The sequence below is a fragment of the Brachycentrus maculatus genome, unplaced genomic scaffold (genome assembly GCF_059751285.1).
Source record: "Brachycentrus maculatus isolate JH-2025_06_01 unplaced genomic scaffold, ASM5975128v1 h1tg000124l, whole genome shotgun sequence".
Lineage (NCBI taxonomy): Eukaryota > Metazoa > Arthropoda > Insecta > Trichoptera > Brachycentridae > Brachycentrus > Brachycentrus maculatus.
Window position 1 is genome coordinate 927746 of NW_028280877.1, and position 144179 is coordinate 1071924.

Here is a 144179-nt window from a genome sequence, read left to right on the forward strand (position 1 = left end):
AAAATTCTCCTTGCCTATTTATTTGTCTTAATCGTCTTGTCATATTTTCTAAATAAGACACCATTAAATCTGATAGATCTTTATGTTACTTTATTGTCAATTTTGCTTCTCAACTTTTGTCAACTACATACCTTCTTTTTAATAGATTTATATTATCCACTGACACTTCGTGATGGAATTGCATTTTTAATTTATTATTAGATTAAAACCAATATTTTTAGCTTTTCCACTTTTTTAATTTGACCAGCGACCGGGTTTCGTCGTTACCGACATCATCAGACTGGTGATGTCGGTAACGACGAAACCCGGTCGCTGGTCAAATTAAAAAAGTGGAAAAGCTAAAAATATTGGTTTTAATCTAATAATAAATTACATACCTTCTTTTGAACATTCTGTTTCCAATTTAAATCTTTCTTTTTAAAAAATTGGACATATCCACTCTAAATGAGGGACATCTTGTGATGACGTCTAATCACATTCCCAAAAAAAGTTTTGTCTGATTTTAAAACGGAAGAGGTATTCTCAAAGTATAATATTTTTTTACTAAACCATATCCGCTCCCTAGGTGGAGCATATAGAGTCCACAAACTGTCTCCAAGCTTTTCTGTCGGCTGTCAACTCCCTTGTATCCTCCCAAGTCATATCCGCGTCCCGAAGTTCTGATGAGAACTGCTGACGAATTGTCATTCGTCCTGGGCGGCGCGAACCTGATGCCTTGTAAAAGAGGCAAGCTTGATTAAGGCTCTCAGGACGCATGGGCCAAGCCAACTGAATCGCCTTTTTTTGACGATAGTTGTGACCAAGATTTGCTGCGTCCTACGCCTTATCTCTTCATTCTTCCTCGAAGTATAATACACCTTTATAATAACATGTAATAAACCTGTATATTTAACATTGAAATAAAAGCATGCACAAATTGTTGTAGATGTTGGAGCAGTTTGCGGTGGTCAACTTGAGCGTCTACAAGGACAATGTGGTGACGGCTTGTCAGCGGCTGCACTCGCTGGTGCTGCAGCACTCCCCGCCCGCGGGGGCGCTCTCGGACCCTGATGACGTCAACTTCATCGCCAAGGCCATCCACAACTACATGTCCTACGTGGCCAACGAGAGTGACCTCGGTGAGACACATAAACCTGTACACTTCCCCACCGGACTGCCCAATATGCAAATAAATAAAAAATCTACTGTGAATGATTTATTTTTCATATTAAACTTTCGATAATTTTCAATAGATTGGATAAAATTTGTATCCACTTACCATAGTGTAATGTGTAGCAAGTTTGATAGGCTACCGTGTGATAGGCCCTGAGTTTGATTCCGGGGGGGGGGGTCAAAATAAATGGTAATGATTTTTCACTTTGATATTGCTGATCAGATAGCCTTTGTGTAATTAACAATCAAGAAATCGATACAGTGCAGTGCCCTGTGCACTATTGGTTGGGGATAAGGGTCAGAAAAAGGTTAAAAAAAATTAAAAACGTTTTCAGAAAACAGTGAAAAATTAAAGATTTTTGAGTGATGAGTGAATTTTATCCATCAATTTTGAATTTATGAATGTTTCCTCTAACCATTTTCGTTTAGAAGCATTGTCCCGCATCTGTGTGAATATGGAAAATGAGTGAATTTTATCCATCAATTTTGAATTTATGGATGTTTCCTATCACCATTTTGGTTTAGGTTCTGCTCTCCTGGACATAGTCAACACGGTGATGACGCTGCCTTCCGCCCTGATGCGGGCTGCTGAAACCGTACACGGGGCTTGTTCCTCCCTTGTTGCTGCGGTGGAAAACATCTCGCAGTACACGGCCAACGTGCAAGGACATAAGGTAACCGCATACATACAGTAAACCTCATGTCTTCTCTGCCTCTCCTTTATAATCCATATTTACTTACTTACTTCAGCCTTCTTGTGTCCATTATTGAACAAAGGCCTCCCTCTGGGACTTCCACAGTTGTTTGTTGGACGCGGTTCTCTTCCAGTGCGGGCCCGCCACTTTTTTAATGTCATCGGACCATCATGTCTGGAGCCTACCCACGTATCTGTGTCCTGTTCAGTTTGACTTTTATTTCAGGATTTATTGAGCCACATTGGTCTATTTATTCCCTTATCCAATGAGTTATTATATTTCAGTCCCTCCATACTTGGATATTTTGTCTGTGGTCATTTTAGTTATGGCAATATGCCGCACATCTTCTTTTGTCGAAACCGGTTAGAGAAAAGTACCAAAAATAATAGTCGTTAAAAATAAAGTACTATCGGACTACTTGACGGTTAGCAATCTCGGTTGTTTCCGGAGCATTTTAGCAGTTTTAGCTACAATCTTCTTCTTTCTCTTTTTACATGCTCTTTTTGCTCTTTTGCTCTCATGATCTTTTTCCAATGTTGGCATTTGGCCAACACGAGACGTCTCCAGGTCACTCTGTCGCCTGCCATCTCCTTGGCTTCCTCCAAAGTCAATTCAGCATCCTGAAGTTCCATTGTGAATGGTTGTTAGCGGTCTTTCGAAGCGTTGGAATCCTCGGGGTTGGAAAAGAATTGGCTGCAATCTAATAAAGGTTAATTACCATAAAGTTGATCCACTTTTCTAAAGGATATAACATATCGCTCACTCATTTCAAGAACATCATAAATCAAAAATCGGCAATTTTCAGTTGTGCATGTTTTCAGAATGCCCAAAAAATGAACTATATCCCAGCAAAAGCGGCCAATTTTTAACTTAATATTTACCCGCTACATAGCAGAAAATGTTTTTTTTTGCATTTTGAAGAAAAGGTATTGTTTAATTTTTTTAAAAATATTTTTTAATATTTTTCAAATGGAGAAAAAACCTTCAGGTTTTACCTCAAAAGATGTGTTGCACAGTAAAAAGTTCAATAAGTGGCTTGATATTTATTTTTAATACATTGTGTTATATTTTTAAACTTTCTCCTGAAAAATCAAGTTTTTTGATTTATGACGTTCTTGAAAGGAGAGAGCGAAATATGACGATTTGTGCAATGCACAGTCCAAGAAAACTCTTAGTAGACATCTTCGACACCACATTTCCAGTGCTTCCATTTTTTCTGTCTTCGGTCTGTGTTTTTAAGTTCCATACTTATTGTTGAATGTTGGGCAGCCCAACCTGGCGGTGGAGAGGTTCTCCATCAAGCGGGAGAGCTTCACAGGCATGACGTGCGTGTGGTACTCGGTGCCGCAGGGCGGGGAGGGGGGCGGCGGGGCCCCGGGGGCCGCCAGCAAGCGCATGCTGCACTGCTCCACCACCAACCGGACCATCACGCCGCTGCTCAACGTCAGGGACAAGGTCATCGAGGCCAGCATACAGGTGGGCTACACCATTGCCACTAACTTCACCCTGCCATTAAATTCCCCTATACTTAAATAAATACATCATGTTAAACCTGGTTTTTTGATTTTCCTACACACAAAAAAATATATGTAAAATTGAGGGAACTGTAAAAGTGAGAAAATCAAAAAAATTAGGGAAAACAATATTGGGCAATTTGTAATTACAGTAAAACTTCAATTCACCATCACTCAGTTAAAAGTTCTCGATTTTAGTATTTATTTGCGTATAATTATATTTGTGTATACAAAAAAAGGACTTAAGATAATTATAATATAAGTGTATAAGTTTGCCAATGCCATGTTTGACATTCGTTTGAAAATGCCATAACTAGGCGAAACAATAGTAACAATACTAATTTTAGATGTTTATGTTAGAATAAAATACAACTTAGTAGACTCGAAAAATCTGTGTTTGATTTAAAATCAATACATAAAATAACAACGTTGACTGTTGACTCGAAAAATTTTAGACTTTAAAAATCTGTGTTTGATTTAAAATTAATACATAAAATAACAACGTTGACTGTTGACTCGAAAAATTTTAGACTTTAAAAATCTGTGTTTGATTTAAAATTAATACATAAAATAACAACGTTGACTGTTGACTCGAAAAATTTTAGACTTTAAAAATCTGTGTTTGATTTAAAATTAATACATAAAATAACAACGTTGACTGTTGACTCGAAAAATTTTAGACTTTAAAAATCTGTGTTTTTAAAATTAATACATAAAATAATAATGTTGACTGTTTTTTGTTGATATGATGGAAAGTTAAGGAATTCGCACTTATGGCTACATTGTATTTAAGTTTGTTTGATCGGATTTGTGTTCAGATCCCGGCCACGCTGCTGTACCGGCTGGACCACCAGTACCTGTCAGCGCTGGGCGCGGGCAACGTGCACCGCGCGTACGAGCTGGTGGTGGCCATGCACGGCAGCGCGGCGCTGTTCCCGCGCGTGCCAGCCCCCGCTCCCGCACCGCCCGCCTCCGCGCGCATCTGGGACTACTACGGCGCGCGCATCCCCGCGCGTGGCGCGCTCGCCGTCACCACGCCCGTCGTGGGCGTCAAGCTCGGTGAGACACTGGCACTATTAGTGTTGGATGGATTTTAGACTGCTCCGCATATATATAGTTGCTCCTTACGATGTGTAGTAAGGCCTCGGATGCCCACCTTATTGGACTCTTATCTTTTGCCCTCCATTCTTACATAATCACATAAAACATACTTCTTCTTCTTCTTTATGAGTCCTCTGACCTCCACTGCTGGATATAGGCTTCTTCCTCTTCGTTTTTTGATCCACTCACATTTTTATTAACCAACTAGTTTCGGCAACAACCAGTCATAAATTAAACCCTGAAGAGGGCAACAGGTTGTTGCCGAAACTAGTTGGTTAGTAAAAATGTGAGTGGATAAAAAAACAAAGTCTTTTTATTTCTCAAAATAATATATCAATGTGATCCACAAAGTTGTTGCTTTCAATATTCAAAACATTCTTCCCCTTCTTTCCATTCCCTCCGGTTGTTTGCTGGTTGCACTAGTTTTTACCCCCCACTGCGACTATGTCGTCAGACCATCTCTTTGGGGGTTTTCCGACACCTCTTTTGTTCTTCCAAGGTCTCCATCGTAGAATTCTCCTTCCAAATCAATAAAATAAAATAAAACGTACACATGATGGAATTATATTGATTATTATTATACATTACTATCTCAACACAGAAGGTCTGGGCACTGCTTACTGCCTGTGCATCTCTATAAGATAAAGTGTGTTACATCACCATATTGCGAATGTGGACAAGATATAGGGGATGCAAACCATACGTTCTTTCAGTGTCCACTCACAACAGAGAAAGAACTCTAAATAGCTTCACATAGGCAGGAACCCAACTCCCCATCCACCCTTCTTTCTGAACCTAATTCTAGAATTGCGCTTATAATTTCTAAAATGATAAAGCTAAACACATTTAAACTATGATTTTTTTATTTATTTTTATCATTATTTTGTTTGTAAATAAAAATAAGACTTGATACTGCAGACTGACAAATATAAAATAAAATAAATAGATGATACATTATTATCTGTGTTGAGATACAGTAATGTTCAGTTGTTTTTTTAAAGGCGTATACCGAAAGTGACACTCATTATGGTTATCGTAGTCCATCTTGAATTTTTACCCGGCGAGATTTTACAAGATCTGAAGTTGTTATTTTAAATTTGCAGTAAACGTCAGCCTCATCCACCCGCTAGCCGATCCGGTGTACATCATGCTGAGGGACAATGAGGTCAGCTCCGGAGTCAGCGGTCGCGCCGTGCTGTGGGACGAAGAGACGCGCATGTGGTCTGACGCCCCCGACGGTAAGGCCCCGCCTCCCCAACTCCTTTGCTGAAACCAGATATTTTTGACATCTCAGCATAGATGAAGGAGAATATGAATGTTTGGGTATTTACAGGGCTTATGATCATAAGCTTGGTTAAGTGATGATAAAAAATAACTGCTTGGCAGAGATAATCAAGATTTGTGAACAAGTATTTGGACATACTCAAAATGCTGTAAATGAAACCAGATAGGTTCCTTGGTTGCGTTGTTTCAATGGTGTTTGTACATTTCAGGCTGCAATGTGCTGCGGATAATGTCCAATATGGTGGTCATCCAGTGCTACAAGCTGGGATATGTGGGGCTGCTGCAAAATGTAGAGACGGGCATTTACGGCGGAAGGTATTTATGAGTTACATTTTGGTTACAAGTCGGTTCTTTGTTTACTGAACTGATGTTCCGATTGCTCGGACTACCGGCCTGTTTACTTTCAAGGAACTGGTGTACCAGTTGTTCCATGTTTTTCCCACTTTTCATTGTCTCTTTGTCTCTATTGAGTATCCTACAAAAGTGATTGACTAATAATATTTAAAATGTAGAAAATCTGTGTCGGGTTGTGGTGCCGTGGTTAGTGTCGCGGACTCTTAGTCAGAGTTTCTCGGTTCGAACCCACTCTACCACAATTTGATACCTATTTCTGACAATGAGCCGCTTAGGCTCACAGAAATAGTATGAAATTGAAATATTTGTGTGAATAATAAAAACACAAATATTTCTTTTTTGTTAAAAAAAAAAAAATTATATTCCCATAACTATAAATAAGTTTTAAGGAACTTTACTTTATAATAAGATTACAAGTAAATTATTTTGTAAGTCAAATAAATATGTAGACATTATTTACTCTAATGACTGTATTTTACGAAATGTATTTTAATTAAATTTTGTTAAATATAGTTATGTAAAGGGTTGCATTTATATGGACTTTAAAAAGGAGTGAGAATCTGGTAAGGTCTTCTGCTCCTATTATCAGGAATATTAAATCCCGCCATCTACATATTTGATAACAGTAAAGTATAGTACAGTTAAAAATGCATCAATTCTTACTATTCATTGGAAAATCTTTATTAAATCAAGTGTTGGAACAGTTCCCCGTGGGACTTCTGTTGTAGATGTCATTCCATAAATTAATTCGATTGAATTCTAACATTGAGCGATGTTTAAGTAACTGTCTACTTAAAACTAATGATGACATTTATTTGTAGGAGTGGGGGCGCAAGATTCAAATTCTCCCATCCGGCCATATATGTCGGTAGCATCATCCTCCTGGTCTGCCTGCTGGCCTCTATTCTCACCTACTCCCTCTGCTACTCCGCCATCCACATGGCCGCCCGCGCCAAGCACTCCCTGCTCAACACCTGGCTGTCCTTCAGCCTTCTCTGCTTCCTCTACACCCTGGGCATCTACCAAACCGAAGACGTCAAGCTCTGCCAAGCCATCGGGCTGCTCCTGCACTATCTGACGCTCTCCAGTTTGCTGTGGATAACCGTCGGCGTCAGTCAACTGTACAAATTCCTCTCCAAGAGCCAGTCGCCGCCGCTGCAAACCCCCGAGGATGAACTGCCACCAGACGCACCCATCCAGAAACCCATTTTGGGGATCTACCTTGTAGGGTGGGGGATCGCTCTCATAGTCTGCGGAATATCGGGAGCGGTGAACATGAGAGAATACGCGTCCTACTCGCAGTGCTTCTTGAGCAATGCTCCGGCTTTGAGCGCAGTGTTCGTCCCTGCCGGAATTATCATAATATTTTTGTGCATCCTCTTCTTGCTGATCAGATGCACCGTGCGTAATGTTAACGGGCAGATGTCGGAAGGTACGCAAGCTACGGAAAATGTAGATTTGGAAATGTGGGAACCCAGTCTGTTGGTCAATAACACGGTCGATCATCAGAGCGAAAGGAGCACTACGGAAACGGAGATAGAAGATACGGAACACACTCCTATAGTACAGCTGCGTGCGCACGTTATCGTATTGTGCGTGTACTTGGGCGTGTGGAGTTGCGGAACCATCGCTATTTATCATCCGTTCCCATTGTACCTTCCTTACCAAGAAGACATTTTCAGCATCCTGTACGCTCTCGGCGCAACCGTTTTGGGAACATTCATCCTCTTCTTCTACGGAATCGCCCGAAGCGACGTCAGGTCCCAATGGCTCTTGATGCACTGTTATTTCAAGAAAAGGAAACAGTGTTGTCGAACCCGCACCGTGTTCGACGCCAATGCGCAAAATGTCGCCCAAAACCATCACAACCTCGCACCCATTTCTAATTTGGCAGCCGCCCAAGCCAGGTCCAGATCTAATAGCCAAAATTCAAACAGGACAAACAGCAAATCTAACAACAGTAATATTTTGAAAGCCGCCGCGGAACTGAATGGACAGACTCTCCGGGATAATCTTCCCAACGGAAATAAAATGACCAACATGAACCTAGTCGTGATGCATCGCCAGCAGTACCGCTCCAACAACTCCGTTACCACGTATCCCGAGATCGGCCCGGACGGAGCCGAAATATTCTACAACGCAAATCAAAGCAACGTGGCTAGGAAATTCTTCAAAAAACAAAGAAAAAATGTCAGAAGAAACTGCCTGGATATACCGAGAAGGAGAAATTACGATTCGGATTCTCAAGTTTCCGGTTCGCACCTTCCCTCCGTCGAGAACAAAGAAGGTATGTCTAGTATCTTCAATTCCGGCTCCAAAGTCAACAATACTAATATACATATAGAGAGAGGACAGTCGTCCGATAATGGGATCAAAGAGTTGGCTCGGCATCAGCTGAATCCCAACATACTAGCTCAGGTGGACGAAAGTCCAGAAAAACCCCAACTCAAAAGGTTCGTTCTGGAGAAGGAAGGCCGACAAAACAAGATCAACGAAAACAAACCCTCCAACCGATCTTCCATATTCATGAATATTTACACCAATGTACCGGAAACAAAAGTGCCTCAGCATGTCGTGGCTTCCGTGCCCGGGAAAGGAGCCTTGGATAGTGATGCGCACCTGGGCCGGAGCTCCAGCCTGTCTGCGGAGTGCCTCAACCCTCCCACCATGAGAACTGTCTCCCAGCAGTGCAGCTTGGAATACAGTTCCACCTCCGAAGTCGCCACTCCCATGAATCAACTCGGTTCCGATAAAACGCTCAACACTCATTCCGAGCTGACTTCTCTCCAGGAGACTCACAGCGCCATGTGCTCCACGCACGAAATAACCAGCGATACGGAAGAAGCTCACAGCTTCGAAAAATACACCGACTTCACCAAGAAAGGGAAAGGCGTCGAAAATTCTAAACAACACACCAGTTGCTCTAGACTCCAGAACGAGTACAATAAGAAACCAAAGACGGATTGCAATAGTCTAAATCGATCTCTCCAAGACATGAATACCAGGAAGACCGGCCAAGAATTCCACGACGGTCTTCCCACTCCGCACACGGATCAATACTTCGTCAACGATAACGCCAACGCTTCGGAATCTGACAAACTCGTGACAAAAAAAGGCAACGCGGATGACTTGCAACGATTCTATCAGCCGGAGCGAACGAGAGGCGATTATGAACCTAACGGAGAACAAATTTACGAGAACGAAAGCGATATTTATTTCCCTAATTATCAAATGTCCGAAGTTAGCATCCGGAGCCACGGATTGTACGCTCCGCCGCCGGCGTCGATATGCGCCAACGACCTGAACTTCACTTTCAGCAACGGAGAGCTGAGAACGCAAAACGACGACGATTGCTACGAAAACCAGTACGTCAACTACAACCCGGCGTGGAGGAAGGTCAACGAGGGACTTCACAGCCCTTCGGTCAGCTGCCCCGACGTCAACCGGCCCGACAGCCCGGCGTCCCTGGTCAGCGAGATAGACGAGCTGTACAAGCAGATCACGAGCCGGGATCGCCGGTCCAACAGGCGCACGAGGCAGCCGGCCAGGAGTCACCGCGGCGAGGCGGTGCTCAGACACTGCGAGAGTGACAGCTGCATCAGCGAGTCACACTCCGATATCCTGGACTCGGACCAGAGAGCCGAGACTAGAGTTTAAAATGCCGCTTTGTACGATTATTATTTATTGTTACATGTGATTGTATATATTGTTTGAGAATGCTGTAAATGTATTAGCCTTAATAACCTGTTGACAAATCATGGCCCGTGCAAGAATGAGTTTATCTTTTAACCCATTAATGGTAGAAATTACCGTTATTTTCGGAATTCTATTTGCCTCGTCAATAATAGAAAACCATATCTACAGAGTTAAAGTGTAATTTTAAGCTCATTGGTAAGTACTTACTTACTTCAGTATGAAGTAAAAAACCTACAATGGAATGAATTATATTTTCTGTATATTTTTGTTACAAAATATTACAAACCTTGTTAAAAGATCGTTCTTGCATTTGGTCAGAAATATTTAGAATTTTGTAAATTATCATAATTTTAAGAATTTTTAAGGCATTTAGATAATTTAGTGCGAAGATGTTTATTAGAAAAATGGCTTTGTTATTGGATTATTGTATCCATTTTGTAATCAAAATATGTACGTGTATATATAACAATTTTAGGCATAAGTTATTTATGTTAGAATATGATACTTTAGTATTTTATCAAGAGAATCTCACTACAAAACATAATGTTGAAAGGAATTCAAATGTATTGGAATTTATTTCAATTTTTACATACCAAATATTATTTTGTTTCGTAAGCTTTCAATTTATAATTGATAATAATAACTTTTTTACACTCTTTATTAAAACAATTATTGTGTATGTGAGAAGCAAATACGCAAAATTATATCGGCATTGTGACAAAATCGTACAAACATGCACACTGTCACTTGTTGCAGTTTGTGCCTTTTGCCTGAATGACTACGATATATAAAACATATCATTGACATTTTCTTGTCAGGAATTTCCTCGATAGAGTAGACTCTCGATTTACCAGGATTATTTTAACAGGGATGTTTCAAAAAGTAAATTTTTTAACACAGTCAATGGTGGTTTTGTTCTGTGGTCAATGGTGCGTTCGATTCCCAGAATGGTAAAATAAATGTGATTTTTCTCACTCTCATTTGTTTAATATTACTCGGGACACTTGTAGTAGCTGAAGTGCGGGACTACTCACCATACCTTTACAAGATAATTGATCTAGTTGAACGTGTGAATTTCGTGTATTTATGTACCCTATCCATTTGATGCAATGAGGCTCCAAAGACGTAGAATGTGAAAGGGGTTTTATATATTTTTGGTCACGCCGTGAAACATATTTCTTATGCCTTTGCCTTCCGTGGTGCCATTGTTGCGGTGTTGTATTGTAACGTGCTTGAGGACTACCGCTCGCAATATGTACTCTCCTTTTAGCTTTTTCTGTATATATTTGTGACACCGATATTTCTAGGGCATCTTTAAGTTTAGAGCTTTAAAATTTTATAAAATCTATTTACTAAACTAAGTGCCATCTTGGATTGTGAAATTAATGTTATGAAAAAGATAAAAAAATTATAATACAGCTTTGTGTAATGTGACAATACTGCGAAGAATATTAAATAGGTTTTTTTAAACATCTGAATATTGCATGAAAAAATGTTTGACTGTGTATTATTTTGTTCTTAGATAAATATATCACTCGCAGAGTACGGTCAATTTGCTTAAAAATATTCATACAATTTTAGAACTAATTATTATGTTTGGGGTTATTTATAATAAGTAAAGGAATCTCTAAAAAGTGACACATTTTATAGTGACATTAGTAAATTCCATATAAATTATTTAGTATTTTGCGTTTGTGCAATCCTTATCTATACTGAGACATTATCTATGGATTTTACCACAGAATTCATCTTAAAATGCTTCACTCGGAGATAATACCTTCATTTATACAACATTGGATTAAATTAACATACCCATTGTGTAATTGTATATCATAATATGCTTCCATTCGACTTAAATTTTATATTTAAATTCACAAAAACAACTTAAATGCATTTTTGACTAGTCAATACATTCATGAATGTGTTTTTATTTTTAAATATTATTAATGGCGACTTTCCTGTGATAAAAAAATCATCGGTTTCGATTTGATTCATGCATTTTAAAACTAGCACTTATGGCCATAAAATAACAGTAGGAGAAAAAACTGCGTGTATGAACTATTATGAACAAATAAAAAATAATTTTCTGTATTATGATATGAAGTTAAGCAAGCTAATGCTGATGCCATATGGAACTGTTCATTTTTAAACTCAATTGTGCTATATTTGACGGTTTTTATAATTATGCCTTTATATGTACATACATATATACTGTTCTTATGTTTAAAAAATAAGCGCTTTCAAGTGTTGGATTTAGAATTTTTCCTTTTTTTTATATTTTCTTACTGTACCTGATGAAAATAAGACTTCTGTAGTTGTCGCCTTCAAGTGAAGTGAAAACTACAATAAGATGATTTAAAACATCTTCAAACTCTTAATGACAAATTAGTTTAATGAAATTATTATTATTAATTTGAAATAAAACTATTTAAGACAAGTAACAATAATCTATTTGTATATTTGCGATTATTTACAGAAATCCCTTCATTTGCATGGATGATTGCTGTGTAAATTATGCGTCCATCTTTTGTGGACAACCGGATCTTATCATTAAGTCATATACACTGATCGAATGCACGAGGATTCCAATTTTGAGTGAATCTCATTCATGAACGTTGATCCATTCACTGGTTGATTGATTCATTTATTAATTTGGGTCCTCATAAAAATTTGGCGTGAAATGTTAAAAAAAACATCTTCCCTTGTAAATTTTGAAAAAGAAAGTGGGTAAATTTTGGTAGCAAATTTTCCTAATGTTTTTAAAGCTACTTGCCCAGCAAAAAGACTTATTATCCTGTCTGCCAGTATAAGTTGTAAAAGAAATCACACTAAAAGAAGATGTACTAGGTGTACCCAATATTTCAACTGAATTGAAGCAAAATCATGAGAATGGAAGGATTACTGCAGATTAAATTTATAACAATATTATTTTTAGTGTTATGTACATCTAATTCCAGTGGTCTTCAATTTTTTTTTTTTTTTCTTTATTTGCAAATTTGTCATATGCCAGTATACAATAGTGTCGCTATTATCAATTTCTCGTTTATGTTTATTTTTGCACATTTTCAAAATCTGACTTCGATATTTGTTCCTTAATAAAATTCTTGTATTGGAGATCACTGATATAATTACCTCAGATACTTTTAGTTTATCTCTCTTAAATTATAATATATGTAATAATTTCAGTGAGGTAGGAATCAAATATTTTAATGTAAATGAATGTTTAAACATGTGTATTGATAAAACGACAAGTATTATTTGTTTATAAAATATACTTTTTGTTGCCAAAGTGATCTCAAGAAGCCTTCGCAATAAATAATTCTTCCTAAGTATTGTACGATCTTATAATGTTTGCCTCTTGTAGTGTAAAATGCAATAAAAAAATCAATTATCCTTGTGTTTTCTCATTTTCCCGTTAAGCTAATAACATGTGACAACCAACCATCCATATTTTGTAGTCACCGTCTATAGTGTAGCAGTTAGTGCCTTCAGCCACCGCTCATGAGGTCCTATATATTCCCGAGGGAGCTAATATAAATATGCGATTCTTTCACTATATGCAAATTATGATGTAACCTTTTATGCAGTACTTAAAACAATTAATAATAATAATAATAAATTTGGATAACTTATATAGCGCCATTTTCGTAAAAAAAATACCTCAAGGGCGCTTCACGGTGAATGAATTGGGGAAAATATTATGGTGGAAATGATTTAGCAAACAAATGTGTCTTTAGTCTTTTTCTAAAGATCATTTTCTAAAGAATTAAGTACAGTAAAAGAATATTCACATTAAAATACTGACTATTTACTTCCAAATCAGTATGTCATCTACAGTGTTTGAAAAGTTTAACTACAATTTAATAAAAGGATATTAATATTGCAGAGAGACTACTGCAAAGCGCTTTACATAGGAATGAATTCCAGTGTATGGTGCAATCAGACACTTCATCAAGTCAACTGAGAGAGAAAATCGTTTAATCAGACAGTCTTCTTTCTTACTGCCTCACTGTATAAAAAGTGACCTGATTTGATTTTTTAATCTTGGAGCGGAACAATCACTTTTTAATGCTGTATCATGAATCACACTAGTTTTCTATCTAAGTTTGTTAAATAAAGTTTTTCCATTAATTAAAAAAAAAAATCATATATAAGCACTTTAGGGTAATAAATACAAAAAGGATGACCAAATTATCACCGAATGTTTTTTAGCACAGGTAAAAAAATGAACTCACTTTGTACTTTGTACAACACAAGATGTAGGTAAGTCTAAATTTTTAAAAGTTTAAAAACCTTCCAACTAAAATTGTGGTTTCATTACATCGAGTCACCCAAAACAATATTTTGATCCTTTTCTTTTCTCCTTAATTCTATCGCAGTGAAGCATTCCTGAGGTAGTATTTTATGACAATGGCATTATATAAATTATCCTAAATTATTATTATAGAAAGGTACCGAGAAAGTAAATAGAGAACAAAAATAAAATTAGTCACTAAACATTTAAAAAATTATTTTATTGATATTCAAATAACAATCAACAACATTATACAATAAAAATTACACAACAGTAAAAAGACTGAAAAAACAATGTATGCCTACATTCTATTCAGAGAAAATTCTTAGTGATGATCTATTTAAATTAAACGACAATATTCACATTTCATTCATAAAATTTTCCATTAATATTATTACATTAAATTATTATTTGTCTCAATCACTTGTATTTATTTATACTGGATACATACAGTATATACTTCTGAATATGTATATAGTTTTTGGTTTAAATAAAATAAATAATCATGTGTAATATTGTTTATGCAAGGGAACTCCATTTATTTTGATTGAATTAGTGTTTATTTTATAAAAATTTATATTAATTTAGGAACTTAGTAGAGGAAAATCTGCCATTCGAATCAAATATCCATAATGGAAATCTATTTAAAAAATAAACTTTATCTTTAAATGCCAAAAAAGAAATGCATTAAAAAAGTACTAATATGTTTGATGTATGTTTTTAACCGCCCTAACGAACATACGTAATGCGCGTCTTTTTTCCGCACCATTGCGCTAAACCCTGTGCCAAAAATAGTGAATGCGAGACAGAGAGGGAACACGCTAACGAAAAAGTACATCAGTTCCGTCCTAAAAGCACCTATTATGGCAAAAAAAATCTGTTTTCATAATTCTATAGAAAAAAAGATGATTTTTTTTTCTACAGAATTAACTCAGAAATAACCTGAGGGTAGGGTGGTTAAAAGTTATCAAATGAGGAGTCCTTTACTTTAAATTAAAAAATAAACAACAACATTTAGATTTAGATTCAACTCCCTGATTTAGAATTTTATAAAGTGAAGTTTTTATCTTTCGGTTTTAAAATATATCAGTTGCTATACTGTTGATTTGACTCATGTATTCAAAGCAGACATTCTGCTTTACAAACTAACATCATGAACAAAAGCAAAGTGACAAGTGTTGTGTGGAATTTTTATTTTAATAATTTCCACTCATTAAAATAACTATTACAATATTGTTGGCGGGAATGTTTCAATATAAAACACAGTGTCAATTGTTAACATATGGCGATAGTATTGAAATTGATTATGATTTGAGTTTATCTTCACCGGGAGATCCTACGAGAAACCAGCGAGCTCTCGCCTTGACCGCGATACGGCGAACTAATCGTTTGGGGTCGTCCAGAGATTGGGAGAGTTTGGAAATTACATCTTCTTTGTACAGGAGCAGGACGACTGTGGGATAGGAGTTGCCGATGTCATACAGGCACTGCAAACTGCTCATGCGAACATTCTAAAATGAAAAGCTTCCTGTTAATATGATTATATAAACAAGTGCATAATTTGTGGAAATTATTCTACAATATCAATAGATGAAAGTACTTTACGCAACACAGGGTACGTAACCATTCTAGTTCATTGCGTTTTTTTAATTGTGTATTTCATTGATATAGAAACATAGAATATGCAAGAAATAACTTACATAATCATTAAGGTTTGTCGCGAGAACAAATACTTTTGTTACGGACGGATTGAATAATAATAATAACAAATAAATTATAGAAGTTTCGAAAACAGAGAAAAACGGTAACTAGCTTCGTAGTATCAGTAAAAAAACTTTAAAAACAGAACACAGATAATGTTTTTCTTCTGTCCCCTATCTGCACCCGAGTGGCGCATAGAGCACTACATTAGAACAAAACAATGTTAACACAATCTATGATTACATATGAGAAGGATTATCAGTCCTGCTCTCGAGATTTTTTTATATAAATAAGATTGTATAATGTGTCGGGGTGAATAATAAAAACACAATTATTTCTCTTTTATTATTACTTTTTTTAAATAAATGTAATACAGATGACACAAGTAAAGAAGTTCATATTGAACAACATTACCGCTCTATGGGAAAAAAATGGAAGAGAAATTTCAGATAGGAAAAGAATAATAGCAACAATAATACGGCAATCGTACTCGTAAAAACTTATGTAAGCTGCCACGAAGGTATACGTGTCTATCTTCCTAGAGGAAATGGTATTTAACATATAACATCTAAAAATACAAAGGTACATTTAGAAGACAAAATTTTCTACAACAACAATAATTTGGCCAGGTGCGTACAAAGGCTACCAACTCACGGTTTACCCTACATTACAATTTAAAAGAAGTACTTACCATAGCTCCTTTAAAAGTGCCGAGTTTTATAAGGCGAGGAATTAGGGACTGCAAACTGCTGACTATGTTGGGGTCTTTTGCCTGTATCAGGTACGACAACGTCCCGAGCGTGGTGAGTAGTAATTCCTGGTCCACAAAGTCCAGAGAATCTATTAAGATCGAAGATACCTGAAAAAACGAATGATTAATGCAATTTTGCAATGTTCTGCCTAAGGTTAACATTTAAACTGGCCCCTAAAGTACCTAATAAATATGTTTATAATATATATATATATATATATATATATATATATATATATATAATACATATATATATATATATATATATATATATATATATATATATATATATATATATATATATATATATATTATAAACATACATATATATTAATATATATATATATATATATATATATATATATATATATATATATATATATATAATAATAAAATAATAAAACCCTTATCCGCACCCCAATGGTGCATAGGGCACTGCGTCATATAAACGCAGTGTTATCTTGATGGTTTACACATGAAGGAAAGGTGATCAGCCCTCCGCTTCAGGTACCAGTCCAGGGTAATATTAAATATATATATATATATATATATATATATATATATATATATATATATATATATATATATATATATATATATATATATATATATATATATATATGTATATATATATATATATTTATATATATATACATATATATATACATATATATATATATATATATATATATATATATATATATATATATATATATATATATATATATATATATATATATATATACATATATATACATATATATATATATATATATATATATATATATATATATATATATATATATATATATATATATATATATATATATATATATATATATATATATATATGTATATATATATGTATATATATATATATATGTAATAAAATAACTAGGTACCTACCTATACATTTTATTAAGTACTTACAAAAAGTACCTACATAAAACAGTTCTACCACCAGATGCCGCATGCGTCGCTCAGAATAAAACAAAAGACTTCCGATAATATTATTAACTGTCAGAATCAGATAGATAGATAGATAGATAGATATAAAAATTATTATAAAGATAAATTAAGAATAAACTTTAATTACAAAGCAACACATTGTTTATTTTATTATTATACACTTACTTTACATATTATTTACACTTAATTTTCAAAAGGAAAATATTACCACGTTATAAAACGACAATTTTGTTAATCAAAAATGAAGAAACAAAATAAAAATAAAATGGATACTGCTCCTCAAACATTAGAAAACTTACTAGAAAAATTAATACAAAATGCTCAGGTAAGCAAACATCAAAATTTAAAAGATATTTCAGAGAAGTTCATCATTGAAAAATTTACAAGCAAAAATCCTAATGCAAACCAGTGGATGGATATTTTTGAAAAAGAATGTACACGTTTTGAGGTGACAACGGATGAGAAAAAAATTGAAATATTAAGATTGTTTATGGATAAAAGTTGTGAAGATTGGTACAGTTCGATGATGATAAAATTTTCCATGAACTCAGAATGGATAGTATGGAAAAACAACTTTTGTAAAACATTTACAAACAAGGAATGGAACCATGTAATGTTTGCATTATCTTTTAAATATAACGACGGTTCCTTGTTAGACTATGCCATAAGGAAGGAAAAACTTTTGTTGGAGATGAGAAGAACGATCGACATGGGTACCTTAGTAGATCTTATTGTGGCTGGTTTACCAGAATTTATAATTAATAAGATTGATAGAGAAAAATTAGAAGATACAGTCGATTTATTCAATGAAGTAAAAAAACACGAAAACATTGTAAATAAAAAAAGGTTTTCGGATCAAAGAAGATATGGAAATCTAAGAACTAGTGGTAAAATTAAAGATAAAAGTCCATGTAAGATTTGTGAAAAATTAAATAAGGGAACTCGATATCACCCTGAAGTAACGTGCTGGTTTAGAACAAAGGAGGATGATAAGTTTAATAATAAAAATACTATCAGACATGTAAACAATTCAGTTATAGAAGCAGGAATCCAGTATTAGAATCGAAGGAAAATGCAAATGAACAATTAAAAGTTGTAAATTTGGTTAAATTAGAAGATATTTTAAAAGATCAGAATAAAAATGAAGACATACAAATAACACAGAAACAGTGCTTGAAAAATGAAAATAAAAATAAAGTAGAAAAAACTTCTACGAAAGATAAAATAAAATATACTCCAGGAAAGAAGAATTTAGAAGTGGATTGTCTAAGCAGGAATCCAGTATTAAAATCGAATGAAAATGCAGATGAACAATTAAAAGTTGTAAATTTGGTTAAATTAGAAGATAATTTAAAAGATCAGAATAAAAATAGCGACATACAAATAACACAGAAACAGTGCTTGAAAAATGAAAATAAAAATAAAGTAGAAAAAACTTCTACGAAAGATAAAATAAAATATTCTCCAGGAAAGAAGAATTTAGAAGTAGATTGGCTAAGCAGGAATCCAGTATTAAACTCGAATGAAAATGCAGATGAACAATTAAAAGTTGTAAATTTGGTTAAATTAGAAGATACTTTAAGAGATCTGAATAAAAAGGAAGGAATTCAAAAGAAAAAAACAAATGGATTGAAAAAAACTGTGTCTACTTTAAAATCGTCAAGAAGAAGAAAAAAATACAAAAAAAAGAAACAAAAAAAGAACGGAAAAAAGAAAAAAAAAAGAAAGAAAGAAAAAAAAACAAGAAAGAAAAAAAAGAAAAAAAAAAAAGAAGGAAAAAAGAAAGAAAGAAAAAAAATTATCATTTCACTTAACTTATACCAGTCCCTTCACTACAAGAAGATGATCCGGAGGACGAGTGAAAATTTTACTATGAATTTTCATCCCCAAGGGGGGAGATGTAATAAAATAACTAGGTACCTACCTATACATTTTATTAAGTACTTACAAAAAGTACCTACATAAAACAGTTCTACCACCAGATGCCGCATGCGTCGCTCAGAATAAAACAAAAGACTTCCGATAATATTATTAACTGTCAGAATCAGATAGATAGATAGATAGATAGATATAAAAATTATTATAAAGATAAATTAAGAATAAACTTTAATTACAAAGCAACACATTGTTTATTTTATTATTATACACTTACTTTACATATTATTTACACTTAATTTTCAAAAGGAAAATATTACCACGTTATATATATATATATATATATATATATATATATATGTATATATATATGTATATATATATAAATATATATATATATATATATATATATATATATATATATATATATATATATATATATATATATATATATATATATGTATATATATATATATATATATATATATATATATATATATGTAATATATGTATAAATATAAAATACAAATATCTTGTTTGCTTTGAATACTAAAATAAGTTTTGTTTTGCGGCCCGGTAAGAAATCTCATTTCTAAAATCTGGCCCGGCTACTGAAAATGTTGGCCACCCATGGTCCATATATATATATATACTCTTTGACTGGTCTATGATAATAGATCAACTATTAAAAATTCATATACTTTTACCTTTGAGGATTCCATTTGAAGAACCATTTTAGGTACAGATTGAATTATATATGCCCAGGCGAGCAAATATGGTTCTCGATTGTCAACTTTCTCCAATTTATCCATCAGCGTTACAAATAATTGGAACACTTTCTGTCGAAACAGTAAACTAGTGGTACAATAGCAATCAGTATTTAAAGCATCAGAACTGTCGCCCATTATTAATTTGAACCCTTTAGCTGCGTGGATGCCCCATTTCTCACTGCCCAGGAGTTCAGCCAGCTGAAATCAGTAATTTGTTTTAATTTTTAAATACATTGATTTATCTAGATATTAAATTGTATTCTATCGGTCTGAAGGCACCTATCAGAGGAAAAGTATTCATCAATCAAAAGAAGTAGGTTCATCAAGTTAATGTTGTAAAACTCATTAATTAAACTAGTAACAACATTTTGACATCTGTTGAGATGAAGAAGAATGTGGAAGTCTCGATCAGGGCTTACGACCTGTCATAGGCTGGTTAAGTGATCACTTTACACACATGTAACATTAATCAATCTCACGTGTTACGTCACGAGATTGATCAAAATATCTAGGAGTTCCAAAAATTTGAGTAGTGTGGTTGTCAATTATGGGTAGAATTGGTGAAAGTTATACGTGTGTAAAGTGGAGGTCCCGGGTTCGATTCCCAGGGGGGTCAAATAAATATAAGTGATTTGTTCACTGTAATATTTATTCAATATTACCCTGGACTGGTACCTGAAGCGGAGGGCTGATCACCTTTCCTTCATGTGTAAACGATCAAGATAACACTGTGTTCATATGAAGCAGTGCCCTATGCACCATTGGGGTGCGGATAAGGGTTTTATTATTATTAATGTGATTAGTTAACCAGCCTATGACAGGTCGTAAGCTCTGTAAACGCCCAGACTTCCATATTCTTCTTCATCTTTGTTGAGATGTAAAAATGTTTAACAATTTCAACTGTACTAATTATTAATGTAATATAGCAACTCAAAAATAACGTTTTGCATTGATTTTACTAGCAACCAGGTTACGTCACGTACCAACATCATTAAATAAATGTATTTTTTACCTTTTCAAACCAATAGGAAGATTCTGCATGCCCGCTAAGAAATAGGCTCTTCGATATCCAGGAATATAAAGCTATTGAATTTGAAAAATGCTCTTCTTTGATACCACTCCTCATTGAATCGTCCAATTTTTGTTTCATTTCTAGATAATGTTCATAAATTTTTTCTTCCTTGCACTGTTTATTTAAAATATTTGCTATTAAATAACATGACTTTTGTCGAATAAAAGAGATATCATTATTTGAAGCAAAGCTTGCTGCGTGTCGTATGATATTTTCAATTTCTATAATTTGCACGTCTTGTCGGGAAGAATTCAGTAAGGCTTCTATTAAGGCAATATATTTGCTATTCGAAGAAAGGTGATTCACATAATTTGGCAAATACGTACTAAAGATTTGCGATTGCAATTCGCTTTCCAACGTTTTTACTATCCTAATAATAAGTTTTGATACGTTATGCAACACTTCCGTATTGTTGGATTCCATATTTTGTTCGGACCATTGCAGGCAGTATTTTAGAATATCAAACTTTTTATGCATTTTGCAAATGGTATCATTGTTAAACAAGGAATTATCTTCAAAGTTTCTTAATAGTACCGCAATTAATATGTGGGCTTTGGAATCATGCGCATCGAACATACTCAATAATTTATACATAATACAGTCAGTAAATGCATTTATGCTCGATATGGAACATAGAAGATCTAATCTTTTTTCTAGTAAAATGTTGTTTTCAATTATTTTATCCAAATTCAATTTTTCCTCAATATAATCTGAATACAGCTGCGGGTCCTTCGAAGCCAGTTTCAATAAGCACTTCTTACTATAGTCTGATAAGGATTGATTTACATCACTATGAATGTTTAAATCGAGAATTTGACAAAGTACTGATACATCATCGGGTTGAATTATTTCCGCGATTGAGGCAATGGTATTTAAACTAGAAATTTTCAAGTCGGCATTTGAGCCATTCAGCCCAGTGATACACATATTTGTAAGTTGCCCGAAGTGATTTGATAACTGGGAAACTAGATTCCAATTTTTGCACGTAGTAAACGCAAGGGCGAACCATTCGAGAGAAGAATTTTGTAGAGTTTGGTCCAAGTTTAAATGGTAATGGACAATCAATAGTGGCACTGCATTTTCAGTTATGAAAATACACGACTTTTCAGATGCGTTGGCTGTAGTTAAAAACACTCTCAAAGGGAGTTCCAAAGCTCCTTTGGTTTTAGAATCAGCGAGTAGGAGCTTCATAGACAGAAGAATCTGTTTTAAAAATGAGTCACTTATGTTAGGTTGCGATTCGTCAGAACACAGATTATTTACGAGTGCTTGCAAAGCATCGTGAGCACTCTGAATCGTCTCATTGTCTCCCTTATTGGCCAGTTCTGTCTTTAATATGGACCAGATTGTTTGTAGATGCGGATCAAAGTGAGTGGCGGAAAATACGCCACAACTTTGTTTCTGAAAAATAAATAAATAATGAATTAACCATTGTAAAATAAAAATAAGATTCATGTATCGGAATTTCTTAAAAGGGAAAATACCGACAGAAAACTTTCAAATGCTGGCTAACACAAACAGTAAAGATGAAACGAATTGGCTACCCGATTGTGATGGTATTCATTATTTTTTCTTGGTTAATTTTATTTCCAGCTTGAGTTTTTGAAGTCAAATATATTAGGAGCTAGAAATATCCAAAATGCAATCAAATTTGTGTACTGATTGGCGTGACTAGCTTTAAGTGATAAAATCTAAAAACTGAATTAAGTGTCGCCAGTATACGGATTATTATTTTTTTTAAAGTAAAACAAATTCATTTTAAATAAACATTATTTGATACTTACAAGAAGTTTTAAAGAATCCAATTTTGCGAGTCTCAATTTCGAATCCAGTTTTTCTAACAACAACGGCAAGCAAAATTCGGCAAATGATGGAGTACCACTGAGACAAAGGCACAATTTCTCCGCTAAGTCGTTCCTCGTGATGGCATTCGGATCCCCGATCGGGGAATTGAAATCCACCGGGTAGTAACAAGCGATGACTTCGAACATCTCCTCGCACAAGTGGCCGAGAGGAATGGTGCGGAGGAAAGAAGGAAGTATGGAGAAGAGAAACAGCAAGTTCCGAGGGTCCCGTTCACCATCCATTGCCGAAATTACACCGTAAACAAGATCGGGACCCATAGACTTCAACTCTGTAACATAAAATAAAAAGTAAAGTATATTTAGTATCCGCCTCCGTAGTGTAATGGTCAGCACGCTCGGCTACCGTTCTGGAGGTCCCGGGTTCGATTTCCAAGGGGGGTAAAATAAATATTAGTGATTTTTTCACTCTAATATTTATTCAATATTACCCTGGACTGGTACCTGAAGCGGAGGGCCGATCACCTTTCCTTCATGTGTAAACGATCAAGATAACACTGCGTTTATATGACGCAGTGCCCTATGCACCATTGGGGTGGGGATAAGGGTTTTATTATTATTATTATTATAATATTTAGTATACAGTTCTGTACACACAATATTGCACAGATCGGAATATTTTACAGAAATACCTGGAAGAGTATTCGTCGAAATCTAAAAATAAATAATATGTAGTCGAAAAATGTAAATTTCTATTGCCTATGGTACTAGCTTCATAGAGTTGGAAAGATATCTCTCCTCCCGCATTTAAATTAAATGACTACCATATCATGTTTAACCTGAGTAATAACAGCTACAATATCTTGATCTATGAATATTAAATAAAAACAATATAAATAATCTTGTACCCCAATGTCTGATAAAAGCTTTGTAAATGCTTCAAACTATGTAAAGGCAAGTAATATGTACAATACAAGAATCATTAATAATTTGTGATTTATTTTTTTATATTTTATATACATAATATTGATGTGTGCTTATTCTATCCCGACCAAACTGCGAAAAATACACTCCTAGCTTATTTTTAAAGTAAATAGTATTTTTAAAATAATAGTATTTTTAAAGTAAATAGTATTTTTAAAGTAAATAGTATTTTCAAAGCACTTCCAAAGTATTTAAAACCAAAAACGCAGGTTAGGCTGGCACCTGCAATTCGTAATTTCAATAATTTGATTATTACTATTCAGGAATTGACTAAGCCAAAATTGTGCATCGTATGATGTATGAAACATTTGTTTAGTGGTGTTTTCTTTATATATATTTTTTAAGGGATAACCCGCAAAGCATATATTTTAAAGGCTTGTCTGCAGAGGGGAGCGAATAGATGAGGAGGAAAGCATGAAATAAACATCTGAACAGCCAGACCAGCTAAATATAAATATTTCGATTTATTTTGCAATTCACGGGTAAAGAGCCAGAGTTTGAAGGTTTGAAGTTATTTTTTTTGGAAGCTGAATAATTCAATACAATTTATTTCAATCATGAGTTGACTACTGCAGAAGAACATAAAAATGTAAATATACCTTCGGGGTGAGTGTGTAGAAATGTGCTGATAACGGAATAGATATTGTGTCTGTCTGCACGAACTTGCTGCTGACAAGGTACATTATTGTAAATAGCCATCAAAAACTGACTCGGCCCATCTCTCGGTAAACTCTTCATTTTGGAAAGAGCCACAACTCCTTCTAGCACAGGAGGTATGACACGATGGTTGTCTTTTAATCTATCCACGTAAAATGCTACGATAAATTTAAGTTGCGCCTCAGAAAGGTGATCAACCGGTAGAAACGATAGGACTTTGGAAAAGAAATGCATCCCTCGAGCCCTGAATTCCGGGTTTATGTCGGTCAGCACACCCGATAAACGTTCCACCAGCACCGTAACGTCCAATTTTCCACTAATAACATCTGAAAACATAACCTCAATAAGTGCAATTGAAGCGGGAATTGATTAATAGCTCAGTAATAAACACGGGAATGACAAAACCTTTAACAGCATTTTGAGCGTTTTCATGAAAATCTTCATTTTGCTTAATTTCTGAGGATAACTCATCAGTTAACCAGACAGGCGAAGACATGCTTCGACAAGGAATATATCAATTTGACAATTGTCAGCAAATGACAGAAAAGAGATAACTGCATAGATAACACATATCATATGAACCAGAAATGTCAAATATAGGGATGTACGTGTCGATCCCATCGTAATATCGATATAATTCTGAAACGTCGATGTAATAATACCTACCAATATTACAAATTATAGTCAATTATAGTCTCAAATGATGGCAAAAAGTACAGAGTTGTCTAGGCTGTTGGATCACGTTACAGGGGCAGGTCCACACTCTCCATCCATTTGACTGCTTCTGGCGTAGCTTCGTGAAAGTATTAAAGGAAGAAGGTATCTTTTGGTGGGGCATTTCTACATTTTGTGCCGGACAATCTGGTTCTCCGCCACACAGTCGGATCCTGGGGATGGCCTGAAGTTATTATATCAGTAAGTACATTTAGGAACACCACTCTTCAAATTGCAGCGCTGGAAAATGAAAAAAAACGTGCGAGGTGGAGATATAACGAAACGTTAATAATATAAATATCTCTAAACCCATGCGAATTTTACTTGGGTGAGGTCATAATTAGGTCTACTGACAGTTTTTGTATTCATAGCTTTATTATTTATTATTTATTTATAAAAAGGTGCATTTGCACTGCAATTAGTTTCATAACTGAAAACTCAGGCACCAGGGCTTAGGAAAAACGTTGTACTTCAAAATCTGGTATCTTGGGCTCGATTCCCACCAGTAAAAAAAAGATTTATTTTTATTGAGTATCATGTTATATTTTCACAAAATACTTTCCTTATCCTTCACACCTCTGAAGCGTAGTGATCAATATCCCTGGAAGTCAAAATAAATTTTAGTGATTTTTGCATATTATCCTGGACGGTTATTCGAAGAGAAGGACTGATTAACTTGATTCAATGTAATTGACGATTGTTGACGGGAATAGGGAAGGATGCAAAGAGAACAAAGATTAACTTTTAATTCAGTTTATTTAATAACAATATACGTGTATTTCTAATCGACCGACCACTGTCGTAGATCCTCTTATTCGCTCTGCGCCGCTCTCTTGCGCACCTCTGGTTGCTTACATTCGACGCCCACAGATGGCGCAATACAATTTTTTTCATTGCTTAAATCTAACACCCCCCCTCAATGAAAAATCCCTACAAAAAACAATAATAAACACTCGCATACTACTAAACATCGCTCAATCTCTGCACTCTCCGACTTTTCTTTTATTAGATTTTCAAAAATTATATCCGAGTCACGGCATGTTGCTACTTCATTACAGTCACTCATCTTGAATTTTTCCAGTACTTTTTCTAAATTTAATTACGGTTTACTCTAATTCCCAGATAATAATTCACCTTACCCAAGTCTTTAATCTCGAATTTGCTCTTCAATTCGTTCTTAATTTTAACAACGTGTTTCACATCATTTCCTGCTATAAGAATATCGTCAACATACACTAGTAAGTAAGTTTTAACCTCAAATTTCGTGTATATGTACAAACAATAATCGTTTTTAGAACGCACAAACATCTGTTCTAGTAATACAGAATTTAACTCCTCATACCAATATTTTGGTGACTTTTTTAGACCGTATAAGGATTTGTTTAATTTTACAATTTGTTTGTCAGGATTTTCCGGTTGTTCTGGTAACCACATGAAAACTTCTTCTTCTATTTTACCGTACAAAAATGCGCCTTTTACATCCAACTGTTGTACCTCTAGTTTGAACTTATTTGCCACACACATAAAAATTCTAAAAGTCTCTAATCTCGCGACCGGTGCATAAATTTCGCCCAATTCATCACTATTCTGCATAAAACCTCGCGCCACAATACGCGCTTTAAAATGTTTCTCGCCTTCACTATTTGTCTTAATTTTAAAAACCCACTTTGAATCAATCGCGCACTTATCACTTGGAAGTTTATTTAAAACAGTCCACACGTTATTTTTCTTTATTGTTGCAAGTTCCTCTTCCATTGCTGCCTTCCAGTGCGTTGAATTGACTCCGTCGATGGCTTCTTGAAATGTTGTTGGTTCGATGTCAAATCTCTCGGATGTGAAGTAGGTCACATAATCGCGTAGCCAACTGGGTTGCTGTCTTCGTCTTTTGTTGACTTCTGCCCCTTCCGTTTGTCCTTGCTCCTCGTCTTCATTGTCTTCATCATCAGTAATGTTGTCAACAGTTGTTTCTTCTTCTTCTGCAATGTCACCTGCGTCGATTGTTGCTCGAATCTCTTGAAGTTTTGGTTCTTCCTTATTGCTCTCGTTGAATATCACGTCTCTTGCGAGGATCACGCTATTAGTTGAAGGACAAAATCCTGTACCCCTTTGTATTCTCGTCATATCCCACAAATATTCCTTTTGTGCTTTTCTCATCCCACTTTAATCTCTTTTCCTTGGGGATGTGGACGTATGCATCGATGCCAAAAATTTGAAAATGATCGAGTTTAAAACTCTTTTGAAACCATAACTCGAAAGGTGTTACTCCTTTCTGTGTACTTGGGCCTGTTCGATTTATTACATAGACGCATGCATTTACCGCCTCTGCCCACAAAATCTTCGGTAATTTTCTAGCACTTAGCAGTGTTCTTGCAGCTTCAACTATCGTTCTCATTTCTCTTTCCGCTTTTCCATTTTGTTCAGGCGTATACGGTACTGTCTTTTCGTGCTTAATCCCATATTTATTAAGCAATGTTCTCACTTCAGTGTTAATAAATTCTAATCCGTTATCTGACCTCAAAGTATTAATTTCATTTCCACATTCGAATTTTGCTCTCTTAATAAAGTGATCAATGTTTTCTTTAACTTCGTATTTGTTTTTCAAAAAATATACCTTGCGAAACCTTGAGTAGTCATCCTTCATGAGAAGAAAATATCTTGAAACGCCTACCGAAAATTCTTCCATCGGACCGCATACATCGGCGTGGATCAATTCTCCCGTACGCAATGTTTTACTTATACTATTGTTAAAAGGCAATTTGTGCTGCTTACCTTGTATGCAGGCTTCGCAAAAGAAGTTCGGATCATTTTCATACGATACATTATTTACATTCAACACTTCTTTTACATGCTTAATGTTCTGGTGCCCCAACTTTTCGTGCCATTCTTTCAACGTTGCGGTAGCGAAATTTGCATTGGATGAGATGTATCGAAATTGTAATTTATATAGTTTTTCTTCTCTGATTGCTACCGTCGCCACACGTTTTCCTTGCATTATTTTGCATTCATACTTATTGGATTCGAACGTGAATCCTTTATCTAGAACAGCGCCCAGTGAAAATAGATTTACCTTTAGTCGAGGTACATATAACACGTTATCGATTTCTGTCTTAATCCAGTATTTTCCGTTGAATGCCTCCAATTCTACTTTTCCAATTCCCTCAATCTCTAAGCTTGTTCCATCACCAACTTTTACGCTTCTTGAACTGCCTAGGCTGTCAAGTCTTTTGAATGCTTCTCTCGTGTTACACATGTGCTCACTTGCACCGCTGTCTAAATACCAGTTTGTTTCCCGCTGCGTCGCTACAAACGCCTCGGGCACATTAATAAATGCATTTGTTTCTTTGGTCTCCTCCGGCTGTCTGGGTTCTGAATTTTGTTTATTCAACCTTATTCTACAGTATCTTATTTGATGCCCTGGAATACCACAGTAGTGACACCTTTGTACCCCGTTCCCTGCAGGTCTTGCACCTCCTCCGCCTCTGAATTTACATTCACTCTTAAAGTGTCCGAAATTTCCACAACTAAAACATTTTATTTTGCTTTTTGCCGCAAACGCAACTATGTCTGCACGTTTTTCCCCTTTACTTTCTTGCATACTTGCAATATTTCTGTCTTCTTCTATTAATAATCTGGATGTTAGTGCATCTAGCTCCTGCGATTCCTTAGGCACCGAGTCCCATGCTGATATGAAGTGTCTGAATTTCTCGGGTAGTGACATTAAAATTTTAGTTATAATCATGCTTTCTGCAACTGGTTCTCCAGCCTGTTCTAAGTTGTTGGTAATCGTATTTAAATTTGTTATAAAATCTACCATCTTGTCCGTCTCATGAAATTTAAAATTATAAAATTTTTGTTGCAGTAGATGGAGACTCAGCTCCGACTTTCTTTCGAACACGACCTGCAATTTCCTCCACATTTCTTTGGCTGTGTCACATGTTATAATGTGAGCCATGCTGGATTCATCCATCCTATCGACAATGATGCCCTGCGCCTTATTGTCGCACGTTTGCCATTCCCTCGCCTTCTTCTCATAGTCAACTGACGCACTGCCCTGCCTTGGCTTCTCAAACGCACCGTCCACTACATCAAATACACCCTTGGCCTTTAGCGCCACTTTCGTTTGAAATTTCCAAAGATTCCAGTTCTCGCTGGTAATCTTCACTGCCTTTACACTATGAGTAGCGTGAGTTTCCTTCATTTCGAATAAGTCTTTACTCTCGACCACGCGTAATTCACACACAAACTTAAAACGACCGCGACACCCGCGTTTTTCTTCCGACCACAATGCCGGCTAACCTCAATTTTTTTATTTATTTATTTATTTTTTTTTTAAATCGACGAAAATCTTTGCAATCCGCACATCAATCGCGACCTGGGCCCATAACCTGTTGACGGGAATAGGGAAGGATGCAAAGAGAACAAAGATTAACTTTTAATTGAGTTTATTTAATAACAATATACGTGTATTTCTAATCGACCGACCACTGTCGTAGATCCTCTTATTCGCTCTGCGCCGCTCTCTTGCGCACCTCTGGTTGCTTACATTCGACGCCCACAGATGGCGCAATACAATTTTTTTCATTGCTTAAATCTAACAACGATCAAGATAACACTACCTCTATATGATGTGGTGCCTTATGCAACGTTAGGTGAGGACAAGGGTAAAAAGAAGAAGAAGACGTTAAATCGATATTCCTCTTGAGTAAAAATAGGTACCTATTATGGAATTCCGATTTTGGAATACGGAATCAGAAAATTACGATTTCGAAAAACCGACGTATGTGTCAAGGCTTACATATTAGATTATTTCTGCTGATTTCTCCCATTGGTTTTTGGCAGACTTCGATTTTCCATTGCCGTTTCGTACTATTCGGAGATTTATTAAAATGCAGTCCGTGCGCCCAATTGTGAATTTGCTGTCTAGAAATGGTAAATATATATACATTTTGTACACACTCCCTGCCAAAAATATTCAATTTGTCATGTACAAATTGGTACTTGTTTCGATAATACGCCAGGGGGTTAGGTCATTTTGATAAAATATATTTATTAATTTCTTGTTAACTTGTAATTTTTCACATTTAACAGGGTATTTCAACATCAGTGTTATATAGTTCATTCCTATAATATAGAAATATCGTAACATTGTTTAGATCGATATATTATGTAACTTACATAACCTCGAAAAATCTTTAAAAACTGTCAATTCGACAAATCGAAATTTTCTTTCATTTTGATTTTATGGCAAGTATTGATTTGTTTGATTAGGTTTGGTTGAAAAAGTGGATATAAAAAATGTTTCTCTTTCTCAATTAATACGTACTAGAGTTAAAGGATCTTTGTACTTATATGTAAGTAATTAAATTAATTATATAAAATGTTTTTATGTTTAGTTCGTCAATACCACGGGCACGGCAATGCTCACCATGTCCCCCCCAACATGAATGAATTACCGGTTCCATGTGGTTCCTGGAAAGAGGCTTATGCTGCAAAACAGCGTAAATACAACGCAACTCTGTTGTTTGGCGTCAGTTTCTTCACATTCACCTTATTAGTTGTAAGTACATGTATTACTGAATTCCCTGTATTCAAATATATATATTTTTTTAGTATGAAATCACTTAACCTTTGCACTTATCTTGATATGGTAAAACTATTAATATAATAATTCCACAAAATATGCGATGTGGGATAATTAATTCAATGTTAAAAATACCGCATTATTTATTAAATGACCCAATACATACAAATATAATTCTTGAGATAAAAATTTCATATGTCGCTCACTCCTTTCAAGAACATCATAAATCAAAAATTGTCAATTTTCAGTTGTGCATGTTTTCGGAATGCCCAGATAATGTACTATATCCCAGAAAAAGAGGCATATTTTTAACTTAATATTTACCCGCAGGGTAAATATTAAGTTAAAAATATATACCTATTAATATTTACAGGGCAGAAAGTGTTGTTTTTGCATTTTGAAGAAAAGGTATTGTTTAATTTAAAAAAAAGTATGTACTTAATATTTTTTAAATGGAGAAAAAACCTTCAGGTTTTACCTAAAATGATCTGTTGTGTAGTAAAAAGTTCAATAAGTGGCTTTATATTTATTTTTAATACATTGTATTATATTTTTAAAGTTTAAAAACGTTCTCATGAAAAATCAAGTTTTTTGATTTATGACGTTCTTGGAAGGAGTGAGTGATGTGTTTTAAAAAGTTGTAACGAAGCTTTTTTTTCCACTGAAATTTTTTACCTTTAAAGTTTTTACCTTTGTTATAAATAATAAATAAATGAAAAATATTTTGGCGATTCATATTTTGGTGAATCTCTTTTCAAACATATTTTTTGTCATGGAACTACGCTTTGTGTTTCGAGTTGTTATAAATTTTCTTTATACTTTTTCACTTTTTGTGGCTGCGATGCATTTGACGGAGACATTTAAAGCTGTTTATTTTTTTCCATGGATGGTTATTTAGTTTGTGTTGACATTTGGACACTCCATGATCGTAGTAATATAAATATAATATTTGAATGTAGCAGTTTTTCTTTTATGCCACAAATTTATCCCTATGCAGTGCCTGCTCATGTCACTTGATTTATGTATTGGCTATATTACAAATTACAAATCATGCAGGCTGGATAGCATTAATGCTCTTCCACCATCAGCCCAAAATATTGAAAGTAACATGATATTAAAAAAAGACTAAAAATCTATTTATATAATTGATATTTTTATAGATATTGATCAAACTCTGTAATGATATATGCAGATCCATTTATCTAATAAAAATATGTACTTGGTGAAATATTTAGTTTCATACATTTAAAATTCTTATTAATTATTCTTAACCAATTATTTTTATTTGATACGCTATAGCCAAATACATATATTAAAAACATACTTCTTTGCAAAACGATTTTTCACAAATATTTTTCCCCTTAAATTCACACAGGTTTCCATGAGTATATCACAGTTTAATAAAAAGCATATTAAATAAAAAATGTTCCAAAACTATTATTGGTTCACAAGAGCCAACAAACCATCTGCAGCATTATTTTGTCAGTTGTCAAATCCGTTGTTACCTTTAAACTCTATCGGCACTTTAAATTTCATTTAAATTATTAAATTTTCACTAATTTCATTGATACTTTGTTATTTCAGGGCAAGTCTTCGGGGCTGTTCTTCTTCAACTGGTCTCCACCCAAGACCCTGGATTAAAGGAATTGTTCCCAGCTACACCACTTGTTAGAAAATTTTAGAGCATTTTTACCAACAAAATAAGCTGTGCTTTATGTGATTAGCTGAACACTTATTATTTTCAGCCAAAAAAGATGTTACTGAAATAATTAAATTAATAAATATAATTTTAAACTGTAATACCTGGTTGTTGAATACACTACCCCTTATCCATTCTACCACTGTTTAACTAATAATATCTGATGAAACTAACCAACTAACCATCACGCCGCTACCCGCTACAGGGGTAGGTAGAGAGAATACAACGCCATACCAAGACAGGGGTCTTTACAAACATTCTTCGCCTCTTCCACATTGATGCATCTCCTTATATGTATGTACCCGCCAATTGTTTCGACTCCTGACCAGGCCGCTTCCAAGTATCTGACTTACCTGATTGTGTCAATTTTTTCTCGGTCTTCCTCTGCTTCGTTTTCGGACTACATATGCCTTATAAATTTGTTTAATTGTTCTTTCCTCACTCATAAGTTCCACAAGTCCAAACCATTTCAACACACCTTTCTTAATTTCATAGATAATACTTATCTCAGCCTTGCATTCTTTCCTTATTTCATCATTCGAACATGATAGATCATACATCGTTTTTACTGCACATTTGTCTGAGGGAACGCATTTTGACTGCATCCAATCTGCTTTTGCCAACTCCATGCTTCACTTCCATAAATAAGGGTTGGAACCAGGATTCTGTTGTGTACTGCCAGTTTAGCTTTCGCTGATAGGTTTTTATATGCTATAACTGATTTCAATGCACCATTCACTTTCTTCCCAGCATTCACTCTCCTTTTCTATATCTTTATCAATCTTTCCATCCATCTTCTGATTAATATTTTTAGTTTTAAAATGTATCTTTGTTTTAAAATCACTATAAACGTTACAGCGATTTTAAAATAGTTACATTTTAATAGTAAAATGGAGAATCACAAAGTTAGTGCTTCAAATTTAAATTATAATATTTTTAGTATTTCAAGTATTGTGGACTAATATTTCCACTAAATATAAGTTATGTTAGCATACAACCACTTACCTTCTCTCTTCATCAGGACACTACTACACAAAAATGCAATATTGTTCCAGGAGATATTACATTGGCAGATTGATGCTGTATTTTAGAATGGGGAAAGAGTAAATGAATAACTTCATATTTTTTCTTTAAAGGCACTATATTATTATTAAATTACAAATCAAATTATTTAAACTACGATATATATACTTATTTACATTTGTTACTCTATAATTAAAGGTTTTACAATTTGCTAACATACTTTATTACACATTCTTTATTCTAAACAAAAGTTGAAAATATTATGAATAACAGCTCCCTCCCATCCTACCGGCATATACAGGTTGCGCGGAGTGTAAGGGCGACTGTCCACTACACGGAATTTCACCGTCCGGCAGTCCGGTTTTGAAAAATGAAAACGACTACGATAGTTTAGCGTGTTCGAATTTACGTGCAACGTGTTCACGCACCGATCCGAAGGAAGATGGACAAAAGCAAAGGCCAATCGTCGTTTTAAAACGCTAACTGATGTGCCGGACGGTAAAATTACACGGGATTCCGGGTAGTGGACAATCGTCCTGACAAGAAATGGTGATCATTCATCTTTGCCTTTGGGTGGCATAAGGTTTATGTATTTTGTAATATATGAGCAATACATCTAACTGAAAAAATGTATTCTTCTGACCCTTATCTGCACCTAATGGTGAATAGGGCACTGCATCAGATTGATGCAATATTAAGTGGATTGCTAGTTATATAAGGGCAAGGTCCTGCATTTGGGGTTCCAGTCCAGGGTAATATTAAATAAATATTTGAGTGAAAAAACCTATTTTATTAACCCCCTGAAAATCGAACCTGGGACCTCCAGCATGGTAACCCAACGTAATAACCACTACACTAGGGGGTGGACAATAATAAATAAATCATTATTAGATTAAAACCAATATTTTTAGCTTTTTCCACTTTTTTTATTTGACCAGCGACCGGGTTTCGTCGTTACCGACATCATCAGACTGGTGGGAGTATAATTTTATTGAGAAATTAATTTAATTTGAGTGAATTTAAGTATTGTATGATATTTAAAATATTTTTTATAAAGGTTTTTTGTATTGAGAGCACGATTTTATATAAAGTTATATTAGATTTGCATTTTTTGTGAATGAATTTAAATTATGTAACGAAGTATCAGGAACTGCTGGTTGACGGCTCCCTCCACTACGCTGCGGTTGTCCGGGGGAAGTCCGAAGTTCTCTGAAATGTAAATTTCCCGGCAGTCATTTCTTATCAACAAGACATTAAGGCATCTATTGTTTCTTTTCTAATGGGTAAAGTAAGGGAGAATGAATGTGTGTTACTTGATCATTTAATATGTCTTTATTGTGACAATTTTTTAACCTATTTATTTCCAAAATTTCAAGCCTATCTAATTTTTTACCTTTACTACATTTGTGTAAGATTTTTACATTAATATTTTTATCAAAATTATGATTTGACACTATCAAGTGGTTTGCAAAAGTGGAGTTTTCTTTTTTATTTCTCCAACTTTGGACATGTTCGTTTATTCTTATTAAAATAAAAAAGCAAACGGGACGATCGTTTAAAAACGATCGTCCCGTTTGCCCCACGTATTCAGCACTGCATGATCCACAACTTAATAAATATGAGCCTGAATTTGTTTCTTTTTCCCTTTTATCTTTATTATTAATCAGTATCTTCCCTAGATTAGAATTATTATAAAAGGTTATGGAACATTCATCTCTGTTCGCTACTTTTTCGATTCTGTTACTACTATCCCCTATAAAGGATAATTTGACCCATTTTTTAAATACTTTTGAAGTCTCTGTAATGAGAACTTTATTTAATTGAGATGTTGCAAGTCTCTTTTGTTTTTTCCTAGTTAATTGATCAATTAAACCACATTCATAACCGTTATTGGAGGCTATCGTCTTTATGGTATTGAGTTCAGAGTTGTAATTATCATTATTTAATGGGACATACAACAGCCTATGAATTAAATTATGAAATACAGCGAGTTTATGGGAAATATGATGCTTAGATTTGTTATGAATGATGTTATCGCTGTATGTGGGTTTTCTGTAAATCGCAAATTCTAATTTATTGTTTTCGATGCTAATTTTTAAATCAAGGAAATTTATTACTTTACCGCCCAGTTCCATAGTGAATTGAATTGATTTATTAATTTTGTTTATTTCTGTTACGAAAATGTCTAATTGTCTTTGTTGGCTTTCTGACCATACAATTAGTATATCATCAACGTAGCGGCGATAAAATTTAACATTATTCAATGATTTTAATTTTGTAATGGATTTTTCCATATGATCCATGAATATTTCAGCAAGGATCGGTGAAATGGGGCTTCCCATAGCTAAACCTGATTTTTGTACATAATATTTATTGTTGAAATGAAAGTAGTTTTGATCTATACAGGTCTTAATTAAGTTACTAATATCTTTTCTCATTATTGGATTTCCAATAATGAGAAAATGAAAATCCATCCAAATCGAAATTTTGGAAATAAATAGGTTAAAAAAATTGTCCCAATAAAGACATATTAAATGATCAAGTAACACACATTCATTCTCCCTTACTTTACCCATTAGAAAAGAAACAATAGATACCTTAACCTCTTGTCGATAAGAAATGACTGCCAGGAAATTTACATTTCAGAGAACTTCGGACTTCCCCCGGACAACCGCAGCGTAGTGGAGGGAGCCGTCAACCAGCAGTTCCTGATAGTTCGTTACATAATTTAAATTCATTCACAAAAAATGCAAATCTAATATAACTATATAAAATCGTGCTCTCAATACAAAAAACCTTTATAAAAAATATTTTCAATATCATACAATACTTAAATTCACTCAAATTAAATTGATTTATATAATTTTATTTCTCAATAAAATTATATCAAATCATGGTTATCAACTCCTGCCTTGTTTTATATATAACATAACAATTTGTATAGCCTCCCGCCAGTCTGATGATGTCGGTAACGACGAAACCCGGTCGCTGGTCAAATAAAAAAAAAGGAAAAAGCTAAAAATATTGGTTTTAATCTAATAACATATTAAAAATGCAATTCCATCACGAAGTGTCAGTGGATAATATAAATCTAATAAATAAATCAGGTTACAAGTTTATTTGCTGTTTTAATTTATTGGTATTGGCAGTGTTACCAACTAAACAACATATTTTCTTTATCAAAAAAATTAGCACTTGACACATTCATGGTTATGATTGCTATAGCAGTCAAATTGAGCACTGCATCGGATCAATGGAGTGTCGTCTTGGTTAGTAAATTGCAAGACGGTAAGGCGATATGTTTCAAAATGGCAAACACATTAATTTATCCAGCATATTGCCACGCCCCTGATAATCTTTTAATTTACACTCAAGGCAGAGAAGTACCGCTTCAAGTGTGTATTTAATATGTGCTGATTTTTCATTGTAACTTAGATTCGGTTGAAATTGTATATTTTGTTGATTCTATTGTGACAATAGAAGCAAGCCAAGGCATTTGCCAATTATTTATTTTTGATTTTATTAAATGCTATGAAGGTGGTCCAAATAAGGGGTAATTTAAAATTCAGTGTTGTTAAGTTCTAATTAAAGCCTTTCTTTATAGCCTCTAAATACTATTTTATAAATATGTTTTTTTTCATATAACAACAAAAAAGGAGTATGTATTGATTTGGTAATCCCTATTTCAAATTTAGCTCAAGATTAGGTAATAGGAATAGAAAGTTTATTTTGTGTATGTCATGGTGAGTGATCAAAATATACATACTATTGTTATAAATTATAATGGTGGGATTGTTGCTGTTTTAAATTGTACTCTTAAAAACAAAACAGTATCTACACATAAACGAGTACTCGCACTGATAGCGTGATTACCAATTGATTAACTGACTATTTGCACATCTGATAAAGTTAACATATGTACATATACAAGGCAGGCGCTGTGGCGTAGTTGGGTAGACGCTCGACTGCGAAACTGGCGTCGCGGGTTCGATTCCCGCCAATTGCAAAATGAATTCAAGAAAGGATTATTTTCAATTGGGGTGGGTGTTTGTGATGTATTTTTCACATTTACCTTCCCTATCCTTACTATCCTACCTGCAGACAAGCATCTAAAATAGACATTTTACAGGTTATTCTTCTAAATAAATAAAAATAATAAATATGTAGGTCTGCATAAGAGTGGCTGGCAAATATTTTTGATACAGCAAAAATAGTATATAAAAGGCAACCTAATTAAGTCACTCAGCTTCCACTTGTCGTCGTGGGATTCACAATTTTTAGTACAGTTATCAAACATCATTTTTACACATCACATTCATATTCATCTAATATTGGTCAGGAATAAAAATATTTAATAAATATAAATTATTTGCACTAAAAGCTAAAACTATCAACGTAACATTTTGTAAAGGAACGAAAGCGTAGACTAAGTGCAGAAATAATGGATTTTATCCAATTTCCATTTATTGTCGTTGAAAATTTCATTAATCGTAACACAAAGGGTTGCATTATACTGATTTTAAGCACATGGGGTACACGGTGACGATAATTTTCTAGAAAAATGTTGAAGGGGGTGAGGATTGATTAAGTATGTAAAAAAAAAAATAATGACTCAATCATATCAATACAAGGTAAAATTTCAAGAGGATTTATAAATACAGAGATAAAATAGAGACCCGATATAAAAAAAATTAAATTATGCAGTGCTGGAATTCAATTTGTATTCTTATATAGAGGATTTATTGTATGTCACCATTAAATCTGTGTGATGTTACCATTAATCAATTTTATACTTGATAATTAACTAAAATACCTACTGAAATTGTTCTCATTCTGCACCGAAATACAAACATTTTTACTTTATTTGAAATTTCCTAATTGATGTTTGAAATGCTAACATGTTTTTAGGGAAATTTCCTAATTCTTGACCTATTCATATTATGTATTGCCAAGACGAAATACAATGATAATATTTTATCAACAGCATACGAAATACGAGGTTTTTCTTTAAAATAAAACATTTGTAACACAACTACAATAGTTGTAAGTTTGACATTTTGTACTCGTAGAATGACAAGTTTCCAACAACAAAATGAGTAATCGGTGAAGAATGATTACTCTAGTCCGTGTTGGTCTACAGACAGACTATTAGGCTTATTGACGCATGTGATAAGTGTTTTGTTTAGGTATGTGTGAAGAGGTTATAGTTTATATGATGTTGTTTTCATGCTGGTGTCGTGATTGTCCTAAGATCTCAAAACTGGTAGACTAAAATCACAGTGAGTGATTACATAACAGAAATAAAATTTTGTTGACACATTATTTGCAGGAAACATTTTAAAGCGTCTTTTACATACTGTTGGTATGTAAAAGACGCTTTTAAGAGAGCGGGAGACACTTATAACCGTTCTATTTGCTTTTGGTAGAGCGCGAGACTTCAAAAACATTTTACAGATCGGAATTGGGTTATTGGATTACTTGTGATTAGTATACTAATTAGGGTCGGGGTTGATGACAAAACCGCCGGACAACAGTGTGTTAATAATACGGTTCCATTAGTTTTGTCGACTTAATCCGAAAAGTGTATAACTTTTTCAATCAAAAAAATATTGTAAGTTTAATATTTTACGAGATTATGGGAATCAAAATTAAACATATTGATATGTACAATGGAATCTTGTCAATCTAGGGGTAGGATTTTTTTTTAAATGTGGAGCTTGGATATAACTATCCTTGCTACAGTATGCAGACTCACTTTGTGTGCTCTATCAAAAATTTAATTTCAGTCATTCAAATACATAATACAATTACACTAGATTGATTTCTTCAAGTGTCTATTAAATAATTAATATTTCTCCATACAGCAATAATAAGCACCTCATTTTGCTGGTAAAAGCTATATTTCTACTGTTTATAATTTCTTATATTGTTGACACACTTTTCATTGAAAAAATAATTACAACATTTTGAGTGTGTCCAAATACTTGTTCACAAAATCTGGATTATCTCCAATTACAGGAGTTATTTTCATATTATTTTTTGACATCTCATCAAAGATGAAGAAGAATATGGAAGTCTGGGTATTTACGGGGCTTACGACCGTCATAGGCTGGTTTAAGTGATCACTTTACACACGTGTAACATTCACCAATTCTACCCATTATTGACAACCACACTACTCAAATTCTTGGAAGTTCTATATATATGAACCAATTTAGAAACCTTGTTCATGAATCACTAAAACTTCACTAGAGACATCTATTGGTGAGATGTAAAGAAGCTTTTTACTAAGCAGAAACTCTTATATTAGTATGTGAGATCCGAATCCCGGATTATAATCACACACATGAGAAACGCCAGAAAATACCATTTTCATTTTTATTATTAAGCTTATAATTTAAATAATAATTGCTTAGTAAAAAGCTTCTTTACATCTCACCAATAGATGTCTCTAGTGAAGTTTTAGTGATTCATGAACAAGGTTTCTAAATTGGTTCATATATATAGAACTTCCAAGAATTTGAGTAGTGTGGTTGTCAATAATGGGTAGAATTGGTGAATGTTACACGTGTGTAAAGTGATCACTTAAACCAGCCTATGACGGTCGTAAGCCCCGTAAATACCCAGACTTCCATATTCTTCTTCATCTTTGATGAGATGTCAAAAAATAATATGAAAATAACTCCTGTAATTGGAGATAATCCAGATTTTGTGAACAAGTATTTGGACACACTCAAAATGTTGTAAATAAATTATCTGGTCAAATTATAAGCTTAATAATAAAAATGAAAATGGTATTTTCTGGCGATTCTCATGTGTGTGATTATAATCCGGGATTCGGATCTCACACACTAATATAAGAGTTTCTGCTTAGTAAAAAGCTTCTTTACATCTCACCAATAGATGTCTCTAGTGAAGTTTTAGTGATTCATGAACAAGGTTTCTAAATTGGTTCATATATATAGAACTTCCAAGAATTTGAGTAGTGTGGTTGTCAATAATGGGTAGAATTGGTGAATGTTACACGTGTGTAAAGTGATCACTTAAACCAGCCTATGACGGTCGTAAGCCCCGTAAATACCCAGACTTCCATATTCTTCTTCATCTTTGATGAGATGTCAAAAAATAATATGAAAAAATAATTTGTGCAGAAAAAAATATATTTTGTAAGTATTATATAATAAAAAGGTGTCGATAATTTAAGGGTTGCAGCATTAATATGGTAATATTTCATAATTACTTACTAAATATAAAAATGAATAGGCAAAGTAAGCTGATATTGGTACAACTATTTCAATAATTAAAAACCAATAGTTAAGAGTTTGAATTTAGGCAACGTACGGTGTTTGAAAATGATGTTGAGTGTCGTGATAGAGTTAACTAATGGTATTTATGAAATAATTTATGCATTTTTAAAGCATAATTTATGCACCGCAAAGTGACTGCAGAATCAATCAGTGAAATTATTTTAAGATCAAGATTTTGTTGATATCAAGACAGATATGAAAATTTGCAATTCTGAATATTTACTGGTGAAAATGAGCTATGTGGTTTTGCTGTATTGACGGCAATATGCCATAAACTGAACTCACAAGAATTGTAAATAAAACACTCATTTTTTACCACTCAAGTGGTAATAAAGAATTGTTTTATTTTTGATTTAATCATGTCTTACCACAAAATGAATGCCGAAACAATAAATAACATATATATTTTCTACATATATAATTTGTATCTAACAGTGTCGGGTGATCTGTGAACGGCGAACACATCAGTCTGGTAGCCAGACAACCGCACACATGGACAGTCGCTCACAAACGGGGATGATGTGAGGAGGTGATGATGTCATGGGGAGTTGTCACGGAACCATCAGTCTAGGTCGCACTAGTGCGACCGCGCAATCTCGGAGAAAGTTTCCAGGATATCCTGGATGGTGAAGTCCAGGGCTATCATGGAGCCGGGGTAGCACTGCTGGATGTGCTCCTCCAGGTATTTGTACTGGGTTATGAACTCCTCCTGCATGGCTCGCCATACAACCTGAAATTATTTTTCATTCGTTAATTTAGGTACCTATACACAGGGCTTTTTTTTAAAGCAATAAAGGTCCTGGAACTCATAACATGTCAAACTTTTTAGTAAAAAAAAATGTAGTTCGTTAAAATACCATATTTTATCGTTATGACAAATTATATAAATAAAGATTGTAATTACATAAGCGCAGACATTGTTTCGTCTAATTGATTTTGGAAATTAAAAAAATATATATATCTGTGAAAAAGGTGCCATAACGCTGTTCTACCGCATTACATGGAAAAAAAGCCCTGCCTATACATATTTGTACCAACATTTTTTTTTAAACATATAATTTATACAGTTTGATATATTGATTGCTGCTTTTGTCTAAATAGGCTTACCTATTCCAACAACACAAGTTATATGTGCGTCATAGAAAGAACTATTATTTTTAAATTATTACTATTAAAAATATTAATATCAATATTATATCAGATACTAGATTATTCACCCTATGTTACCCTACCATCAATTTTAAAGGTGTCTTAACTTGATAAAAACATGTTTCATTCTTCCCTTTTTTATGAAAGAAGATGGAACTTTGAGCAACCCAGGGCTTACATTTGGCTAGATTATGCGATGCTCAGGTTTTCATCTTCTTTCATAAAAAAGGTTTCATATCAAGTTGAGACACCTTTAAAATTATTACTATTGTATGTGGAGCGCTGTGTGCTGAACAAACTGTGTGATAACACACGTTGGGTATTATCAAAGGACAATGTGCTAGTCACTGGTAAAGTGATAGGTATCTCCCGCCATCTGGAGTTGAATATCCACAATGATGGGAGCTCAACAAGCTGCTCTCCGGCATAACCGTTGCACAGGGAGGCGTCCTACCCAACAATTTTGGCCATGCTCCAGCCCAAGAAGACCGAAAAGAAGGCGCAATAATATAGCGGTTCAACTTTCCCCCCTTCAGACTCTTCCAATTGACGACTTTAATCTTTAATATTTTTTATTTGCCGTATTCCACACCAGTGCATCGTCGTTATTAAATTTGTAACATTAAATAAATTTTGTGAATATAAACCTAGTACTAAAATCTGTAAATCTTAGTTATTTGTAAGCATACATAATCTTTGTGAAAATAAAAGCCTGAATCATTCAAGTCAGTTTAACTATTTATTCTTTCATCCATGAATAAAAATGCAATTTTTGAGGAGATAGTGGAGACGTGGATGCACGTAATTAGTGCAAAACGCACACTTCCCCACATCGGGTAATTACGTCTCCATACTATCATTATCATTTTCATATTATACTCCATATCTGTATAAGCGCTTGAGGTAGTATTTTACAAAAATGGCGCTATTTAAATGATCCAAGATTTTTACATATTATTATGTATATGCATCTAATATGGAACCGACCTGCAGGAGATTTTCCTCTTCACACAAGTGCTTCTCCACCTTCTTGTACAAGCTGTCCAGCCCCTTCTTGACTTCCCGGTGCGGGTAGAGAGCGATCACCTTTCTCAGCTCCTGCTTACTGAAGGCCATCTGGTACGATATCTCCGACTTGTTCACCCCCTGGCTGACTCGGCTCTCCACACCTTCGAAGAAGAGCTGAAAACAATGTACAATAAATAGTACATCATTAATATTTCAAATATTTAAAACATCAATTTAGTGGTAAGACATGTTGATATTTAAAATTAAGAAGTATATGTAAGTATGAGTATTTATAGGTCTTAGGACCTGTCACAGGCTAGTTTGAGTGACTTTATACACATGTAACATTCAGCATTCTACCCGCGATTGATTTATTATACGTATGTTATATTTATCATTCAATTGACACAATTAGCAGACACCTTCATAAAGCTGGAGACTGACTGGAGCATTTCGTCGTAACATAACGTCGTAACATTGCCCGCGGCGAGCATCAGCGAGCATCCGAAACTATGGATGGACCGCTCGGCTCGCTGTACTGACTGCCTGAATGCTCGCATCGTAACATGTTCCGTTACGACGAAATGCTCCGGTCAGTCTATACCCTAAAATGTATGTAAAATGCAGAATATGTTCTTCATCTATGGTATTTTTAAATAAAAATAGAGATAGCCCCTACAAGAATAAACCCAAATTTATGAACAAAAATTTGAATACATCCAAAATATTGTCAAACCTGTTAGCTATTAAAATGTCTACATTTTTAATTAATGTTTTACTTAGTAAATACCACTATTTCTTAAAATCTACGCATCCACTACGCATACACTACAAAATATCTACATCTACAAAGTAGTCTGTCTCTTGGTATTTTTATTTTGTACGGTTAACTTACATTCAGTTTCTCAAGTGGTCTGCCAAAATACAAGGTAACATATGCTCGTAGCGCTTCGTTGTACTTCACTTTGGCCTCTTTCCGTAATCCGTCCAAGGCCGGTATCTTCAATTGACAGAGAAGTGCGTACAGATGGTGGAAATTCTCTGCAAAAAAAAAACTATAAATATCGGTGACCGACAGCAAAAATGTAACCATCAACAAAAACATAGGGTTTATGAAATTTGATAAGCATCCCTTAATGATTGTCCGCCTCCGTAGTGTAATGGTCAGCACGCTCGGCTACCGCTCTGGAGGTCCCGGGTTCGATTCCCAAGGGGGGTAAAATAAATATAAGTGATTTTTTCACTGTCATATTTATTCAATATTACCCTGGACTGGTACCTGAAGCAGAGGGCTGATCACCTTTCCTTCATGTGTAAACGATCAAGATAACACTGCGTTTATATGACGCAGTGCCCTATGCACCATTGGGGTGCGAATAAGGGTTTTATATTATTATTAATGATTCATTTTTATCAGGAAAAAGAAATGTCCTTCCATATTGACATAAGCCACATGCACAATTAAAGTATTTTTATTTTATTTTAAATTTTTGGTAGAACTGCTATACATTTTTTAACATTTTTATAATAGCCAAAATTCTGTTATATAATAAATAAATCAATGTTCACGTCTCTTGTTACTGTTGTGTAAAAACAAAATTGTCTATCTCCAATTTGCCCTATTTATCCATTTTTTTCACAATAACAAAAGTAGTTTCACTCACAATGCTATATCTCACAAACCAATTGTATGACAGCTGTCAAATTTATACACGTATCTTTTCAAGGTTGGTACTAACTAAAAATTATATGGATTAAATTTAATTCCGCCTCCGTAGTGTAATGGTCAGCATGCACGGCTACCGTACCGTACCGGTCCCGGGTTAGATTCCCAGGAAGGTCAAATAAATATAAGTGATTTTTTCCACTATAATATTTATTTATTTTTGACATCTCATCAAAGATGAAGAAGAATATGGAAGTCTGGGCATTTACGGGGCTGACAACCTTCATAGGCTGGTTTAAGTGATCACTTTACACACATGTAACATTCACCAATTCTACCCATTATTGACAACCACGTCACTCAAATTCTTGGAAGTTCTATATATATACATGAACCAATTTGGAAACCTTGTTCTTGAATCACTAGAACTTCACTAGAGACATCTATTAGTGAGATGTAAAGAAGCTTTTTACTAAGCAGAAACTCTTATATTAGTATGTGAGGTCCAAACCCTGGATTATAATCACACACATGAGAAACGCCAGAAAATACCATTTTCATTTTTATTATTAAGCTTATAATTTGACCAGATAATTAATTTACAACAAAATAAAATTAATAATATTTATTCAATATTACCCTGGACTGGTACCTGAAACGGAGGGCTGATCACCTTTCCTTCATGTGTTGACGATTAAGAAAACACTGCGTTCACATGATGCAGTGCCCATCAGTTGCGGATTAGGGTTTATTATTGTTATTAAATTTTAGTAACTATTCATCTATGTGTCAGTGTCAGCCCAACTGTTATATGGATGTAAGTGACTTTGATGTATAGTCTTCTTGGTACTCACCCATCTTGATGACCTGGTGAGGAGTGCGCGGATGCTCCTGGCGCTGGATGGCCTGCATGATGGCGCCGACCAACTGCACATACCACTTATCTAAGTCTGCTCTCCGGTTGGACTTGCTGAATATAGTCTCCGCCGTGTTGCAGAACTCCTGAAACCATCAATGGAGGAACATAACAATCAGCACAAACTAATTGCATGTATGTATAACATTTTAAAAATCTAGATAACATCGATGAAGAAGAATATGGAAGTCTGGTCATTTACCGGGCATGCGTCCTGTCATAGGCTGGTTAAGAAATCACTTTACACATGTGTAACATTCACCAATTCTACCCATGATTGACAACCACACTACTCAATTTTTTTTGGAACTCCTAGATATATTGACCAATCTCGTCACCCATTATATGTGAGTTCACAATAACCATCTATGTTGGAAAGAGGAAAGCTTTTACTAAGCAGACACTAAGCCTTGTAAGTAAGTCGTAAGCCCTGTAAATGTCCAGACTTCTGTTCTTGTTTTTATTGATGTTTTTAAGTGGAGATAATCCAGATTTATGAACAAGCATTTGGACACACTCAAAATATTGTAAATTGTACGTATTTGTATGATAAAATAAGGAGAATGCGAGTAACACACCTCTAGGGACTGTACGAAGGGTAGCACGGCGCACTTGTGCCTCTTGGCGACGGCCTTGCAGGGCTCCGAGAGCGAGGAGAGTCTCCGCCGGATGGCCGCGTCGCAGGAGCGCTTGGCCTGCACCAAGCAGCTGCCCAGCGACACGGAGAGCAGGCTACCCGCGTCGCGCGCTGCCAGCACGTGCGCGCCTACCACCACCAGGGTCTGCATGCAGCCGCTGCAACGTGACAAGTGCCGGTGTGAGATGTGATACTTGAGTTGTCAGACTGTAGCGCGATTGGCAGTCCTGCTTATTGCGGCGCTACCTTCTCACTTACTAACTGGGCTAGAGACAGAGATGGATGGAGAAGTTCTGTGAATGGTGTTCGCGAGGTCTCTCCGCGCGGTTACCGGCACAACACAATTGACGAGGATATGAAGTGCGTAATGTGTGTTCAATTTAATAGGTCCAAAATTGGCATGTTCAGTTACAGTCGCACTCATAGATAGCCCCACACGCTGAAGTCACATCATATCGCGTCTCGGGCGCGAGTTGGAAGCTATTATTAGTGGTGTGAGGGATGAGAAACTAATCTAGGTGCAGTTAAACTTTGGTAAAATTTTGATAGATTAGAACTTCTATCACTCCACCACTTCACACACTGCATTTCACAAACTGCACTGGTTACACTTTCCCAAAAGGGTAGTGTGATAGTATTTATCTCCTAAGTTCGACACTAACCTTATATGTATGGGATCAGAATCAGGAGATAGACAAGCTTCCAGGATCCAATTGACAGGATTTCATCAATTGATTTGACAATACTTTGCGGTAATATCAACCCATTTTAAATTTATGTTTTACTTGGTAAAAACCATAATTTCTTAAAATCTGTTTAGTTTTGGTGCATCCCGTATTATTTTCAAACACCATGCACCGCACATCAAACACAGGATTTCACAGAACTAAGTTCACTCAACACTGTGACAATAGTGAAATATATTAAAAATAGATATGACCAGGTCATGCCCAGTCATGGCTGATTACCCGGTTATTTAAAAAAGCCAGAATCATACACTTCACGGTGATCTGTCACGGGCAACCTTACATGGCCTACTCGCTACTGTTTTTTTTTAGATGGGAGTTGCATTTATTATTTACCTTGCTTATTGTGAACTAGGTTTAAAGATCAATCAGTAGATTTTTGTTTCTTTTAGCTAAAATATGTTTTATTTTAATCTGTTCACTACTGTGTTGTAGGGGAAAATAATAGGTATATGTATTCTCCAATACTGCTATTCCACTTCCAAGAATCTGCATAACAGAACTAATGAAATTGTCTGTGCATCATTGACGATCAAGTTGATGTGGTGCAACATTGAATGTGGATAAGAAACGCAATTTTTTTAATTGAAGCTCTGTGGTGGCAGAAATGGTGCCATATAAATTATCCAAATTAAATATCATTTTCTACTCACTAAGTGTCAACTTTGACCAAGTGCGCTATGAAGCCGGCCAGCTCCTGCTCGAGGCAGGGGAAGAGCTCAGCCATGACCTTGCGCACGTCCTCGCTGAAGAGCTTCTCTTGGCGCGAGCGCGTAGGCAGGTCGCCAGGCAGGTCGGGGGACAGCTCCTCGCTGGACGGGGACACGGCCGACGTGTCCGCCGTGAACGACCCGTCCATGGACTGCTGCCCACTCTGGAATGGTCAAATTATTGCGTCAGGTATAGTCAAATATATAATTTAGCTAACTAGCTGACAAGCTGACATAATAATAGTAAAAATATATTATAGAATTGTAGAAAATGAAACCTGGTACCTGAAGCACAAGACTAATCACCTTCCTAATTAACATTGTGTTTAACTAACGCAGTACCCTATGTACCACGTAGTATAGGTAAGGGTTAGAAGAAGACAAAATAAATGGTGTTTCAATAAATAATACATTACCTTTGGTCCATCGAGTTGGAAGAAAGCCACACAGAACTGTTGTTCACTTAAGCACACTGGTTCTAGCTGAGTAAGTACCTAGAATAAAAATAAACATACATAATTGCACAGACTAGACAGTCAACGGTTGTCGGGGAGAGCAAAGGAGGCTTCCAGTTTTGTGGACAACTCTCTCCTGCAAATGCATTAAATTCTGTACAGATTATGGCCAGAGAAAGGTCTTTATGCTATTTGTTGACTAATGATTTTTTTGTCAGAAGAGAGTTAATATTTGTTTAATATAAAGGTTTATTACAAACACTAAGGTGCATATTGTGGTCGCGTGGTTAGTCTCGCGGACTCTAAGTCACAGTTTCAAGTCAGAGTTTTAAGTCAGGTTTGAGTGAATTTTACAACGACTTGACACCAATTTTTAATGATGGGGCACTTAGACCATATGAAAATAGTATGAGATTGTAATATTTGTATATACTTATAATGAGAATACGAATATATATATTTTTTTAAAGTCTCATTAGTAAAAGAGGTAGGTGGAAAATTATGTGTTGTATATAAAAAAAAACGGCTTAGCTATCACACAAATCTAAGCAGCTTGCTCGAGAGTGACCGCACGAGACGGACTTGACAAATAAGTGGACTCGCCAAGTCACGAGTGCGAAGGAAAATGTCTTCCCTGACATGCCATGCTATTATAAACTACCTGCTCGTTTAGATTAAATTGGAGATAAAAACAGGAAAAGTACACTTACAGTTTCGAGAATGACATCGAAGGAATGTGACGCCGAAGAATGATTAGAAGCATCTTCTTTGATGTTTTTCTTGTCTTTATTACTGCTTATAGAGCCTCCGACCAATTGCCGGGCGTGCTCGAAGAATTGTTTAATGTCCCGGTCGTATAATTTGCTCAATGACGATGTGTAAACCTGGCGGGAAAAATCATGCGTATTATTAAACTCCACTCGTTCAAACAACAGGTTATTTTCACATTAATTTATTGGTAAATAAATTAAAATAAAAACTCACAAGTCAATCAGTACTAAAATTGTTTAAATGCGTAAAAAAATAGGGGAAGACATAAAGCCTGATATTGTATGGCCGGTTTTATTATGAAGGGAAAAGTTTTACCATAAAAATATACTTTGTTGTGCTTTTATAGTTAAATATTATTTGAAACAAAGAATACTTTTAATATTGATGAATTTCGCATGATACTTATTGTCTATTGAAAAAAGAGTTATAGGAACTAAAACTAATTTTTAAAACGGCAACACCAAATTTCAGTGAATATTCGGTAACCAGATTTTTACCCCATAATTTAAAAAATATAACAAAATTCTAGTACTCTGAACACTGTTTTCAAAGGAAACTTTCAATAGTTTTGTATAAAAACAGTACAAAAAAATGTTAAAAAAATGTTTCACCCTATATTCCAAATAAAATAACCTAACAAAACGTACAAATCACTTTGGAAAAATTGACAAATTTGAAAAATGTGTCAAAAAATTATGTTTATCAAATTTGATCATTAAAGTTGAAAATATTTTTCAAATCTTGAATTATCAAGTTTTTTGAGTTTTTATTGTATTGGCATTGAAAAATCATTTGAGATATCTTCTGGGTATATTAATTTGACCCACAAGAACTCGACCAATGTCTGCTACATACATCATTTTCTGTTTTGAGACTGTAATAGATGATGTTTCAAATATTTTTTATATAGTAAGCCAAGAATAAAAGTGATTTATGAATTATAAAAGCGCATGGATAGAGTGTAACTAAATTATATATATCTGCAGATATCCATAAAGTTACCTTGGTGAGCGCATTGTAGGCCTTGGTGTCCATCAGCTTGGTCCAGTGCATGAGTCTGGAGTACTCCATGAGCTCGCTGTGGATGTGCTCCCGAGAGGGCAGCGTGAGGCCGTCGGCCCCGAGCACGGGGTACTCCTGGCTGGCATCGTTCCCCAGGTGGATGAGCAGGTTGTTCAGGTGGCGCGTCAGGGCCTGGGTGAACTTCTCCTTGTACTTGTTCACCTTTCTGAGCTGCTCTTGGGTGGACGCCAATCTGGAACAATTGGGGACGGTGTTCATTTTCATAACTATCATCTGCAGCATTTGCAGAACCACAGAAATTGCTTTAAATTAGAAATTACTGCTGACTAAAAATAGGAAAAAGATGTTTTGTATTTGTTTCCTTTTGGTAGAGCGCGAGAGACGCCTATAGACATTGTAGATACAGATCGAAATAGGGATTGTGATTAGCATACTGAAGGTCAAGCGGCAGACTGTCTGAGAATAATTAAGGTCAGGGTTTATGAACAAAATATCCGACAACACAGGCACCGTGGGGTAGTTGGGTAGACGCTTGACTGCGAAACTGGCGTCGCGGGTTCGATTACCGTCAATTGCAAAATGAATTCAAGAAAAATTTGTTTTCAATTGGTCCGGGTGTTTGTGATGTATTTTTCACATTTACCTTCTCTATCTTTACTATCGTACCTGCAGACAAGCATCTAAAATAGATGCTTTGCGAGTTATTCATTTAAAATAAAACTATGAAGGTTATGTTGACGGCCATCTGTGTCCATCTATCGTGTAGTGACTAGCGTATTCAAGAATAATCTATGAGTTATTGAAAGCTGTCCCACCGCATGCCCAGATCTGATACAGAAGCATCTAGGCTTCCTGACAGATCTGCTCTTGCAAAGCATTTTTTTTTAAAAACTAAGTTGCGAAATTTATTGAGAATGTGAAACAATATGAAATTGTATCCCGATTTTACTATGAATTTACATTTAAAAGCTTTCAATATACCTATCCGATTCCGACCCGACGTTGGCTGGTACACAGACGCTCACAACCCCGACCAGCACAGCAGATAAACACGGAATAATCAATGGGTTAAAAAAATTGCAAGCATACCTATTTACAAATGGTGGTTGCGGTGTGGTGAGGGCGTTGCGCAGAATGTTCCCCGCATTGAGGGCGGCCTCCCTTCCTTCCGCAGTAGTCAGTACTATGTCCATGGACGCCCCCGTCACATCCAGCCATGTGATGATGCTCTCCAGTTGCTGAAGTAACCGCTGACTGTTCCTGTTGGCCGTTTCAATCATCCCGTTCTTCTCCTCCATCTTGTCCATGGTGTCTCGTATGTGACAGAGCATTTCATCATACCGGTCCAATCGGGATTCAACAGTTTCAGCGTAAGAAATAGCTTCCTCCAATTTGTTCATGAGAGATTGTACTTGCGCCTCGGAGGCTAACATGCTTTCTATATTTTCCTGGAATAACACAAATTGATAAAAATCGGGGCATTTTTTATGAAAAATTAAATATTTTTAAAATCAAATAAAAATTATTAATGGTGCATTAAAAGATATCTGTTGAAATATCTAATATATCTTGATGGGCAATATAAAAAAATGGTTAAATTCAATGTTTGAGTGCAATCAATGATAAAACAAAAATTGTTAGTAATCAATTGGTCATATTCGTCTTTTGTCCCTCATCCACACTTATTGGTGCATAGGGCACTGAAATGAATCGATGCAGTGTTATTTTGATTATTAATTATGTGAAGGAAGGACTTTTAAGTCCTGTGCTTCAGGTACCAGTTCAGAGTAAAAGTAATTTGAGAATTAAAATAATATATCCAATATAATTGAAAAAACATTAATTTTGTAACACTTTATAATTACCAGTGATTGAATTATCTTAGTTAAAAGTATTGGTAAATTTAAATTTTAAATAAACGCTTCTAGTTTTGTGAGAGAAGTTCTCCCATTGTCAGGTTATTTAAGGGTATGGCTAGCAGTGTTAACCTTACAAATTTAATTTCATAGTTAATTAAATTATAAATATTTAGGTATTATTTTTAAAGTAGTTTTGATTACATAGACCCATTTATTGTTACAGTATCACCCTTGTTATCATTATAAAGCTGGTGTAATTAATACATTGGTCAGTTGTATATTTTGTTTAATCAGTAGATAACAAAATAAACTGGCATGTTTATAACTCACAATAAAAAAGAGTTAATACAATCAGCCAAAAAAACATTGCAGACTAAAATGAATATTTTTGTACAAAGAAGGTGTTTACAATACATATTTTGTATTAGGATTTTTTTTTGTATTTTTAAATGCATGTTTCAATTTTTAAAATATACTCGATCATTTTAAATCACAATAAATGCTTGGCCCATACTCTTGGTCACAAACGCGCACATGCAGCTCTTGACTATTTGAGTGTGCTTCTCTTAAAATACATTTAATTTAATTTTAATTTATTGTCCGCCTCCGTAGTGTAATGGTCAGCACGCTCGGCTACCGTTCTGGAGGTCCCGGGTTCGATTCCCAAGGGGGGAAAAATAAATATAAGTGATTTTTTCACCGAAATATTTATTCAATACACTGGACTGGTACCTGAAGCGGAGGGCTGATCACCTTTCCTTCATGTGTAAAAACTATCAAGATAACACTGCGTTTATATGACACAGTGCCCTATGCACCATTTGGGTGCGGATTAGGGTTTTATTATTATTATATTAATTTAAGTATTTTAGTACTCAACAAGTATTCAACTTTTAGTATTCAACAAGTCAATAGGAAATAGATAGGTCAGATTTCGTTTAATATGACAATGTATTAATTTTAATAATAATAATGTGATATTCATCGACATAAAAGATTATTATAAGCATGATGTATTGTTTTATTAATAATACCTAGTTTTTCTTGTAACGAAATTTGGCTGTAAAAAAAGAAAATTCAATAATTGTAATGCCGCCATTAGACTCTTTCGACTGATGAGTTTGCCGACAACTCATCTACACAATTGTTGTACACTTTGGTGATATATTAAAATAGTCATATTTACAGTAAAAAATAAATATATATTACCCCATCTAAGATTGACAATTTATCTCCTAATTGTGACATAAACTGTTCGGCATTAGATATGGCCAAGTCGCAGTTTCCTAATAAGGACATTAGATCCTTTACATCTTCCAGATCTCCGGAAAGTGCCTGGTATTCGTACCCTGGCTCCGATTCCATAGTCTGACCTGAAAAGAAAAATATCGATGAAAAAAATTACCAAACTTGCATATCACTATGTAAATAATACAGTAAACGAGCTTATTCTACTTAGATCTTAAAGAGACTGTAAGGGTAAAGACTGACCGGAGCATTTCGTCATAACGTAACATGTTAGGATGCGAGCATTCAGGCAGTCAGTACATCGAGCCGAGCGCTCCATCCATAGTTTCGGATGCTCGCTGATGCTCGCCGCGGGCAATGTTACGACGTTATGTTACGACGAAATGCTCCGGTCAGTCTCCACCTTAAGAGAGTATACCGCAAAAAAAAATAATTAAAAAATCACTCAGCTGTATCGTTATTTTTTTTGGTATGACTTTATTATCATTTGAAGATTTTACTTTTTTTGTATTGTAAAGGTGAATTGTTAAAAAATAATATCAAATGCAAGCAAACTCAACAAAGCGTGTTCATAATATCACTCTAAGTAGGTACTAAGTTTTCAAAAATTACCTAATAATTTTTAAGATCATGGTTTACGATTTACCTCGGAGTACTAATTTAATTAAAATACATTTATACCCATACGTAAGCTGCTGAATAATAATAAACTAAAAATGTATACAATCATCCCTTAGTATTTGTTAGATGATATAAGACAAGTAGTGTCAATGTAAGAAACAATAACCAACACAATCTGCACACAAAATATGTACACTAAGATCTCATTTGGGTCGTCGATACGTTCCAAAAGATTCCCCGAAATTTAAAAGAAGTTTCAAAATTTACAAAACGGGAAATTACCTTTTAGAAAATTTAAAAATGATTCTCTGAATAATAATTTGTAAAAACCAACACAATTCGAAAAAACGACGCACAGTAAAAATGAGTCTTAATTCAGTAACGACTTTGCGACTTCAGTAACGGATTTGATAATTATGTACATATAGTTAAGACCTTAACAAAGAGATTGCTATATAATATTCATATAAAAACATTTTATATTATAGTTCATGAGGCTGGCGCATAAGGTAAAAATACCCTTACCGGCCTTAAACATCAGTCGACAAGTAGAAATACCATTCCTATTCTTAGTATGTTTAATATTTGTGATATTTATTAAAAATATATATTTACTAGGCATGATGAGCGGGCTGTCGGGACTTTGGAGTGATTGCGAACCGAGCCATTTTTCAGGGAACTGAGCGAACTCAATCTTGGCTTTGCTATGAGCGACCATTTGGTGTAGGGCCGTCACAAAATGTTGTCTGTCGTGTTCGCTTAATGCCACCCATCTGTACAGCTTCTCGGCAGTGATATCTAACGTTAAAGACTGCAAAAATACAAGAGATAAATAATGTCACATTTATAATTGAGCGCAGAGATGGAATCATCAAAAATTGCATTCCAATATAAACCTCTTTGGTAGACTGGTATACATTCGTCATACCTCCCTAAGACACATTTTTGAATATGTATTACAGTCTATGGGTATTCTAAGTAAGCATTTTTTAGGGAAAAACAAAAGTGTTTATTGATAATAAGAAATTACACATTAATTGGAGAATTATGAATATCGTTTTAGGACACGTCGAATCAATGCGGTGTCCGCTGATTACATAAAGGCAAGGTGATCACTCCTGCTCTCTATATTGTTTGAATTTAGCAGTGGAATATATATTTAAGGAGTGACAGAAGTAAACTTCAGGGTTGCCATATTGAAAAATAAATGGAGAAGGAATAGTAAGTAGGCAAAGGAGAAAAGCAGTGTGGGATAGAGCACTTAACACATTGTTTGCGGGAAATGCTTATAAGCGTTCTATTTGCTTACTTTTGGTAGAGCGCGAGAGATGCCAAAAAAATCTTGTACAGATCGGAATTAGGTTTGCGGTTTCATGTGATTACTATACGACAATAATTAGTATACTAATTAAGGTCAGGATTGATGGAAAAACAGCGCGACAACAAAGTGTTAAGGTTGCTTCTCTATAACTGTACTGGATTATTTACTTGGGTCACTGCTCATTTATAAGAGTCTTTTAAGGTTACGATGAATTTAAAACATATATTTACATGAGAATAACAAATTTAAACTAACATATATTTGAATGACAGTAGGACACTTAACCCATTGACCGTGACCAGCACACATCACTCACTCCTTTCAACAACGTCATAAATCAATAAACTTGATTTTTCATGAGAATGTTTTTAAAGTTTAATAATATAACACAATGTTTTAAAAATAAATATATCAAGCCACTTTTTGAACTTTTTACTGTGCAACAGATCTTTTTAGGTAAAACCTGAAGGTTTTTTCTCCATTTTAAAAATATTCAGTATATTTAAAAAAATAATTAAACAATACCTTTTCTTCAAAATGCAAAAACAACACTTTCTGCTCTACAGAGCACCCGCTACAGCGGGTAAATATTATGTTTAAAATATGCCTCTTTTGCTGGGATTTAGTACATTTTCTGGGCATTCCGAAAACATGCACCACTGAAGATGGACGATTTTTGATTTATGACGTTCTTGAAAGGAGCGAGTGACGTGTCTGTCTTGGCGCAAATGTATCTGCTGTGGGACAGTAAGATATCTCACTTATGCTCAACGGCGATCGAATTAACTTATAATTATAAATATGACAACGGAGAATCAAACAAATAAGTGTTTGTTTAAAAATTATAAGTTCAATACGAGAGCATTTGAATAAGCCTCCGCCTCCGTAGTGTAATGGTCAGCACGTTCAGCTACCGTTCTGGAGGTCCCGGGTTCGATACCCAGTGGGGGTCAAATAAATATAAGTGATTTTTTCACTGTAATATTTATTCGATATTACCCTGGACTGGGTACCTGAAGCGGAGGGCTGATCACCTTTCCTTCATGTGTTCTATACATATATGTAGTTGATACAATTTTGTATATTAATTGCTGCTTCTGTCTAAAAAGGATCACCTTGCCTTCATGTAAATAACGATCGAGATAACACTGTGCTAATCGCTCACTCCTTTCAAGAAATTTTTCGAAGATAAATAAAAAATCGTAAATTTTCAGTTGTGCATGTTTTTGGAGTGCCCAGAAAATGTACTATATATAGTACAGCAAAAGAGGCATATTTTTAATTTAATATTTACCCGCTACAGGGCAGAAAATGTTGTTTTTGCATTTTGGAGAAAAGGTATTGTTTAATTATTTTTTAAAATATACTTGATATTTTTCAAATGGAAAAAAACCTTCAGGTTTTACCTAAAAAGATTTGTTGCACAGTAAAAAGTTCAATAAGTGGCTTGATATTTATTTTGAATACATTGTGTTATATTTTTAAACTTTAAAAACGTTCTCCTGAAAAATCAAGTTTTTTGATTTATGATGTTCTTGAAAGGAGTGAGCGATATGATGGAGTGCTCTATGCACCATTGGGGTTCGGATAAGGGTTTGAAGTGAAGAATTTGAATAAGAATGAATAATTGAACCTACACTCGGATCAGCACCTCCGTCTACACTTTTGATCTCACTTAACAGCCAAGTTCGTTTCTTCTTAAAGGTATTTTTGTCTATCTTTTTAACTTGACAAATTGACACTGATGTCGGCAGATCAGGATTGTTCACAATGCATAAATAACAAGTCTTTTTCTTTTTCAATAGTTTAGCAACTTCACACACAACTAGCAACCGTTCTGCACTCGATTCAAACACTTCTTTCTGTAGACTGTGGCGTATAGCGGCCATGGTTTAATTTAATTTAATATTGTTTTTATTGTCGACAATTGATAGTAAGTCATGAATGGGTTTATACTCCCACTGAATTAACAACTACCGATAATAAAATAAATTAATATTTAGTAACATGTTTGAGAAATTTGATAACTTCTGAAAAAATTTTTTTAACGGATTTTAAAAATAGACATACGCGATTAATTGCTCTTTACATATTTATTTTATGCGGTAGAAAAGGCGTAAAAATAAAAACTGACAAAAGTCACTTGCCGAATTGTCAAATATTTGTCATACTTTATTCATAGAGAAATACAATAATTTCTGTAACGACCAAGAGGCTAGTATATTAATTTATCTACTAATGTAACTAACTAACTAACTAACCATCACGCCGCTTCCCCGCAGGGGTAGGCAGAGAGAATCGAACGCCACATCACTCTGTCTTTGCAAACATTCTTTGCCTCTTCTACATTCATGCATCTCCTCATACATACCCGACGATTATTACGACTCCTGACCCGGCCGCTTTCAAGTATTTGACATACCTGATTGTGCCAAGTTTTCCTCGGTCGTCCTCTGCTTCTTTTTCCTACTACATTCGCTCCATAAATTTGTTTAACCGTTCTTTCTTCGCTCATACGCTCCACATGTCCAAACCATCTCAACACACCTTTCTTAATTTTATCGATAATGCTTATCTCAGCCTTACATTCTTTCCTTATTTCATCATTCGAACATCTATCAAACATCGTTTTGCCACACATTCGTCTGAGGGATCGCATTTCGACTGCATTCAGTCTACTAATGTACCTACTGAAAATCAAAATTATCCAATTTACTCCTAGGGAAGACTGAAAACTGGCCGGAGCATTTCGACGTAACGTAACATGTTACGATGCGAGCATTCAGGCGGTCAGTATAACGAGCCGAGCGCTCCATCCATAGTTTCGTATGCTCGCCGCGAACGATGTTACGACGAAATGCTCCGGTCAATCTCCACCTTAAAATCTAGCTACGGTTTATGCAACACCACCTGACCCTACTTAGGCTTCAAATTTATGAGTTTTATAGCCTATGCCTACTTGTGAGTGGATTTCCTCTTTATGTTTAAAGATATTATAATTTCATATTATTCATGAAGGATAATTCTAGGCAAAAACACACGCTCTTTAAATGAAATATACATAAAGCAGGCGTTATAGAGTAGTCAGGTAGACATCCGACTTAAAAACTGACGTCTTGAATTTGATTCTCGCCAATTGTAAAATGAATTCAATGAATATTTCTCTTCAATCGGTCTGGATTTTGTTTCACAACTACTTTTCCTTTTTTTACTGTTTCACCTGCAGTCTCTAAATTTTTCTTGCCTCTGGAATAATCCATAGAAAACAGAAATTCCGGTCCGGTGACAGTTAAGGTTAGGAGTATTCCGAAGTTCGACTCATTAAAAACCAAATTAAAATGGCTTCGAAACCGCAAAAATCTACTAAACAACCCGCAACAAACGAAGAAATATTTGCCGGGTTTCAATCTCTTCGTAATGAACAACGAAGTTTAGTGAACAAACTATCGGAATTAGAAATGGATTTGAATGAACATAAGTAGGTATCTAAGCACATGCCGATAATTTCTCTTAAATAACTGTTAATTTTGCGCATAATGCGGTTAATTTTAACGAAATACTATTAAAACAATTACAAATATCATAGAACAAAACCTTTACTTTACATCTGAAACTCAATAATGCTTAAAGTTCTTTGTTAATTTCTTTGGCAATTCGAGTGGGTATCAAAAAGCATTTATAAATATATCATGCTGAAAAATTATTTGATGTCAGATGTAATAATAAATTATTCTATCAGTCGCTTTTAAAATGTAGCCATAAGTATTAACACGATTATTTTTTTAAATTTCTAGAATAGTTATCGAAACTCTGAAACTAGTAAATGAAGATAGGAAGTGCTTCCGAATGATCGGAGGTGTTTTGTGCGAGCGAACAGTCAAAGACGTGATGCCCGTACTCACTACCAACCGAGACCAGCTCACCAAAGTGATTGCCACTTTAACCGAACAACTTACCAAGAAGGGTACCGAGATTAATGAGTATAAGGAAACTCACAATATCAGGATCCGAGGGCAAGATGAGATTCCACAACAAGAACAGAAAGATTCAGCGCCGATGAAAAGCAACGTCCTCGTGTCTAATAACTAAAGCTCTGTGATGAAGTGATTTGAACTATTTTATAATTAAACTAACACCTCGCTATCGGGCAGAGTCCTAAAAAAATCCATCACCAGAACACATTATACAACGTATATCAAACCATCTTAGTCCAGCCAGAACTTGGCCATTAAGTCTTAATTCAACAGGTTTGAAAGGACAAATTTTCAATTCTATTATTTTTAATTAAAATATATACATACTATTGGTTCCATTCAGACAAAACTCAAATAAAAAAAAAATTACATTGAACTTTCTTAGCTCAAAATATAAAGCATAAAAAACCATTAATATTTATGGTTTTTTAACTTTCAAATAATAGTTTCATTTTTAGTATGTTTGCATTTTGAACAATATTGTTTGAATCCGCTTGCTACATGCCGAAAAATGTAGACACCATGGCGATTACTAGCTTGCAGTGTTAAGCAATAGAGATCCAAAAACCGAATTAACAACTTCTTTGCAAGAATTCATTAGGTAATTCAGTTTTTAGATCAGATCACTCAATACTGATCATGCTAATCAATGCACAAATTCAGTTGCATCATGTGTATCCCGATATATTTAATATCAAAAACTGAAGTTGAAAATATAAACTGAGAAAAAGTAACGATTATCTAATAGCAGTTGATGATTTAGACCTGAATGGAGACAACATTGTAATGATTTAACTAATCATACTGGTGACAGCTTACATATCGTCTTGTTTCATGTTTCACCATAGTGTCGACATGTTTCAAATTCTTTTTACAGAGATGCCTGGAAAAATGTAGCCCATAACCGCATTGTGAAATTTCATTATTAAATTGGAAGTGTTTTATGACTCAATCTGATATGTTATTCGCTTGTGCCCTTTGTTTTCTATTTAAATGTGAAATATTACATTTGTACAAGTGTTATTGTTTATATAATACACAATTTTATAATAAGTGCTGTTAATAATCAAGTACATATTTGGAAATAATAATAAATAATCTTGTAAAGCATTATCTATAACTAGATGGGAAAATATTTATAAAAATTCTACAAATAAACATCATACTCAATTACAAGTTATTGTTCCTTTTCTGATCTCGTGTGTATTCTTCTATATTCCTTCTTTTATACCAGTGATTTGATAAATAAATCTCATTTTCAAATTTCAATAATGTACAAAAATACAAGTTCTATTATTTTTTTAGTAATATATGTACACATCTGTATTTCAGCACTCTAACACTATTTGTGTACCTAATCAATTAAAATTCAGCAAATATTATGGTATTTATAAAATAAAAACACATTTTGGTATGAGACTGCTTTTTTTAATGTTTTTTTTGTTGCTTCCGAACAAAAGTCGTGTTCTGTTTCTCAGAATGTATTTATTTGATCTATTTTTACTAAAAGTTAATCTAAGCTCACATTATTATTAATGAGAAATAAATTTATTCAATTTTAACTGTGTTTTCTTGCTCCAGAACCTTTGCGATTTACCATAAGCATAAAAGCTGGCCAAATGGAATAAATAATACACGAAAAACTGTATTTGCAAAAGATATATTTCTGTAATGAAAAATAAAAATTTATATAATATATATATTTTTCTCAAATAAATTCATATAGTTGATAGAAGTTTCATTTATAAGCTAAACATGTTCCTATCACACCCAGCTCTATATTATAACAATGATCTAGAAAATTTTTAAATTATATATTTTACCATGTAAAAAGTACCACAACCAAAAATAGATTGCAATTTCTTACAGAGTTCCATTTTATTGTATTATAATTAACCAAATGTGTATATATATATATATATATATATATATATATATATATATATATATATATATATTGTATTTTCTGTCATCTTATATATTCGGAAAAGAATGTCACGTACCACACAACTTTTCTTTACAATAAATAACATGAAATTTTAACATCGCAATACATCTTGGAATGCTTTTTTGTAATTTGTAATAGTTTAAAAGTAAGGGTGTGATGAATAAAAACAATTGAAATTGTTTTAATGTCATGGAAGTGTTTGACACTACATAAAGTTTTACATTAAAACATTAATTATAAATATTACATTTTTCAATTTCATAAAATTTTAAACATTTCTGACCAATCGATTTAATCCCCAATCACAAAACCTTTGGTATTAATAATTCCGAAGAAATTTAGACTAACATTTATAGATTCTTTGTATTTTTTCAATCCGCAAAATAAACAACTTAATAAAATATGACTCGAAAGGAATGTTGATGCCCTTTTCCAATATTATTTACATTGAATAACAAATCAGTCTTATTTAAGCTTTCTTGGTTTTTACAAGTCAAAACTAAATTATATATTAAAACGTTTTTTTTTCCTACCAGAATATATATTTTTTTGCTTTCATATGTATATATTTTTAAAATTATTATTTACATATGTAATATTATTACACTTTCCATACTCTTACATGGGTTTTTTGCATATTGTTTCTAATTACCCAAATCAACGAGGCACTTTATTTTAATCATTTTGAATTCTTGAGAAAAGAGAAAAAGACGAGTATCAATTATCATAGATAAAGAAATACAAGAATCATAGATAAACAAGTAAATATCTATTATTTACCTTTAGGTTGGCTATATGTAAAGCTGCCATAATAGTGTTCTTATATGCTATAAAATTTAACACATTATAAAAATAAGTACATATAAAATTGAATGTATCATTCACCCAATACATATATTTCACAAAAAAGCTTAAATATTATATGAATGAAAAAGTGAAGAATATTGAATAAAAAAATAATTGTACTCATATAAGGGGATTATTTATGATTATTTTATGTTGCATTAGGTCACTTTAAATAATATTTTCTGGTGTCCAAATTTTGTTGACAATTTCTAGGTTGTACCACACTAAGGATGATGTAAAGTGATCAACTAAGCCAACCAGTTCTATAAATACCCAAATTTCTCTATTCCTATTTCGATAAACTTCTTTATCTATCTGTGTTGAGATAATCTGAAAGTAATAATTGATAGACAACACATAAATTTGGCCATCTCTGCTTATATCAAAACATCCGATAGGTATATTTGAATCGGCTACTTCTTAGAGGAGCAATTTGAATTTTGAAATGCTATTTTTGTCCACATTCAGACATTTGAAATCTGGCACAATGTCTACTGGTTGGTAAATTGTTGATATAATGTGATAATGTCGATTTTCAGTTGTAAATATATATTTTTAGAGCAGTAAGGTTACATTACGTTTTATTTTATTTTTGGTTAAAATCATCCAAAATAAAAATTATGTATTTGTATAACTAAGGTTCAATCATACAAAACCATACAAAGATACTTCACCGTCATTCAGTTTTCTCATTTGAATCTGCGATGTAATTTTATTTTTATAAACTTAACTTATTTTTGACAATTTGTCACTTGAACCCCTGTGGTTTTCATTCCTTTACATCGTACTACAGCATCTATAACTTATTTTTGTTAGATATGTCGATATAACACATGTTCTGATTAAACTAAACATAAGTGGGATAGAATGGTTCAGTGACTGTAATAGGTTCGGTGTTATATTTGACATAGTGCGATTTTCCTCCCTCTTTTTCGGCAAGCGAAATGTGTTGAATGGAGATATTGTGCGAAACAGACTTACACATGTCGTATATGGTGAGAGCGGCCACCGTAACGGCTGTCAGCGCTTCCATTTCCACTCCTGTGCTCCCGGTGCAGTGAGCCTCCGCAGAAATCACAACATCAGTGTCATTCAATCTCAGGCTTATATTAACGCTGGAGAGGGGGATGTTATGGCAGAGAGGAATAATTTCCCATGTCCGTTTTGCAGCCATTATACCGGCGATTTGAGCAACCGTTAGCACGTCACCTTTTTTAATATTGTTTTCCGTGATTAACTTAATAATTGATGCGCCGACTCGTACACACCCTGTTGCTCTGGCCATCCTTTTAGTGGGTGTTTTCTCTCCGACATCCACCATGCTGGCTCGCCCCTTTTCATCAACATGACTTAGTTTGCCATCTTTTTTATCCGTGGAATAATGGCGTGTCGTCAATAAAGATGGAGATGAACTCACCAACTTGTTTATTGATACATTCGGTGAGGGAATGCGGTATTTGTTTATGTTTATTTTGTTCGATGTCGGATGTGACCGGGTATGTTCGATTGATTCTGTAAATACAGAAAAAGGAATTTGTAAATAATCTTAATTAAATAACATCTTATTTAAAGGTTAATTGAAAATTCAATATGGAAAATGATTAATGAATTCTTCACAGCTTTTTTTGTTGGGGAGCACAATGCATGGAACAATTCACAATCACATTTACAATATATGTATACAGATATAATCTGGTTGTATGAGAGGTAAATATCTGGTGAACCTTTTATTTGATTGTATGGATAGTTGTTAGTAGGGCAAATTTTGATGGACTTTTAAATGCGGCTATAACATTGGCATAAACTGTTATGATTTACAAAATGGTGTCGACTCTAATCTTGATTAAAAAAAAGTGTAAAGTATAAAGTTATAACTTTAAATTTTACTATCTTCGAATTTGACATTTTTATGGATGTCAGTAATACAGTGATACACAATATTGATTTTTATTGGAGTCATGCACTTTGCTATCTCGCACAAATAAAATAAAAAATAAAAAAATAAATTAATGTAACTATCTTATCACTATGTAAATTTAAAGCAGAGGAGTAAACGCGTAGCATTAAAATAAAATTGCATGTTTCATAATTTTACTAACTAAAATGCCTATATTTTAGTAGTTATTTAACCATAATCAAAAACAGTATTGAGTTTTTCAATATGTTTCAAATAATTTTTTTCCCAAAGGGCAGAGCAGCCAATTTAGCAGACTCATTAAAAATAATAAATGCCACATTTATTATTAATCGAAACATGAATTCAACTAAATTCATTTGTTTATGCTCCATGGCATAAAAACATAGATATAATAACGGAATCCAGCTTTACAAATTTTGTACATAAATATGTGTATTTTTTTGACACTTTTTGATGAGCGTGATGAAACAGCTATAACATTAATGAGTTTCGTAGAATCGTAATTCATATTTTGATTTATTTTAATATTAATAGATAATGAAATTATACAAAATACATTAATGCCATTCAATAAATAACAAATTTGGCAATTCACTTCAAAGTGCTGACAATAATTGAGTTTGATGTGAAGTACTTTATAGACCAAATAGCTCTAGACATTTACTATTGGGAAATTTTAATATATTAACAAAATGCAGTTATTGAACAAAAGTTCACAGCATATCCACAACCAGTAACACAAAGTGAAGGTTATATTGATGAAATGATGAAGAATGTAGAGTGATTGGCAATTGCGTGTGAGATGAGAGTGCTGTGAAACTAGTTGTACGTACATCGGGAGTGCTATCCACCAATAAGAATCATTGGTCTATTCTCCATTTGTGATAGATTCAGCATGCCTAAAAATATATACTTTAAATAAAACCCTATTTTATTAACAAACATTGTATGCGTGTGAATGTGTAATTACAAATATTAGCCAATATAAAATCATGCATTTTTAATTTAAGTTTTACTTAGTTTTTTACCACTATTTCTTAAAATCTACTATGACACGTGTATCGATGTATACGGTGTTTAAAAATGATGCGGAATGCATCGATACACGTGTCACAGTAGATTTTAAGAAATAGTGGTGTTTACTAAGTAAAACTTTAATTAAAAATAGATAGATTTTACCACAAAGTGACTGCCGAATCAATTAATGAAATAAAATCATTGTTATGAATTTTTCAATGAAATATTTTAAAGTTTCTTTGAAGAAGCATGTGAATATATTACGTGCTAAAAAAAAATTGCCACGTTGGTATTAATTTGTCTTTACATGGTGAAGTGGAGAGCGCGTTTGGCTACTACACTAGGAGGTACAGGGTTCGATCCCCAGGGGAGTCAGAATAAATATAAGTGAATGCGCACTTGACTGATTTCTTAAGCGCAAGACTTATCAGCTTGCCTTTGTATTATTAACGATTATGATAAGATTACTTCAATTCAAAGCGGTCCGCTTTGCAACACTTGGGCGCATATAAGAACTGAAAGAATCTCTCGATGAGCTAGTTCTTTCAAACTGTAACCATACCCAGGAGTGAGATTTTTTACAATTGAATTTTTACAATCTGCTCCCATTTCCAACTACATTCGCATCACAATTTACCGTAATTTTCTCACTCCTTTACTCCACATGTCCAAACCATCTCAACACCATTTTCTTGATTTTATCGATTATGCTTATCTCAGTCTTACTTTCATTCCTTATTTCACCATTCGAACATCTATCATATCGTTTTGTCGCACATTCATCTCAGAGATTGCGTTTCGACTGGATTCAGTCTACTTTCATCCTTCTTTTGCCAAATCCATGCTTCACATCCATGCATTGGGGTTCGTACCAGGACTTGTATACTGCCAGTTTAACGTTCGCTGTTAGGCTTTTATTTGCTATAACTGATTTCAGTGCACCATTCACTCTGAAAAAATACAGATTTGCAAATACTGTTACTTACATTTGCCTTTTTATATGCCTTTATTTGCATTTTTTTCATAATCACTTTAGACATTTCAGAGATCCACGGAAAAAAACTTTATTAATATATTTTTTTAGGAGACAAGAGAAAATTTTAATGATACATACAATTCTAAGCAAATAAAAAGCTGTTATAATGTTAGCCTATCACAGATTGTTAGGCAAGTATTTTTTTTAGCCACATCTAAAAATGTACATTGGAATGTATTAAAAGGCTGAATATGGTGGATAAATCAAGTACTTGCCGGCATGTTGTTTCTTTTTTCTACTTATGGCCGCTCCTATGAGACAGTTCAAGTCTTCTTCACTTATATTGTTCCTAATGGCGTCTCGCAGACTTACTTCTGCGTTTCCAAACAAACAAACCTGGAAAAATCACATATGTATGTTAATAATAATAATAAAACCCTTATCCGCACCCCAATGGTGCATAGGGCACTGCGTCATATAAACGCAGTGTTATCTTGATCGTTTACACATGAAGGAAAGGTGATCAGCCCTCCGCTTCAGGTACCAGTCCAGGGTAATATTGAATAAATATATATATATATGTATGTTACACACAGATAAAAAAAAATTCAGTGAAATAAATGTAATATTATTTTTTTTTTTTCATTTCACCATAGATGTCTAGTGAAATTCCAGTGATTCATGCACTGTTTCGAATTTGAACAATATATATATAAGTTCCAAGAATTTGAAAAGTATGGTTGTTAATCATGGGTAGAATTGGTGGTAAATTCCCATATTCTTCTTCATCTATGTTGAGATGTCAAAAAAAATTATGAAAAATAACTGCCATAATTGGACATAATCCAGATTTGTGAACAAGTATTTGGACACAATGATAATGTTGTTAATAAATCTAATTCTCAATAACGACAGAAATAAGTCAGATTATTATTGATTCTGTTTAATTTAGAATTATCTGTATCCACACTCTGACTGACTGATGATGGGACGAAACCTATCTTAATGTAGTAAATATGGATGTAAACTAAATATTGGTATATTTACTTTTAAATTTCCATCTGCAGTTAATCGGATACGATTACAGGAGCCACAGAAATGTTCCGACATCGATGTGATGAAGCCAACCCGACCGATGTAACCTGGAACATGCCAGGCCTGGAAAAAAAATTCTTAGAAATTATTTTGCTTTTTTTTTTATTTAAAAAAAGAGAAATATTTGTGTTTTTATTATTTACACAAATATTTCAATTTCATACTATTTCCATGAGCCTGCGCGGCTCATTATTAGAAATAGGTATCAAATTGTGGTAGAGTGAGTTCGAACCGAGAAATTCTGACTAAAGAGTCGACACTAACCATGGGACCACAACCCGACACAGTTTAATATCTAATACTATAATTCTGTAAATGAAAACTGAATTTATTTTTCTACTGTTTGGTTTCTTCTTCTTCAAACTCTTATCCGCACCCCAATGGTGCATAGGGCACAGCATCATATAAACGCCGATCATTAACATATTTGAAGGAAAGGTGATCAGCCCTCCGCTGCTAGTACCAGTCCAGGGTAGTATTGAATAAATATTAGACTCGACAAATCACTTATATTTATTCGACCCACCCCTGGGAATCGAACCCGGGACCTCCAGAACGGTAGCCGAGCGTGCTGACCATTACACTGCGGAGGCGGAGTTTAGGTTTAAAACAAGTTGATTAAGTTAAGTACTTACTTTTGACGTGTCATTGGGAGCATTTTCCAGAGGTGTAAATGTCGGCCATTTTGATTTTATTTTATTTACCATTTCTTTATAACTAATCATCGTATTATCGTTCCAATTATTTCCACTAAATGGCATATATTCTATAAATCTGAAATAATAAAAAAAATAAAGTGAAATGATTGATTTTAAGAAAATATCTAAATCCTATTAGTAGAGCATGTTAAATTCAATAATCCTTCCGAGTGAAAGAACCCTATTCCAAATCACTCATTCTTCATTATTTTGACTGACCCAAATCTTTTAAAAACAATTGATTGTGTTGGCATTCTTTAATAGCAGAATCATCTGACATCTGATGCTCATACCGCCATTGAGAAATGCCAACAAAGCTATTTATTTTTAAAAGATTTTTGTCTGTTAAAAATGATGGCCGACATATTGTCAGATATTTGGTGCTTACATTATTATTATTATTTTTAAATATATATTTATTTACAAGAGAATATATTTTGTACGATTGGTAAGAAAAGTTATGTTTTGTTTTTTATATATTAATTTTAAATCAAACACAATTTATTTGAGTCTACTTAGTTGTATTTTATTAACAAAAACACATAAGAAAATAATATTGTGACAGTTGTTTCCCCTAGTTATGGCATTTTCAAACGAATGTCATTCAAAAACATTCATTTGAAAATGCCATAACTAGGCGAAACAATTGTCACAATATTAATTTTTAATGTGTTTTTGTTAATAAAATAGAACTTAGTAGACTTAAAAATCTGTATTTGATTTAAAATTAATACATAAATTAAAATGGAGTTCTACAAATTAAACGCTAAATCAATAAATATGTTATGTCTTATTATTATTTTCTCTTTCTGTGAGCCTAGGCGGCTCATTATTAAAAATAGGTATCAAATTGTGGTAGAGTGGGTTCGAACACAGAAGCTCTGACTCAAGAGTCCGCGACACTAACCAAGGGACCATAACCCGACACAATGCTGATATAAATGTTATTGACAACTATTTTATTGATTACATTAAATATTGTCCGCCTCCGTAGTGTAATGGTCAGCACGCTCGGCTACCGTTCTGGAGGTCCCGGGTTCGATTCCCAAGGGGGGTAAAATAAATATAAGTGTTTTTTTCACTGTCATATTTATTCAATATTACCCTGGACTGGTACCTGAAGCGGAGGGCTGATCACCTTTCCTTCATGTGTAAACGATCAAGATAACACTGCGTTTATATGACGCAGTGCCCTATGCACCATTGGGGTGCGGATAAGGGTTTTTTTAAATTATTATTATATTAAATATAACATACCTGACATCAACATTTTTATCCTTAGTGAATTCAACAAAGTCACACACTTCATTGTCATTAAAGTCTGTAAAAACAATAATAAAAAAACTATAAAGGATGTAGAGGAATTAAATTTTATAAAACAAAATAAGGTTTATACATTCAATACCTCTCATTACCACACAGTTCACTTTTACGGGATTATATCCCAATTGAAGAGCCAAATCTATTCCAGCCAGTGCTCTTTCAAAACCCTGTAAGAAGAATTGAAACTTTTCATTTCAACAGTAGATGTCTCTAGTGAAGTTCTAATGATTCAAGAACAACGTTTCGAAATTGGTTCATAAGTATAGAATTTCCAAGAATTTAAGTAGTGTGGTTGTCAATAATGGGTAGAGTTGGTGAACATTATACGTGTGTAAAGTGATCACTTAAACCAGCCTATGACGGTTGTCAGCCCCGTAATGCCCAAACTTCCATATTCTTCTTCATCTTTCATGAGATGTCAAAAATAAAATGAAAATAACTCCTATAATTGGAGATAATACAGATATTGTGAACAAGTATTTGGACACACTCAAAATGTTGTAAATAAATTAACTGGTCAAATTATAAGCAAAATAATAAAAATGAAAATGATATTTTCTGGCGTTTCTCATGTGTGTGATTATAATCCAGGATTCGGACCTCACACACTAATAAAAGTGTTTCTGCTCAGTAAAAAAGCTTCTTTTCATCTCATCAATAGATGGCTCTAGTGAAGTTATAATGATTCAAGAACAATGTTTCGAAATTAATTCATTTATATATAACTTCCAAGAATTTAAATATGTAGTGTGGTTGTCAATAATGGGTAGAATTGGTGAACGTTACATGTGTGTAAAGTGATCATTTAAACCAGCTTATGACGGTCGTCAGCCCCGTAAATGCCTAGACTTCCATATTATTCTTCATCTTTGATGAGATGTCAAAAAATAATATTACTCATTATTCTTTTTTTTCTCACCTTGCTCCTAGCCATCTTTTCATATTTTTCTGGTTTGAGGGTGTCCAGTGATATGTTGATGACATCTAATCCCGCCTTTTGCAAACCCACCAGTTGTCTGGTCAGAGTTAGTCCATTGGTGGTCATGGCAACCGTCTCCAGTCCAGAGAGGCTCTTCAGAGATTCTGATAACAAGTTGAAACAAGCAAAATATAACCAGACTTTTTTTTTTTTAATTCCTTCGCATTATACAAACATGACATAAATTCAAATACAAAAAAATATGAATAAAATATAAATACAAAAAAAGATCCCACAAAGGCATGGCCTGTGTGTGGGTATACAATATAATTTAGGTCATAGTAAAGGAGACTGGCAAGAATACAATAGGTATTATAAGTAGAACTAGAATAAAAGTGTTAATATATTGTAAAATACAAAAAATACAAAATACTTGACTATCAGAAAACCAAAATTAAAATTAAAATTAAATTAAAAACTTAAAAACATAAAAAAATATGAAAAAGCATGCAAGTTGGCAAGCATGTACTACATGAGTGATACGTCTACAAGAAAAATGACCTGTCTCTTCAATAAACAATCGAAGCAAAATTTTAAATCTAAACAAACTTAGGTAATTAACATCTAACAAATAGTCTTTGTGAAATAAATTGAACCGTTTTGGACCTATGAAAAATGAGTGTCTTCGAATGAGAGTTTAAACAAGGAAAATATAACCAGACTTTTGTACAATGAAAGCGTATGAAACAAATACAAGGTGGAAAATAAGTAGGTAATTTGAGACGGAATAACTCAAAATTATACGTAATTTGTAATTATTCACAAATTATTGGTCCTGAAAATGGTATCTGTCTACCTCCGTAGTGCAATAGTCAGCACGCTCGGCTACCATACTGGAGGTCCCGGGTTCGATTCCCAGGGGGGGAGGGGTCGAATAAATGTAAGCGATTTTTTCACTCTAGTATTTATTCAATATTACCCTGGACTGGTACCCGAAGCGGAGGGTTGATCACCTTTCCTTCATGTGCTGACAATCAAGATAACACTATGGTTATATGATGCAGTGCCCTATGCACCATCGGGTGTGGATGAGGGTTTGAAAGAGAAAATGGTATTTCTTTCAAGATTTATTCGATGTCTCAAAACAGGTATATATTATTACTATACTTCAATTATAAAAACTAAAAACACATTTGTTTGCTACTACCTCATTTTACCCAATTTAATCACAGTGAAGTGCCCTCCAGGTAGTGGCGCTAAATTTTTTTTTATTTGTATTTAAATTATAAAAACTAAAAACGCATTTGTTTGCTAATTATTTGCACAGTCACTATTTTTCCACTTCAATCACAGTGAAGTGCCCTTGAGGTACAGGTCAAATCTCTTTGTAGCGAATATCGAATTAACCAAATTTCCAGTATAACGGATCTGCAATTCGTCCCCGGAAAACTTCCATATAAAATGTACTCAACCGAAATTCAATGTAGCAAAGCCGATCTCAGAAAAACGAACTTTTTTTAAAAAATTTTAAATGATGTTACAATTAATTTTAAAACATTGAGAAGTCCAAAAGAAAATTTCAGATTTTTTTTATCAAAAATTAAAAACCTATTTGAACTTGCTTTTTAATTCACTTTTCTTTCATTGCTTTTAAATTTATTTTTTCCAATAATGTCTCACAGTTTGAAATTCATAGTTTCATTTCTGTTATGTCGTGTAGTAGGTAAGTACCTATATTGTATTGATCACTGGCCGGAAGATCGGGTGCAGTGTAACAGTAATAACTAATTTTAATTTTCTAATAAGAGTGGGTATAGTAATAATAAAATAATAAAACCCTTATCCGCACACCAATGGTGCATAGGGCACTGCGTCATATAAACGCAGTGTTATCTTGATCGTTTACACATGAAGGAAAGGTGATCAGCCCTCCGCTTCAAGTACCAGTCCAGGGTAATGTTGAATAAATATTACAGTGAAAAAATCACTCATATTTATTCTTACCCCCCCTGGGGATGGAACCCGGGTCCTCCAGAACGGTAGCCGAGCGTGCTGACCATTACACTACGGAGGCGGACAAAGTGGAACGGACGAGGTGGGTATAATATAGCGATAAAATTAATTTAAAATGTGTCATTTCCTATACATCCAGTGTAACGAAATTTCATTATAGCGAAATATTTTTCTAGTAACACTGAGATTTAACCTGTATTATTTTACGAAAATGCCAATGTATAAATAATCCAAATTTATTTTTATTATTATATTTGGAACCAAACTCATTATGAATTTGCACTAATTAAGGCCTCTATTTCCAAGGCAAATTTTCAATCTATTTGATTGTGGCTTACTGATAATGTGAAGAATATCCTTCCTAACGGTCGGCTCTCCGCCCGTGAGACGGATCTTGGTGACTCCTTGCTTCACAAACACCTCGGCCAACTGGAGCAGTTCTTCGGTTGAAAGCAGGTCATTTCTCGGAGTTAGCTTTACGCCCTCAGCAGGCATGCAGTATGTACCTGAAGCAATGTCAAATAATTACTTATTTTTCAACTAAAATTAAATAATATTTTTTGGCATCTCAACATAGATGAAGAAGAATATGGAAGTCTAGGCATTGACGGGGTTTACGACCATCATAGGCTGGTTTAAGTAATCACTTTACACATGTGTATTTGGACACACTCAAAATGTTGTAAATAATCAAAAATGTTTCATTGTTCAATACTCACCATTCTACCTATGATTGACAACCACACTACTCAAATTACTCCTACATATATCATTAATCTCAATGATACTATAAGTGTGAGTTCACTAGAGCCATCTATGTTGGATTGATGAAGCTTTTGTTTAGCAGAGACCCTTTTATTTGGATATATGCAAAACACAACCTCCCAATCATTTTACATACTGAAACGTCTGAAAACGTTTACAATTTGACCATAGAATAAGTATTCCGATCGCAATCACAACGGGGTACAGTGCGACGAAAATTTAGTAGAAAAATGTTAATTTAATGTTAATTTTAAATTGAATAGGGGTTAAAAATTCAGGATGTGAGGATTTGATATTCTATTTTTTTTGTGTTTTTTTGTCCGCCTCCGTAGTGTAATGGTCAGCACGCTCGGCTACCGTTCTGGAGGTCCTGGGTTCGATTCCCAAGGGGGGTAAAATAAATACAAGTGATTTTTTCGCTGTAATATTTATTCAATATTACCCTGGACTGGTACCTGAAGCGGAGAGCTGATCACCTTTCCTTCATGCGTAAAACGATCAAGATAACAAACACTGTGTTTATATGACGCAGTGCCCTATGCACCATCGGGTGCGGATGAGGGTTTGGAGATGAAGATTTTTTTTGTATGGATTTTTGTTACAAGGTTAAACACCGAACACAGTGTTACAAGAATACTATTCACCAATATTATCATAGAGAATATTTGCAAATCACGTATGTCATGACTGAGTAATCATCAATGTCAGACATCATTATTTGCCAATTATTTTAAGTGTTTGTCTACTCAATCATCGAGTCGCAAGTCAAGGACAAACATATATTATTATTATCCATAGTAACGTGAAGAGGGTTGTATCATTCACAGCATGTATAACATACGTGGTTCAGAGGCAGAGTCAGCTAACACACAAATAGAATATGGTCCTAGTTCTTATTGTTATAAAATAATTTTTTATCAGGTAAAAATTTTTTTCGACATTTTCCTCGCCCAAATAGTGCATAGGGTGCCGTGTCAACTTGATCTTTAATTACACAAAGAGGAGGTGATTAATTCTACACTTTTTTTTCTGATTTATGGATATGCAAGTAGTTTAGCTGCCGTGCTGGAAGTCCAGGGTTCGATTCCCAGGGGGGAGGGGTGAAAATAAATATCTGTGGATATTTATTTTCACCCCTCTGGACTGGTCCTTGAAGCGCAGGTGTGATCACATTGCTTTCATGTAAGTAACGATCAAGATAACACTGCATCGATCGAAATTTTGGTGGTTTAAACGAGTTATCATATAAAAAAAATGTTAAAATTGACATCTCATCTGTAGGGTTAAAATCCAGTTGATGAAAATAATATTAATATTGATAAAAAATTTCTAGTTTAAATTTGCGAAGCAAAAGTCCACCTCGGCTACCGTTCTGGAGGTCCCGGGTTCGATTCCCAGGGGGGGTCAAATAAATATAAGTGATTTTTTCAATCTAATATTTATTCAATATCATCCTGGACTGGTACCTGAAGCGGAGGGCTGATCACCTTCCCTTTGTGTGATAACGATCAAGATAACACTGTGTTTATATAATGCAGAGCCGTATGCACCATTGGGATGCGGATAAGGGGTTTGGGTGAAGTTTAAATTTGAAAAAAAAGCCCTAAATTTGAAAAGGATTTGCTTCATAACAAATTTGTAATAAAAATTAATATTAAAATATTCAGTTGATTCTTAATGATTCTACTACTTTTATTTTCTTAAAAATGTTATCAAATGTGGGTTAAACACGTCTGGCTTTGAGCCACTTATACGAGAAACAAGTTATAGTGCTATTCAGTAGTCAGATTGATAACAGAATATAAAATAATCAACGTATTTATATACTATCTCTACGATAGTTAAATAAAATACATACGTAAAATACGGTGTGTGAAAATGATACGGAATGCATTGAAATACGTACCATAATAGATTTTAAGAAAAAGTGGTATTTACCAAGTAAAAATTAAATGTTTAAAAATCAGTCAAGATATAATTCATAAATCAGGTTTTAATTTCAGGTATAATTTTTTTTTTTGACATCTAATCAAAGATGAAGAAGAATATGGAAGTCTGGGCATTTACGGGGCTGACGACCGTCATAGGCTGGTTTAAGTGATCACTTTACATACGTATAACATTCACCAATTCTACGCATTATTGACAACCACACTGCTCAAATTCAAATTCTTACTCAAGTTCTATATATATGAACCAATTTCGAAACATTGTTCTTGAATCACTAGAACTTCACTAGAGACATCTATAGGTAAGAGGAAAAAACACACAGCAAGCGAAAATTAATGACAAAGTAAACATTGAGGCCAACCAATGCAGTGCCCTATGCACTATCTGTGTCTAAAGAAAAATATAAAATATTTTTTCATTTAATTTTTTATTATTTATTTATTATTAATTTTTGCATCCTTAGTTAGCCCTTCACTTATGTCACCCATCGAACATATAACACTTCTATATTCAAGAGTCTGGAGGATTGATCATCCTACCTTCATGTAATCTAGATTCAGTAAACACAGCAGCAATTCAATGCGGTGTCCTATGCATCATTTGGATCGGGATAGAGGCCAGAAGGAAAAATCATAAAATAGCTTTCTCGTATTATTATATGCGGTTTATTGATTTTCCCACACGATGTTAGTTTTCTACATTATAAATAAGAATGTATGGGAAATTTCCACACTTTCTAAATGAAAACTTTCATTTGAGTGAAATCTAAGTTTTACTTGGTGTATATTTCTAAAAAAATAGCAATAGCGAAGAAATATGCCCGTATTTTAAATTTTAAGTATAAAATAAAAGCAAGAAATGTTAAAATGAAATAGTATGTTCTTACATCGTAGATTACATTTTTCAGTCAGCGATATGCGAAGATAAGTATGACGGCGTCCAAAATTGTCAACAAGTGGATCAGGATTAACCTTGTTCAGCTAAAACGTAAAAAAAAAACAATTAAAATATTATTCAGTACACTAAAATTTACGAAAAAATAAAACAACAAAATTACGTTCAAAGAAGGTGCAGATGTAGAGCTGAGAAATTTCAAAGAATATGGAGAATAAAATGAAAAATATTTGTTTCGACATGTCTTAAACAAATATTTTGAAAACATATTTTAAAAATTAAGAGCGATTTATGGCGAAATTATTTAGTTGACAATAAGCACTCGACAGTAACAAACAAAAACAGCGAAAAGAAAACTTTTCCCCTCCGGCCTTATATTTTGTAATTTGACCACAGAAAAATGTAATAGCAGAAACGGAAGCCTTCAGACTATTTGACAAGTAATCAATTATCATAGACAAACATGAATTTAGTAATGCTATTGTGAATAATAATTAAAACGGAATATATCGCATTGAGTCCCTTTATAAAATACTAAAAGGTATACTCTCATTTAAATATATTTAAAAAATACCGATTGATAATGTCATGTGCATGAATAGACCTTTCATCAGTGTTTGGGTACAAATTGCAATCAGGACTCTAGTAGGAACAAAAAAGGTTTTGTAACTGGCGTGATAGGTATTACATACGCTGCGCGCCGTTACTACAAGTGTGATAAAATCCTGGTGACTTATTTCTTAGCTTTTTGGCATTTTAAACGAACTAACTAACTACTTACTATCACGCCGCTTCCCACAGAGGTAGGCAGAAAGATTTAAACGCCACACCACTCTGTCTTTGTAAACATTTTTCATCTCTTCCACGTTCATGCATTCCTTTATACATGCCCACTGATTATTTCGACTCCTTACCTGACTGCTTTCATTAATTTACATGATCAATTTATCTGACCATGCCAAGTTTTTCTCGATTCCTTTCCTATTCATTTGAAATATAACATTTTAAAATTGGTCGTCAATCCGTGATAATTTTACCCGAATTCATTTTTATTTTTATCATTATTTATCGTAAAAAGTGCGGTGTTGCATAAGGCGTATCTAGATATCAAAAATTTATCAACGGCTTGTGCAACACCGCTTATCAGGCCCTACTTAGGCTTCAACTTTATAAATTTCAAAGCCTATACCTACTCTTAAGTGGATTTGCTCTTTATGTTTGAAGTAACTTTAATTTGATGTAATTCATGAGTGAAATTCTAGGCAAAAACATTCGCTTGAACAACAACGGTAGGTAAAAAAACATTTTACCTACCGTATTACATATTCTTAATACATAGAAATGAAACGTCAAAAAATTTGTTTATGGTAAAAAAGAATAATATCAAATAAATAATCAAACATAACAATTTCGTTTATAAACTCGTCGATTTCGTTTAATTTGTCACCGGTCTCTTTAGTTTTAAGTTTTTAATTTATAAATATTTTAATTATGGCACTTTTCCCGGCGTATGTAGATACTGCTGAGAATGGCGGCAAATCTCCCGAAGAAGGTATTGCAACAGTTTGTTTCTTAGTATTATTTACAGGAATAACAGATTATTTAACGAAATAAGAAACCCAAGTTTTAGAAGTATATTAAGAATTTTTATATGTTTTATATGTTGCAATTGAGCACTGTTACATTATTTGTTTTCTATCTAGATTTTGAAAAGCTGACATCTAACAGCCCCGATAATGACGATGATTGCGTCGCGATATCTCCGGAAAGTGAAGAAAAACTTTTGGATCCTGTTGAAGAAGTGGTGGTTGAGAAGTCCGCCAATTCTTCTAGTGACAATGAGCTCGTAAAAGATGACACGTCTTTGTGGGAAAGAAAGCACAAGTCCAAGAAAAAGAAATCCAAAAAGCTGAAATTGAGAGAAAAATATAAATACCACACGGTGGTAGATTACAACGCAGATTACTACGTAGATAGTAAAATAGACTATGGGAATTTAAGAGTTTCTACTCTGTATAACCCTGCAAGACCACAGTAAGCTGTTTAATATTGTTTCTTAAATTAATATCTTTAGAGAGTAGGTGTGACCGCCTCTGTAGTGTAATGGTCAGCATACTCGGCTACCGTTCTGGAGGTCCCGGGTTCGATTCCCAGGGGGGGGTCAAATAAATATAAGTGATTTTTTCACTCTAATATTTATTCGATATTACCCTGGACTGGAACCTGAAGCGGAGGGCTGATCACCTTTCCTTCATGTGTAAACGATGAAGATAACACTGCGTTTATATGACGCAGTGCCCTATGCACCATTGGGGTGCGGAAAAGGGTTTATTATTATTATTATTAGTTTATTGACATAAAATTTTGGTATTTTAACATTCAATGTGATGTGCCCGTTGACGGTGAGGGTGCCAACGATTGTGCTGTAATCTTTGACTTATTTATTCCAGGTACAACCATCTCAGCGCAGTTTTAGGCTACTTCCACAAAAAGCGTCCTGCTAAAAAAAGCAGTAAGTCTAAACGCTATTACAATATGCGCTTGGAAACATCAGTCATCGATGAGGAAGCTGCTGTTAAAAAAGTCAAGGGAAAGCGGATGTCTAAAAAGACTGACTATATCGAAATCACTGACAGCGGAATAACTTGGAGCGATTCTAGAATAGAGGAAGATCTAGTAAACCAAACAGAGCACTTCAATAAATACTTGAATAACAACCCATATGATGTGGAAATGTGGCTCAAATACGTTCAGCTACAGGTAATGGTTTATAACAGCAGTCCCTTGGTAACTTGCCTGGTGTTCCTTCTCAGCTGCACTTTTTTATTATTAACCCTTTCTTTACGGTGCTAAAATCTTCCGCGTGCACCAGTGATATCGCTCACTCCTTTCAAGAACGTCATAAATCAAAAATCGTCAATTTTCAGTTGTGCATGTTTTCGGAATGCCCAGAAAATGTACTATATCCCAGCAAAAGAGGCATATTTTTAACTTAATATTTACCCGCTACAGGGCAGAAAGTGTTATTTTTGCATTTTGAAGAAAAGGTATTGTTTAGTTATTTTTTTAAATATACTAAATATTTTTCAAATGGAGAAAAAACCTTCAGGTTTTACCTTAAAAGGTCTGTTGTACAGTAAAAAGTTCAATAAGTGGCTTGATATTTATTTTTAATACATTGTATTATATTTTTAAACTTTAAAAACGTTCTCCTGAAAAATCAAGTTTTTTGATTTACGATGTTCTTGAAAGGAGTGAGCGATATGTATTTTGTTCACCATATGAAAATGTGATTTAAAAACAGAAAAAATGTAAATATCCCTAAATGTTGCTTTTATTGACCATAGTTAAAGTTGAAATGTATCAATTTCGTAATGTCAGCTCTGGTAAGGACCTAAAAAAGAGAAAAAAATACATCGTAATTAGCCACCATAGCTAGCGTAGCGACACAACCGCCCTGAATGACGACTTGTGCGAAATTAAAATGAGATTGTCGGAAACAGTACAAGCCGCGTGCGTGTGTACGCAAAGTGTGGCACGCACACATACTCTGAGAAATTTGTGTATATTGGTGATTCTATCTCTGAATCTTTTTAGAATTTATTTATCTCCGTCGCTGCAAATGAATAACTTAATATTATAATACTTTTATGTAACACGTAAAAGTAATACGGAGGAATACAAAAATTCTAAGCTCGTATTCATTATATTTTATATTGATATTTTAATTTTTAAAGTCTAGTTGTAGTAAATATATATCAACGGGAGGGGAAGGTTATTATTATACTATTCCTGTGAGCCTAAGTGGCTCATTATTAAAAATAGGTATCAAATTGTGGTAGAATAGGTTTGAGCCCAGAAACTCTGACTCGAGAGTCCGCGACACTAACCACGGGACCACAACCCGACACACTTGGGGTTTGGTTTGGGGTAGGTCTGGCGCACGGAGGTGTTGCCCTGACGGTGCGGGTGGTTTTCTACTCCGAGTAACTAGAGTAGAATTTTTCTATGAAAATTTGTTTAAAATCTGCCATTTTTATTATTTCAATGAATTAGTCTATTAAAATTCATTTGAAAATGACAACTAGGCGAAACAATTGTCACAAAATTGATTTTTATGTGTTTTTTTTAACAATGAAATACATTTAAGTAGACTCAAAAAATCAGTGTTTGATTTAACATTTAATACCGTAGAACGGGGCTACTTGAACTTTGATGTGTTACTTGAGCCCAGTACAAAAAAAATTAAATCTGTATTTAGTCTACAATAATGAACGTATCGTGACAATATATCAAGGAAACAATGAATCATGTTGATATGTTCATTATTGTAGACCAAATACAGATCTAAATATTTTTTTTTGTACTGGGGTCAAGTAACACATCAAAGTTCAAGTAGCCCCGTTCTACGGTACATAAATAAAAATGGAGTTTTACAAATTGAACACCGAATATATAATTTTTTTTTTTTTTTTGTATTTTTAATTTTTATTTAATATAGTTACATTTTTAAGTACAATATGTTCTACTCCAATCTTTCAAAATTTACAGCTAAATTGTTCGAAATCTTATAAACCTAAAAAAGTAATTCTATTCCCTGTCCTTTCCTTTTCTTCTTTTCCTATCACTGCCATCTCCTTTTCTCTTTATCCCATCCTTGTCTCATGTCTCTTCCTTTATATAGACCTCTCTTATGTATAGTTGTGAAGAACTATAATTGGTACTCATGATTTTATTTTTTGTATTCTGTATGTATCATATATTGTAACTGTTGTTCTTCCTTCCAATAAAATAAAATAAAAAATAAAATAAAATAATAATACATTTTTTAAAAATTTATACTTATGGCAAACTTTTAGCTTTAGATTCGCCGTGGCTCTCCAAAAAAAAGACTGAGCTCTTGTGCCTTACACTCATGGTTTAATGTTTTATATGATTAATGGTATAATAGTCTTTTTTTAAATAAATTTTTCTAGATTTATGAATTTATGAAATAAATGAATTTACTTTACAGGAAGACAGAATGGCGTTTGATGTTTGCAACGGCCGTGTGTCGAGTGAAACAGTGGCCAAACAATTGTGCTTTTCCAAACAGCTATCTATTTTGGACAAAGCACTGGAGAAGAACTACAATAGTATGGATTTATTAGCTAAGAAAGTGAAGCTGGCGGAACAGTGTCTGCCTAACGATCAGTATTTAGCCATGCTAAAGAGTTTAGTGCTGATGCCGGGTAAAGAACCAATTTCTCCTTCTTTATTAAATATTTATTAATGAGATCTTTATCAAGCTTATTTTTCTCCTTTAGTGTCATATTTAGCTCATTTGGTCTATTAACACATCGCTCACTCCTTTCAAGAACGTCATAAATCAAGAATCGTCAATTTTGAGTTGTGCATGTTTTCGTAATGCCCAGAAAATGTACTATATCCTAGCAAAAGCGGCATATTTTTAACTTAATATTTACCCGCTACAGGGCAGAAAGTGTTATTTTTGCATTTTGAAGAAAAGGTATTGTTAAATTATTTTTTTAAATATACTAAATATCTTTCAAATGGAGAAAAAATATTCAAGTTTTACCTAAAAAGATCTGTTGCACAGTAAAAAGTTAAATGAGTGGCTTGATATTTATTTTTAATACATTGAATTTTATGTTTGAACTTTAAAAACGTTCTCCTGAAAAATCAAGTTTTTTGATTTATGACGTTCTTGAAAGGAGTGAGCGACATGTATTATAAATCTATAAAAGTTAATCTTCGAGATATAAACATGACTTATAATACCAAAATGCAATACCAAACAATTCCAACACAACTTTAAATATTTGGGAACTAAGTACTTCAACAACCTTCCTACAGACATTTGAGACATAAAATAAAATGCTAAAAAATAAATTCAATGTATTTTATATATCGCTCACTCCTTTCGTTCTTGAAAGGAGTGAGCGATAGAAATCATAAATAAAAAAAACTTAATTTTTCAGGAGAACGTTTTTAAAGCTTAAAAATATAACAAAATATATTAAAAATAAATATCAAGCCACTTATTGAACTTTTTACTGTGCAACAGATCTTTTTAGGTAAAACCTGAAGGTTTTTTCTCCATTTGAAAAATATTTAGTGCATTTAAAAAAAATACTTAAAACCTTTTTTCAAAATGCAAAAACAACACTTTCTGACCTGTAGCGGGTAAATATTAAGTTAAAAATATACCGCTTTTGCTGGGATAAAGTAGATTTTCTGCGCATTCCGAAAACAGGCACAACTGAAAATTGTCAATTTTTGATGTCACGTTGTTGAAAGGAGTGAGCGATATGTTAATCTAAGAAAGAAAAAAAAGAAAGAACATAATTTTATTTTATTTTATTAAAAATAAATTTTATTACCAATAAACATAAATAACAAGTGTAAGTCCCTCTCCAAGCACAAGAGCTCAGTCTCTTTATTGGAGAGAGCTGCGTTTTTAATTTTAAGATTGTAAGTAGAAATGTTTGATAGAATTAAGATTATTCAAAAAAAAACTTTTGTAACTATATTAAATAATAAATAATCAAAATTATGTTAAAACAACTGTCAACACAATCTGAAAAATAGACCCCGCTTAGCGCTAGTCTTCTATTCATTCATTTGGCGTGCCATTTTGCTGACACGGATTACCCGCGCTAAGCGGGATTGGTTATTTACAACATTTTGAGTGTGTCCAAATACTTATAAATTATAAGCTAAAATAATAAAAATGAAAATGGTATTTTCTGGCGTTTCTCATGTCATAGTCATACAGGAGAAAGTGACCAAGTGCATTTTTTACAAAAACGTGATTATGGACTATTTGATATCTTACTAGCTTAATGTTAAAAAAAAAAAAAAAAAACCCATACCGCACCCCAATGGTGCATAGGGCACTGCTTCATATAAAACGCAGTGTTATCTCGATCGTTTACACATGAAGGAAGGGTGATCAGCCCTCCGCTTCAGGTACCAGTCCAAGGTAATATTGAATAAATATTACAGTGAAAAAAAATCACTTATATTTATTTGACCTCCCTGGGAATCGAACCCGGGACCTCCAGAACGGTAGCCGAGCATGCTGACCATTACACTACGAAGGCGGACAAAAATATTTACAAAAATATAGCTTAATGTTACCCTGAAAAAATCCCAAAGCGATTTAAAACTTGGATGTATAATATATATATACTTGTTAAAAATTACTAACTGCATTGATGTTTATTCTCTTGCCAGGCAAAAGTGACTTAAATGGCCCTCCTGAACATTTTACGTTTTGTTAGTTAGTCACTTTCTCCTGTACGACTACGATGTGTGTGATTATAATCCAGGATTCGGACCTCACATACTAATACAAGCGTTTCTGCTTAGTAAAAAGCTTCTTTACATCTCACCAATAGATGTCTCTAGACGACGTTACACGTGTGTAAAGTAATCACTTAAACCAGCCTATGACGGTCGTCAGCCCCGTAAATGCCCAGACTTCCATATTCTTCTTCATCTTTGATGAGATGTCAAAAAATAATATGGGATTGGTTATATCCGTCAGCTTTTTAAAATATTTATTATGTTAACTGATCAAAATGTTAAAATGAATGTTTTTTATTTTGCATTCTAGAATTGAGTACTATGCTGTTGACCAGAGCTTGGTTTTGGTATGTGGACGCCGTACAATGCTCCATGGCTCTGTGCTCGATACCTTCCGTCAAGGAGATGTACGTCGCCGCCATCAGGGGCCTGGTCAAGGTTCAGGGGGAGAATTATCAGAAGTCACACGCTGGTAAGGAATGTTCAACGCAATATTTACTAACGTAATCCATCATGACATCATACACACTTCTACAGAGGAAATATTCACCAAACATTAAAACTAGTCACTCGCACATATCACAGGAAAACACTTTCCTGTCAAAAATCACCCCACTCATAGTGCCACAGAAACAAATCGAACATATCGCTCACTCCTTTCAAGAACGTCATAAATCAAAAATCGACAATTTTCAGTTGTACATGTTTTCGGAATGGCCAGAAAATGTAGTATATCCCAGCAAAAGCGGCATATTTTTAACTTAATATTTACCCGCTACAGGGCAGAAAGTGTTGTTTTTGCATTTTGAAGAAAATGTATTGTTTAATTTTTTTTTCAAATATACTAAATATTTTTCAAATGGAGAAAAAACCTTCAGCTTTTACCTAAAAAGATCTGTTGCACAATAAAAAGTTAAAAAAGTGTATTCATATTTAATTTTCACACATTGTATTATAATATTTTCCATCAAAAACGCTCTCCTGAAAAATCAAGTATTTTGATTTATGATGTTCTTGAAAGGAGTGAGCGATATATCACATGCGGACGACACAACACTTTTGGCCAAAGACCTAAAAGAGATGGTAGATCTCCTTAAACGAGTAGAGATTGAGAGCAAGGCACTGGGACTGGAGATTAACCAGAGCAAGACCAAGATCATGATCATAGATCGATCTAAGAAATTTGGTGATCTCGGGAACTCGCTCCAAGGTTTAGAGATAATAAACGAGTTCCAGTTCCTTGGATCTCAAATCAGCAATGGAGGAACTTGTGAAGGAGAGATTAGACGTCGTATCGCCATCGCCAAAAGTGCTATGTCTAAGCTAGACAAAATCTGGTAAGACCGGGGTGTGAGTAATAACACCAAGATGAAGCTTGTCAGGAGCTTGGTCCACTACATTTTTCTCTATGCTGCTGAAACATGGACCATAAAAGCAGTAGAAAGGAGAAAAATTGATGCCTTTGAAATGTGGTGTTGGAGGCGCATGCTTCGAATTCCATGGACAGCTAGACGCACCTATGAGTCCATTCGCCAGGAACTATGCTTGGATGGCTTGACTCTGGCCAATCTCTGTACCCGACGGATTCTCCAGTTCTTTGGACACGTTGCGCGTGGCAACGAGGATAGCCTGGAACAGCTGGTTGTAATCGGTAGCCTGGAGGGAAAGAGAGGGAGGGGAAGATCTCCACACTATGGACCGATCAAATTAAAGCAGCAGCAGGCACCTCAGTGGTTGGAGCGCTACGTGCAGCGCAGTCAAGGGATAACTGAAGAAAAGTCATTGCTTCTGCAAGGGTCACAACCCTAAGCAATGAGGAATAAGACAGAGAAAAAGAAATATATCACATTTGATGAAAGGAACTTTAAATATATATACTAACTAATTAACAGGCAAAGAGAATTGAATGCCACACCGATCATTTTTTTGTTTTTTTGCAAACAATCTACAATACAAAATCGCTCTTCATATGGTCCATTTGGTATTTTCAGACGTCACATATCGCTTGGGTTTGTTTCTCCGTCAAGCCGGTATGTGGGAGCAGCTGTGGATGCTGGTGAAAATGAATATGGAGATCAACCTTGCCGCTTCCGCAAGTCAGAGCATGTGCTCCTTGGATGCCATCCTTCCTACAATCGACGAGACTGCATTGATCAACAATGAAACTAAGGTAGGTGACTTTTTTAAACCATGACTATCTTTTTCCTAAACCAAAATTAAAGATGGTAGGTCTTTATTATTGGAATCTGTGCAGACCAGATTAAAATATGTGTTTGGTTATATTGACTACAGTTAAGTCAGTATCAACACATTTAGGTTGCATGTATTTTATGCCTGCGGATCGCTGGCGACGGGATTTGATAATTATGTACATGTAGTTAACAAAGAGATTGTTACATAATATGTATTGATTTAAAAATATTAAATGTAAAGTTCCTTCTTTTCTGACTTTAAAATGGGGCCAGCACAGAAGGTAAAACACCCTTCCCGTCCTTAAGCATCAATCAACAGAACAGGTAGAAATACCTTTCCCGTCCATAGTGTGTTAAAATGTAAAGACCCCTCATGGATATAATAATTATTTGAATTATTTAAAGCATTTACTTTGTAGTAGCACATATTGACAAAACGTTACTTATTTTAGTATTTGTAATTGTATAATCACTCGAGCATTTTTCCTAATGACACCATATAATATTTAAAGTGCAAGTATATAATGTAATATTTAAAGTATAGTGGAAACAAAATGCTCAATCTTCGCAGTGTAGTGGTTAGAGCGTTTAGCTGCTTTTCTATGATGCAGGTAATAAAATTGATTTGTTATCGTAAATGTGTTGCGTTCAGATAATTTCGAGCGGTCTCCCGCTGCACTCGGTGTGGTCGCGAGTGGAGTCTCTCCGCAGCCGGGAGCACTGGTACCCCGTGGACTCCGAAGCGGATGACCCTCAGAGGATAGTCTTCACCACTGACTTGGCCGATTTCATCAAGCCTGTCACTCAGAAAACTCACCAGTTCACCCTCGTTGTCAACATATTGCGGTAGGTACTTTGTCATTTCTCTATTTATTTATATTATATGACAAAATGCACGAAAATAAAAGTTAAACCCTTTGATTTATTAGTTTTTATGATGATCTTATTTGGAAAAAGGAGTATTTAAAAAAAAAAATTCTGATAGTGAAATAATGCATTATTTTTTGACATCTCATCAAAGATGAAGGAGAATATGGAAGTCTGGGCATTTACGGGGCTGACGACCGTCATAAGCTGGTTTAAGTGATCACTTTACACACGTGTAACATTCACCAATTCTACCCATTATTGACAACCACACTACTCAAATTCTTGGAAGTTCTATATATATGAACCAATTTTTAAACATTATTCTTGAATCAGACAGAGACATCTATTGGTGAGATGAAATAATTCATTATTAATCTATTGTAAACAATGCATTATTGCAAGGCATAAAAATAAAATAACAATATTTTTCAGTTTTTATTGTATGTTTAAAGTAAGAGAATTTTTAACTACCTTCAAAACGGACCACAAAGGTTTTTAAGACATTGGGTGACAGAGTCCATTACAGTCCATACACATAGAGCCACCCTGCGAAAATATATTCAACTCTCTCATAAAATAATACGGTAAAATCAGTTTGAGCCATTTCTTCACCGGAGTGCCCATACCAGGTACATACGGGCAAATCCGCATGAGCTCATTTTTGGCCATATGTGGTACAGGCAAATCAAGAGGGTACAATATTTAGTGGAATTTAGTCTAATCCTATAAAAGTAGACAAAAATCAAGGAAATTTATAAAGAAATGCGTTTTTTTTAGTTGAAATTGACATTGGGACCACCCAAAATTGAATCCTGGATACCAGCGCGCCATCACTCAATTACAAAGGCTAGTTTTGATTGATTGGTCAAGTTAGTTTTGTGATTTACGATGATACCATTATGTATTTTAATTTCTAGGTTATATAAAATCCCTCTGCTGCCGATGCGTCACACGATGCTGACTGCTCTAACACCCAACGAGGCCGCTATCGACTGGGAGTACGACTGTATCGAGTCCTGTCTTCCCCTCGTGTACTCCATCATCAGCTCCGTCGGTGTGACGGACCCGGTGCAGATCAAGATCCTGGCTACCATCATCAAGGACTTCAGCGAGGAACCTAACTACTTCGATGTCACGGGATGTAAGAAAATTACTTTAAGAATAAAAAATAAAAACATTTGTCATCAAATATGGGTAAAATGGCAAATATAATACTGCAAGTACTCTCAAACTGTTTAAATGTAATTCCTGTAAGTCGTTCCGGTATAATCATAATAATAATAATAATAATAAGACCCTTATCCGCACCCCAATGGTGCATAGGGCACTGCGTCATATAAACGCAGTGTTATCTTGATCGTTTATACATGAAGGAAAGGTGATCAGCCCTCCGCTTCAAGTACCAGTCCAGGGTAATATTGAATAAATATTACAGTGAAAAAATCACTCATATTTATTCTTACCCCCCCTGGTAATCGAACCCGGGTCCTCCAGAACGGTAGCCGAGCGTGCTGACCACTACACTACGGAGGCGGACATCATACTTTACGGAGGCGGTATAATCATACTTTATTAATATTATTTACATTTTGTGACTCCTTCACCAAATATAAAAACAATGTTTTTTTTGTGGGGTAAAACGGTAAAAACTTGTACAATCATTATATATTAAAATATAACTTAATTTTAATGTCGAAAGGTTTCCAAGCAGACGGCTTTTTCCCAAAGACTAATTTATGATTTTTTATTTATTTATTTTATTTATTTATTTTATTTATTTTAAACTTCATGTACAGAAAATAAAAAGTACATTGGCGGGCTTATTGCTAAAAAGCAATATCTTCCAACCGACCAAAGACGGACTAGTGATATTGATCAAAACGTTTGATACCATATATAGCCGTTTGCAATCAGAGGGTAGATAGTACTTGAACATTTAAAAAACATAAATTACAAATTGACATTTAAAAAAAACATAAATTACATATTAATATACCAATTACCAATTAACAAAAGACGATAATAAGGAGGGCAAAGGAAGAAGGGAGTTTAGGGAAGGAGGTAGAGGGAGGAGGTTTGATCGACAGTTAGGATTCTAATGACAGATAGTAATGTCTCAGACGTTTTTAAAAGTTAATAGATATTATTGTCTGATGTAATAGATTTTATCAAAAAACTAAAAAACAAAAAGATGAAAATGAAAAAAAAAAAATAAATAACAAAAAAGTATTCTAGGATTCTAATGATAAATAGGTAGAATCAGGTAGCAAGTTTAAGGAAGAGAGGAGGGGTCAGGGGAGGAGGAGATAGACAGTTAGGGTTCTAAGGTAAGATAATGATGTTTCAGGCGTTTTTTGAAGGTTAAAATAGAAGGTGCATTTTTTACGTGTAGAGGTAGTTCATTCCAGAGTCTAGCCGCTTGGACACTAAAGGAATTACTGAGGAATGCTGAATTTTTAAAATTTTATTATAACAGTTATTCTGTTATAAAGTGGAAAATATTACAAAGTCAGCATGTAAATAAGAGTATTACCATTACATTCATTGTAATGGTAATGATCTTATTTACATGCCAACAGTTTTCTTCGATTATCGTGGTTTGATGCTTTATGAATTCCTCGCGTTGGGCCAAACTGTTAACAATGAATATTATTTGATTGTATGATTATTTTTGAAGCAATTTGCGAAAAGTGACCAGAATCATGGGCAGACAATGTCTTAAATTCAGACAAAGTAATAAATGTAATAATTCAGACAAAGTAATGAATAAAATAATAAAAAAACAACAATTCAGACAAAGTAATAAATGTAACCCTGAAGAGGGCAACAGGTTGTTGCCGAAACTAGTTGGTTAATAAAAATGTGAGTGGATCAGAACACAAAGTATTTTTATTTCTCGAAATAATATAGACAATGTTTGATTGCACATCTCACACTGCATTGGTGCTTCGAGACCATTTTAATAACCATCGTATTCTATTTTGTTTATAAAAAGCATTTTTAACTTTGTGGTATGGTAATATGACACTCTCCTTATCATTCATTGTTCACTTTGTTTAATACCACTTTAAATTTAAAGTGGTATTGCACAAAGTGAACAATGAATGATAAGGAGAATGTTACCATCGTATTCGCCTGATGTAGCACCGCGCGACTTTTGGCTGTTGCCTAAGCTTAAGAGAGTGCCCTGAAAGAAGAAATTGTATCATGTTAGAAATTAATATTATAAGAGACAAAATAGTATGTGGCAATAATGGTATATCTCCAGATTCTTTCCTCCTTGCAAGCTAAACAAGTGAATGTAAAGTTAGTATTATCATTTGGTTTCAGCTTTCTACAAGCTGGTAAACAACTTGATGCTGGAATCGGCCAAGTGGTTCAGCGGCTCGGAGGCCACAGCCATCCTCATCTGGTGGATACGGCTCCAGCGATGCATACTCACTGCCATAAGGTAATACCTGCCACGGTCGGCACTTTTATCATTCCGTGGTGTTCTGGGGTCAGGGACTATTACACTGGATTTTTATTATTTTTATTTTTATATGAGGTCAAGGGATGCAAGATCCCTTGAACTCATATAAAAATAATCTTGCATGTCACTGCGACCATATTAGATCTATTATGACCTCTTTTATTTTTTTTTTTGAGGTCAAGTGATCTTGCATCCCTTATGTCACTGCGACCATATTAGGTCTATTGTGGCCTCACTCTGTATTACAGCTCACTGTCAAGACCTACTTGAGTCATGTAACTCACTACCTGTCTTGGTGGTAGGAGCTTCACCTTCTCGGAGTCCAGTAGAGGTCCTCCAAGGATGTGACTTCGTTTGCGAGCGAGTGCGTCACAATTGTAGAGAATGTGGATTGGCGTTTCGTTATCCTCCATACAAAATCTGCATACTGGGAAGTCATGAAGTCCAATTTTTGTCATGTGTTTCCTTAGTCTGAAGTGTCCTGTCAAGGTCCTGGTTAGGATTCTTATTAGTTTTTTGCTAAGCTTTAGAGCTTCTGTGGTGAATTTCCGCGTGTACCCTGTAATCAGTTCCTTTGGGTGTTTCATCCCTGAGCTGTTGGACCAGATCTCTTGGCTCTTGTCCATGGCCCAGTTTTTCAGACTAAACTTGATAGTGCTGAGTGTCAGTCCGCATATGGGCTCAGGGCCCAATGGTGGCCTCTCGGCACCAGTTCTTGCAAGTTTATCGGCAGCCTCGTTTGCCCATGACACCGCAATGCCTGGGCACCCAAACCAGCCTTACCGCGTTTCTCTCGCCCAGGCGGTTTAGAGCTTCTAAGCATTCATAGGTTAGTTTAGATCTTATCTCAACGGAGCCTAGGGCCTTAAGCGCCGCCTGGCTCTCCGAGAGGATGTAGATCTTTTTGTTATAGTATGATCGGTATAGGTTCATGTGGGCGCACTCCATGATTGCGCTCATTTCAGTCTGAAAAACAGTGGCGTATTCTCCCAGACAAGTTGATTTTTTCTGTCTGGGGTGGACGCCAAAGATTTCAGAGCCTGCCCGACCATCTTTTTTCGATCCATCCGTATACCATACGATGTCTCCACTTCGAAAGGCGTAGGGATCATTCTCTCGCCATGTCTCCCTCTCGAGACCTACTAAAGTCATGTAGCTTACAACCTATCTTGGTGGTAAGAGCTTCACCTTCTCGGAGTCTAGTAGTGGTCCTCCAAAGATGTGACTTTGTTTCGATGGAGATGAATTAATTTACAATTTAATAAAAAATATTACCCTGGACTGGTACCTGAAGCGGAGGGCTGATCACCTTTCCGTCGTGCGTTAACAATTGAGATAACTCTGCGTTTATATGATGTGTAATGAGGGTTTGAAGAATAGGAATCTACAATTGTTTGTCTCAGGCTGACAATGTTACGAGCAAATTGATTGTGATGAAAATGCTCCCAAACCGAGTGGAGGAAGTAGCAGAGTGACAATCTTCTGGTGTAATCAATAAGAGAAATGCTCGAAGCATGAAAAACTGCTGCATCATACATTGAGTGTAATAATAATACCTAATAATGTGTTTTTGAATATTTTTTTCATGTACATAGTTTGTTTACAACATTTTGAGTGTGTCCAAATACTTGTTCACAAAATCTGGATTATCTCCAATTACAGGAGTTATTTTATTTAAAAAAAATAAAAAAATAAATAAAAAATATGAAAATAACACCTGTAATTGGAGATAATCCAGATTTTGTGAACAAGTATTTGGACACACTCAAAATGTTGTAAATAGATTATCTGGTCAAATTATAAGCTTAAATAATAAAAATGAAAATGGTATTTTCTGGCGTTTCTCATGTGTGTGATTATAATCCAGGATTTGGACCTCACATACTAATATAAGAGTTTCTGCTTAATAAAAAGCTTCTTTACATCTCACCAATAGATGTCTGTAGTGAAGTTCTAGTGATTCAAGAACAAGGTTTCTAAATTGGTTCATGTATAAAGAACTTCCAAGAATTTGAGTAGTGTGGTTGTCAATAATGGGTAGAATTGGTGAATGTTACACGTGTGTAAAGTGATCACTTAAACCAGCCGATGACGGTCGTCAGCCCCGTAAATGCCCAGACTTCCATATTCTTCTTCATCTTTGATGAGATGTCAAAAAAAATAAAATAGTAATACATAGTTTGTTATTGGTGATTTGTATGTTGTTTAGCTGAGAGGTGTTTTCTTATGATTTTTAAATGAAAAATATTGAATTGTTTTCAGGTGGAAGGATACAAACGACCAAAAGGCGGCGTTCAATGTGGTTCGGAAGTTGGTTAAGGATGTGTTGAAGAGCAACCGGGATGATGCGCTGCTGTACGGAGAGTTTGCCGCCTTCGAGGGCCAAGTGTTTGGGCAGTCCCGAGGGATCTCGGTCCTGGAAGCTGCACTCAGAGCCACTCCGTGTGACCGGAGCATCGCCCGAGTGCACTTATCCAGGTAACTACCCGTCTGTTTATTATATTTAGGTTATAGCGGGATCAAAAATAAAGAAAACATGTGTTCCAATGGCCTTCAAATGAATATGTAGTTGGTTTAAGGTAGTTTAGGGTTAGGCATCTTTCAATTGGCAATGCTATTTGCTGAAATCTGTCTTTTTGGGTATTTTTCAATCTCCTTGAGATTAAGGTTTAAGAATTTTTTTATCAATAGTCTTTTAACAAATTTTTATGTTATTAAAAAAACGAAGTAAAAATTTATTTATTTTACAATGTTAAAACAACTTTCTAACACATTTTTAAATGATATTATTGAAAAATCTGGTTGGTTGGTTTCTGCATAACACTAGCCATTTCACTAGTAATTGTGTATACACTCGAGTTTTTGACAGTTGACAGCTGTATTTTTGAGCGATTATTATGTGATTTTTGCCATTTTTTGAACGAAAACTTGACATGTCTTCAACAATGTTTTTTTTTTTAACTTCCAATGTGTACATTTAACGGCTTTCAGCTTTCGAAAAAGAGTTGGAATAGAATAATAACACATGTAATGAGTCGGGACACCAAACGGACGGATCAATGAGGGGCGTTCGGACGATGCGGGGCAACCGTTGTTTTCATGACCAATTATTAGCCGTTTTATATTAAGTCGTTAAAACAGAAAATTATAATGAAAATATAATTTTTATACATTTATATTATTTTTTGACATCTCATCAAAGATGAAGAAGAATATGGAAGTCTGGGCATTTACGGGGCTGACGACCGTCATAGGCTGGTTTAAGTGATCACTTTACACACGTGTAACATTCACCAATTCTACCCACTATTGACAACCACACTACTCAAATTCTTGGAAGTTCCATATATATGAACCAATTTAGAAACCTTGTTCTCGAATCACTAGAACTTCACTAGAGACAACTATTGGTGAGATGTAAATTATAGAAATTATGTAAATTATAAATGTAATTTATACATTTATAGTGACACCATTAAGTAAGCACTTTTACACAGTTTCTGCTCATGTATTGAATATATTTCCAGGGTTTATGTGGAAATGTCATTGGCCGGCCACTGCGATGTGGAGAGCATCGTTAGATCTATCAATGTCCTCATCTCCCTTGCAACAAGTAGTCCACTACCAAAGGATCTGCTCTCAGCCTGCAGTGATCAGAGTATTGAAGAAGCGTTGACAAAGGTATGTGGCTCTCCGTCCCATAATTGAGTTTGTCAGAATCTTATTGTATTCATTTTGAAGTACGGTCAATACTGTTTAGAATGGGGCACTTTTATTGACTCTACAGAAAAATTTAAAGGGCTGCAGGTGTATTTCTTTAGTTGCCAGTTAGGTTAGTTAAAATCTAGAGTATGATTTATTACTTTCCAGCTAAGTTAGTTAGAATTTAAAGTACGTTTTATTAGTTTTCAACTAAGTTGGTCATCTAGAGCCGGCATGTCAAACTCGTGGCCCGCGGGCATTTTTTTTGCGGCCCGCGGATGAAAAATATAACCCACGGTTATATTTTTCATTTATTTTCTTCATTGAAATCATTTTTTTGTACGGGAACATATGATATTCTTTTACAAAATCATTAAGTTGGTACTACTTTATCTCATGTGACTGTCTTTGATGATAAATTATTTACTTAATGTTAGATAAAAATGAAAATGAGATTTTCGAGTTTTTTGATGTGGCCCGCTAGCTTACCCAAAATACCTTATGCAGCCCTTGGTGCCTTTTGAGTTTGACACCCCTGATCTAGAGTACATTTCTGAGTATTCTCCGTATTCACCTATTGATCGGCCTCTTCCGTATTCCAGTTTGCCGAGCACACGGACTCGCTCCTCCTGGGCGTGGAGGCCTTCGAGCGGGAGATGGCGCTCTGCGAGCACATGGTCCCCGACCTGGCGGCCGACTGGATGAGCTGCCACGGCTGGCTGCTGTACCTGGCGCGGGACCCGGAGGCACTGCACAACTTCTACACCAAGCTGAGCGACGCCACCGACGTCCAGAGGGTGGAGCACAAGGCCCTGGACTCCAAAAGGTACTTGGCTACACATTAGAACAATATCACGCTGGATATTGATCTGTTCCATGTGTCTGAAGGAGTATTCCCAAACGGGATTCTTTTGCATCTTAAGCAGTAGTATTCTTGCTTATTTTAGATTTTTGTTAATGTATACGCCTTAAATTTTAGTTTGTAATGTGTATGTTAATTATAAATAAATTAATTGAAATTGAAAATTGAAATTACGTACAAAAAGTCCCCTGAAATTTTCATTAAAAGAAATCTATAATTGTTTTTGTCTTCAGGTTGGTAGCCTTGATTACCAAACCTGTTTAGAGCGTGATCTGACACAGTGTGAGCGAGTTTTTTTGCCTAGAATTTTCACTCATGAATTACATGAAATTATAGTAACTTTAAACAAAATGAGTAAATCCACTCACGAGTAGACATAGGTTATAAATTAAAAAGTTGAAGCCTGATTAGGGTCATGATAAGCGGCGTTGCACAAGTCGTAGCTAAATTTCAGAGTCACTCAGAGTCAATGACAGTGGTAATTAAAAAAAAAAAACTGACACACTGTGTTTACAGCAGCTGTTAGTAATAGACGACCTCAAGAGTGCTCAGCGAATTTGAAAATGGAAAAAAATAGTGGAATAACATGTTTTAATAGATTATTATCACTCCTGCACTTCAATTCCAAAAATAGAATCCTTTGTATCTCGCTTAATTTTTTTTTCAGATTTCAGTAATTAATTTATTTATCATATGACCATAAGTTGTCACATCACAACAACAGACTTCAGTAGAAAAAAACACACACACAAGATTATCAATACTATTTCTACAGATTGTCTCGTGATTTTATGTCTAAATTTATTTGCCAAAAAAGTGATACTTCAGCTTTCTGTCCAGTATTGAACAAAGGCTTCCCTCTTGGACTTCCACAGTTGTCTGTTGGACGGGACTCTCTCCCAGTGCAGGCCCGCTACTTTCCTAATGTCATCGGACCGTCCGTTCTAAACCCCCAGTAAAAACAAATCATAAAAGAAAAAAATAGCTATAATAGTCTATTATTTCAGGAAACTGTGGCTGCGTGAAAACATGCTGGAGTGGTTCATCATCGCGACCCAGTCCCAGGTGCGGATAGCCCCCGACACGAGTGCCCCCGACAGCTCCCTGGCGGCCGGCGAGCTGCTGCAGCAGGCCGCCGAGGAGTTCCCCGACTGCGCGCTGGCGGTCTGGCGCAGCGCCGCGCAGTCACGAGGAGGGGGCCCCGTGGGGCGCTGGCGGATACTTAAGCAGCTGGTCAGCACCGACAGCCCCTCACAGTGCCTGGCCATCGCGTTCGTGATGGTCAACTTTTTGCATCTCTACCAGAAAGAAGGTATGTATCAAACTTTTTATTTTTTATATTCAATATTTTAATACACAGACACCTCTTTATTCTGGGTAACTCTTTATTATGGACATTTCCAACTGTAGCGTCAGTCACCTTGACAGATAGTAAATTTCTCAGAATTCAATTAATGCAACTATGTAGAACAAATGAGGCAGTGACCGTAAACAAAGGATTGCACACGTCCCGCGAAAGGCTACCTGAATTTTTTTTTACTAACATGTCAACGGACTTTGATCCTCAACTGAGACAAAGGAACAAAGAGTTCCCAAACAATATAAAAGGGGCACAGGCCGTGCCTCGCTATCCCATTCCTCCACATTACACATTATTTTTCAGTCATTCCTGTACTATCTAAACGGCTATACTATGGATTGCCTACATCTTGAAGAATGCATATTTTCTATACAAGGTCAAGAAAGGTCTGAAACATTACTATCTATCCTTGGAACCACCATATTGGGGACGCGATTACGAGAAAGTACATCAGCTCCATCCTAAATGCGCCTATTATGGCAAAATTTTGTCAGGTATGAATACAATAAACATTGTTTTCATAATTGCCATAATTTCATAAGGCCCGACATACTTGGGTTGATGCTTGACAGCGAAACTAGCGTCGCGGGTTCGATTCCCGCCAATTGCAAAATAAATTCAAGAAAGATTTATTTTCAATTAGTCTGGGTGTTTGTGATGTATTTTTCACATTTACCTTCCCTATCCTTAATATCCTACCTGCAGACAAGCATCTAAAATAGACGCTTTGCGGGTTATTCCTTAAAAAATAAAAATAAAAATCTGTAGAAAAAAGGTGATTTTTTTGCCTGTTTTTGTAAGATAATAACCCTGATCCTTTGATTCCAGTCCCCCTGTACGAGGAGTCGTGGCAGCCGGGGCATGCGCACCGCCTGCGCTCGCTGCTGCAGACCTTGAGCCTGCGGCCCGCCCTGCAGCGCTGCAGCCTGCTCTGGAAGCTGCACCTCGCCTTCCTCGCGCAGCACTCCCTCCTGCCCCTGGACGCCGCCAAGCGCGTGCTCTACCGGGCGCTCGACGAGTGTCCCTGGGACAAGGTACGCTTCACCCATGCTCGGAATGTGTCTCCAACACGGTAGCTTCCGTTCAATGGAGCAATTGAATTTATTTCATCCCAAAATATTTTGTAAATCAAATTGCCATGGAGCAAAAGAAAGATGAAAGTAGACTGAATGCAGTCCAAATATGTACAATCTCTCAGACAAATGATGTATGTTAGATGTTCGAATGGTGATACATAAAGGGTGATTTTTAAGAGCTATTGGTTTTTTTAAAAAAAAAAAAAACACATTTAATTCACAAAAATGCATGAAATCATTATATGAATCGATAGTACGGTCCATATAATTTAACGTTTGAAAATTATTTCATTCAAATGTTGACAGCAGCTGCGCCTCAAATGGTCCATCCGCTTAGTCCAATTTTGGCATACACTTTCCAACATTTCGGCCCGTATCTCACGAATAAATGCTTCAATGTTGTCTTCCAATGCGTCAGTCGAAGCGGGCTTGTTAGTATAGACATGAGCCTTAACATAGCCCCACAAAAAATAATCTAAAGGCGTTAAATCGCACGATCTAGGCGGCCAATTGACCGGTCCCAAATGTGAAATAAACTGTTCACCGAACTTGCCTCTCAATCGGTTCATTGTTTATCGTGCTGTGTGGCATGTGGCACCGTCTTGTTGAAACCACATGTCATGCAAGTCAAGCTCTTCCATTTTGGGCAAAAAAAAGTTGGATATTATTTTACGGTAGCGCTCACCATTCACAGTTACATTGCGATTCGCATCATCTTTGAAGAAGTACGGTCCAATGATGCCACCAGCCCATAATCCGCATCAAACAGTAACTTTTTCTGAATGCATTGGTAGCTCTGTATGTCTGTATGTCCAACAATGTAAATTTGGTGCAAAATTTAGCCCGAATAGCCGCTTCAGTGGGTCGATTAAACTCCCAGAGATACCGGCCGAAATGTTGGAAAGTGTATGCCAAAATCGGACTAAGCGGGGATGGACCATTTGAATGAAATAATTCTCAAACATTAAATTATATGGACCGTACTATTGATTCAATGTGTTTTTTAAAAAAAAAAACCGAAAGCTCCTAAAAAATCACCCTTTATAAGGAAACAATGTAAGGCTAAGATAATTATTTTTTAAATTAAAAAAAGGTGGGTAATGTGTAAAAACATATGGTGGATGGATTTTCTTTTATCAATGTCAATTCAGGATATCAAAAAATTAAATTAATTATTGCGTATTGTACCTTAATTTTATTTAAAAATCAGGTAATAAGGAATTTAATTTAAGTTTTAATTGGTAAATACCACTATTTCCTAAAATCTAATTGTGACACGTGTTTCGATGCATTCCGAATCATTTTCAAACTGTGTGTGATATGCAGAATTTGTTGAAACATGTGTCACAATTAGATTTTAAGAAATAGTGGTACATATTTAGCAAGTAAAACTTAAATTAAAAATGGATAGATATTACCACGATGTGACTGCTGAATCAATTCATGAAAAAAATTATTCAGCTAGCCCCTTTTCGCATACCTCTCTGCGTATAGTACTGAGCAGTAAGTACTTTCGAGGGAAGTAGCAAATTTCAACGTATTGTTAAATGATTTTTTTTTCGTTTAATTATACACCATTGGATATTGATCTTTTATATGTTTCTAAAGCAGGATTATTCTACTTCTTTTTGATAAATATTTAATCTTTTTTTATTGTATGTATTTTTATTGAATGTATTTTTATTGAACTTTAATTTTTTTCAGGGTCTGTATAGATTGGGATGCATCCAAATACCCCCTGAGTTTGCGGAACTTGTCGATTTGATGGTGGAAAAACAAATCAGACTGCACGCCATGCCGGAAGAACTACAGCCCTTATAAACTGATGAATATTTTATTCAAACATGTATTATATTTTAATTATTTCATTGGAAATACTGGATTTAACTTCCAAGTTCCATGTACTACGATATATCAGACGTTGCAACAGAGACTAAGCGTCACTTTATACAAGAGCATCGACTGGCTTAAGTGATCATTAATAAATTAGAAAGAATTCACCTATAGTCAAAATGAGAAATCTTTTTACTTTTAAATGTTCTCAATAGATGGCAGTTTCAACTGAGATACAAAAAGCGGTTGTTAGGATACTTTATATATACAACTCTTAAGAATTTAGGCAATACGGTGGTTCAATAATGGGTAGAACGTAAGTGGTGTAAAGAGCACCACATTGGATTGACTCGGTGTTTACATTAATGTGAGGTGATGAGTCCTGTACTCTAGATTCTCGGATTTATAAGACAAATACAATTTGAGAAAGAAGCCTAGGATGACAGGCATTACTGATGTATGGCGATAGAAATTAATGTAAAGGAGAATAGTACCAATTACCAGGGTACTCAGGGTTGTTCACAAGTATTAAGTTATTAACCGAGTGCTGAGAATCAATAGATCAACTTTGGTATAATTTGCCAAAAGCGCGGCCGTCAATATACCAATGATGAAGCCAGTGGATTTTTGTAGGTTTATTACAAAATACTTTTTTATGTGAGTAGTGTAATATCGCTCACTCCTTTTAACAACGTCATATATCAAAAATTGTAAATTTTCAGTTGTGCATGTTTTCGGAATGCCCAAAAAATGTGCCATATCCCAGCAAAAGCGGCATATTTTAAACTTAATATTTACCCGCTACAGGGCAGAAAATGTTGTTTTTGCATTTTGAAAATAAGGTATTTGTTTAATAATTTTTTTAAATATGCTAAATATTTTTCAAATGGAGAAAAACATTCAGGTTTTACCTAAAACAATCTGTTGCACAGTAAAATGTACAAAAGTGACTTGATATTTATTTTTAATACATGTTATTTTATTTTTAAACTTTAAAAACAATCTAAAAAAATCAAGTTTTTTGATATATGACGTTGTTGAAAGGAGTGAGCGATATGTTCTCTACCAATACCAGAAAGAAATACTAAAACCGGTCAATATTTGAGAATAATATTGTTGACATTGTTCACACCTAATATAATGGACCAATTTTACAAAAAAGTTTTTAGCAATTTTAGGATACATAGAGAAAAAAATCTTAGCACTTAACAGTTATCTAAATTAATTATTAATTAGCTACCATTAGGATGTACAAACTCCTCTATCATAATAAAACCCTTATCCGCACCCTAACGGTGCATAGGGCACTGCTTCATATGAACACAGTGTTATCTTGATCGTTTACACACGAAGGAAAGGTGATCAGCCCTCCGCTTCAGGTACCAGTCCAGGGTAATATTGAATAAATATTACAGTGAAAAAATCACTTATATTTATTTGACCCCCCTGGGAATCGAACCCGGGACCTCCAGACCTCTATAATAATGGCAAATAAACGTTGTACGGTGTAATAAGTGATTATTTAAGCCAAAAAATGGCAGGTTGTAAGCCTTGTATAAATGACTTCCATATTACCTTAGTCTTAAAAAATGCTTTGTCTCTGTTGATAAATCCGATATATCGCAACTGTTATATTTATTTGTATTATTAATACATTTATATTATCCACTGACACTTCGTGATGGAATTGTATTTTAATATATTATTAGATTAAAACCAATGTTTTTAGCTTTTCCACTTTATTTTTATTTGACCAGCGACCGGATTTCGTCGTTACCGACATCATCAGACCAGTCTGATGATGTCGGTAACGACGAAACCCGGTCGCTGGTCAAATAAAAATAAAGTGGAAAAGCTAAAAATATTGGTTTTAATCTAATAATATATTTGTATTATTATTTTAATTCCCTATGCACTGTCTGAGTGTGGATAGGGGTCGAGGAAGATATTTCTACAAAATACCAGTCTTTTGAGAGTTGTCATATTGTTGAAGTAGAGATGTGTACTGTTACATTACATATTTTTAATAAATTATTATTTTGTTTTATTTGTGGAAAGAACATAAAATATGCTCAAATTATTTTATTTTATTTTTATTTTAACCTTAGACCACGGGACTTGTTTCAATGTACCTTAACACGTTGTTGTCTGGCGGTTTTTTCATCAACCCCGACCCCAATTATATTCCTAATTATAATTGACAGTCTGCCGACCCTCAGTATACTAATCACAAATAACCGCAAACCCAATTCCCATCTGTACAATGTTTTTTGGCGTCTCTCGTGCTCTACCAAAAGTAAGCAAATAGAACGCTTATAAGCGTCTCCCGCTCTCTACCAAAAGTATGTTAAAGACGCTTGTCTTAAAATGTGTTAATACAGGACTATTGTAAAATGTACGACGATAAGAAAAACTCACTTTATACCAAAAACATTTACTAAAAACATTAAAAAAATTTACTTTATATAAGATATGAAATAAAATATAGGTAAAAAATTAAAATACATGCTAGTTTTCACTACATTCTTTACATGTGTTGCCTTCTATGCTTTCCACAGATTGGATGTCTTTTATTACGAATTACGTAAATTTTACAAATGTCCTGTAATCTAGGGTTAAAATACTTTTTTGTGTAAAAAATATGTCTGCAAATTCATGTCTATGTATTAAAAGTACTATGTGTTTTGTGATTAAATAAAATATATATACTTACATAATATGAATGGTAATTTTATTTCTGTAAATTGTACATCCCCCTCGAAACACTTATTTTTTCAGATTTTTTATTATTTTTCTGCATCTGCCAGGGTGAGTGTTGCCATAGCATTTAGCTGTAGGGGTAGGCAGATAGAATGGAACGCCACACTCTTCTATCCAGTCATGCCCTCCTATAATGTAGACGAGGTAGACAAAATGAGGTATTTTTTACACGGGAGGTATACCTGATTTAACACTCCGGCACTCCTCTATGGCTCCGAATGCTTGACGATGTATAACACCTACTCTAGGCAACTAGAAACTGCTGAAATGTGAATGCTCAAATGGTCAGCTGGGGTGACCCTTTAGGTGGAGACTGACCGGAGCATTTCGTCGTAACATCGCTCGCGGCGAGCATCACCGAGCATCCGAAACTATGGATGGAGCGCTCGGCTCGCTGTACTGACTGACTGAATGCTCGCATCGTAATGTGTTACGTTACGACGAAATGCTCCGGTCAGTCTCCACCTTTAGAGACAAAAAAAAAGAGTTCACGCATTCGTGGAAGCCTGGGTGTAACAGACAAAGGTAGAGAAGTAATGTACAGAAAAGACAATTGAGATGGTATGGGCATATAGGACGCAGAGAACCTGATCATTTCTCGGAAAATAATAGGGAAATTATTAAAAATAGGGCTATTACTTGAATTCAATTGATTATTAAGAATATGTTTTTCAATTTTGTTTTAATGCTTTTTAGTATCCTAAATCTTTAAATAATTAATAAGTTTATTTTATTTTTATTAAAATGTAATATTTTAACACATTTCAGTCAGGAAATTCATTTCTATTTCTACCCGTTCGGTTGAGTGGTGCTTAAGGACAGGAAGGGTATTTTTAACTTGTGCGCTGGAATTATCCAATGTTTTGTATATGAATATTATACACTAATCTCTTTGTTAAAGTCTTAACCATACCGCTCACTCCTTTCAACAACGTCATATATCAAAAATCGACAATTTTTAGTTGTGAATGTTTTTGGAATGCCCAGAAAATGTACTATATCCCAGCAAAAGCGGTATATTTTTAACTTAATATTTACCCGCTACAGGGCAGAAAGTGTTGTTTTTGCATTTTGAGGAAAAGGTATTGTTTAATTATTTTTTAAAATAAACTGAATATTTTTCAAACGGAGAAAAAACCATCAGGTTTTACCTAAAAAGATCTGTTGCACAGTAAAAAGTCCAATAAGTGGCTTGATATAAATGTTTAATACATTTCATTATATTCTTAAAGTTTAAAAACAATCTCCTGAAAAATGAAGTGTTTTGATATTTGACGTGAAAGGAGTGAGCGATATGTGCAGGATTATCAAATCCTGTTGCCAGCGGTCCGCAGGCGTAAAAAATACCCGAAATGTGTCAACATAATGTATAATTATTTTTTTATTGTGTTTCATTGCCTGTACTATACCACTTTGATATTTAGAAAATATATATGACCCTGGTACTCTTTTTTTTTATTTTTTTTATTTGTATACATTTACTTAAATCACAATTTATACTTATTTAGAACTTTTTTTTGCCGAGACCCACCAAGCCACCTTGTGTGTCTTGTCGGTGGAGTTCTTTTTTAATAATTTTTTTATTGTTTTTAATGATTTTAACCTATTATTATTATATCATATTATTATATTTTTTCTCTTTTTAGTGTGTATATACATACACACACAAAAAAAGAGAAAAAAATTTAGAATAAAAACATTTTAAAATTTTCATAAAATTAACTCTTGATCATTTACCCATTCCTTTATTTTGCCTTTGTTCCATATTTTATTTTGACCTCTAACATCCGTCGGCAACAAATTAAAAATGTTCAGAACGTTATATTGCAGTGTTCGACTCCCATATTTATTGTTAATTCTTGGGACTATCAAACCTTCGTTGTGGTATCATGGTTGTGTACTAAAGGATTTCGATATGTTTGTCTAGTTTGTAGTTCAACGATGATACTCATCCACAATATTCCACGTACCGGCAGTAATTTTAAATGTGCAAATTCGAAGTGCAGAATTTATTACTTGCCTGGATGCGATGAAGTGCTTTATCCACCATTGGATGAAAATAAGCGTTTCATGAAGTAAATTGATTAATAGTCGAGTAATTTTGAATAAACATTTTATTGGAAGCAATTAATAATGAATGAAGTATATAATATATATTTATATATGGTATTACAATACATACATTTGATATTGAAAGCTACATTTTATAGGTACACGCTTCTCCGTGACGACAGAACTACATTGTCTATTAACACAGCTACTTAGTAGAAATATTCAGAATCTGCAGTTAGGGAAAAAATCATCCGAAATGTTAGAACGATAACTTTATAATTTTTCAATATGGTAAAGTATTCTCCAAAATATTATATGTTCAGGTCACAGTATTTCATATCAAGTATGGCGAAATTCTAGATAAATCAAATTTATACATTTTTCAAAATATATTACTATAGATCCTAAAAATTTCCAATCTTCTCACTTTAAATTTGGCTTTTGATTATTCAGACTCAACTATATTTCTTTATTATGATTAATGCTACCGATTCAATGAGTTGAATGCTTGACCAGTGGTTCTCAACCTATTTTAGCAGCGGGCCCCTTTTCGCTAATGAACTTTCAGGATGCTTAATCTGAATGATTAAATACTCGGCGAGTTTTGTGAATTCGTTTCTCCAATTTTATTGATCTAACATTCTAGTTTGAAGCTTAAAACTTTTTTCAAAATAAAATGACTGAAAAAATCCCAGTAAGAAAGGCAAATTTGACTTGAATTTAATCACTTTATACACGTGCAATATTCATCATTCTACCGATGGATAACATCCACACTACTCATATTTCGGAAGTTGTATATATACACACACACACATATATATATATATATATATATATATATATATATATATATATATATATATATATATATATATATATATATATATATATATATATATATATATATATATATATATATATATATATAATTGATACCTTCTTTCACGTGTGAGATGGCAGCGGCATCTTACATGTGAAAGGTATCAATCAAAGGATATACAAGTCCCCAAATTTGAGCTGTCAATCATGTGTAGAATGGTGCATGTTATATATGTAGTTGTTTTGTTATTCTCAATATTCTCTTTGCATTGCGGCCCGCAGGTTGAGAATCACTGCTCGGATGATTTACACCAAATGAAAGATTTACATCGAACTAACGACCATCACAGACTTATCACGAAATAAAGCGTACACAGACAGTGCGGTTTCTTATCTTATACATACTCGGTCACTCACTTTGGTTCAAGAAGCTTTATACAAAACATGTCTCAGTCAACAGTCTGTCAAAGATTCTCCGTCTTCAACTTCATAGGCCTAAATTTTTGAAATTAATAATATTCACATGGCGAATGCATAAAAATCCATATGAGAATTATTCCTACAATATATATCGAATTAATAGCCAGAAAATCCATATTATGTCATATATGATACAATAAATAAATACGTCAGTATTTGGGCAAAATATAGAGGAAAGGAAACTGGGAACCAATTCTAGATCTGTCAATATTCCGCTTAATTAGGTCAAAAATATTGAAAATCAGGATATGTTAAATGGTCCTACAAGTAATGATGAAGAACTTCATATAATTACAGAGAAAAATGGATAAAACATAGGTTTTCGTTAAGAAAACTATAAATCACAACATATTTAAGGAAACAAAAAAAAATATATAAGGAAACAGATATCCCCGTAGAAAATTCTATTAGAATGTATTTAATTTTATATTTGTATATATATATGTGCTATTTGAAGGATAATTTCAATGTCATTATTTTTTTGACATCTCATCAATGATGAAGAAGAATATGGAAGTCTGGCCATTTACTAAAAGTGTATAAAGTGATTACTTAAACCAGCCTAAGGTTGTCAGTCCCGTAAATGCCCAGACTTCCATATTCTTCTTCATCTTTGACGAGATGTCAAAAAAATATATATATGAAAATAACTCCTGTAATTGGAGATAATCCAGATTTTGTGAACAAGTATTTGGACACACTCAAAATATTGTAAATAATTTCAATAATTAATAAGTAAGACGTCGTCCTCATTACAAAACCATAGCAAGTTCTCGCGAATTTTAGTCGTAAGATTCGTACGAGTAAAAATCGCCTCGAGTTTTTACTCGCACGAATCCGCGTTTAAACATACAAATCTCGATTAAGTGTCCTCATTAGTAGTGCTAATGTCAGTTAGGACAACTCGAGATCTGTATGTTTAATCGTGGATTCGTAAGAGTAAAATTCGCGATAACTTGCGATGGCCGCGTAATGGCGTATTAGGTCGACGCCTTACAATCAACCATGTTTTTTTAAAAACAATTCACTAAAATGAGAATTATACAAGGTTTATAGATCGTTAAGTGGATTTTTGTTTCTTCTAACTAAATAAAGATGTTTTATTTGAATCTGTGTTGGGAACAGCAGGGATAATCTAGTGTGGGCCAATCAGGAACTTCTCAGCATTTGCTCATTGCTGGGAGGAAACCACGGAAAACATTATCGATGTAAATAAAACATTAAAAAATTGATGAAGAACCATCCATGCCTAAGACTAAACACGGATACAAAAAAACCTTTTAAATTTAAAATTTGATAATTTTCGTTTGAAGTTATTATTGAACAAAATATATATACTTGGGTAAATATATATTATATATTGACTGTTTAATTTTACTGTGTCCTGGTCCTGATTGAGCGGAATTGACTGTACTCTCAACTATTTTGTAGTTGACAGAAAATCAGGACTGATCACCTTGTCGCTTTACCATATAATTGATTATCGAGTTGTCACTGTGTTGATTCGATGCGGTGCTCTGCGCACCATTGCGTGCAGACAGCTGTCAGAAGAATTTCGTAGTGAAGACAATAATAATAAAACTATGAAGGTTTCACCAAAACGTTACATTTCCATTATAAATGATTTTAAGTAATCAGGAATTCTAGCTTGTAAAATTGTTACGTTGAGGTGCGATTCAACGATTTCATATTGGTTTAACGCAGGATTGGTCACATTGGTTTAAATTAATATTTCCATAGAATACAGTAAACAGAACAGATTTGCATTTAAATGATTTTTTTTGGAAATGTAACTTTTTGGCAAGGATCTCCACAACTGGACAATAATAAAAAGCGTTTGAATCTAAATGTATGGAAATAATTTACAACAGTTTTTCTTTTGGCTAAGATTTTATCACAGATTAGTCACGGAGGTACTGACATTTCAACATAGATGAAGAAGAATACGGAAGTAGGTGATAACTTCCGTTCATAGGTTGGTTTGACTAATAAAAAATAATATAATGAGATGATTTAAGAAGGCATTGTGATTGTGAACACGCAATTTGTCTACTGAAAAAACTAGACAAATTGTAGATGTAAATATACGTTTCTTTTTGACCTCTATCAGTATCCAGATAGCAAATAGTGCACCCGATTGATCGATAGTGTTAACTTAATAATCAATAACATCAGTTGATCAGTCCTGCTCTCCAGATTTTGGGTCTAGGAGTAGAATATAGATGGGATACAGATGACGGAAGAAAAATAACACAGGGTGAAGGACATTGCTGCTATTTGGGATAGGGAAAAAAAGATGAGGAACAGTAGGGGAAAAAGGAGAATAGCAGCAATGGCTAGGGTACTCGGGGTCGCGCACCCGTACTCGTAATGGCTTGTGTAAGTTGGACATACAAGTCACTGGGAATTTGTACGAGTCCCTTGAGATTAAAACATGTCGCTCACTCCTTTCAAGAACGTCATAAATAAAAAATCGTAAATTTTCAGTTGTGCATGTTTTCGGAATGCCTAGAAAATGTATTATTTCTTAGAAAAAGAGGCATATTTTTAACTTAATATTTACCCGCTTCAGGGCAGAAAGTGTTGTTTTTACATTTTGAAGAAAAGGTATTGTTTAATTTTTTTTTTAAATATACTAAATATTTTTCAAATAGAGGAAAAACCTTCAGGTTTTACCTAAAAAGATTTGTTGCGCAGTAAAAAGTTCAAAAAGTGGCTTGATATTTATTTTTAATACATTGTATTATATTATTAAACTTTAAAAACGTTCTCCTGAAAAATCAAGTTTTTTATTTATGACGTTCTTGAAAGGAATAAGCGATGGGTCTACATCAATTTGGCCAAACGAGAAATCTCGAGAAAATCCTAGGAAAATTTCACAATACTTGTAGTTTTTTTTTCTTCATAATTATCTTGTATGGATTGCGAAAATTCTGCTACGCTCGAGTTTTTTCGCCAGTTATCATAATTCATAAAGTTCAATAGCAAAATCATCTTTACTTTGGTGTTTTCTCTATTCCATTTCGAGTGGCTGATGTAAAAGCCATAAAATAAAATCGTTCCGTTGTAGAAAAATTTTGGGAAACCCTGTACCGACATTAACTTCATTTGAATGTTTAAAATATGAATGCAATAAATAGTTCTTATATGGAATTCTTACGCAGTTCACCATATTCTTAACTTCAATCGATAATGTAATGTATTAATATTATTCTATTTATATGATTCGAATATCACTATTTTGTTTAATGTTAGGAAATATATCAATTAGACCCATTCGATCATGTATGTTACATATGTTATGTATAATGATTCTTTCGACAATGATAATGAAAGTTTTCAACTACTTGAAATGTGAATTGATTAGTTTAATCGATGACACTTAATATCGTCTAGCGCCATGCCACTTACTGAAAAGGCACGGGAATACACAAGTTTATAAATCAATACAAGCACGTTATTACTCACTCCCTTGTAAGGAAGTGTCCGTGCGCCTGTGTAGACAACATCTGGTAGATTCGGCACAGAATATTTTGGTTACAATATGGTTAAAATACATTTTACAACAGTTATTATAATTCCTAATGTGGAAAAACACACTTTTTAATATAAATATCATAATATGCAATAATCTCTTTTTATGCGGGTAGGTTCACGTACTGAAAAATAGAATTAAAAAAAAAAAAAACATAATAAAACATAAGAATTAGACTCACGAATAGTTACATGTCTGGATCCTTTTCAAAATAGTCGACTCCCCGACCGACATACTTCTCCCACTTTTGGATACAGTCCTGAAGCGCTTTTTCGTGATGTCCTTCAGCTCAAAAAGCAACCTCTCATCTGATCTCCCTTCTTCTGATTTATTTATTATTGTTTTGAGTTCCTTAAACTCAAAACACCTTTGAAAGGAAGCTTATTTGAGACGACTCCAGAGATTTAGACAAATGCGACGAAGGAGCTGAAAGACATCACAAAAGAAGCACCCAAGCTTAACATCATTGGAATGAGAGTACGTCGGTGATGTTCCTACATTGAAAGGGATTCAGACACGTAACTTTTAAATAACCAGTCTACCTATTCAGCCCTCTTAAGTTATAATTAATTCTTAAATTTAAATGAAATATACATACAGTATAACTTTGAAACCGCATAAAAAGAAACAATAACATAACATATCGCTCACTCCTTTCAAGAACGTCATAAATCAAAAATCGTCAATTTTCAGTTGTGCACGTTTTCGGAATGCCCAGAAAATGTACTATATCCCAGCAAAAGTGGCATATTTTTAACTTCATATTTACCCGCTACAGGGCAGAAAGTGTTGTTTTTGCATTTTGAAGAAAAGGTATTCTTTAATTATTTTTTAAACATACTAAATATTTTTCAAATGGAGAAAAAACCTTCAGGTTTTACCTAAAAAGATCTGTTGCACAGTAAAAAGTTCAATAAGTGGCTTGATATTTATTTTTAATACATTGTATTATATTTTTAAACTTTAAAAACGCTCTCCTGAAAAATCAAGTTTTTTGATTTATGACGTTCTTGAAAGGAGTGAGCGATATGTAATAATAAGTACCATACATATAATATTAATATAATATGGATATTATGTACATTGTATAACAAATTTATCATCTTGTCAAACTTTGGCCAAGTGAAGCCTTTGCTATTTTCTCTATAAATGTTTTTTTTCGTGGGATAGATAGAAATATATTATATAAGAATATGAATTAAAAACATGTATGTATATTATAAAATTAGACGTGAGACACATTTGAAAACATTTAAAGCACAAATAACACCTTGGCACAATAGCAATATGAAAGGTAACTTATGAACATACAATATAATAAATTTAAAGTACACCAACTATGAAATAGATAAAATAAACAGTATAATTCGGGATTTTTCGTGTTTTCATAGAATGGTAAACAGTCTTATTAAAAAAAATAATATTGGAAATTTTATGATTAATTAGAAAGTTGGAGAATTTGATATTATTAAAGAAATTCACGTATTACAACTCCTGTTAAAATTTGACCTTATTACGAAAATTTAGTTATAAAAAAAAATGTTCTTGAGGAATGGATCTAGACCCGTTAATGCCACGCCGTTAATTTACTAGATATTAAGTTTACTTGAAATGGATGAGATAATACGAGGGCTGTTCAATTAATACGTAGACTGAAGTCATAAAACAAAATGTACATTATTAAGAAGTTACATATCTGGGTCTCCTTCGAAGTCACCTTCCCGATGCACACCAGTGTGTACCCTTGAGATCAGTATCCCAAGGGTATTTCCACTTTTGGAAACAGTCCTGGAACGCTTCTTTTCATCCTACAGCTCCTTCGTTGTATTTGCTTAAATCTCGGGAATTGTCTTAAATCTTTTTCCTTTCAACAGTATTTTGAGTTTGGGGAACAAGAATAAGTCAGAAGGAGTGATATCGGGTGGGAATGGTGGGTGGGAAAGAACAGTGATCGAGCGTTTGGCTAAAAACTCACGAGTTCAAAAACCTGAATGGGCCGAGAGAGTTTTCGAGAGTGTTGTTGATTCATCAGCTTCAATCAACAGGTTTTCGGAATTCGTGAGTTTTTGGCCAAACACTTGTTGGCTGTTCTTACCCACCTACCCACTCACCTGATCGCGTTCTCTCTGATTTATTCTTGTCCCCCAAACTCAAAAGGAAGAAGATTTGAGACTATTGCAGAGATTAATACAAATACAACAAAGGAACTGAAGGACATCACAAACGAAGTGCTCCAAGATTGTTTCCAAAAGTGGAAATACCGTCAAGATCAGTGTGTTCGTCGGGGAGGTGACTACTTTGAAGGGGTCCCAGACATATCTAAATAAAGTACATTTTTTTTATGTCGTTAGTCTTCGTATCAATTGGACAGGCCATGTACGAGTATATAGGGGGTGAGGACCAGTCTAATTCATTATTTTAGTGTGGAATTTTTGCTACAAGGTCAAATTTTAAACTTAAATGAAAAAATGAAGACAATATTGGGAATTCATTAAAAGTATTTTGTTTACAAACTGAATATATAGACCGTTTAACTGTTGACACAATGGTTACAGATAGTTACACGTTACGTGTACAATATATGATTAAAAATGACAATTATAAAATAGAGATGACGCTTATAGATTATGAATGTGAATACTTAGTCTCTAAGGAACACGTCACGACAATAAATATATAGAATCAATCAACGGAGGTAACAAAACCAAAGTCTTACTTTAGTAAAAATAAAGATCTTTTTCATCACATTTAGATACAAGACACAATACGTGAAGTAGAAAAAATAGATTTTAAGAAGTTCTTTTAGTAGACATAATTTTTATAGACTTTAAATTTGGCACAAAGTATAAGACATCACAATACAAAATGTAGAATAGAAGGGGAAAGTAAGAACGTGTATAAGTTGTTTTCTTCGGGTACAAAATTACTATTGGGCCCATTTTACTGAGGAATATGAGATGTGCGATTTTATATTATAGTGAATGATATCGGTTTCTATTCTGTTAAGATGTTTTCTTTATCGTTATAAAGAGATAAAAACACAGTTTGGATTCCGGCAAAACGGATTGTAGCGTATGTAAACGTTTAAGTAAATATTCGGGCATTACTTTCCGATTGGTAAAATTTAGCAAGATCGATTGAGATGTCGTTTTGTAAATAAATGCGGGTGATTGTATCGTTTCCACGACCCGCCGCCCGTCAACCCATGACCCGCCAGCGCGGCAGCAGCTGGCCCACGCGCAGCGAGGAGTGGCGAGAGATATTGTAGAGCACCGTCTCGCCGCCCGCCAGGATGGCGCCCCACACGCCGAAGGTGCCGTAGTCGATGATGGAGTGGTTGCAGGCCGCCATGAGCGCCAGGTCCTCGGCCGCCGAGCCACCCGCCGCGCTCAGCACGCGCACGCGCGCGCGCCCGCGCGCCAGGTGCCGCTCGCACCACGCCGGGTCGTCGCTCAGCACCACGAACAGCGCGTCGCTGTAGGCGCGCGAGAAGTAGCGCATGGCGCGCAGGAAGTAGGCCGGCCCGGCCAGCGCGGCCGCGCGCGTGCGACGCAGGTAGCCGCCGTAGTCCGTGCGCCGCACGTGCACGCCCACGAACACGGCGCGCGCGCCGGCCGCCGCGTGCGCCAGGCGGCGGCGCGCGCGCTCGCGCAGCGCCGGCCGGAAGGTGAGCTCGCGCCGGATGTCGGCCGCCCAGGCGAGCACGAGCTCGGGCAGCGCGGAGTAGCGCGGCAGCAGGATGCTCTGGCCCGTGTGGTTCCAGGCGTCAGGCGCGGCCAGCGGGTGGCGCGGCGCGGGGCAGTGGCCCACGTAGGCCAGCGGCGGCACGGACAGGCGCTCGAAGGCCTCACCCAGGCTGCGCGAGATGCAGCGCGGCACGTAGGCCTCGAGGCCTGTGCGCCGCGCGAGCGCCCACACGGACGCGTACTCCCAGATCTGGTTGCCGAGGCGGCCGCCCTGCGCCACGGTCACGATGCCGTCGCGCGGGCAGTGCGCGCGCCACGCGGCCGGCACGCGCAGCGGCCGCAGGTTGCTCTTGCAGAGCGACTTCTCGAGCGCCAGCAGCGCGCGCCGGTCGGCGGGCACGCGCGGCGCCTCGTACAGCGGGAACACGAACACGTGCACCGCGCAGATGACGAGCGAGGCGAGCACGGCGGCGAGCGCGAGCTGGTTGCGGCCGGAGTGCGCGCCGCCGCGCTGGCAGCGCCTCGCGTCGCGCGCCCTCCCGCCCTCCGCCACGGCGAGGCGTGCGGACGAGGTCGGTGCGGCCGCCTGTCTCGGCGGACTCACATGGCGGAAGCGGCAAACAAAACCGACGGATGTCTACACGTTAAGCCGAGAAAAGCGAGCCGCTCGCCGATCGATACCCCGACCACCCTGAGCCTCTCCCCCTCTCCCCTCCCCCCTCCCCCGGCCCGGCGGAACGTTCTAGATGGCGCCAGGCGTTATCCGTCGGTTTTCCTCTCGGCGAAAATCAATGTCAAAACAGTTTTCTACAATGTTTAATTCGTCGAGGAAAAGATGTCACTGATGTACACAAAATTTACCTGCTATAATTATACAAATGCATTCAAAAATACCTCTTAAGTTTAATTTTCTTATTTACGCAATTATGTAAGATGCTATTGCCAGTGTGTATAACATTGATACATTTTCAGCATTAATTTATGTAAGTGTGTTAGTTCATATGAACTTATTATTAATATCAATACTTTATTTAACTTGATGAAATTCCACTGTCCAGATTTTAGATCTCAACAAAGATGAAGAAGCAAAAGAAGAATTGATTGGTTATTAAGTGATCACTTTATACATTATGTAACATTTACCATTCCACACTAAATTGACAGCCACATTATTCAAATTTTGAAAGTTGAATGCATGTGACAAAATGAAAATGTGATAAAATATTCAAAATAAACATCAATGGTGACATCTGAATACATACAAAAATTACGAATATTGATTGTAATTTTTCTTTCATTTTTACAAAAATTTAAAAAAAGACAATATTTTACTCTGGCAATAAATGTTATCGTTTGTTGTTTTTTACTGCTGTTTTTTGTTGCTGTTTAAAAAAATGCATATCGCTTACTCCTTTCAAGAACGTCATATTTCAAAAATCGTATATTTTCAGTTTTGCATATTTTCGGAATGCCGAGACATAACAACTATTAATGCTCCAATTATAATAGTAAGTACAGATTTAAAAGTCAATTAAAAGTAATGTAACAAAGGGTTAAGGACGTAAAAATTGGTTCCAGCGAACCGGTGCGAACCGACTGAATCCCACTCCTGCATATAAGGAGCAAGTTTATATGTAAAACAAGAGTTTGCATAGTTTTGTTACTGCAGTCAAGTTATGGTCGTTACTTATAAACCATTTAAAAAATATATATGAATTCTAGTTTTGTTGTTTATACACACTATCAAATAATTCAGCGCAAAGAGTTAATTAAAATGCGCGTTCGGTGGTTTGCAGTAACTAGTAGTAGGTAAGAGTACCATAAATACCACCTCCAGTGCCTTCAGTATCCAACTAAATGCAAAACTTGAAAGCTTTTTAATGTAAATTCACACTACATATACAATTTTATATTATTTCACATTTTCAATAAATTTCGCAACTTAATTTAAATAAATTGCTTAGCAAGAGCTGATCTATCAGGAAGCCTAGATGCTTCTGTATCAGATTTGGGGATGCGGTGGGACAGCTTTCAATGTCCTGTAGACTCAATCACGGAATCCTAGGTTTCAATTTATCAGCATCATAGATATTTTTTTTATTTCTTACAAACGTTACGTTGGTTGAGCGTTCAGGTCTCTAACGTTCATATGGCGTAAATATTATATGCGTATACAATATGAAAATATAAACATATATATATATATATATATATATATATTATATATATATATATATATATATATATATATATATATATATATATATATATATATATATATATATATATATATATATATATATATATATATATATATATATATATATATATATTGAGTTAACATAACATAAAAAGAACCAAGAATAACTTTATTTTCTTCAGTAATACGTTCCACATGTTGTAACCATTTCAATACAAATATCTTAATTTGAAGGATAATGCTTATCTCAGCCTTGTATTCTTAATTTTTATCACTTTTTATCAACTTCTTCTAGAATTTTCTTTCTCCAGCTCCATGCTTCACCTCCATACAGATTTTGAAGCGAAAATATTGATACTACCTCTAACAGATACATCATAGTAACGGACTGCCCTTGGAGTTGGAAAAAATCTATCTGGCGTCACTGCATCGTATTTATTATCTAGAAGGCACTGTCAGTTTTCCTATTTCATTGTACTTAGGAACCTGTGTTGCCAGCTTTGTAGTTCATATAAATTCTCTCTCTAGTTTGCGGAACTTTGTACTGTGGTCGCACTACAGTTGTATTCATAGACGATATTATAGCTTTTCCCCTGTTTAGACGTATAATCAAGAAAAAAAGTGTAGTTAGGTACAATTTATATGTGACGGTAAACATTGCAATGTTGTTCAAATTTAACTGTTTGGAAAAGAGACTTATATTAACCCGTATAAACTTGAGTTTTTACTCGATTTGAAACATTAATTACTATTTTAAAGAGAAATATACATGACTTTATTATAATACGTAAGTATTTCAATATCATACTATTTTAGTAGACCTTTTTATAACGTTTTAGGTTTCAAATGGAGGGAAAACAAATAGATGGAAAGATGTTACGGTATGACGTCGTTACGTTTTCAAAAATGATAATCTCCCCAACATCTCATTGTTTTTAAACAAGTCCCATATAATTCATAATTCACGTATGATTGGATGGTTCGTCCTGCGGGAATACAAGGAATCACGTTTTTGTTCAATTCACGCACACGTGATAATGCAATGTATCGCCAACTTACAAAAATGCTGTTTTTTGGTATGCGTAGGTTTCTCTCTAGTAAAAATTATTAAAATAATTGATGTTTTACAGAATCGAAAAAAATCGTTTGGATTATGTATACGTAGTACATCAACTCCAAAATTTCTTTTGAGTATTAATAAAATTTTACAATAAATACAAATTTACTGGTCATGAAAAATCATACACAAAACGCAAAAAAATGCTTTCATACAATAAATGGAAAGTGTATATTACATACTAAAGTATATTTATGTATTAATTTTAAATCAAATACAGATTTTTTGAGTCAACTAAGATAAAAATCTGTGTTTGATTTAAAAATCTGTGTTTGATTTAAAATCTGTTTGATTTAAAATTAATACATAAATTAAAATAGAGTTCTACAAATTAAACGCCAAATCAATAAATGCTAAAGTATTTATCATAAAATATTGTAGTTGGAATATACTGACATAAGTATTGTAAATATATGTTACAAAATAATGTTTTCCTAAATATCGCACAAACGATCCCTCGGGAGTCGGTCGAGTGACTCTGAATAACGGGACTGTATGTCACCAAATCGCTAGTGTTGCATTTCATTCTACTTTCTGCATAGTTTGATCACTTTGAATTCAAATTTAAAACGCGTTGATATTTTTGAAATTGGAACGAAATTCTTTCTATTGTGTTTATTTTGGTATATTTTGGATATGGGTACCTACCTGCTTGGATATTTTATTAATAAGTAAGAACTACAACGTTTAGTAATTAAAAAGCGAAATATATTACATCACCACCTTTCAATCACACGATAATAGATTGGAAACGAGTGACATGACAGGGTTGCGTTTTATTTTTAAAACTGCTTATTGTTATGTTAAAAATAAGTGTCGACCACTTTTGAAGAATAATATTCATTAATTGATTCGGAAGTCACTTTGTGGTAAAATCTATCCATTTTTAATTTAAGTTTTCTTCTTCTTCCTCAAACCCTTATCCTCTCCCCAATGGTGCATAGGGCACTGCATCATAAAAACACAGGTGATCAGACCTCCGCTTCAGGTACCAGCCCAGGTAAATATTGAATAAATATTAGAGTTATTTTGAATTTTACGTTAATACTACTATCTCTTTAAAAATCTATTGTGACACATGCGGAAAACATCGAAACACGTGTTACAATAGATTTTAAGAAATAGTTTTATTTACTAAGTAAAACTTAAATTAAAAATGAAAAATATCAAAATTCAACATAATTCTGTTAGTTAATTTTTATTCTTATTTATTTTACTGTATTTACTAGGATTTAAACAAAAACTTTGATATTAATTTTATTGTAATGGTATTGGAAAATGAATGGTTTTCTAATAATGTTTCCGTTAAGAGCTCATTAGTGATAAAAAAATAATAAAATGGGTACCTAATTACTAGTTATATGTAGTACCCACCTAGTACTAGGATACTAGGTAGGCACTGAAATACCGCTACTATATTACAGATTTTCATTTAGCCTGGCTACGGCCACTTGCACGGCGCAAAAGTGAGCAGTAAATTAGGTATTATTGGAAGGAAGGTGATGTAAGTGGGGACTAAACTCTCTCTCAGTCTCTTATCTAAGTTCGCAGTTCCCGGGCGGACAAATCTGGAGCGGAACGTGCATATTTTACCCCGTTTTATTACTTATCAATGAGCCAACACTAGCGTTCAGTGTTGTCAGCATCAGCTCCTTGGCACTACGAATGGCGCCAAATTTTAAATTATTCGAATGTGGATGGAGATAATTTACAAATATGACAGCACATTTATTAAAACTGTAATGGGAGATTTAAAAAATAAAATTCGGTATGCAAAACCCGGAGTTGATAACGACATTTACCCAAGTCATTTCGACTAAACCTACGTTTGACTGACTTTAGAGCCGATGACAATATAAGCAAACGTTTTAGGTAAAACTCGAATGTAGGTGCTGTCAGCCTAATATTTTTACTTTTGCTTTATGATGAAATATCATATAAATGGGTTAAAAACGTAGCGAAAACCTCCCATATTTACTTAGGTAGGTTCTCGTATGTACCCGTTTGTCCGCTTTCCATGTTTTCACGTATGATAACAAAGTACTAAGTCATTGGTTCGATTTCTGGTTAAGTGAAAAATATTTTTCATTTGGCGCCTAAGCGTAAACTAATTATCAATTTGTGTCCGTCGAAAATATTCACGATGAAGATAAGATTGCAACAACACGAGATTGTACGTTTGCCTTGAAATTGGATCATTTGCTAAATACTAGCAATAGATAGGTTGTTTAAACTGTTTAGTAAGGAAATAGACTTTATACTGCAACTCACTCGATGCTATTTTTATCATTTATTGGTTTATTTCAATCAGATTTATTGCAAACGGATATAACAAATTTGAGAATTATAAGTTTTCAGATATATTGTGATAATATCCATGGAATAAAATTATTTCCTTGGACGTTTTTACACATTATTTGCAGTTAGGTAGGTAATTATATCTATTCATCTAAATCTCTAAGTTTTGATTTGTCTTTGCTGTTTTATAATGACAAAATTTACTTTAATATTTATTCTCAAGCTCTCAATGTTTGTATTATGCAAACCAAGTATTACGTATCGCCGTCCCCTTGATAAGTGTGTATCTACCTAAAATATACATTGATAATAATGTTACCATTAAGTTTGTATCAATGTATCATTAACTAAGACAACAATTTGTAAGTAGTAAATACATTATATTATAAACACCTAATTGTTTGCAAACAACATAATCATAATAGATATTACTAATTTGACAGGAGGTGTAACGCCCCCGTTCCGCCATTTTGTGGTTATAAACAAAGTCTATTTCTGTGTATAGATTTAATAAGGTTGATCGGTTACAAATTAACAAGCCATGCGCTAAGTCGGCTCTCGTTACCTGCCCTACCTACCGCCTACGTACTAATTAGATTCCCTTGTTATCCTAAGGGGGTCTGTTCACATAAATATTCACTGCGTCATCAATATCGCCCGGGAAAATGTTTTATTTCTTATGTGAGATAACGAACAATGGCCTATTATCTCGTGCTTTCTTTTCTTGTAATGTAATAACGAGTATAATAAACATGAAATAAATATAAACGGAGGATATGTAACGAAGGAAACATATAAATATAATAATTGATCATTGTATTTTAACCCATTATGCACCGAGCTCAAATTAACGTAATATATTTGTTTTATCTGAAGATAATGCAACAAAAATCTTCCGTTTCTAATTTTTCATATGGGTAAAGTCACATAATCTTGAACTAACCAACTGATTAGCACAATATACGTAAATAAAAAGCAAATTATCTTGCTGGTTAGTAATCCTTACTTCTCTTTCTAAATATTTAATTTAATAAAACACCATTTTGAAAAAAACGTAAGTTTTAGTTATCAAGCGCATAGCGGGTACAACGCGATAATAATTCATAGAAATATTATCATTTTTAAACGGCATGTTAATCTCGTAATCTCTTTTATGTATGGACTTTTCGTTACAATGCCAAACTTTTCACAGGATTACAAAATACACAGGTACGTTCAATAATTTGAGTAACACGCACGCTGAAACACCAAAGAGAAAGACAGCGAAAGTACAGAGTACCTACCCTTGATATTGTATTTAATAATGTTTACCTTATAATATTCGCTAAGGGTTGGCACCTTATAAAATATTTACAATGTAATCACTCAATTTACTAAGAAAACATTATTCACCAAAACACGTGCAAGCAAAACAGCTGTCAAAAATTAACTGAACATTCAAAATGATACTTGCCGGAATAAGTTAGAGACATGAGTGCCAACATAATGCCATAAAAAATCTGAAATCGACTATATGTACGTAGCCCGCGGAAATTCAAAATTTGCAATACTTTTTTATTACTAGTACGTATGGTAATGATCTAAGGCAGTGTCCGACCATCAAGCTACATCTGAAACCGTAACATTCACTCAAAATACTTTAAAATTACTTTAACACTAGATAACTAAACATTCGTCCACGCGACGATGCCCTTCTCCAAAAAAGTCAAGTGCACTTACTTCCCTGCACCTCGCACCCGCCAGGCTTTGTTTACGGAATATTGATTTATTGTTAAATGTCTCTTACATTCATTCCTAATAAACCAAACGTAAGTGTCATGTAACCAGTTACTAACTAACTAACTAACTAACCATCACGCCGCTTCCCCGCAGGGGTAGGCAGAGAGAATCGAACGCCACACTTTGCAAACATTCTTCGCCTCTTCTACATTCATGCATCTCATACATACCCGACGATTATTTCAACTATTGAGCCGGCCGCTTTCAAGTATTCGACATACCTAATTGTGCCAATAACCAGTTACTATTTTTAATAAATACTTTTGATAATTTTCACGTTTTTAATTGCGTAGTCCGCCTGACGAATTAAGTTACTATGTATCTACAAAAATAGTTTAGTTATCTAGGGTTAAAATATAGAAAGTCCTAAGCATTTACATATTTTAAAGTTGATTATGAATGTTTATGAATATTTAAACGCAGCCCTGAAATATCTTCAAAGTGCTGAATCTACAGGAAATAATTCAAAGCAGATATTATACATAAACATTAGGATTAAATTATGCTAGGAAAGGTGTTTGCTAATCTTGATAATAAGCATATTATAACACTATGTTACGAATATTATGTTTATTCATCCATTGCCACCAACATTTCAAATAGGTAAGTCAAATAGGTAGGTACTTAAATTAGGGTGGATACGTAAGATTCATTCGAATCCTTATCCGCACCCAATGGTGCATAAGGCACTGCATCATATAAACGTAGTGTTATCTTGATCATTAATACATGAAGGAAAGGTGATCAGCCCTCCGCTTCAGGTACCAGTCCAGGGTTATATTGAATAAATATTACAGTGAAAAAATTAATAATATTTATTTGACCCCCCACCCCTGGGAATCGAACCCGGGACCTCCAGTATGGTAGCCGAGCGTGCTGACCATTACACTACGGAGGTGGACAAAATACGTAAGAACGATACGTAAGAACTTGTAAATAACAACTTAATTGTAAGAAGTTAATAACCAATTTTTTACTTATAGTCCATTATTTGATTCAACGTCGGTTAAGCAAGATTCGTCAATATCCTATTCAAACCCCGCCCACTCCTTTCAACCTACGATTATATAAGCTCGTTGAATTATATTTTTTATCCCTAGTGCATGTTTAACCTCGGCTTGTAACGCATGTTTGTGCTGCAATCCCCAGTGCATGTTGGTCAGCGGGTCGACCAAAATCGCATAGTGTGTAAATAGTCCTATGGTAGTGAAGGGTAATATTGTTTGCATGCTGTGGTAGTGATTGTCGTGACGAAGAGACGGGTACATCTCGAAACCGATAGACATAAAAATCTCGGTGAATGGTTATATACTAATATTACCAACATTTTTGTAAAAAATAAATATGTAAAGATGACTAACCACAAAGTAAATGCTTTAAATATTAATAATATTGAGAATAGTAAGTACATATTCATAAGAGATGTAAGTGCATGTATTCGGTATACCATATATTGAATCAGCGGGATTTAAATCTCACGATTCAGCACGGAGTTTAAGGTTAGAGAATTTCCGGTCAATTACCTTCCGTGTCGCACCATTTTTTACATACCATTTCCGGAAGCCATTTTAGGAACCTTTTAATCTAAAGCACGGACGTTTTAATCATTTCTGGTTTTGTTTTAACCATCATTAGGTAAAATAATCTCGAAAAAACGACATTAGGGCCTTTATTTGTAGCAGTCACATTAAATATTATTGAAAAAATATATAGCAAAGTAAAAGTATAGACTGGTACCTGAAGCGGAGGGCTGATCGCCTTTCCTTCTTGTGTTAACGATCAAGATAACACTGTGTTTATATGATGCAGTGCCCTATGCACCGTTGGGTACGGATAAGGGTTTGAAGAAGAAAAATATATAACGCATGTGTAAGACCGATTGCCACGTATAGGATAGAGACCAGAGCAGATATAGCGAGAATTAAATCTCTTGTAAGGACGTCAGAAATGAAGATATTGAGGTGCATAACCAGAAACACGTTAAGGAACCGAATAAGGAACACGGAAATTGGAAATATGTGTAGTACTGAGGATATAGTCGGATGGGGAAGACAATGAATATGATTTTTAAATGCCCATGTCAATAGAATGCAAGAATGTAAGAAAATAGAGTGGTTGCCAAATTGCTCTTCAAGATAACCCAGATGGAAGTAGACCTCCTGGAAGACCTCCGAAGCGATAGCGTAACAGCTGCCTGTCCACGTCACAAGATAACGGAACAAACAGATCCGAGGATCTACAAGAAAGAAGAAAAAGAAGAAGAATGATTTTTTTAATATGTCAGATTATCATTATTGAATCCCCGAGGGGCTTATATCAAGATGTATTAATTGTCTCATCAAAGACAAAGTAGCCTTTAAAGCGAAGAGAATGTAGAAATCTAAGTATTCAACACATAAAATAATTCCAACAATTGATTCGGCAGTCACTTTGTGGTAAAATCTATCCATTTTTATTTAATGTTTTACTTATTTTATTAAAATTAAACACTTGAATAATCCACTTTATCGAGTTTTATTTTTATTTACGACTAGTTTCGAAAACGAAAATTGTTTTCATCTTCTGGTACAAATTGAAACTAACGAATAAAAAATTAAATTAATTTGTACCAGAAGATGAAAACAATTGTCGTTTTCGAAACTAGTCGTAAATAAAAATATAACAAATAAAGTGGATTATTCAAGTGTTTAATTTTAATAAAATAATCATGTCATTCCACAAAGTTAATGCCGATTCAATAAATTATATAATGTTTTACTTAGTAAATAAAACTATTTCTTTTAAGATGTCACAGTACATTTTAATGTACTGTGACACGTGTTTTGATGCGTTCCGCATCATTTTAATACGGTGTTTGAAAATGATGCGGAATGCTTCGAAACACGTGTCACAGTAGATTTTAAGAAACAGTGGTATTTACTAAGTAAAACAATAATTAAAAATAAAATAATTTAGCTAGTGAATTAGGGTATATTTGAGGTCAGATTTCTTTAAGAGATGACAAAATTTCAGTATTAAATAATTAATCTAATCAAATTAATAATACAAAAAAATCATCGGTCAGCATAAGCTGACCGTTGGTTTTTTTCTACATTCGGCTTTAGAGAGATTAGCGACTGAACTCATTTACATAAATTGCACTTTTAGGACAAGTTTTTTAATCTACACCGGGAGGGTGTGCGAAGTGAAATATCACGACCCAAGCTCGGTTCTAATTTAACTTTTAATTTCGGGTGAAGGTTTCGCCTGGATCGTTTAATTATCCCGTAAATCTATGGTTGATTGGATAAAAGGCATCCACTCGGAACGAGAGGGGTCCGTATTTAGTTAAAATCTCAAATGCACCAGTTTCCCTAATTCGATAAGATTACAGCATAATTTAAATTACGTTTTACACCCGGAGCGTGTAAAATACTTAAGATTTTTTAATCTACAAGTTGAATCTAGTCACGCACTGCTGTGGCTAAATCTATTTAAAAAGGAAAAGAAAAAAAGCACCACTTTCTGATTTGTTTAATTTTACAGTGCTTGTGAGCAATGAAAATATAAAAAAATAAAACAACAATGCCATAAATCTTCAAACCCTTATCCACACCCCGGTGGTGCATAGGACACTGCGTCGTATAAACGCAGTGTTATCTTGATCGTTAACACACGAAAGAAAGGTGATCAGCCCTCAGCTTTAGGTACCAGTCCAGGGTAATATTGAATAAATATTAAAGTGAAAAAATCACCTATATTTATTTGACCCTCCCTGGGAATCGAACCCGGGACCTCCAGTACGGTAGCCGAGCGTGCTGACCACTACACTACAGAGGTGGACAATGCAATTATTAAGAATCACGTTGTCTACCATGAGCAATGTTTATTTACTTATAAATATTTTTTCTATTATTATTTACATATACATATTACGTTAATGTACACCCACTGAGTTTTCCCGTGCCGAAGCCATATTTCACAAAATTTTACACGTTTTAGTATTGCTTGTGTTGCTGCTACGTTCAAAAGATGGCGCTGCCATTTGGTTAAAATAGTTTTTTTTCCTCAGTAAAGCCTGTTTTTAAATGACAGATAAAAACATCCATCACAGGTATGGTGTATAAAAAACAAGCGCGTTCTTGAATGCAATGTTGTATCAGTATTTTAAAGGAATCGGTGAACAACTTAAGAAGAAAAAAGAAAACCTACAAATATAAGATGGAAAAATTCTTCGACCAAAATTCAATCTCGTTGAGATAGAATATTTTCTTGTTTTTAAGTGGAAAGGTGTTTTCTTTTTATTGAATATTTTATATTTGTAATTTATTGTATTGTATATGAATCGTAAAAATATGCTTTAAATATTTTGATTTGATGTATGAAAATAGTCACCAGACTATTTTCATAAATCATGTGGTCCCGTGGTTAGTGTCGCGGACTCTCAAGTCAGAGTTTCTCGGTACGAACCCACTCTACCACAATTTGATACCTATTTCTAATAATGAGCCGCTTAGGCTCACAGAAATAGTATGAAATTGAAATATTTGTGTAAATAATAAAAACACAAATATTTCTCTTCAAAATTTTTATATATATAAATATATATATACTACTACTACTACTACTACTACCATCACGCCGTTTCCCCGCAGGGGTAGGCAGAGAGGATGGAACGCCACACTCTTCTGTCCTGACATACACTCCTAGCCTCCTTCACATCCATACATCTAGTCATACATGCCCTCCGATTACGCAGACATTATAAATATATATATATATATATATATATATATATATATATATATATATATATATATATTTATATATATATATATATAAATAAATATATAAATATATATAACGTGGTAATATTTTCCTTTTGAAAATTAAGTGTAAATAATATGTAAAGTGGGTGTATAATAATAAAATAAACAATGTGTTGCTTTGTAATTAAAGTTTATTCTTAATTTATCTTTATAGTAATTTTTATATCTATCTATCTATCTATCTATCTGATTCTGACAGTTAATAATCTTATCAGAAGTCTTTTGTTTTATTCTGAGCGACGCATGCGGCATCTGGTGGTAGAACTGTTTTATGTAGGTACTTTTTGTAAGTACTTAATAAAATGTATAGGTAGGTACCTAGGTATTTTATTACATCTCCCCCCTTGGGGATGAAAATTCATAGTAAAATTTTCATTCGTCCTCCGTAACATCTTCTTGTAGTGAAGGGACTGGTATAAGCTTAGTGATATGATAAAGTTTTTTTTTTTTTTCTTTCTTTCTTTTTTCCTTCTTTTTTTTTCTTTTTTTTTCTTTCTTGTTTTTTTTTTCTTTCTTTTTTTTCCGTTCTTTTTTTTCCTTTCTTTTTTTTTTGTATTTTTTTTCTTATTGACCCTTTTAAAGTAGACACAGTTTTTTTTCAATCCATTTGTTTTTATCTTTTGAATTCCTTCATTTTTATTCTGACCTCTTAAAGTATCCTCTAATCTAACCAAATTTACAACTTTTAATTGTTCATCTGCATTTTCATTCGAGTTTAATACTGGATTCCTACTTAGACAATCTACTTCTAAATTCTTCTTTCCTGGAGAATATTTTATTTTATCTTTCGTAGAAGTTTTTTCTACTTTATTTTTATTTTCATTTTTCAAGCACTGTTTCTGTGTTATTTGTATGTCTTTATTTTTATTCTGATCTTTTAAATTATCTTCTAATTTAACCAAATTTACAACTTTTAATTGTTCATCTGCATTTTCATTCGATTTTAATACTGGATTCCTGCTTAGACAATCTACTTCGAAATTCTTCTTTTCTGGAGTATGTTTTATTTTATATTTTGTAGAATTTTTTTTCACATTATTTTTATTTTCATTCTTCAAGCACTGTTTCTGTGTAATTTGTAAATCTTCATTTTTATTATTAATCTTATCATCCTCCTTTGTTTTAAACCAGCACGTTGCTTCAGAGTGATATCGAGTTCCTTTATTTAAATTTTCACAAATCTTACATGGACTTTTATCTTTAATTTTATCACTAGTTCTTAGATTTCCACGTCTTCTTTGTTTATCTTCTAATCGTTTTCTTTGATCATCTTCTAATTTTTCTCTCTCACTCCGAACATATTGTAGTAATTGTTTTAATACATCTAATGTTTCATAATCCATTTCCAATTAACAAAATTGTCGTTTTATAACGTGGTAATATTTTCCTTTTGAAAATTAAGTGTAAATAATATGTAAAGTGGGTGTATAATAATAAAATAAACAATGTGTTGCTTTGTAATTAAAGTTTATTCTTAATTTATCTTTATAGTAATTTTTATATCTATCTATCTATCTATCTATCTGATTCTGACAGTTAATAATCTTATCAGAAGTCTTTTGTTTTATTCTGAGCGACGCATGCGGCATCTGGTGGTAGAACTGTTTTATGTAGGTACTTTTTGTAAGTACTTAATAAAATGTATAGGTAGGTACCTAGGTATTTTATTACATATATATATATATATATATAAGTATATATATATATACATATATATATATATATATATATATATATATATATATATATATATATATATATATATATATATATATATATATATATATATATATATATATATATATATATATATATATATATATATATATATATATATATATATATATATATATATATATAAATAAATATATAAATATATATATATATATATATATATAAGTATATATATATATATATATACATATATATATATATATATATATATATATATATATATATATATATATATATATATATATATATATATATATATATATATATATATATATATATATATATATATATATATATATATATATATATATAAATATATATATATATATATATATATATATCCCATTGAACACCGGAAACGTAAGGAGGTATGAATTTTCAAACGTTTCCTTTTTTAAATTGCTTTTAATAAACGTTCCTTACAAAAATATACGTAAAGGCAGTTACACTGTACTCACAAACAGTTGCAATAGAGCCTTCATACAATCTACATTCTCCCAATGAGAAGGAACCATTAGGAGAAGCGGGCGGACCATTCAATTCCGACAGAACGACCGGAAACCCTCGTGCGGACGCCATAAAAATATAAACGACACCTTTTCCGGTGGAGCTGTTGGCGGGAAAAAAGAGCGCCAACATAATGCGATCGTCAGGCGTTCCGCGAGGGGGCCAATCACAAAAGGGTCCGCCATATTTATAAATATAAATATGACCACAAAACTTCTCTATTCGCGCGAGGTGAATGAGACCCCGAGGTGAACCGAAATAAGCTTTCTCGACCGGAAAACAGCGTTTGGAAATACTCACCCTGTATTTATTTCTTCATTCGAAACGTTATAATATTTTGCTTGAATTCAAAAAGAAAAGTAACTTTAAATATAAAATTAAATGTTTATATTGTTTTTACTCATTTTATTATTAAAACATATCCGCTCTCTAGGTGGAGCATATGGAGTCCACAAACTGTCTCCAGGCTTTTCTGTCGGCTGCCAGCTCCCTTGCATCCTCCCAAGTCAGATCCGCGTCCCAAAGTTCTGACGAGAACTGCCGACGATTTGTCAGCAGTGGTCGTCCTGGGCGGCGCGAACCTGATGCCTTGTAAAAGTGGCAAGCTTGATGGCGGCTCTCGGGAGGCATGCGGAGTACATGGCCAAGCCAACTGAATCGCCCTTTCTTGACGACAGTTGTGACCAAGATTTGCTGCGTCCTATACCTTATCTCTTCATTCCTCACAAAGTCAAACCACCGCACGCCTAAAATTCTACGCAGACACCTATTCTCAAAGCTCAGTACACGGCTGCTCTAGGCCCTTGTAATTATTCGGATAATTTTTAAACACCGTATACGGTGTTCGAAAATGATGCGGAATGCATCTAAACACATGTCACAATATGTTTTAAGTAACGGTAGTATTTACCGAGTGAAACTTAAATTAAATACGTAAAAATAATTCTAGTTCTGTGAACAAGTATTTGAACCCGTTAAATATGTGCGTATTTTTTTAATTTTAATTTTCGTTAATTGTACTTAGAATATGAAAATGTTGTATTAAATGCGAAGTCTCTCGAAATCGCGGGAATAACTGACATATGCTGTACATGGTAATGATTTCAGTACTCGACTCAATTGCACTCGAATATTAGTGTAAATCGGATCAATATTCCCCGTTAATGTACTTACTCACGGGAGTCGATATGCACTCCCCTAGAAAGTAAAATGGCGGACAGGGGCAGTATATATTGAATTAATTTTATATGCCGAGGAAAGGGAGGAAATTTTTCATGCAAAGCTTTTAGTAGAGGGGCACAGCGAAGGAAGCTTTTCAAATGAATTTGAATGAAGTTCTGTGAAGAAGTTTTCAAGATTTTACGAAATATTTTTCTACAAACGGACATAATTTCATGGTGCATTTCGTGACACGAAAGATAAGTTGTGAAAAGATTTAGTCCTTTTTTATGGTCAAAACATTTTGAGCGTGTTCACAAATCTGGGCATTCTCTACTTAGGGGTCATTTTTACATTTTATGACATCTCAACATAGATGGAGATCGATAAGAGATATCTGAGTATTTATAGACCTATCATTGGCTGGTTAAGTGATCACATGTAGTATTTTACGAAAATGGTGCTATATAAAGTAGTTTTAAATAAAAATATTATTTATGACATCTCATCAAAGATGAAGAAGAATATGGAAGTCTGGACATTTACGGGGCGGACGACCGTCATAGGTTGGTTTAAGTGATCACTTTACAAACGTGTAACATTCACCAATTCTACCTATTATTGACAACCACACTACTCAAATTCTTCTAAGTTCTATATATATTTGGGGATGTGGTGATGAGGAGGAAGGCGGTCGTGTTGAATAGATGTTTATTTAACAATAAATGTTACACAAGACGGTACGGCGTAGCGGTGGCGTAGATGTACGGTCGGGCTGACTGGAGTAGCTCCTTGATGCTGACGAGGGTGATGGACTGGAGGTCGTAGCGAGGTCTTGATGCGGCGGTCTCGTGACGGTGGGACTGGAGATCGTAGCGAGGTCTTGATGCGGCGGTCTCGTGACGGCGACGGTGTTACTTGGCGGATTCCCGGCGGAGGAGTGAGAGAGCGAGTCCGGGGTTGTTCCTCTTTTATATCGTTTGGGAACCCATTGTTCCTTTGTCTTTGAAACGCTAGTCACAACAAAATGCAATGGGACGTCTGCACCTTATTGTTCCCGGTCGGTGACTCGTTTGTACTGCGAGTTGCAGTGATTGCATTCTGAGAATTCGCTCTATTATCAGTAGGGTTGACTGGCCTGTTGACCACTACATATATGAACCATGAAGTTCTATATATATGAACCAAATTAGAAACATTGCTCTTGAATCACTAGAACTTCACTAGAGACATCTATTGGTGAGATGAAAACAAGCTTTTAACTGAGCAGAAACTCTTATATTAGTATGTGAGGTCCGAATCCTGGATTATAATCACATAAATGAGAAACGCCAGAAAATATTTTCATTTTTATTTTTTTACCTCAAAATGTTGTAAATAAATTAACTGGTCAAATTATAACCAGTTAATTTACTTACAACATTTTGAGTGTGTCCAAATACTTGTTCATAAATCTAGATTATCTCCATTTATAGGAGTTATTTTTCATATTATTATAAAATAAAAATTAAAACAAAATAATACGAAAAATAACTCCTATAATTGGAGATAATCCAGATTTGTGAACAAGTATTGGGACACCCTCAAAATGTTGTAATTAAATAAAAATTTTAAAAATAAGGATGAAATAACACTGCTATTAAAAAAACCGTTTGAAAATATACGATCAGATACCTGAATGTATCAAGAATGATATATATGATGTAAATTAAGTGTAGATAATAGTTTGCACTAAATATAATAAAAGCTAACTGAAGAAATGAATTAAATAAAATAAATTTTACAAAATAGGGATTACATATTCCTATATGCTGACAAATTTATTTTCCGAATTGGAAATAAAATGTGGTTTAGTGGCGTTATTATTTTTATTTTCCAATCGTATTTTACCTTCTACCATTTTCTTTTTTTTGGTGCAATTGAGGAGGGAAAGAAAAATTGGGATATATTTTCGGAGAACCAATTTAAAATGATAAAACAGTAAAGCCCAAATAAGAAATATATGTGTGTCATATTATAAAGAGACTCGGGTAGAAGAGCGACACGTCCGACGAATAAAGTACTATCTGCAGAAGACGGGAAAATGATAAAAGATGAGTTATTGATAGCTGGGCTTTCTCTAAAGTTTGCGCTATATAAAGGTAGCTCAGCTATAGGGGACCACAATAGGGTGTTAAGACGGATTTTTATAAAAATTAAAAATTCTAGACAATTGGTAGATATAATCTGTTAGAAATTAGTAATATGTTTTAAAATAAATAAATTAATAAAATAAAATAACAACGATGCAATTTTTTCCACATGAATTTTATCTGACTAGCAACCGGGTTTCGTCGTAACCGACATCATCAGACTGGATGATGTCAGGTACGACGAAACTTCATGTAAAAAATTGTTCAAAGTTGGTATTTTATTCTATAAAATACAGTTCCACCAAGAAACGTCAGTATAAAACTAATATAAAATAAATATATTTTAATTATTTACATTCATTTGGAGTTATAGACACGTTGAAGAATATATTTAAATTTAGATTAAGTATCCCATTTTATCTTCTTCTCCTTCTTCATCTTGCTGAAGGCCTTGTGGCAAGGCACAAGGCCCATTTTATGAGGGAAGAAAATATGAAGTTATTTTTATTTTATTTTAAGGAACCCCCAATGTGTCTATTATAGATGCTTGTCTGCAGGTAGAATATTAAGGATAGGGAAGGTAAATGTGAAAAATACATCACAAACACTCAGACCAATTGAAAATAAATCTTTAGTGAATTCATTTTGTAATTGGCGGAAATCGAAACCGGATCTAGCCTTTATCCGCGCCCAACGGTGCACAGGGCTCTGCATCGTATCTACGCAGTGCCCTATCCACCATTGGATCTTGATCGTTACCGACATGAATGCAAAGTAATCACTTAGGGACTGGTCCAGGGTAATATTAAATAAATATTAGAGGATAAAATCATTCATATTTATTTTCACCCCCCCCCCTGCATGAATCTAATACAGTGCCTTAGATTCAGCAAGAAATGCAAGAAAAAGTATTATAAGGATTAAAAAAGTTATATTAAAGTCATTCACGGTTTTATTCTTGTGTGTATATACTCGCAGAAAGCATGGAAAATATCAATTGGTTCTTTTATCTTCTCAATATTCGATTGGAGTTTGTGCAGATCCGACTTTATTCGCTGTACATGTTGAATTGACCGTTTTCCGTATCTAAGGAAATTGAAAATAATAAAATATAATACTCTTATCCTGTCGGGGGAACTATTTCCTTCAATTATAGGATATTGTGGCAGCCTAATATCGCATCACATTCATACAGTGCCTAAAAATATATATTTACATTTTCAAAAACTAAGCTGTAATGTTAGATGAGGCTGTTTTAGATTTTTGTTATTTTGAGCTATGTAGGTATGTTCCTTGTTGTATATATAACGTTTGAATTTTTTCTATTCTCCCACCAGTCTGATGATGTCGGTAACTACGAAACCTGGTCACTGGTCAAATGAAATAAATGTGGAAAAAAGTAAATTGATGTTATTTTATTAAATATTGCTTCTTAGCTATAAGCTTCTAATGTATGTGTATTTATTTTGTAGAAGATATTTCATGTAGGTATATTTTTTCTTTCTTTTATTAAATGAATTAAAAGTTGACATTTTTTAGATGGGAGTAGCTTTTATTATTATTGTGTACAATGTGTATATATATCATTGAGTGGATTTTTATATCTTCTAGCTAAAAAAAAGTTTTATTTAAATCTGTGTTGGGAACAGGAAGGATAATCTAGTTTGGGTCAGTTAGAACTTCTCAGCATTTACTCATTGCTGGGAGGGAACCACGTATAACTCCTCAAGAGAAGCCGGACTGTTGATTGTCTTCAACAGGCCTTTTATTCCACTAGAAGAAGGTTCGGTATTTTGTGTCCTAGCTTGGTTTATGGTACCAATATCCTTTACTATTTTTATCATGTAAATGTTGACCCTTAGAAGTTTCACGAAAGTTGAGTTTAACACAAGAAATAAAAACGTCAGCTATGTAAAAGATTTTCATATCGGAATGAAGTAGGTCTACAGGTAAAATAGTCCAACTAAAGGTAAGTAATCCATTCTTGGGTTCACTTGTAACCGGTATTTTATTATGTTCTGCCAATACGGGGGAGACTTGCCAGCTTACAGCTTTATTTGGACCAATATCTTATCAAGTGGAAATCGAAATATAAAACTTTATTCTAATAACAATGGGCTACATGTACGAAAAGATAGGGTTTTAATAATCTTTACCTAGCCTATAACATATAAGGTTTATGAATATTTCATTCGAAAGGTTGTTTTTTCAACTATATTTTCAGTGCAGGATCGATGGGTATTAATCTGATGTGACCAATTGATAAAACAAATTGCTGAGAGTTCTTTAAGGTCTTTGGATATGTGGAGCGAATGGATAACGAGAGAATGACTTTTCGAACAAGCTGTACACCGCGTGATATATGCAAATAATATCTTTGTGCGTAGGTACCTGTATATTTGACGGCTCTCGAGTAATTCTCAGTCGGGTAGGTACATAAAAGAGTATTTCTTTATTAACCCTGCGAGACCATGTGTTCATACATATTTGATCGCTTAGTAAAACATTCTATACGCCGTAAAGCGGTAATAAATACAGATTGTTTTCAATTCTTCATACAGCGCTTCTGCACTTGTGTTTTATGGCTTATCTTAACAGCGCTCTAACGCTTCACTCCGTGTTGGCCGGGTATAAAAAATAAAATAAGAGTACCTACCTGGGGTGACTGGAAACCAATTTCGTATCGTCAATATTGACCCGAGAAATGGCGGGGGACTTATTCACAACCATATTCGTTAATATTTATATTTAACACACCCTATTTTACACCCTTATATATAATATAATCTAAACAAGACGATGGCCGCCATCTTTATTTATAGCTCATTCAAATTTCATTTATCTTGTGCCCCTATATTGACCATTAGGAAAGAATTATAAAATATATATGCATGTCCAGAGGGTTACCATACAATTTTCTTGTGTTTTTTTAATAAATATTCATTAGTATTAATATTTTATTTGGTTCAACCACTTTACTGATCAATATAAGCATGAATTTAACTGTCATTTTCATTCACATATAATTTTCAATATCATTCATCTTATGCCGATAAATACATTGAGAAATAGGAAATGAAAAAAGTGCATTTACACAAAAAACACATGTTTTTTTCTCTATAAATATTTTATAAGGGTTTAATGATATTTGCAGCATACATGGCACTCACTCCTTTCAAGAACGTCATAAATCAAAAAACTTAATTTTTCAGGAGAACGTTTTTAAAGTTTAAAAATATAATAAAATGTATTCAAAATAAATATTAAGCCACTTATTGAACTTTTTACTGTGCAACAGATTTTTTTACGTAAAACCTGAACTTTTTACATTTTTTTCCATTTGAAAAATATAAAGTATATTTAAAAAAATTAAACCATACCATTTCTTCAAAATGCAAAAATAACACTTTCTGCCATGTAGCGGGTAAATATTAAGTTAAAAATATGCAGCTTTTGCTGGGATATAGTAGGTACATTTTCTGGGCATTCCGAAAACATACACAACTGAAAATTGTCGATTTTTTATATATGACGTTGTTGAAAGAGTGAGCGATATGTTTTATCGTATCTAACCGTTAAGTTGACAGTGTAAACAAAGAATATACATCCAAAACTGGATAAACATTCTACTTCGAATGTTCGGTTATTATTAGAAATAAAATCCGATTGATTTAGGTCAAATTTGTTACTGATCCCAGATTCTGCGAACAAATTTAAGAAATTTCATCCTAACTTGTCCAAATAATTATTATTTAAAAATTTCCAGCATCATATTTAAATCCGTTACCTAAATATAATCTAGCATTAAGATGGGATGATAAATATCACAGATTTTTGTTTCACAGACTGTTTCTTTTGTTATTTATTTAAGAATATTTGTCCCCAAATATTTATTTAAGGTTGACGTTTCAATGTACATTGCAGGTACTTTCAGAACGACACATTAAATAATATTATGATTATATTAAAATTTAAAAAATGTGTTAATTGTTCTTTTTAAATTCTTAAAACTTCTCTGTAATTGAGACTGAAACGTCGACAACAAGTATCGACGGATATCATGTTCATAACACAAATAATAATTAGGTGAGAAGTTTGAGAATCGCACCGGAGCCTGGCAACACCAAGACGCCACTTTTTCAAACCAAATTATCAACCCAATTTGAGTTGCACCCATGCACACAAAGGGATGTATTCATAAAGGGGCAGGCTCATGCGAACATTTATTCTCTCGTCCCGTTCGACTCCGCGCCTCCCAGATGGGCTGACATGTGTTTTATGAGAAACTTGCATTTCCCGCACGATCTTAAGTCATAAAACGGCGGGAAAGTGGGTGAATTTTTCTCAGAATTTTCTAGAACGTGACGGACTCATGTGCTTGCTGAAATATTATCATGAAAAAGCTTGAATTTTATAAAGAAAAAGGATAAACCAACACACAATGCCACTTTATGATTGAAGACCGTATTTATAGGCATTGGGTACTTACTCATTTTTTGCATAATACAATGCAAACAGCGATTTTGTCAAAGTGTGTGAATGTCACTTTTAGAAATAAGTAGCTTACAAATTACACAAGCTAATACGAGTGCGGGCGTGCGACCCTCGAGTACATAAGACATTGCTGCTAGTCTTTTTTCCTACTAGCTATTTCTTCTTCTTTTTCTTTAACAAATAGCAGTAGTATATTTCCCCCTTTACCCCGTATCGCATCTTTTCACGTATCGCTCACTCCTTTCAAGAACGTCATAAATCAAAAATCGTCAATTTTCAGTTGTGCATGTTATCGGAATGCCCAAAAAATGTACCATATCCCAGCAAAGGCGGCATATTTTTAACTTAATATTTACCCGCTACAGGCCAGAAAATGTTGTTTTTGCATTTTGAAGAAAAGGTATTGTTAATTTTTTTTTTAAATAAATAAATATTTTTCAAATGGAGAAAAAACCTTCAGGTTTTACCTAAAAAGATCTGTTAAACAGTAAAAAGTTCTATAAGTGGCTTGATATTTATTTTTAATACATTGTGTTATATTTTTAATCTTTAAAAATGTTCTCCTGAAAAATCAAGTTTTTTTTATGACGTTCTTGAAAGGAGTGAGCGGTATGTCATCTTTATATTACCTTTAAAAAAGTATTTTATTTTTAATCTGTCTTAAATTAAGCTAAACGGAATGTGCTTAAAAATAGAGTAAAGTTGTGGCAGACCCAGGATAAATCTAAAATATCTGATTTACACTTACCTGTCTGCCTGAGCCTACGACACTTATCAAGATATAGCTTTTCAAGGGATTAACATACGAAACCTTGTATTGCTCAATTAAAGGTGGTTTATTTGAACGATAATTATCATCATAACAATTTTTAATTTCATCGATTGAATCGGCAGTCAAAATAACTCCTGTACTTGGAGATAATCCAGATTTTGTGAACAAGTATTTGGACACACTCAAAATGTTGTAAATAAATTGTCTGGTTAAATTATAAGCTTAAATAATAAAAATGAAAATGGTATTTTCTGGCGTTTCTCATGTGTGTGATTATAATCCAGGATTCGGATCTCACATACTAATATAAGAGTTTCTGCTTAATAAAAAGCTTCTTTACATCTCACCAATAGATGTCTCTAGTGAAGTTCTATTGATTCAAGAACAAGGTTTCTAAATTGGTTCATATATATAGAACTTCATGGTTCATATATATAGAACTTGGAAGAATTTGAGTAGTGTGGTTGTCAATAATGGGTAGAATTGGTGAATGTTACACGTGTGTAAAGTGATCATTAAACCAGCCTATGACGGTCGTCCACCCCGTAAATGTCCAGACTTCCATATTCTTCTTCATCTTTGATGAGATGTCAAAAATAATATGAAAATAACTCCTGTAATTGGAGATAATCCAGATTTTGTGAACAAGTATTTGGACACACTCAAAATGTTGTACAAAAAAACATATAAAAAATTGGTGAATACCACTATTTCTCAATATTTATTGTGACATCTGTTTCGATGCATTCTGCGTCATTTGAAAACACCGAAATACGTGTCACAAAATATTTGAAGAAATAGTGGTATTTACAAAGCAAAATATATATTTTTTTAATTTAAATTATATCAGAAATGTGTCCACGTAGACAAAGTAATTAAAAAATGGCAATATGGAAGTATTATTTAAAGTGCATTTACAGAGCTTAAAGATGTTCAATAATGGGTAGAATGGTGAACGTTACACTAGTAAATATATATACTCAAACAAGGTGGAATCACATCTCCTAGCCTATTTAACCTTTACGTGGATGCATTACATGATAGGTTAAACCAAGTAAATGCGGGATGCTCCATAGGAGGAGGGAGAGTGAATGCCATCTCATACGCCGACGATATGGTCCTGATGGCACCATCGATAGCTGGCCTACGTAAACTTATTGCCATTTGTGAATGTTATGCCACAGAAAACGGCCTAGAGTATAACGCCAAAAAATGTGAGCTTGTGGTCTTTAAACCCAAAAATTACTCATTAAAGGTACCGCCCATAATTATAAATGGACAAGAAGTTAAGCGGGTAAGTAGCTTCAAGTATTTGGGACATATCCTACAGGAGAACTGTGCGGATGATGAGGACATCAAGCGCCAGTATCGTGCTCATTGCGTGCGGTCCAATATGCTGACACGCCGCTTTGCCCACTGCTCCGCGCAGGTAAAAAATAGACTGTTTCAAGTGTTGTGTACGCAGCAATACGGCAGCGAGCTATGGTGTAAGGTTACACAACGAAGCTTAAAGAGCATGAAAATATGCTACAATAACGGCTACAGAGCTTTAATGAAGTTACCCCGACACTGCAGCGCGAGTGGTATGTTTGCCACAGCACGCCTACCACATTGGGATGGCCTGTTAAGGCACCGAGTGGCAGGCTTCCGGGAGAGGCTGATGAAGAGCTCCAACCTCATCATAAAGCGGCTTGTGGAGCACAGATGGGGGCTGGACATGTGGCGGCACTGGAGCGCAGTGCTGCGTTTGCCAGCGAGCTAATTTTCGTCTACATCTCTCCAAATTTACTATTATTTTTATTATTATTATTTTTATTTTTTTTTCTTTCAATTTCTTATTATTTTCTTATTTTTAATTTCATTGTTTAAATAAAATGTTGTAAAACATATATGGCTGACTAAGTATTGCACCCACCACTTAGTCAAGCTGGAATAAAGAGTTAAAATATATATATATATATATATATATATATATATATATATATATATATATATATATATATATATATATATATGTCGTCCGCCTCTGTAGTGTAATGGTCAGCACGCTCGGCTACCGTTCTGGAGGTCCCGGGTTCGATTCCCAGGGGGGTCAAATAAATATTAGTGATTTTTTCACTGTAATATTTATTCAATATCACCCTGGACTGGTACCTGAAGCGGAGGGCTGATCACCTTTCCTTCGTGTGTAAACGATCAAGATAACACTGTGTTCATATGAAGCAGTGCCCTATGCACCATTGGGGTGCGGATAAGGGTTTTTATTATTATTATTTATTATATATATATATATATATATTTATATATATATATATATATATATATATATATATATATATATATATATATATATATATATATATATATATATATATATATATATATATATATATATATATATATATATATATATATATATATATATATATATATATATATATATGTTTGTATATATATTTACATTTACATGCCCCAATGTATATAATATATTTTCATCTCACAAGGAGTTAATTCGTCATTTTTGTGATTTATGATTTGTGATAGTCAGAATTGTGATATGCCGGACAAAAGTTGATGATATGGTAGATTGTATTTCCAGACAGGGAATGACTGATGGCATCCATAGTTCTTCAATGAAGACCATGGGTCATGAAGAAAGTATTAAGACGGCCTTAGAAAAGATGGACCAATGAAATTGCCCAAACAAGAGAAGTCTGGAAAAAATAAAAGAGGCCTTCATCCAACAGTGGATAGACGGCTGATGCAGGAGAATTATGATAAATTGAATATAATTTTATAGATGTAGAACTGGTGTTATACTATACCTTCATAAATGGTTGAAATATGTAGGAGCTAAGTGCTAAGTCACTACTTTAGACTTACCACTTGCAGATTCTGATTTCAATTAATGAGATTAAAAATTCATTCTGCATGAAGTCGTAAAGTAATGCACTTAACTGGAAATGAAAGCTCCTCAACTCCATCTGCGAGCACTAGTGCACTGGTCCTAATAACCTCATTTCAAATAGTATAGTTAAAAAATGTATATACACAACACATAATTCGTATTCATAAGTATCATTTAAATAAAACATTGTAACTTTATAAAATATTGTACAGGTGAGCACAGATGGTGTCAGGTTGTGGTCCCGTGGTAAGTGTTACGGACTCTTAAGTCAGAGTTTCTCGGTTAGAATACACTTTACCACAATTTGATACCTATTTCTAATAATGAGCCACTTAGGCTCACAGAAATAGTAGAAATTGAAATATTTGTGTAAATAATAAAAAACAACTATTTCTCTTTTTTTAAAAAAAAAAAAGATGCTAGTAAGTGAATTAAAAAATCTCAACAAGAGAAGTCTGGAAAAAAATGGAGGACGCCAACATCCAGCAGTGGAGAGATGGTTGAAAAAGAAGAAGAAGAAGACATCTCAACAAATATGAAGAAGAATTTGGAAGTCTGGATATTTACACCGCTTATGACCTGTCATAAGCTGGTTAAGTGATTACTTTACACACGTGCAACATTCAACATTTTTTAACTATGATTGACAACCACACTAATCTAACTTATAAAGGTACATACTCGTATATCATAAATCTCGTGACGCTTCATCTTTAAGTTCACGGGAGCCATCTATGATTGGTTTGAGCTTTAAGCTTTTATTTAGCAGAGATCCCTTTTTTAAGATAAATGCAATTTTAATGTTTTTCGAAAAGAATATTATATAATATCATTTAAACATGCATTTTTCTACACGTTTTGATAGTGGGTTTGTAATGCAAAAAAGCTGTCCCAAAATAAGTAAAATCAGTTGAATCAAAGACCTTTTTTAAATTTATATTATTTTTTCAGAGATAAAACGTGGGTGTTATTCACTCATAGGCATTCACGTGTAGGTGTAATTCAATCATATTTTAAATATGAAATATTTTTTCCCCAAACGAAATTGATTCGTAGAGAGAGGGTTAAAAACAGAAAGCATTCAGAACTACTATCCAAGTCGCTGCGTACGTAGCTAATAATATCTTTATATATTATAGTATCTCCATACCGTGGAGAGTGCTGGAATCTAATAGTAATATGAATCATGAAAGACCTATTTAGATATTCCACATAGCTCCGAGACTACTGATAATTTGCCTCTATTCCTGAAATTATTTTTCAGAATCTGAAATTAGCTAGTTAAATTAAATTGCGTCATATTGACTACCATATTCCTTTGCTTATTAAATTTGCAACAGTAGGGAAATTGATTGGAGAATATTTTTTTTTTCTTCTTTTAATGCAGCTTTAAGAAACATCTAAAACATTACTATGTATCTTGGCTTACCAAATTCCATAAATTGGCAGTGTTATATGTATATATATATATTTATGTATATACATATACATATATATATATATATATATATATATATATATATATATATATATATATATATATATATATATATATATATATATATATATATATATGTTACAATTGATCGCTTCAGTACATCCAACTTTGCCAAATTTATACTGCTGGATGGCATTAGATTTACCATATAGAAGGTACCTACTTGTCCTAATAATTTGATCCTTCGTCAGGCCCACTAACCAAGTTACCCAATTAAAAGTCACGTAGCTTGACTTGTCCGGTTGGGCTAAAGTAACCGAAACCCCCTTCAATGCGTCGTCATGAGAAATATTACAAGTAACAGTAACAGGGTAGCAGAACTTCTTAGCATGTAGACGAAGCTACCAACGAACGATTCAATTAAGATTCTGTCGAGAACTTATCTCGTCTTTTCATGTACTCCTGTTAACTTGTATTTTTAAATGAGGTTTCCATAAAGGAATCAACATACTCTGAACATATTTTGAATAAGGTTATTTCACAATAACCTTTGAAGTACGAAATTAATAATTTTTTTATCATTATATAAGCAAAATGATTTGATTATCTTAAAAGGGAACTCACACACTTCAAATTCAGAACTAAAACGACAACGCTAGAGGTTAGTCGCGCTTCTACATGCGATAAAAAAAAAATGTATTTATATATATATATATATATATATATATATATATATATATATATATATATATATATATATATATATATATATATATATATATATATATATATAATGAATAAATTTAAGTATTTTTCAATAAAATAAAAAAATATATAATTTTTTTTTAACTCTTTAACTTTCAATAACTATTCTTTTCAAAGCCATATATTTACTGACAAGAAAAACTTATTTTTACAATACTTAAACGGCAGTTTTTTTTTGCAAAATGATTTCGGTAAGAAATTCAAATACGTCAAATGTTGCCAATATTCATCTTTGATGAGATGTCAAAAAAAAATATTGAAAATTTTAATTTGTTTGGGAAAATCCTTTGTATTTACATGATCGTTGTGTCTGAACAACCGTGTTCAGGTTACGTCACCGTGTTAAATGTTGTTCTCCCTCCCTTACGTCTCCTGCGCACCTCGCCGGTTCTCCGCCTCGCGATGTGACGGCCGTAATGGGATTTGCAACAATTAGGGCGCAAATTTCGCGCATCTTCCAAACTCGCGGTTCACCACGCGAACATTACGTTCGTACGAGTACAAGGAGAACGGAGGATCATCCGCAGACTCTAATTTCGCTGTAAAACGAATTTTAATTAGACAAGACTTCGAAATAAAGCCCCTTTCAAAATTGTTAAAGTCATTTACAAAGGAATTTGCTGAAAATTATTCTATTATTGCTAAATTCATATTTTTTCTTTTTGACATCTCAACAAAGATGACAAAGAATATGGAAGTCTGGACATTTACGGGGCTTACGACCGTCAGGGCGCTTGTCCACTACCCGGAATTTTATCGTACGGCAGTCCGGTTTTGAAAAATGACAGCGACTACGACAGTTTAGCATAATCGAATTTACGCGCAACGTGTTCACGCACCGATCAAGAGCTCCGATCCGAAGAAAGATGGACAAAAGCACAAGCCAATCCAAGCCAATCATCGTTTTAAAACGGTAACTGACGTGTCCGACGATAAAATTACGTGTAGTGAACAAACGCCATGATAGGCTGGTTTAAGTGATCACTTTACACACGTGTAACATTCACAATTCTACTCACGATTGACAACCACACTACTCAAATTCTTGGAACTTATAAATACTATAAGTTGTTAAAATTAAAAATATAGTGCTTGAATTCAATAGAATTTCAGATCTATGTTAGAATGCTCCTGTCATTCTATTAGAATGCAAGAAAATAGACTGGCCCGAATTGCTTTTCAAGAGATGCCAATATTATATTTCACTCCTGTACATGAGGGTTGGAACTTTAATTCCGTTGTAACTGCTAGTATCCCAGCCATGGATTTAAAAAAAAATGTATATGTGTATTCGATTACGCATTTTTATCGACTGTTGCGCGGTATGATCGATAATCTGTATATCTTTATGTTTTCGATAGTTACCTAAGATAGCGTCGATATAAATTGTTTCAAATTCCTATATACAGGACTAACTTGCCAATGGTTATGCCTGTGGGAAGAGCTACCGCTATGTCGAACATTATCACATTGGATATAGATCTGTTCCAGGTGTCCGAATGAGTTTTCCGAAGCGGGATTCTTCTACACCTTTAAGTCTTCTTGCTTACTTTTAATATATCGTAGTTGTACAGGAGAAAGTGACTAACTATCAAAACGTAAAATGTTTAGGAGGTCCATTTAAGTCAGTTTTGCTTGGCAAGAAAATAAACATCAATCAAGTAGTCATTTTTACCAAGTCAGTATATTATACTTTCAAGTTTAAAATCCCTTGGGATGTTTTTCAGGGCAATATTAAGCTAGTAAGATATCAAACAGTCAATGATGACGTTTTTGTAAAAAATGCACTTGGTCACTTTCTCCTACATGACTACGATATCCGCCTTGAATATTATTTGTTATGTTTACATAATTTTTTTTGTTGAATAAAATTGAATTGAATATAATTGTTATTTGCAATCACTGTAGGATTTATATAAATCGGAAAATACCAAATGTTAAATCCGATATCTCATGATTGATATTACCCTAGTATCCATTCAATATAATTTAAAACTGCACTCAAAATAAATGTTAACTGCAGTAAACTCAGTCGAAAACTAAAAATTCAGTAATTTGCTGAAATAATTTCATGAAAAATCGAAGCGAACAAAAACTACGTACTGATTTCGGAGCTTGTTTTTGTTCGGCGCCAAACTTTAAATTTAATGCGCATCGATGCCGTAAAAAGCGGATTTTACGGAACTGTAAAGTTTGCGTAAAAAGTGTGGGTGCATTTGGATAGTTATTGGAAGTTATTGCACTTAGCGAGTTGTTCGCTTCAGCATTCAGCAGTGAGCTGAGGCCTTAAGTGCCTGCAGATGGTATAAACTTTGGTCCACTGAAACACCCCTATTCTGTTATCGTTATCAATCAATTTAAGATGAAAGAAAACAAAAAATTATGATATTAATATTACAGGAAGTGAATTCAAAATCAATTGTAAATTTGTATACATATATAAAACCTGAATTATACAGAAATGAACCGTATTTCAACAACTAGAATACTTAATGACTATTTTTAACATAAATCATACAAATTTTTAATTTTTTTTCATTGGTATTTAAAAATTATATTTTTGTTATCTTGTTGCATACGAATTTTCATTAAATATTCAAGACAACTAGGGTTATTTATTATATAAGTATACAAGGGCGCACAAAAGTTGTGAGCCAATCAGAGAGAACATCGGTTTTTGGGCTATGTTTTGTATTGTGGATAAAAAATTGTAGTTCTGTTTTTGATTGTGTTTATTTAATGTCTTAATAATTTTTTCCATTCGTGAAATCGAGAAATGATATCGGCCAAGTGACCGCCGCCAGAATTGATGACAATAAGAACCCGATTTATGTCATTTTCCATCGCTCTTTTCAGAGCTTCATGATGAGCGATGAGGCCTATGTTCATCTTTGTGGAATATATTTGAATAAGCAGAATTATTGCTTATGAGGTATTGAAAAACTAGATTTACCCCACAAAAAGCCATTATATCTGCTCAAAGGTACTGCACGTAGTGATGCTTACGCTGGAGGCGTCATTCTATATCGTTGGCCTTATTTTTTAGTCAATTTTTTTTGTAGCCAAATGACTACGGCGGGCAGCGAGCGCTGCAGAGCCGTGCTCAACGACTTTTTTCCACAATTAAGGTTGGAAAACATATAATTTCAACAGGATGAACGGTACACACTACACGATCCATAAAAAATATTCTCAGGGCTACATTTCCGGGTGGCCTAATCTCTTGTTTTGATGATTTTTCTTACACTGGCCGGTAAGATCGCCCGATTTAACCGTTCCAGACTTCTTTTTGTAGGGTTTCTTGAAATCACGTATCTGTGCTACGCTAATATGCTTTAGACTCTTGAAGCTTTCAAAGAGAATATCCGTCAAGGATGCGAGAAACTATCGCCGGAAGGTCTGGAAGTTGGGAAGAGTGATGGAAATTTTTATTTTTAAAACAAAAATTTAAGTTGTCAACAAACTACGGAATAGGATTGTTGTACAAACTTGTGTTGGAATTTCGTATGTTTATACATTATATGCACGTGTTTGTATGATATAGGTGATAATATTGCTCATAACTTACGATCAAATTGCATGCGCATCATAAACTTAACCTTTCCATGCCGCACGGAAAGTAAAAAATGCACATTCAATTTACGTTCAATTTTGCTTTTTAATGCTTTTGATTCGTTGCATTTTATTTTTTTTTGATGTGCGATTAGTTCTTCTACTTCTGACAATGTCAATTTTACTGATTGAAATAAAAATAAAGAGATAAAATTCTATCTTACTAACTAATCATCGCGCCGCTTCCCCCTGCAGGATAGAACGCCACTCCAATCTGTCATTTCACGTTACACGTAAGAGTGAGTGAACATCACGTTAGTATTTATAATATATAAACGATAAATCACAGGAATATTTATAATATCGTAGTCATACAGGAGAAAGTGACCAAGTGCATTTTTTTTTCAAAAACGTGATATTTGACTATTTGATATCTTACTAGCTTAATATCGCACTGAAAAATCCCAAAGCAATTTTAAACATGGGAGTATAATATATTGACTTGTTAAAAATGACTAACGCATTGATTTTTATTTTCTTGCCAAGCAAAAGTGACTTAAATGGCTCTACTGCACATTTTACGTTTTGTAAGTCGGTCACTTTCTTCTGTACGACTGCGATATATACATGTTACAGTAAAATGACTTAAATGTATATAATTTATACACCTGTGAGTAAAAATAACTTAAAAGTTTATAAATTGTACACCTGCGAGTGAAAATTACTTAAATGTTTATAATATATACACCTTAGAGGGAAAATTACTTGAATGTTTATACTATATAAAAATTAGAATGAAAAATCACTTAAATATTTAAAATAGAAACATGGTAGAGTGAAAACCACAGCCAAATGCTAATTACTACACTAAGTTTTACTTTTAAATTAAAATTTAGTAAATTCAAAACAAATCCAAATCCTTATGTATTTCCGGAATTCAATCCCTAAATGCTCCGCGCTTTTCACACGTTCGAAAACTGTTTTCGACCTAAATACATACATAAATACGAATTAGTTTGAAGTTCGTTATTAACGCGAGCAGC

The 144179-nt window shown here is 34.2% G+C and overlaps 9 protein-coding genes across 10 annotated transcripts in view; 5 read left to right on the forward strand and 4 right to left on the reverse strand.

Moving 5' to 3' along the window:
* Window positions 1–11198, forward strand: part of LOC148309426 (adhesion G protein-coupled receptor A3-like) — a 29079-nt gene extending 17881 nt beyond the window's left edge. Inside the window, exons 9-15 of the mRNA XM_088260096.1 lie at window positions 926–1118; window positions 1678–1826; window positions 3117–3323; window positions 4180–4420; window positions 5566–5700; window positions 5956–6061; window positions 6922–11198. Of these exons, the coding sequence (XP_088116222.1) occupies window positions 926–1118; window positions 1678–1826; window positions 3117–3323; window positions 4180–4420; window positions 5566–5700; window positions 5956–6061; window positions 6922–9757 (3867 nt within the window). The 3' untranslated portion in view covers window positions 9758–11198. The remainder of the gene's footprint in view (window positions 1–925; window positions 1119–1677; window positions 1827–3116; window positions 3324–4179; window positions 4421–5565; window positions 5701–5955; window positions 6062–6921) is intronic.
* A 3093-nt stretch (window positions 11199–14291) lies between these two features.
* Mms19 (MMS19 nucleotide excision repair protein) lies at window positions 14292–25210 on the reverse strand. The gene is made up of 7 exons (XM_088260097.1): window positions 25077–25210; window positions 24614–24997; window positions 23013–23362; window positions 21169–22629; window positions 20094–20354; window positions 16483–16650; window positions 14292–15601 (listed from the first exon to the last, which is right to left on the reverse strand). Exons 1-7 carry the CDS (start codon window positions 25165–25167, stop codon window positions 15395–15397), a joined length of 2922 nt encoding a protein of 973 aa, XP_088116223.1. The 5' UTR covers window positions 25168–25210; the 3' UTR covers window positions 14292–15394.
* A 4999-nt stretch (window positions 25211–30209) lies between these two features.
* Window positions 30210–32766, forward strand: LOC148309428 (uncharacterized). The gene is made up of 3 exons (XM_088260115.1): window positions 30210–30314; window positions 30779–30942; window positions 32551–32766. The coding sequence occupies exons 1-3, from the start codon at window positions 30272–30274 to the stop codon at window positions 32605–32607; spliced, it is 264 nt and encodes an 87-aa protein (XP_088116241.1). The 5' UTR covers window positions 30210–30271; the 3' UTR covers window positions 32608–32766.
* An 8402-nt stretch (window positions 32767–41168) lies between these two features.
* On the reverse strand, window positions 41169–57318 carry Sec3 (exocyst complex component Sec3). Its single transcript, XM_088260116.1, has 13 exons — window positions 56763–57318; window positions 54420–54615; window positions 53145–53308; window positions 51166–51524; window positions 50056–50308; window positions 48993–49166; window positions 48244–48321; window positions 47771–47991; window positions 46313–46529; window positions 45673–45820; window positions 44048–44193; window positions 43132–43326; window positions 41169–41725 (listed from the first exon to the last, which is right to left on the reverse strand). The coding sequence occupies exons 1-13, from the start codon at window positions 57012–57014 to the stop codon at window positions 41573–41575; spliced, it is 2556 nt and encodes an 851-aa protein (XP_088116242.1). The 5' UTR covers window positions 57015–57318; the 3' UTR covers window positions 41169–41572.
* A 1065-nt stretch (window positions 57319–58383) lies between these two features.
* Pfdn2 (prefoldin 2) lies at window positions 58384–60661 on the forward strand. Its single transcript, XM_088260079.1, has 2 exons — window positions 58384–58603; window positions 58920–60661. Exons 1-2 carry the CDS (start codon window positions 58464–58466, stop codon window positions 59212–59214), a joined length of 435 nt encoding a protein of 144 aa, XP_088116205.1. The 5' UTR covers window positions 58384–58463; the 3' UTR covers window positions 59215–60661.
* Window positions 60662–62585: 1924 nt separating this feature from the next.
* On the reverse strand, window positions 62586–75868 carry Mocs1 (Molybdenum cofactor synthesis 1). 2 transcript variants are annotated; one of them, XM_088260078.1, is made up of 11 exons: window positions 75625–75868; window positions 75454–75547; window positions 72191–72358; window positions 69840–70003; window positions 69003–69087; window positions 68855–68918; window positions 67535–67673; window positions 66852–66962; window positions 66080–66200; window positions 64645–64710; window positions 62586–63405 (listed from the first exon to the last, which is right to left on the reverse strand). In XM_088260078.1, exons 1-10 carry the CDS (start codon window positions 75727–75729, stop codon window positions 64655–64657), a joined length of 1107 nt encoding a protein of 368 aa, XP_088116204.1. In that variant the 5' UTR covers window positions 75730–75868; the 3' UTR covers window positions 62586–63405; window positions 64645–64654. The 2 variants fall into 2 exon arrangements, with proteins under 2 accessions (XP_088116204.1, XP_088116203.1); XM_088260077.1 differs by lacking the exon at window positions 64645–64710 and having other exon boundaries at window positions 75625–75863.
* A 950-nt stretch (window positions 75869–76818) lies between these two features.
* Window positions 76819–99221, forward strand: LOC148309432 (nuclear exosome regulator NRDE2). The gene is made up of 15 exons (XM_088260101.1): window positions 76819–77013; window positions 77165–77495; window positions 77912–78221; window positions 80476–80692; window positions 83083–83244; window positions 84764–84942; window positions 85617–85810; window positions 86752–86975; window positions 89165–89285; window positions 91569–91784; window positions 92834–92987; window positions 93611–93834; window positions 94878–95182; window positions 96059–96264; window positions 98011–99221. Exons 1-15 carry the CDS (start codon window positions 76953–76955, stop codon window positions 98125–98127), a joined length of 3021 nt encoding a protein of 1006 aa, XP_088116227.1. The 5' UTR covers window positions 76819–76952; the 3' UTR covers window positions 98128–99221.
* Window positions 99222–110986: 11765 nt separating this feature from the next.
* LOC148309433 (galactoside 2-alpha-L-fucosyltransferase Sec1-like) lies at window positions 110987–116602 on the reverse strand. The gene is made up of 2 exons (XM_088260121.1): window positions 116594–116602; window positions 110987–112060 (listed from the first exon to the last, which is right to left on the reverse strand). The coding sequence occupies exons 1-2, from the start codon at window positions 116600–116602 to the stop codon at window positions 110987–110989; spliced, it is 1083 nt and encodes a 360-aa protein (XP_088116247.1).
* An 18985-nt stretch (window positions 116603–135587) lies between these two features.
* Window positions 135588–136250, forward strand: LOC148309434 (uncharacterized). Its single transcript, XM_088260131.1, has one exon. The coding sequence runs from the start codon at window positions 135588–135590 to the stop codon at window positions 136233–136235; it is 648 nt and encodes a 215-aa protein (XP_088116257.1). The 3' UTR covers window positions 136236–136250.
* Window positions 136251–144179: the final 7929 nt, after the last annotated feature.

Bases quoted from the DNA above. Each gene is read 5' to 3' on its own strand.
- Mms19 (XM_088260097.1), bottom strand. From the start codon at position 25,167: ATGTCTTCGCCTGTCTGGTTAACTGATGAGTTATCCTCAGAAATTAAG. The intron at 16,651-20,093 runs GTAAAAGTATAT...TCGTTTTTTCAG, and splicing joins TTCAAATGGAATCCTCAAAG to GTATCTTCGATCTTAATAGA. The intron at 15,602-16,482 runs GTAAGTACTTCT...TTTTCATTTTAG, and splicing joins GCACTTTTAAAGGAGCTATG to AATGTTCGCATGAGCAGTTT.
- LOC148309428 (XM_088260115.1), top strand. From the start codon at position 30,272: ATGCAGTCCGTGCGCCCAATTGTGAATTTGCTGTCTAGAAATG. The intron at 30,315-30,778 runs GTAAATATATAT...TTTTATGTTTAG, and splicing joins GAATTTGCTGTCTAGAAATG to TTCGTCAATACCACGGGCAC. The intron at 30,943-32,550 runs GTAAGTACATGT...TTGTTATTTCAG, and splicing joins TCACATTCACCTTATTAGTT to GGCAAGTCTTCGGGGCTGTT.
- Sec3 (XM_088260116.1), bottom strand. From the start codon at position 57,014: ATGGCCGCTATACGCCACAGTCTACAGAAAGAAGTGTTTGAATCGAGT. The intron at 49,167-50,055 runs GTAACTTTATGG...TTTTCCCGCCAG, and splicing joins CCTACAATGCGCTCACCAAG to GTTTACACATCGTCATTGAG. The intron at 44,194-45,672 runs GTGAGTACCAAG...TTTTTTTTGCAG, and splicing joins TCACCAGGTCATCAAGATGG to AGAATTTCCACCATCTGTAC.
- Pfdn2 (XM_088260079.1), top strand. From the start codon at position 58,464: ATGGCTTCGAAACCGCAAAAATCTACTAAACAACCCGCAACAAACGAA. The intron at 58,604-58,919 runs GTAGGTATCTAA...TTAAATTTCTAG, and splicing joins ATGGATTTGAATGAACATAA to AATAGTTATCGAAACTCTGA.
- Mocs1 (XM_088260077.1), bottom strand. From the start codon at position 75,729: ATGTTTTCAAAATATTTGTTTAAGACATGTCGAAACAAATATTTTTCA. The intron at 75,548-75,624 runs GTAATTTTGTTG...TTTACGTTTTAG, and splicing joins CATCTGCACCTTCTTTGAAC to CTGAACAAGGTTAATCCTGA. The intron at 63,406-66,079 runs GCAAGTACTTGA...CTGTATTTACAG, and splicing joins AAAAAAGAAACAACATGCCG to AATCAATCGAACATACCCGG.
- LOC148309432 (XM_088260101.1), top strand. From the start codon at position 76,953: ATGGCACTTTTCCCGGCGTATGTAGATACTGCTGAGAATGGCGGCAAA. The intron at 78,222-80,475 runs GTAATGGTTTAT...TTTACTTTACAG, and splicing joins TCAAATACGTTCAGCTACAG to GAAGACAGAATGGCGTTTGA. The intron at 85,811-86,751 runs GTAGGTACTTTG...TTTAATTTCTAG, and splicing joins CTCGTTGTCAACATATTGCG to GTTATATAAAATCCCTCTGC.
- LOC148309434 (XM_088260131.1), top strand. From the start codon at position 135,588: ATGGTCCTGATGGCACCATCGATAGCTGGCCTACGTAAACTTATTGCC.